This window comes from Odocoileus virginianus, chromosome 15, assembly GCF_023699985.2.
Source record: "Odocoileus virginianus isolate 20LAN1187 ecotype Illinois chromosome 15, Ovbor_1.2, whole genome shotgun sequence".
In the NCBI taxonomy this organism is placed as follows: domain Eukaryota; kingdom Metazoa; phylum Chordata; class Mammalia; order Artiodactyla; family Cervidae; genus Odocoileus; species Odocoileus virginianus.
In genome coordinates this window covers 1,475,660-1,580,346 of record NC_069688.1, presented here as the reverse complement: position 1 = coordinate 1,580,346, position 104,687 = coordinate 1,475,660, and the positions used below count along the sequence as shown (strand labels likewise).

General features: G+C 53.2%; 2 protein-coding genes across 5 annotated transcripts; one reads left to right on the top strand and one right to left on the bottom strand.

The window, feature by feature from the left end:
* The first annotated feature begins 4,839 nt into the window (after positions 1-4,839).
* On the top strand, positions 4,840-8,237 carry CHRAC1 (chromatin accessibility complex subunit 1). Its single transcript, XM_020915011.2, has 3 exons — positions 4,840-5,092; positions 6,899-7,025; positions 7,613-8,237. The coding sequence occupies exons 1-3, from the start codon at positions 4,946-4,948 to the stop codon at positions 7,723-7,725; spliced, it is 387 nt and encodes a 128-aa protein (XP_020770670.1). The 5' UTR covers positions 4,840-4,945; the 3' UTR covers positions 7,726-8,237.
* Positions 8,238-19,599: 11,362 nt separating this feature from the next.
* On the bottom strand, positions 19,600-103,688 carry AGO2 (argonaute RISC catalytic component 2). 4 transcript variants are annotated; one of them, XM_070476941.1, is made up of 19 exons: positions 103,494-103,670; positions 60,849-61,044; positions 52,744-52,864; positions 47,657-47,838; positions 45,888-46,024; positions 45,263-45,397; positions 44,529-44,616; positions 43,023-43,170; positions 42,219-42,338; positions 41,953-42,075; positions 39,247-39,380; positions 37,505-37,689; positions 36,328-36,487; positions 34,233-34,323; positions 33,526-33,720; positions 29,162-29,296; positions 25,619-25,720; positions 23,738-23,937; positions 19,600-23,478 (listed from the first exon to the last, which is right to left on the bottom strand). In XM_070476941.1, the coding sequence occupies exons 1-19, from the start codon at positions 103,513-103,515 to the stop codon at positions 23,370-23,372; spliced, it is 2,583 nt and encodes an 860-aa protein (XP_070333042.1). In that variant the 5' UTR covers positions 103,516-103,670; the 3' UTR covers positions 19,600-23,369. The 4 variants fall into 4 exon arrangements, with proteins under 4 accessions (XP_070333042.1, XP_070333043.1, XP_070333044.1 ...); XM_070476942.1 differs by lacking the exon at positions 103,494-103,670 and adding an exon at positions 61,829-62,067; XM_070476943.1 differs by lacking the exon at positions 60,849-61,044 and having other exon boundaries at positions 103,494-103,669.
* Between the last annotated feature and the right edge of the window lie 999 nt (positions 103,689-104,687).

The following is a 104,687-nucleotide window of genomic DNA, read 5'->3' as shown; positions in this document are numbered from 1 at the left end:
CTGCAATTCTTTCATTGTGCCAACATCTCTGGGCTTTGCTGTTTCATCCCGGGGCAGGCTGGGATCTGACTCCAATTATGGCCTGAGTTAATGAGAGGCGTGTCTTGAGAAGGGTCAGCGTCCCGTTGCAGGTTAGCACAAGTAAGCTCATTAAGAGGACTTCAAGGGAGTGAGGGAGGGGTGCTCTCAGGCAGGCAGAGGGCCATTTTCTCTGACAGAGGCTCAGAGGGGTCGGGGCTGGTTAAAGGGTTGCTAGCATCCTCCCAACTGTCCTTTTCTGAGTCTCAGGACCCCACTCTTCCCAATAAAGAGCCCAACTCCACAGAGAAGTCCAGGTGAGCTTGTGACTTCAGCTTCTGTGGTAATTTTGTCTCAGGTGAGACTACAGGCAGGTCTGACCTTTAGCCCCATCAGCCCTGAGCCTACAAAAGATCAGGAAAGGCTGAAGGCTTGCTCTGAGAGTTTACAGTCAGAGCTTCCAATTTCCTCTCTGAAATCTCCCCATCTCAGGAAAAGCCCATCTCACAAGGCTCCACCGCCTTGGGGCAGCCTTGCCTTCAGTGGGCTGTCCACCCAGGCAGTGGCAGGTGACAACCTAAATAACTGTTTGGCCAGTGCCTGCTGCCAGGGAGGTCATCTCTGCTCTAGCACAATCAGCTCCAGATCCCCATTTCTGTGGGTCTGTTTCCTGTACCAACTACATATGTCTCAACCTTCAATCAGGAATGCAGAAACTTCAGCTATTTCAGACAGAGAGGGAGTTAAAGCCGAGAAATGGCTTCGAGGGTGTGGAAGGGCATGTGCTGGAGCATGAGGGAGCTGCCGCTGAGATGCAGCTTGGAGATGAGGAAGCTGCTGCTGCCCCTGGCTGGGGGCCGGGCCAACACTCCCCCCTAGACTGCCCAAGGTGCTGCCGCAGAGTGGAACCCCACCCCACTGTGCGCAGTGCAGGTGACTCCCTGTAACCAACCCCCACCCCAAATCCCCGCGTGCTGCCAACTTCACACAACCATAAGCGATGCTTCCTCCTCCATCCGTGCTGCACCCTCGCACCTGGGTCTCCCAGAAGCCAGCTGGCGGGAGGTTCTGGGAAGCATGGTTACCTAGTGCCCAGGGTACAGGGGCAGGTGCAGTGGGGAGGCAGCAGAAGCAGCGGGCACACCTGGGAGGCTGTGAGGATACATGGTGAACAAGAGCACCAACGACAGAATGATCTGCTAACTCATGTGCTGCTTCTCGTGCAGGGAAGTTTTGAGGATCTCAGATTCTTTCCTTCTCCCACTCACTTAGGTTCCAAGCTTGTTTCCTTTTTTACAAATGCTGGGCACATTCCCTCTTTCTGCAGATCTCTGTCTTTGCCTCACTCCTTACTTCTCAAAATGGCCAAATACAGCAACATGTCCTGCCAATTCCACAACCTGAGCTTCTCACCCTCCTTTTCTCCTTGAATTATTCTGGCTCTTTTCATCCTCCAGATGCTTGCCACACTCCTTCTTAAACTTAACCCATCCTGCTGTCAAACAAGCTGAAAGAGGAGAAACCTGATTAACAAACAATAACCTGCTAGAGAAACAAAATTTAAAAACGATGCCAGTCTGCTTCCTGTGTGGACCAAGGACCCTCGTGGGTAGCCTGTTTGCAGAGGAAAAGGCTTTCCTTTGGCTCTGAGCTGAATCCTGCAGGCTGAAACAGCACCTCCGTCTCTGCTTGGCACAGGGCATGGTGCCAGTCAGTCACCCCTCGGCAATCAGGATGAGCTTTTTAGTTGGGTCTGCTCCCTAGCTTCAAGACTCTTCAGGCTCCCCACTGCTCTCAGAAAGCAAGCCTAGCTTCTCACCTGCCAGTGGAGTGGGTCCCACCTACCTGGCTCACCACGTCTCCTGCACTCTCTGCCTCACTTGCTAAGCTCCTGCCACACTGGCCTTTTTGTTCCTCAAATCTGCCAAGGCGTCTTCTGGCTCAGGTGTTTTCCCACACGCTATCCTGTGAGAGTGCTCCATTCCTGCCTCCAAATCTGACCTCAGGGACTTTGCTGGTGGTCCAGAGGTTAAGGCTCCGCCCACCCAAAGCAGGGGCCCCGAGTTAGATCTCTGGTTTGGGAACTAGAGCCCACAAGCCCCAGTTAGGATGGGGAGCAGCCAAACAAATAAACATTTAAAAAAAAAAACAAAAAAACAAAAAACTGACCTTAAGTTTCATTTCTCAGAGACACCATGCCATCACTCTCATAGCATTTACCACAGGGGATGTTACTTTTCTTATCTTCCTTGTATTTGAAACTGCTTTGTGAGAACAGGGACTAGAGCTGTCTTGCTCACTGCCTGTAGCTTTCCTCTGTGCCTAGAAGGGCCTGCCATGTACTGGGGGCTCTTCCCCAAGACCTGAGGTCACACTGTCCTTGGGTTCTCAGCTTTCTCCTTCCAGAGACAAAGCATGCAGCAGGTGCTAAGGTGGCTGGGTCATCATGGCTGAAGGGAGATGTGAAGACTTTATGGCACTGCAGACGTCAGTAATCTGGGGCATCTGTGCTCTCTAGCTTCAGCTCCTCTCATTAAGATTGAAGGGCAGTGGTTTTCAGAGCCTACGAAACTTGCAGAAACACGCTCTGCAAAGTACACATTTTATGTTTTGTAATCATTGCCTAAGTGATAGGCAGAATTGAATCAAAAAGGTTAAACAAGGTACACTTTTAATCTTCCGGACCCCTTTCATGTGAATTTTGGAACTGAAGTTGATTTGGGGTGAAAGGACCTTGTAGCAGGAACAGGGCAAAATTCACACAGTAGTTTAGGCTCCTGCAGAGTGCTGCACGGTTGGCAAAGCACTTCCTCCTCCTCAGCTCCTCTGACACTCACGGCTGACCTGAGAGGGAGGTAGCACTGGATGGATGGGGGGATGGCTTTGGTCTTTATGCACCAGGCATGTTCACACCTTTTAACAACCCAAGATGGTGAGATTCTCCCGTTTCATCTTTGCAAATGAGGAAACAGTGGTTTGGAGACAGTCCTTTGTTGTGAGCAGAAAGACAAGTCTTATTCCACCTCCCAGCAGTATTCAATCCTGTTGAAACAGTATTTTTCAATTGGCTTTACAGACACATATAATCTGTTGGTTTTTCTTTTGCTCAATGGCCACTTTCAAGTTTCCTTTGCTGGATTTTTTTTATCTCAAAATGTTGGGGTAACCCAGGTTGTAGCCCTCAGATTTTTGTACTCTATCTACACTCTCCTCCCAGATACATTCATTCAGGTCCTTGGTTTTTAATTGTCACCTGGACAATGGTGGTCTGTATTTCACTGCTCCAGCCTGAACTCCGGGCTGGAATAGCCAACCGGCCAGTCAACACTGCAACTAGTGTTTCAAGGAAATTGAGACTTAATTTGCTCTAAACCCACCCCTGCCAAATTTGCTCCTCCTGCAGGCTTCCCCAGATCAGTAAACAGTACCACCATCTTTTAACTCAATCCTTTTCACCACCATCCTTTCCCTTAGAAAGACCATGATGAAGTAAAATTTGTATTTTATGGCAAGACAAGGAAACAATTACATTTTAAATTCTGTTTGGGCCTCCTTCTCTCCCTGACGTGTAGTGTGCACCTGCATTACATATTCACCACAGCTCCTCAAAGGCAGGAGTGCCTGCTCGACTGTGAAGATCAACTTTTTTTTTTTTCCTTTCTTTTCACGCTAGCGATGGAGCTTCTTATAAGAACACTGTGCTTTCTCAGCTCTTTAGGGGGTCACGTGACTTGCTTTGCACGTGCTTACCTGGGTTGTGTATCCTTGGTGAATTCTATGTAAAACATCAGTATGTCATTTTGATGTACAATCCTCTGTCTTGAAAATGTACCTACTATGCCTTCAACTTCTAAAAGGTGTTAAGGGCTCTCAGAGCTTTCTGAGAATCTGCTTCTACTTTATAAACCTCTAGCTTGAATAAAATACCTTTTTCTTCTTGATAGTTAATTGAATTTTCAGAGGTTACCTGTTGGCTCTATCTTTAAATTAGGTCCCCAAAATTTACAACCTACTATTTCCACCACCTCTCTCCATCCCTGTAACAGCTTCTTACCTGAACTCTGCCTGCTTCCATTCTCACTCCTCTATGGCCTATTCACATATGGCCACCTGAATATTCCTTGCAAAACTTAAGTGGGGCCTCCTAACTCTTCTGGAAAGAATTCCATGATTTACAAGACTCTATCTGATCCGGCCCGTGGCTATTTCCTACCATTCCTTACTCAGGACACCTTCAGTCACATTAGCATCCAACTCCTCACTTGCAATCACCTTCAACTCTACAATCTCTTTGCCTCCACCTTTACAATCTATCTTTGCGACTCGTCTCTGGTCTATTCACGTTCAGCAGTCAGAGGCATCTTTCTGAAACTTAAGACATATCCCATCATCCCTCTGGTATCTTTCAACCACTTCCCAATTTTCTTAGAATAAAAACCAACAGGACCTAGCCCCCGGCTACCTCTCGGATTTCACCTAGCACACCTGCCTACAGAGCGGTCATTTTGCGCTTCTTAAAAGGGTCCTCCCTCAGGGCCTCTGCCTTGTGGCTCCTTTAGCCGGCATAGCGCTTTCCAATCAGTAGGGCTGTTTTCTCTCCTCACTGCCCAGCCTTTTCCCTTTTTGCCCCGGTTTCTCTCTTCCCACGCTGTTTTCCTTCACGGAATTTCTCAGCATCCCAAGGCCGAACCATCACCCACAGCCTCCCCCGCCCCGCCGGAGCCTGAGGTCGCATTTCCGCTCCGCGCGCACAGCCGCGGGGGGAGCGCGGCATCACGGGATTTGTAGTCCGCCCCCACCGCCGCGCCACCCAACACTACAACTCCCACGGGGCAGTGGGACGTCGCTCCCCTACACCGACCGTGTAGGCCGGCCACCTTGCGGCTGGTAGGGGCTGCCGCCGCCGCCGCGGGGGCGGTGCGCAGAGATGGCGGACGTGGTCGTGGGCAAGGATAAGTGCGGGGAGCAGCGGTTGGTGTCGCTACCCCTGTCCCGCATCCGGGTCATCATGAAGAGCTCCCCCGAAGTGTCCAGCATCAACCAGGAGGCGCTGGTGCTCACCGCCAAAGCCACGGTGAGGCGGGCCGCGCGGGGAGGAGTTGAGGAGCGGGGGACCGCGGTGGGGGCCGCCCGAAACCGTCGCGCCCCGCCCCGCCCACCGGGCCCTGCGAGCTGCCGTGTCCACTTCGGGCCCTTGCTCTGCCTTCCCTTTTCTTTTGAGGGTCGCCTCACGCCCCTCTCGCATCGCGCGCGCCCTTCGCCCCGCCCCCCGGTGCCGCTCCTGCCCTCCTTCGCGCGCCGAGCCGCCCGCTCTTTCCGCTCCCGCCCTCCTTCGCGCGCCCGGCCGCACGCTCTTTCCGCTCCCGCCCTCCTTCGCGCCCTCGTCGCCACGCCCGTCCCGTTCCCGCCGTCCCTCGCGCGAGGGAGATCTGGGCTGCGGCGCATAGGTGACTTTTGGTGTCCCCTCCTTGAGCGTCACTGTACCAGGGGCCCCACAGCCCCTCCTTTTGCCGCTGCCGGTCTTTTTCGTGGCTTTGTGCCCAAGCTCCTTAAACGGTTCAGGGAGAGGGCCCGCGGCTTCCTCAGAAGGTGCGGCCGGGCTTGGCCGCTTGCCCACGCTGACCCGAGTCTCCTGGGCCAGTTGTTGTACAGTCCAAGAGTCGTGTCCGACTCTTGGCGACCGCGTGGGCTGCGGGGCCCCAGCCTTCACTAGCCCCCGTAGTTTCGTGGAGTCGGTGATGCCATCCAGCCATCTCGTCCTCTGTCGTCCCCTTCTGCCTTCAGTCTTTCCCAGTATCAGGGTCTTTTGTAATAGAGTCGGCTCTTCGTCTCAGATGACCGAAGTATTGGAGCTTCATCTTTAGCATCAGTCCTTCCAGTGAATATTCAGGGTCGACTTCCTTTAGGATCGACTGGTTAGACCTTCTTGCTCTCCGAGGGACTCTCAAGAGTCTCCTCCAACACCACAGTTGGAAAGCATCAATTCTTTGCTGCTTAGCTTTCTTTATGGTCCAACTCATATCCATACATGACTAGTGGAAAAACCATGGCTTTGACTGTAGGGACCCTGGGCCAGAATCGAAGTTTTAGCCCCCTCTTAGGCCCAAATAATTGTCTCTTGCTTTGGTGTAGGTAGGCCAGAACCTTCCTGTTCTTAACCCTTGGCCAGGTTTCTGCTTCACAGTCTTTAACTTTACTTGGAATCCATTTTCCAGCCCTGTTAGTTGGGTAGACAGTGTCCCTAGGGTATGTTGGTCAAAGCTGTAGCTAAAGGAAGTAGGAAATTGAGTGGTTTTGGGATATTTGTACCATTTCATTCTATAGATATTAAGGAGTTAAGGGTTCTGCAGTTGCTTCTTTAATCCCTTACTAACTCAATTAGATGGATTTAAAATAAAACTGAGAGAGGCTCATTTCAGATGGTTGCCTTAGGGAAGGTATCTGGATGAAACAGGAAATTGATCATTTTTTACCTTCAGGTTGTTGACTTAGGGTTGTAGGGGGACCACCCTACACAATGTACATTGAATACACAATGTGTGTTCTTGAGCGAAGAGAATTTTTGGATGGTCTCTTGCCCCTCTTTAACTGTAGAGGTTGGGCATTAAACGATTTATTATTATATATTACGATTTATTGTTATATATTTTTTGTAAGTTAGAAATCTAAAATAAACTCTTAGGAAATCCCTGCTTTCCTGCCAACTTTAATTCAGCCTTACTCTCTTCCTGACCTCATATTTCTCCTTTCTCCTTTTATTTCTCCTGTAATTTGATGAACCAAGATAATCTGCAATCATCTAAACTTAATGTAATTAAAAAGTGGGGTCTGGTAGGTTTTCAAAGCACTCCTTTCATTTTACTTTTTCATTTTGTTTTAGGAACTCTTTGTTCAATATCTCGCCACGTATTCCTATAGACATGGCAGTGGAAAAGAAAAGAAAGCACTCACCTATAGTGACTTATCAAATACTGCAGAGAAGTCGGAAACTTTTCAGTTCCTTGCAGGTACTTCGCTTTTGAAACATTCTGGTCAAAAAATAGTAATTACAGCTTTTCCTCCGCTCTTTTTCTGCTTTCACTGAAATAAACATCTTGGTGCTTTCTCCAGGTGCCACAGTTTACCTGGCACAGGACTAGAGGTTTAGTTTTGCCTGAGTATGTTTGTAATGCGGTTTACCTAGAGCACGAATTAACTTGGCATCCTGCAAAGGGTGTCTGGGCAAGCCAGGCAGGCCCATCCCTCAGGCTCCTCCTTACTTGGATGGGGAAACAAACTCATCATTGTTGTTGCAGAACAAGCTGTGTGCACCACAGCTAAAAAGAGCTTAAGGTGATCCTTGGGGCCAGCGTTGGGTCGGGTGAGTTGGACAGGGTTGCTTCCAGTGGTTAGCAGCACAGAGAAAAGCATAGTTCGCAGTCGGTGACCCAGGAACAGGTCCCTCACGTCAGTCAGGAGGCAGTGCGAATTTCCTGCTTTCACCCCAGAGGTGTGGTCTGAGACTGGTCTCCTCTTGGAACCTGTTTTAGAGGTCATAGCAGGGACTAGCATGTTTTGAAATTTGCATTGCTGACGTTAGTTTTATGTTTTTAAGATATATTACCAAAGAAGATTTTAGCTAGTAAATATCTGAAAATGCTTAAAGAGAAGAGAGAAGAGGAGGAGAACAACAAGGATGAGAGCGAAGACGATGAAGCGGAATCCTGACCCCGAAGACCAGCAGTGAGGACCCCCCGCATCAGCACCTTGGCTGTGAAGCGGCGTTCGTCTGTCCACCCTTCAGAGACTGCACAGACATCGTGTTCTTCCCTGGCTGAGACCGGGCATAATGCACCTCTGCCATAAATAGCCAACAGGAAAGGAACCCAGGCAGCAGCCTCTCTCCCCCAAGCTCACGCTGCAGCTGGAGTAGGAGGGGACTGCGAACAGACTATGAACCGGAAGGCACAGCCCGACTGCAGCGCTGAGCTCCAGAGGCAGTGGGACTCTGCTTAACTTTCTAGTTTGAAGATAGATTTTCAAGAACTTGTAAAAATACCAGTTGTGTAGATTCACATATGTATATTTTGAAATTAGTTCTGGTAAACAGCTAGATCCTGTTTTAGCTAAATATGTAGTCTGTAGGTAGGATTTTTGTATTTCAAGACAATCTGGCTTTGTATTCGTCCAACTACTGCATTTTTTTAAACTGTAAAATAAATTTTTCTTTTTTATTAAAAGCTGTATTTTTTTATTTTTAATTGGAGAATAATTACTTTACAGTATTGTGATGGTTTCTGCCATGCCATACATCAAGATGAATCAGGTATACATATGTTCCCTCCCTCTTAAACCTCCCTCCCACTTCCCTCCCTATCCCACCCCTCTAGGTTATCCCAGAACACCAGCTTTGGGTTTCCTCTTTCATACAGCAAATTCCCACTGGCTATCTGTTTTACATATGGTAATGTGTATGTTTCAATGCTACTGTCTCAAATCATCCCACCTCCCTCCCCCACATGTCCAAAAGCCTGTTGTGTATGTCTGCGTCTGCATTGCTGCCCTGTAGATAAGTTCATCAGTACTATCTTTCTAGATTCCCTATATATGTGTTAATGTACAATGTTTCTCTTTCTCTTTCTGACTGACTTCACTCTGTATAATAGGCTCTAGAAAATGCATCCCTTTTTATAGCTGACTAATACTCCATTGTGTATATGTACCACAGCTCCTTTATCCATTCATTTGTCGATGGACATCTAGGTTGCTTCTGTGTCCTATCGTAAGTAGTGCTGCAGAGCGTTGGGGTGTATGTGTCATGGTTCCCTCAGCCTGTATGCCCAGTAGTGGGATTGCTGGGTCATATGGTAGTTTTATTCCTAGTTTTTTAAAGAATCTTCATACTATTCTGCATAGTGGCAATATCAGTTTTAATTCCCACCAACAGTGCAAGATGGTGCCCTTTTCTCCACACCCTCTCCAGCATTTATTCTTTGTAGACTTTTTCTGATCCATGTGATAACCTCATTGTAGTTCTGATTTAAAAGCTGTATATATTTTTATAGTAAAATGTGTTACGGAACTAATTTTAGAATCCTCTATTACTCGTCTTTTTTTTTTTTTTTTTTGTTAGTTTTGGCTGCCCTGATCTTTGTTGCTGTGCTTAGGCTGTGCTCTGGCTGTGGCCAGGGGCCTGCTCCTGGTTGCGGTCTGTGGGCTTCTCTTTGTGGCGACTTCCCTGCAGAGCAGGGCTCTAGGTGCATGGGCTCAGTAGCTATGGCTTACAGGGTTAGTTGCCACGAGCCTTGTGGAAACTTCCCGGATCAATGATCGAACCTGGGTCTCCTGCATTGACTGGCCAACATGTGGGATCTTAGTTCCCCAACCAGGGATCAAACCTGAGCCTTCTGCAGTGGAAGCATACAGTCTTAACCACTGAATAACGGGAAGTCCAAAAACAAGCACTTTCTAATATTTCTATTCCTGGAGAAAAATTTCATATCACATTATTAAGTGAAATACAGTAAGAAATATTACCTCTGCCTAAGCATGTCTGTCTTAAAAAATTACAAAGCATTTTGTATTATTGAAGACCTCCATCATTTTTACTATTCCTTCATAGTAATTGTTTTTACTATCCACAAGAGAAAACCATAAGCCCTATTTCTATTCACATGGGGTATATTTTAGCTCTTGCCTTTTCAGTCTTTTTTTAAAATTGAGTTTGAAGTTTCATCCAGTAAAATCACCCTTTAATGTCCATTCTGTTGGACGTGTCAGCAGTCAATACATACAGAATGATTCCGTCACCCCAGATGTTCCTCTGTATCCCCTTGAAGTTAGTTCCTTCCCTTATCCCCAGGCAGTCGCTCCTGTTTTCTGTCCTTCTTGTTTTTAAATTTTATTAAAATATTTTAAAATCCACTTTTTAATGTACAGGGTTTTTTAAAGAAATAATTTGTTTTTGGCTGTGCTGGGTCTTCGTTCCTGCACGGGCTCTTCTTGGTTGTGGCGAACGGGGGGCTGCCCTGGAGCTGCGGTGTGTGCACTCCTCATTGCACTGGCTGCTTCTGTTGCGGAGCGCGGGCTCTGGGCTGTTGGGGTTTCAGTAGCTGTGGCTCCCGGGCTCTAGCACAGGCTCAATAGTCGAGGCACATGGGCATGTGGGACCCTCCTGGGCCAGGGGCATACCTGTGTCCCCTGCATTGGCAGGTGAATTCTTTAGCACGGAGCCCCTGGGGAAGCCCCGGTGTGCAGTCCCGAGCTCTCACAGAGGCCGCCGCCGAGGCACCGTGCTCCTCTCCTCCGCCCTGGCAGCCGCCAGCCCCCAGAGCGGGAGTCACAGGCTTTCCCCAGAAAGGGCCACAGGGAAATCCTTTTCAGTTCTGTGGGCTACAGAATCTCTCACTCCTACACAACTCTATTACTAGTTCAAAAGCAGCCACAGACAACACATAAAAGAATGAGCATGTCTGTACTTGAGAAAACTTTTCTTTATGGACACCGAAATTTAAATTTTGTATTATTTTCATGGGTCATGGAATCTTTTGGCTTCTTTACAACCATTTACGAATGTAAAAGTCAAATTATTAGTTTATATGCCATACAAAAACATAGCAGGCCATACTGGACCCACAGACCATGGTTTGCCCACTCATCTTTCCAGCATGTCATATAAATGGAATCATATAGTATGCAGGCTTTTTTTTTTTTTTTTTGGTATGCAGGCTTTGAATCTTTATTTTTAGCCTAGTGCACTTGCAGGTATCAGCAGTCCATTCCTTTTTACTGCTGAGTAGGATTCCTTTGTTTGGATGTACCATTTCTTTACCCATTCCACAGGTGCATGGGTAATTCGCAATTTGGGTTGCTTCCTGTTCTTTGTCCCCTGCCCCCCCGCCCCCATTTTTTTTTTCCTTTTTAAAAATCTGAAAAACTTTGTTTCCCATTTTAATTGTTAGAAATAAAGCCCTATAAATATTTGGTACAGGTTTTGTGTGATTGTGATTTTTTTTTTTTTACTATTTTTTTTTCATTCATTTTTATTAGTTGGAGGCTAATTACTTTACAATATTGTAGTGGTTTTTGTCATACACTGACATGAATCAGCCATGGATCTGATGGCTGATGTATTCCCCATCCCGATCCCCCCTCCCACCTCCCTCTCTACCGGATCCCTCTGGGTCTTCCCAGTGCACCAGGCCCGAGCACTTGTCTCATGCATCCAACCTGGGCTGTGATTGTGATTTTGTGTTGTGATTACTGTTAATTTAAAATTTCTATGTTTATCTGAATTTTTACATTTTCTATAGTGAACGCATATTGTTTTTTTTTAAAAAAAAACATTGTTCTTAAAAATAAAAAAATAGCTTTAAAACAAAAACTTTGGCCTGCTTTAGCTCAATGTCTATCCTAGGGATTCTCAGCTATTTTCGTTTTCTTAACCCCACCTTCCTTATTTCTTAACATGACATATTCTTTCCAGTGCAGACAGAAGTCAGACACCCAGAGGGAGGCCACCAAGCAGAGGGTAAGGGACCCACTAGGCTCAGACCCCAGATACGGTCAGCTGTATCCCACACAACATGGAGCTCGGGTTCACACTTGATTGGGGTTTAGCCGAATGACTTTTTACTTCACCCTTTCTCATGGCTGCTAGAGTGGGAACACCCACCTCATCGTAGACACATTTGTTCCATCCAGTTCAATCCTAAGGTTTTTATCCCCAGACTCCCAATTCTCAAGGGGCCCGATGTATAAAATAAGGCTCTAGGCTTCTGTCACCCAAGGGGTGCTTCTACCTCAGAAGCCTGGAATCTTAACCTGTGTTCATCTTAATCTTAACAAATAAACACATGAGTGACAGAAGGTCTTTGGGAGAGGCAGCTGTAAATACAAGGAATTTTATTTTATTTTTTTTGCTGACATACTATGAGGGAAAACAAAATTGACACCATACAAAATAACTTTATAAAATATCATTCACATCATATTTTATCAGATTTACAGCATTCTGTGCATGTTAAAGGTTATGTAAGGAGGTGAAAAAAACACTATGCCAAACTTTTTAGTATTAGTTTATATACACACAATAAGAAACAAAAACAAATAACTGTTAGGTTTTCCATGGATTTATTGCAAAAATAGTGCAAACTACTTAATCTAGTAAGCTGTAAAACAAACTCGAAAGGACCCAGCTAAGCTTAAACACCACAATAGATGCTCAGTGTCTCAGCCTTTAGCTTTCTTCACCAGTTTAATCTTTGTCAATTAAGACCACTCCCCGTCTGTTCAGTTTAGGGTGAGTGCTGGGAACAGAGAAGTGTCAAGACCGGCTCTTCAGAGCCCAGATGGACGCGGCTGCCTAGCGCCAGCAATACCTTTAGGATCATGCTACTTTACTGAATGGCAGGTTTGTGAGGTCTGTGTTGAAAACATTAAGATGCCATGATGTTTAAGTCTGACCTTAGAAGTAAGTCATCCAACCTCTTGGTGATATGGAGAAAAGAATTAAGAAAGCAGCATGAACAGAAAGGATTGGAAACATTATTGTCTGCTTATAAACATGGTATCCTTTTTCTCAGGTGTATTTGGGTAAAGTATAATCTCCTGGTGGGCAACCTTTGAACCAGATATTGCAGTAAGTTTAAAAAAAAAAAAAGGATACTGTAACCCTACAAGAGTAACTTTAAGATCTCTTCAACAGCCTGTTGGGGTCCAAAAAGCATATATCTAAACAAAAAAAAATAAGAGCAGAACAAAATGCTACATATACAAGCTAAAGAAACAAAATGCAGCATATTCAGGTTTTTTCTTGAGGTACCTATATAAATTTAATCACCTGCCCCAAAGTACTCTTGTTAGGTAAAAACAAAATGCTTACTGGTGAGCCAATTGTAGGGCATGTATTATTATTGAGAAAGTGCAACAACGCTGATCTTTACATGCAGCATACTAAAGGATGATTTACTCTTTACAAAATATAGCTTACGTATTGACCTGATGGAAGTTTAAAAATTAAAAAACATTTAACTAGAATCATCCCAATTTTTTTTGAGATCCTGCAGCAAAAAGCCTCTCAAATCAACCTTCAGAGTTTTGCCACTAAGGAATGTTGGTTCTCTTGTAAAATTCAGAGATCTCTTTAAAATAGTAAAACTATATACTACAGGAAAGATCCCTAACTTTTATTTCTTATTGGTATAAAATCAAATTCTTAAGACTCCAAAATATTGTGTTACCTCCAAAGAATTAAAAAAGATTGCCATAGTAGGAAAAGTCTAGACTTGTAAACTGCCAAATATAAAAGCATGGAAAGTCATCGATCTCTTATCTTATTTTCTCACCTGCCAGAAAGCTTTTCTAACTCACAGAAATCCTGGGGTGCTGCCCAGCACCCCTGCTCCTCTCCCTCACCGCCCAGGGCTCTCCCTTCCTCTGTCGATGGCTATCAGCACCCCCACCAGGAGGTCGGGAGAGACTAAATCGACAACAATCCATCCGTTACTTATGAAATGAACTAGTAAAATATGCCTGGGGCGGGGTTTGGGGGGGCACGCGTGATGAAAGAAGCAAGGACAAGAGTGTGTGTGAGCTGTTTTGGCCGCCCCTTCATTGGCACAGAAAATGAAGTGATAGCTACAAATATATGCATAGAAGAGTTTGAAATTTGCTTGTAAAATGTCATATTTGCTCTTGCGCCTAATTTTTTCTTTTCACAAGAGGGCAGTTGGGATTCCAGTATGTGTTAGTAGTTAGCTGGGGTGATCTCTCAGATTCCATGGCCAATTGGGCTTTTTCTCCCACGTACAATATAAAATATTTAATTTCATACTGATTTTTTCAATGTATTAGGATTAAACACGAAAGGCACAAAATAAATAAAAATATTATTAAATAAACGGAAATTATGTTTTCAAGCTTTGTGTGGAGTTATATATGTCACTGTTTTGTTACTTTTTCCAATTTAGTTTGACAGGCTTAGTAAATAGCACCCAACTGTTTAACTGAGGTAGATCCACATTGTAAAGAAAGCTGGGTCCCCTCCATTTTATGTCTAAATTTAAGATGCTTTTACAAAAACAAAAACCCATTTAATAGTAAGCAGAAGCAATGACAGGTGGCACTACCTGAAGAAAGCTTAGAACATGAGCAGGTCTGCAAAGATTAATACCCAAATCATACTCTCCATCAGCCATAAAAACATCTCAAACTGGAGGGAAAAAAAAATATCAAACATTTAAAAATAACCCTGACAAAGTCTCACGACTTTCAGAACAGGTCTTTGACCGACTGCCACAGAGATGCACAATGGTCCGCTTTCATCAAGCAACGGCAGCAGCCAGACCAGAGAGCGAGCGAGGGCGCTGTGTCAGTGAGAGCTTCCCTTTGTAACTCCGGAGAAGAGACTTGTTGAATTAAGATATAGCATCTTGATCTGAACAGTTTAAACTCATTCTGCCTAATATTTTTGCATACTCTGAGACTTACAAATTTAATATCCGATTAAGGCTTAATTTAAAGTGGCATTACCACCTAGCATCATGCAAGCATGGAACATCCTCAGAACACACATAATGGCATTAAACTAAAAGACAAGGACAGGAAGCCTCAGAAGCGTATTTAGCAGGTACTATAATTTCATATTTAATTTTACAAATCATGTAGCAAATGAAAAGTCATACAGAGGCCAATGCATATAAACACTAGTTTATACAGGAACTGTCCATTTACACAACAGCAATGCACGGTCTCTATACTGCAAGCACAAGACACTGCCACGTAGACCCACCACACAGGTAGACGCGTCCGCAGACAGTACGCACAGTACCACCTGAAATGAGGCCCTTTAGCTGCTCAGCTTCTTAGAAAACAGTAAACTTTACATGGTCATATACATTTTGATTCAAAATGTCTTTCTAAAATTTTTTTTTTTTTTGCGGGAGGGGGGGGGTGGGAAATTAAGGGGAAAGATCTACCTATGGAACTTTTGAATTCATTTTTGGTTTTTTCAATTATTTTATAAAAATAAAATAAAACTAGAAAAGTTGATAAAACTCAGGGTTAAAAACCCCTCAATACATATTAGGTAAGCAATCTAAAGTGTACCAGAGGTAAGAAAAAATCTGGATTTAGACACTACATTCTTATGTTTAATGAGTAATTAGCCACTTTGCTGCACAGAAACTCACAATTACTCCCTTAAAACTCTTTAAAAAGTAAAAACTCACTTGCCTCTATAATTACAAAACATGAGTTGATACCTTGAACAACTACATTTAAAATCCACGATCAAACTCAGGAGGAGGCAACGTTCAGTTTAGTGCTAACCTGCAGTCTTCCCAGGATTCTAGTCACATGTGCATCCGGCTTTGAAGAGGAACCCAAAGTCATTGCCGTCCAGCCCCTCTGCCGGCTGGCGCCTCTGCCTTTCAGGAGGGAGGGTGAGGGGAGAGGAGAGGACCAAGGGTGGCCACCAAGAAGGCTTTTTAAGTTTAGATAACATTGGGTCATTTCCCCCACTTAAAACCATCCACTGACAGAGAAGGGTGGCTTTTAACTGGACCATCAGCCAAGAAATCTGCTCAACTCAATACCTGGCTTGGAAAAGTCAGAGCTAAAACCTACATCTTCGAGGTGGCAGAGCCTGAGTCCTGAGTGCAGGGCTCCAGCTGACACCACTCCCCGCAGGTTACAAACCACCACCAAGAACACTCCCGCGCCTGAGACACACCTGACCTCCGAGTCTCCACATGCATCTCACAAAGACACAGTGCCGGCTCCAATTCCTTCCCGCAAACAGTCTCGTTCCATTACACTCAACATTCTTGACAAGTGACTGAGAACAAAGGCCCCAGGGTGGCCGGTGGTCACGGTCAGCGCCTGACTGAGACAGAGGTCCTGTGGACAGATGTGCTCAGGGCCTGGGAGGAGGCCCCAGCCAGAACCCAGTGGTTCCCGCAGAGGGCCGTCCGTGGGAGCCAAAGAGCAGAGGCAGCTTCAAGGGCAGAGGACCAGCTTCCTTCCGACAACAATGCAGCCCTGATGCAATTCCGTAAGGACGCTGAGGACTGGACGTGAAAGGCACAGAGGCCGAGATGTGGTCTCCAGAGCGTGCTCCACTTGGCACCACCAGAGGCCAGGGAGGCCTGGGCACCACCTGCCTCCTGGGCCAGAGGGGCTGCCCTCGCCCACACCTAGGGCTGTTGCCAGCATCTCCAGAGCCCAGAAGAGCCCAGCGCTCCCCACATGAGCGCCCAGTTTTGTCAAGTCAATCCTGGGATTGACTTCCAGGTCTGAGGACCTTGAAGATTCCAGAAGTACTGAATGAGGTTGGCCTGAACACGAGATTCCCAGAGACACATGGGGTTGGGGTAGTCAGTATTTGGTGTTTTAGCTTTAACTCTGAACTACTCACATCCAAGCAAGTTGTAACTAGCCTCCTCTGACTGTCTGAGGGTGAGGACTCAGCCCTCAGTCACACCACCAGGGCCATCTAAGGTCTAACACACTGCATTTCTCACATCAACCAGTAAGACAGAAACATGTTAACAAAAGCACCAATAGTCTTCTTCAGCTCCCTCATCTTTAGTGACCTTTCATGAGCGCAAAGGTGGCGAAGAGGGAGGAGGCCCACATTGGGGCCCCAGGGGGCCACCAGAATACCCTGCCTGCAATTCCAGCTGCAAACTGAGTCACTGAAGAAGAGCCCAGCAGCTCTGGGCTGAAGCAGGTTGGTGGCTGTGGCGGGCACCCCCGCAGGCAACCCCCATGTCCACACCCCTTGGGGTGGTCTATGTCTATAGGACAGCGCGACTGCAGAACTGCACATTCTTAAGACTGCAAAGGGCACTTGGCGCTCTGGGAATTATAGCACAGCATGTGGCGCTAGAGGCAAGGGCTTCCTCCTAATGGTGCCCCTGGAATCTCTCTGGGCCAAAGTCAAGGTTGAGGTGTGTCCAGAGGAGCTCGGAGCCGCCACCTCCCACCCAGACGCCTGTCCCTCCAGACTTCAAAGCAAATGCTCACCTTCTGAAGATGAGAACACGAGGAACCTAAAGAAAAGATGCGAAGGAGCAGAGGGTGAGCCTGACAGTCCCACAGCAGTGTGTGGGCACAGCACATTTCTGGCGGCAAAGTGGTAAATCACACAGGATGCCAAGCTCTCCCAGGCCAGCTGCCCCGCAGAGGGCGTCCAGTCCAGGGCGCCAGCAGCGGGAACGGCCGCCCGTTCAGGATGCTGCCGCCCTGGCCCCTGTGCTCCTCTCAGACAAAGGGCCTTCGATTTGAACAGAATATTTTGCTTTTGAACCTTGGCTCGTTTTAAAGTATGGAGTGACAGCACTCAAGGGTTCCCAAGTCAGAGGTCAATGACACCTGCACTGCATATTGAAACCATGCAGCTACTGCAGAAGAACTATTTGCACGAGAGTTGGTGTTTAAGCACCTTTGTGATTTTACAGAGTGTACAAAAAGGGAGAAGAGAGAAGGAGCCACTTTCAACCCATTCATAAGTAAAGCAGGAAAGAAAAAGTGCTTCCTTATATCAAACAGGACAGGGAAATGCCAGGACAGCAGGTCCCTTCCGGGTCCCGCTGCCTGAGGCCCCGCTCCCGAGGGCGGCGCAGAAGGGCTCTCGCGCATCCTCCCTGCCGGCCACTGAGGGTCCCAGCACGTCGGAGCTGGGCAGCCCTGAGGAGCCCCTGGTCCACCCGGACAGCCGGGTGGGGGGAGGGGACTGCCCGTGGGTCACAGTATGGCACGCAATGTTCAAGCCAGAACTGAACAGAGAGATGTTCACGATTCTGTTTATTCAGGCAACATTTTGGCTATTTTCAGTGTGGACAGCTACGCTTAAAAGCAAACATGAATCTATTGAGAATTCAGAGGTAGCCTTTATCTGCGTTTATTTATTTTTAAACTAAAAGGTACTTATGAGAAACCACCTTCTGTAGTGATATGGCTAAGCCAATACATTCACGTTAGACAACAAAATGGCAAAACATCAAAAAAAAAAAAGCGTTAAGTGAAGGCGCCGAGATGGCGTCAACGTGACGGGAACACACACTCAGGTGACTGGCTGGCGTGGGTGTAGAAGCTCCTTTGTGTGTGTGCGACTGGGGAGCCTGCCCACAAGTGGAATCACATGCTTGGCTGGAGCCCCCACTTCTTGTCTGGCCAACGCGCGAGGCCCAGAGGAACAGACAGCACTGGGGCTCAGGTCTGCCTGGCATCTGTGGATTAAGCCACAAACGACAGTTCTGACACAACAGGAACCTCACGGCTTTCAAATGATGGCTGACCAAAGAGAAGCAAGGGGACCCTGACTCGCTAGTAACATGGGCCGTTCAGACACTTACTCTCTGAGCTGTCAAATGCTGGACGGAGGTAGAAGCACATGCTTTAGGGAGTCATGGCAAATAACAAGGAATTAAACAGACCAGAAGTATTCAAGGGATTTAGAACTAATCCTCTTAGAATTAAATCTTCAGACTGCAAGGAGGGAGCACACTCTCCTTCCGATAGACCACAAACTTCCTTCCAGAAAAAGACGGCGAAGAGGCTAATTTGTCCTTCATGAATGGTCAACACGCGCGCGCACACACAGACACAGACACACACACGCACAGACACGGCTGCAGAGGGGGACGGGCAGCGGGCAGCCCACACAGCTCTAACACATAATACTGAAAACCAGGGCAGAGTCACCAACACAAAGCAACATGTTGTTTCACACCATCTCTGCCATCCTAAACCTATTTACAGTCATTTCAAACAAGTACAGCAGATGCAAAGTCGGACATAATAAAAAGGAAGCTGTCAAAAAATCAGTGCAATTATTTTGAGTTGAAAATTTTCCTTACAAAAAGTCAGCATGTGTGTGTAACACGGACAGCCCTATTACACAGTCACACGTGCACTGTGTCTACACTGAGAAACATCACTGCAGCCGCAAATGCTGGCACGGCAGCTAGAGAGAATATTCTTGGTTGCTTTGGGGGAGGGCTTTAAATATAAATAAGGTATCTGCATTCTGAAAGTGAGGTGTATGAACACTGAGGAAGTTTCTATTTATTTGTACATTCCTTTTCTCATGAGCGTGAGAGATGAGTTAGAGAGAGGTCACAGGGAAATTCTATGGCTTGTCCAGGCCACTGGGATTGTCCACTGTCTCGATTATGTCAGCTTCTAAAGCTCCTCCTAATGGAACTGCCTTAGGTGTAGGAAAATGCCCATGAAAAAATCCTTTGAACTGTCCAACAGATCAAAGTCCCACTCAAGGATTCCGTCAGATCCCGAGGGACGGCTGCATGAAATGAGCCGAGCGCTTGCCTGGCACCGAGCAGCCGAGAGAAGCCGCCCCGGCCTCCAGAGCCTCCTCAAGGCAGTCTGGTCTCCCCGCTGCAGGACGCTTGGCTGGCCTACCCTTAACGTATTGTATCAAATATATAATCTGCCTGAAAAACTGCCTTGTAAAAATAAAATTTAAATCACCCTGCAGATCAATGCAAAATTACACCGCTGCATATATAAGAAAAACAATTCATCCAGAAAAATTACATTTGTGGCTTTCAAAAATAAATCATCCAGCAAACTCGAAGGTAAACATCAGGTAATTTATAAAAGTTGGGGGAAATAATTTCTATCATATTCACCAAGTACCACATGCACGGTAATATCCATTGTCAGGCAAATCAAACCAGAGCAGAAAGGGAAAAAAAAAATAAATAGCAACATTTGCATTTAACAACAATAACAGTAGCGTACAATATACATCAATACCCACCCCCCACAACCCTGCTGTAGTAACTGAACTTGAACTGTGTCTTTTAAGGAGCGCACGCTGGGGTAAACCTCAGTCACAGCACTTCACACAGCATACAGAGGTCACTCCACCTCCAACCAGCCCTCCCGGGGAAGCCCGCAGAGCGGCCAGGGGTCTCTTGTGGTTCTATGGCGCAAACACCCGAGCACGGAGTGTGAGAATGCTGCTAAAAAGCAACACCATCTCGAAAAGAGGCAGACCCGAAAACGTAGCATCAAGTGTGTCTGCGAAGACTTTCTGAAGCAGAAAACCAAAACCCAAACACTCCATTTCTAAAGGTACAGGTATGCCCAGTTTTATAGAATGTGTCTGAACCGGGGACATCTGAGCTTATCAAAGTAAGTACCCCAACAGCAGGATGGCATCTCAGCAGGGCCAGGGGGCTCTCCTCACGGCGACCGACACCGCTCCCTGGGTTTCTTTCATCACTCAGCAATCAGGGCGAGAGCCCGTCCAACAGACTAGGAAGTGGTGAAGACAGGGGCCTACGTTAACTTTTCTCTGGGTGAATGTTACCAAATATGTTAGGAAGAGTACCAGGATAAGAATCCAATTGAGACACCTCTTCTAAAGGGATGAGATAAATCCCAGTTTTCCTTTGAAATGAATCCAGATCTCTACATCACAATTTTCACATTCAGTTTGCTTAAAGCAAGGCACGCCTTCCTTAACAGTGGGGTGGGGCAAAGCCTGCACAGACCTCAGGAAACCCTTCAAACACAGAGTCTGGAGGTGCCCAGAGCCCCTCTCTGGCCAACCTCGAGGACACTCTTGGGGGGGTGGGTGGGCATGACCTGCTCAGACAGGCAGGGGCCCTTCTCGGCTTCCACGCGAGCAGGGCTTGGACTCACTCTACTGTACTCTGAGGTTTCATGCTGTCTCAAAACTTATCCTAATAGTGGGGGGATTGGTAGGAATTTGGGAAAACAGTTCTTTACCTGAGAAATTGTAACTACAGCCATTTGAATTCTAACCATCAGACACGCACAAAGGTATGTAGCTACCTCAGCTGGAGACGTCTGGTTTATAAATGCTCTTAAGTAGTAAAAGTTTTATAAAACAAGCCTAGGGCTGTAAAAAAGTACCCGTCTCAAAGTACTTTGGCCCTCTAGAAAGAAAACTTTTCTTCAAAATGATTTTTTTAAAGAATTTAGGTCTCATTTTCTGCCAGCCTGTAGTCTTCCCCAGCGCATTAGCTCAGAAGATGTCTTCCTGCATTGCCCAAAGGAGTGCCTGGGGGGGCATCCTCTCCAGAAGGTTCTAGATCAGAGGTTCTCAGACTCCAGGCAGCCCAAGCCCCCAGCTGATGGTGACAAACTCAGTGCCCAGCCCCCGCCCTGGAGACTCTGACTCGGCAGCGAGAGTGGGAGACTGAATTTTTTTTACCACTACCGCCCTGACCCCCCGAGATCCTGTTGCAAGTGGTAAAAACATACCTTGGAGACACAGTTCTACATGATACTGAACATGGCTGAAAACTAACCTCATTGAAGACTTTAAAAGTGTTTTAGTGAGAAGATTCCCTCCTTCGCTTGAATGCTCCCAGTAATTTAAGCCAAGAGTGGACTGTACTGGTGTCCCTCAGAATAGGAGAAAGTGCCACTTGATAATAAAATGACAGGGAATTGCAACATTTCTTTGAGCAGAGGCTTCTGTCATTTAAAAAGAAAAAAAAAAGGTACAGCAAGAAGAGACTAATGCCATTCATAAGACACCCACATTGTGCGTGCACTCATACACCACTCTGAGTGTATATTGACACAAATAAGTCATCCCTTTGTCGCTGCCCCCAAAATTCAGGCCAAGCGTCCCCCACAGTGTGTCCCCGCCCCTCTTGGCCCCTCAGAGCCCCCACACGAGACGGAAGCAGGCACTCACCCCAGCAGGAGACACCCCAGCGCCAGAGGCCAGTGTCAGGCCTGGATGGGCAGGGCCATCGGCAGGGCCCGAGGGAACCTACAGACATGAATCAGCACTAGGGAAGGCGCGCCTCCTCCCTGGACTCTGCACTGAACGTGGACTTGATTTCTGTACCAATAGCCTACGAGGACAGAAAGCCCCCTTAGCACAATGGAGCTCGTCGAGCTGTCCACAGTACTACGCTTAGTGCAACGGTTTCTTGATTGGCGAACCCACGTCTAGGGCCAGGATGCAAATCCCAGCAGAAGGGCCTGCCTCTCCCGCCACTCTGCCATCAGCCACCCGCCGAGGGCAGCGCTCCTTCGCAGACCACTGGCCTCACGTCTGGCAGAGGGCCACCACCGACAGCCTTCTCTAGTTTCAGTGCATAGATCCTATGACGCTTGGCTAACAAAACACACGCAGATAGATGTGCACGCTGCTACACGGACTCGCTCCCGGGAGTGGAAGGACACATACATTCCATTTGTGCTTAATCGGCTGCGCAACACACAAGGGTGAGGGGGCGGGGAAGGGGGCATGACTGCCAGGAGCACACCTGGGCCCCCGGAGGGCCCAGGCTGTGCACTCAACACGTGGGGGCGGGCCACGGGCACACGGAGTCAACCGCATACTCCTGCACTTCAGCACTGAGAACCACAAGGGGTGGTCCAGGCTTCAGAACACTCTTGATATGCTGAACAGATCACAAGAAGCACCCCGTAGTCAATAAAATGAAAAACAGCATCTATCTACCACATTAATACTGCAAACCAGATATATATATTTTTTCTCTTACATTAAAGACATAACAGTGAAAAAGGATTGTACTGTATTTATCACCACAGACCCGTATTCTTTAGAAACTTTGGAAAATAAATGTCACAGTCCTATAGGACAAATCTTATGATTAGACTGTCGGCATATTGTCTTTTTTCTTTTTTTAAATAATTATTTATTAAAATGGCACTTGTCTGCCAATCTCTCTGGACCTGTAAATGTTATAAACACACACGGCCCATCTTCTGCCAACACGTCCTCCTTCGAGCTGCATGGAAGGCGGCCGGTGGCAGAATGAGAGACGCCGGGCGTCTCGCCTGGCCCCTGCCCTCGGGTTCCGGACAGCTGGTGGGAGCCAGGTCAGGAGTGCGTCAGCGTTACTCTGAAACAAACTTTAGTGACAACGTCAGAATGTTCAAGGCTTTAAAACCAAAGCGTGTTTTGTGTTGCTTTCACTCTCATAGAACGTTCACAGCTAGTTTGAGCCCATCAATTTCATAGAGAATCATGTGTTAAAAACAAGTAAATTGAATGACCAAATAAATTAAAAATGTTTTAAAGCCCTGAGTTCATAAACTGGTTTTAGGAGATTTTTAGGAAACACGGGACTCTATTTCAATAAGCAGCTTATAAGATTTTGGCAAACCATATTTCCTACGACAATGGGGGTCTCATACAGGTCTGCAGTTCAAAATCCAAGTTTGAAGTCTGGGACGGAAGGCATTCTGGAAAACGGAGAATCTACTAAAATGGATGACGTGTCATGTTCGATGCTGGCTGTCACGGAAGGGCTGGGCATTGGTTGGTCTGAGTGTAGCTGGTCTCATGTGAATCCCACTCGGTACACAATCGTAAACACTGGAACATGTCAAGCAAAGTACATGGTGCGCAGCGTGTCCTGGTGGACCTGCACGGCCTTTGCCAACGCCTGATGGTCACGTCCGTTACTCTGCCCGGAGGTGTGGCTTCCTTCAGCACTGCGGGGATGGGGGACAGAAAGCGCGCAGCCTTTAGTGCATCACGAGGCAGCACACTGGCAGCTAAGTGAGGACCACACACCAGCCCTCTAGCAAGGCGGCCACACAGCTAGCGCATGGCGGCAAAGATGCTGGCTTTTGGGTGTCGGCGTCACAATCGGCTCCAGCCACTGGGGACCCCACCAAGTCCCTTTCTGGAAAAGCAGCTGCCAAAGCCTGTTGCAGAAATGACCCCGGCCAGGAGAGGCATGCCACTCACCTGTCATGTTCTTTGTCCACCAGGTGGTACCTGGCCCGGAAGGCCACCAGGTGAGCATAGTACGCTGGGGCCGGGATGGACACGGAACGCGTGCAGCGCACGTAGGTGTGACACAGCTGGTAGGTGAGGATCTGCAGCTCGTCGGAGGAGAAGCGATTGTCATCCCACAGCACGTGGTAGTGGGAGGGCCTGCTTGTTCCCTGAAAGCAGGTCAGAGGGTAAGAGAGGCAGACCCCCACGAGAGGGGGTCCAGACCCCCCTGCACCAGCTGTGCTGGGAAGCCTCACGGAAGGCGCTCAGTGACGAGACAACCTTCGTCTTACAACGTACCATCAAATGACCGCCTACCGGTCAAATGCAGGCCACACACACATTCACTTGTGCACAGGAAATCATAGGAAAGACAACAGTACAGAAGTAACTGTTTTGAGGACAATATTTGTATACGTTAGGTTCTCTATGACGTTTTATTTATAAAGACAAGAAGAAATCTCTAATAAGTTACATGTTAACGCCTTTTAAATCAGAGTTTGAACATGTATTTATTTTGTGCAGTGTGTGTAGTCTGGAAACTTCTGAAACTGAAGGAAGTGGGCTGGTCACTTGCCCCCCTCACTTCCCCCCCAAAGTGGGGGTGCCCGAGGGCCGCTGTCCTGCCTGGCAGGGCACCCATGCCCGGTCAGCTGGGGGAAGGGCTTTCTCCAGCGGCCGCGTGACCCAAGCCAGCCGGCTGGCCCTTCCTGACGCCCCCGCTTGGGCGCTGCTGCTTCCACCGTCTGTCTGTGCTCAGGCTCCCAGAACTGGTGAGCGGCAGGCCCGCTTGTCCTCTGAGGAGCCACAGCCTGCACCCACTTTGAGGATTTAACCCTGGGTGGTCACAGGGCCCACGGGCAGCAGGGCATTAGCATCAGAGGGTCTGCTGAGGACACAGCGGGGCCAGGCCCCAGAGGCTCATCCTGTCACAGCACTCGTCTCAAAAGCGAGATTCCCTCAGTAGAGAGGGCCTGTGTAGGAAAGCAAGGGGAAAGGCTGGTCCGGCAACCGAATCCGAGGCCTTGGAGGGCCAGAGCACCACCCGAAGGCAGGAAGCCAGGAGAGAGACAGTGATGGACTCTGGGTGGCGGGTATGGGAGAGGCGCCTGCCGGACACAGAAGCCGCCACAGGAAACACCATGGGAGCCTCCGCATTCTCTAAGCCACGCTCCTCTTCCTCCTTTTCAACAACGCTTTCAAGATGTACAACCCACTCAGCCCTTGGCAGTGCCCACAGGCTGCAGGCTGGATGCGCCCATGGCCAGTTGGCCACGCCCTGTTCCAGGGCCTTGGTGGTGTGTGGTTCCCGCCAAACGTCCAAAGTACAGAGTCCACAGTGATCCCCCCAGTTTAGATCAGATCCCTCGGGAGAGGGCTTCAGCCCATCCTCCAGGAGCACCCCCTCCTGCAGGGCACAGCCTCGCATCGGGGCAGCGTAGCGCATGGCTGCATGGGGCACTGCTCCCCCAGGATGCCTGGCGGCCTGCGGGTCTCTTCACCAGGAGGGACAAGGCATGCCCGTGTGACCCTGCCCGCTCACCCACGCGGTGGCCATGCGAGGCCGACCCCACATCTCAGGGATGCCCCTGGTCTCTGCCAGCCTGCCGGGCCTTTGCCCTTGCCGCTGGAGATGAGTCTCCCCTGCACCCCCGACAGCAGCGAACGGTGTTGAGCCCATACTGTCCAGGGGTCACCCGCCGACCTCCCCTCGGGACTGCCCGGAGCCCCAGGCTCACTGCTGACCACCACCACCCGAGTGCCTGGCCTGCGGTCTGCACTCTGCAAGCGCTTGCTAAATGCATGCATGACGTCTCAGAGTCACCAAGACTGCCCACCCTCTATCCTCACCTGGATGCCAGCATGACTACACAGGTAGAAGTCAAACTCGGTTGGGTGGGTGATTTTCGTGTCCACAGTTGTGCCTGCTGGAATGTTTCCGCTCTTCCCAACCTTGAGCAACACAAGAGCCCATTAGACAGGCCAGGGACGGCAAAGTGACGCAAGCAAGCAAGACTCAGCCACACCGTCGTCTATTCTTGAGAACTTAAGTTGGCCTACGCATTTGCTCAGGGCTACAGCATTAAAATTAAACATGTACTAACAACTGAAATTAAACTAGTTCCTGTCCTGTTTGGGCTGGAGTTATTTTTTGCCGTCTCATAAAGGCCCCTGAGGATCCTCACTGAAGCATCTGTGTGGACCACTTGAAGGGTCTTTTTTTTACAGTTGAGACCAAGATGGAAACTCACCAACACACAAACCTAAGACCAGACAACGACATCTGCCCGCCACCCTCCCCTGCCCCCCCAGCCCAATGCCCAAGGCAGAAGAGCTGGAAAACGGATGTCCAGGGCTTCTCCAGTCCACTGGGGCGGGCAAGCTGCTCCACCAGAGACCAGCCCAGGAGCTGGTGTGAGTGGGACTACAGATCCTACCAAACCACTTAACCTCAACTTGAGCATTGAAAATCCACCCAACACCCCAGCTCCTGGGACGGCAAAGTCCCAATTAATCACAAAGTCACTCAATTTTTTTTTGTTAAGCTGTGCAATTTCAAATACACATACAAAAGAGAAAATCTCCCATATAACCCCTATGTACCTTCTGCAAGTGCTTGCTGAATGTGTGCATGATGCTTCAGAGACACGTGAAAAAGAAACGAAATATCTGAGAAGAGTGCTTACCTTTGCACCCCCTTCCATGTTGCAGTCTCAAATCTAGACTTCATTACTCCCACACAAACTCTCATTTTTTGTTACATATTTAAGCCTCTACTAGCATTACACTGTGTTACTTTGTACATTTAAAAACTGTATACATGTATCCTATGTATTTTGCTACTTGCTGTGCTTGTTCCACATTGCAATTTTGATAAACAGTCATTTGTTAGATAATGTTTATTACTTTTTAAAAAAAATCACTTTTCACTGCTATGTAAACGCCAATATATAAACACACCACAAACTCTTCTCCTGTTAGCAGGCAGATTTTTTTACTATTATAACACTGCCAGAATATTCTTATACGTGTCCCCCTGAATACAGGCATGTGGGTTTCTCCAGGGTAGATGTCTAGAACTGTCAACCTGTGCTCCAAGTTGGCTGTCCATTTCCACTCCTGTCCAAAGGGCAGGAGAATCCTCAGCCTAACAACCCACTGACCTTGCGCTGAGTGCTGGGTGTCAGCTCAGCCACCCTCCCAGCACTCTCACAGGGCAGCCCAGGGCAGAGCGGCTGACAGCTTGTGGTCAAGCAGCCGGAAGCTGCAGGGATGGACTGCAGCCAGGGTTTCTGGCTCCAGACCCTGTGTTACTCACCACAGTACCCACATCCTGTACAACGTTTGGTGATTTTATCAGGCTAACCTCATAATGTGAGTCCCCCAGATGTTTTCTGTCCTCTGAAATTCTTTGTACAAGATTATTCTCTGAAGGTTTATTAAAATTTGCCTATAAAAACCTCTGGACCAATTTCATCAAATAAGCAAAGTAGTTTCTCTCTTTTTCCTAGTCTGCACCACATGTTAAGATGGTCTACTCGTGACGCCTTGGTACAGCTTGCCCGTAAAACTCTCTGGGCCTGATGCCTTTGGGACCATGACTGGGACTGTCCTCCCTCAGCTGATTCTGATAACTGAAGTCGTTCTACAACTAAGTATTTGCATCTGTTTCTTCTGTTTTCCAACGTGCTATCATGAAGCGGTTATCCAGTCTGATTCAAATAACACCCCCTCTGCAGCCAGCCATTATCACCTTCTGCTCCCAACATCATCATGAGTATTCTCTGTTGTTTAGTCCTGATAGGTTTATATAATCTTCAGAGAAGTATGCCTCACTTGTGTTAATCTGTGCTATGGGCAATTCATTTTCTAGTTCACGATTTTCTATTTCAAGAGAGAAAGTGGGGTGCAGGAAAAAGCTGACTTTGATCCCCCAATTCCTGGCAAGAGAGGTCTGCAGGCTGAGGTGGCAGGGGAGCTGCACACACCAGCTCCTCAGCTGTCCCTCGACCCCTGGGGCTGATATCCTTCCTGCGGCTTCAGACTTACTGATAGCTCTCTTTCTAGTTTTACAACAAAGCAGCTGTCTCTATACTCTCATCCATAAATGCTGCGGTAGCTGCACTGCACAGGGTTTGACATGAAATTCTCCTTTTTGTTCATTTCTGATCATTTCACAATTGATTATTCTCTTTACCTTTTTAGTGCAGGTGCTCCTTACAATCAAATTGAAAATTTTAAGTTTCCTTATGCTTTTTTCTACTACGGATTTAGAACTGTGTAACGGAGAATGTGGTTTGTAGAAGGGTGAAGACTGGCAATCTTGTGAGACCTCCTCTGTGACCTGGGATGGGGCCAACTCATGTTTTACCCCAGGCGTGAGCTCGGCCATCACAGGCAGGGTTCGGTCTGCCCAGCTTGCTTCCTCCACTCTTCCCATGTTCAGTCTTGACTGATTTGTACCTGTTTCACTTTCCGACAGCAGTCTGTTAAAACAGACCCCTCTGGTGGTGTGTTTGTCAATTTCTCCCTGAAATTCTGCCCGTTAAGCTTCATCTTTTTTCCTTTACATATTTTTAGGCCATGGCGTGAGGTATATCTATGCTTTGAGCAGTCGTGTCTTTTTGGTGGACCGTCCCTTTTCCTCACTATTAACTTTCAATTTGCATTACGTCTTCCATTGAGGCCAGAAGCATGTTTGGTGCTGCGGTGCCAGGTGGCCTCAGGGGACTGCTCTGCGTGGACACTAACCCCCAGTGTCCAGCCCTGCCGGTGAGCAGTCTGACCTAATGTCCTTCTCTGCTAGGTCTTTTCTCTTATGCAGCTACTTTGACACCATGCAGTTTTAGGACAATGTGTCTAGGTGTGGATTACTTTATTATCCTGTTAGGAACAGCAACAGTCTTTTAATCTAAGGAATTCTCTCTCTCCCCGGTTGTGGACAATTCTCAGCAGTCACAGCTTTAAGTCTCAAGCCTCCCGCTCACACACAATTCTTACTCTGGAGTAGCCAGGTGGCATAAGGGAGCCTGGACGCTCCTCCAGACTGGACCCCTGGAGAGCTCCCAGGCCCCCTTGCAGGAGCACCCCAGGTGCCCTGAGGGCTCCACTTCCCCACATTCTACCTCATCCTTTACACCATGCTGTCTAGGACCACAGCTGCTCACCAGCTCTGAAGCCTCACCTTTGGTCATTTCCTTGTGGGATAAAAGACACCCCCCCAGAGGCATTGCAGGCCCGTGGGGTTTACAGGATGCAGCTGCTCTGCAAGCTGAGGAGAGCCCTGCCCCAGCGCCTACACCTGGGCCGCCCATGCCGCCCCACCCCGGGTGCGGCGAGGTGGGCAGGTGGGGCGGGTTGGGCGGGGCTGGGGGGGGGCCCAGGGATGCTCACCCTCTCGTTCTTGTCTGTGCAGAAGAGCCGCGTGTGGTGTCTCTTCTGGACCACGATGAATGTGATGCCTGGCTGGTAGTCCTTCTCTAGCTTAATGCATGCCTCACGGATGGCCAGCAACTCGTGGTGGAGAACCTGTGGAAAGGAAGCAGGACATGCTTGAGGACTGTTACGTTTGGGGGCCTCTCGTTACCTTAAAATGACTCCCTTTATCATATGTACGTTTGATACATATATAAGTCTTACAGCTCCACTAGCTTGCTGTTAGCTGTTGTGATTCTGTCTCTTTGAGCCTGTTTCTTCATTTCTATCACGGAGCAAACGGCTCCCAGGTTTTGTGGTTAAATGGCTTAGGTTAGATAATGCATAAACAGGCAGAGCACGGTGTCTGGAATGTTCTAAGTGCTACCATCCACAGTGGACATGAAGGCATGGTGGGAAACACACACACACACACACAAATCAATCCAACAACTTATTTCTGGATTGGAGAGAATGTACTTAAAAACACACAAGCAAACAAACTCCACTAGTTTAGGTGCTAAGCCAAGTCCAAATCCCAGCTCCACCACCAAGCAAGCCTGTGGCTATCAAAGACACAAAACCTGTGTGATCCCCAGTTTCCTCAGGTTTAAATGGAGTTTTTCCCACAGTCAGTCTCTCCCATCAGGGAGCTTCCATAAGCCTCTTATCCTTCTTCATCAGAGAGCAGACAGAATGAAAACCACAATCATGAAAAACTAACTGAACTGATCACATGGACCATAGCCTTGTCTAACTCAATGAAACTATGAGCCATGCTGTATAGGGCCACTCAAGACGGTCGGGTCATGGTGGAGAGGTCTGACAGAATGTGGTCCACTGGAGAAGGGAATGGCAAACCACTTCAGTGTTCTTGCTTTGAGAACCCCATGAACAGTATGAAAAGGTAAAAAGATAGGACACTGAAAGACTACCTCCCCAGGTTGGTAGGTGTTCAATATGCTACTGGAGATCAGTGGAGAAAAAACTCCAGAAAGAATGAAGGGATGGAGCCAAAGCAAAACAACACTCAGTTGTGGATGTGTTGCTGATGGAAGCAAGGTCTGATGCTGTAAAGAGCAATATTGCATAGGGACCTGGAATGTTAGGTCCATGAATCAAGGCAAATCAGAAGTGATAAAACAGGAGATGGCAAGCGTGAACTTTAACATTCTAGGAATCAGCAAACTAAAACAGACTGGAATGGGTGAATTTAATTCAGATGACTGTTATATCTACTACTGTGTGCAAGAACCCCTTATAAGAAATGGAGCAGCCATCATAGTCAACAAAAGAGTCTGAAATGCAGTACTTAGATGGACTCTCAAAAATGACACAATGATTTCTGTTCGTTTCCAAGGCAAACCATTCAACATCACAATAATCCAAGTCTATGCCCCAATCATGAATGTTGAAGAAGCTGAAGTTGAACGGTTATGTGATGACCTACAAGAACTTGGGGAACTAACACCAAAAAAAAGATGTCCTTTTCATCACAGGGGACTGCAATGCAAAAGTAGGAAGTCAAGATATACCTAGAGTAATAGGCAAGTTTTGCCTTGCAGTACAAAATGAAGCAGGGCAAAGGCTAACAGTTTTGCCAAGAGAACACACTGGTCATAGCAAACACCCTCTTCCAACAACACAAGAGACAACTCTACACATGGACATCACCAGATGGTCAATATTTAAATCAGATTGATTCTATTCTTTGCAGCCAAAGATGGAGAAGCTCTATACAGTCAGCAAAAACAAGACTGGGAGCTGACTGTGGCTCAGATCATGAACTCCTTATTGCCAAATTCAGACTTAAATTGAAGAAAGTAGGGAAAACCAGCAGACCATTCAGGTATGACCTAAATCAGATCCCTTATGATTATACAGTGGAAGTGACAAATAGATTCAAGGGATTAGGTCTGATAGAGTGCCTGAAGAACTATGGATGGAAGTTCGTGACACTGTATAGAAGGCAGTGACCAAGACCATCCCCAAGAAAAAGAAATGCAAAAAGGCAAAATGGTTGTCTGAGGAGGCCTTAAAAACAGCTGAGAATGGAAGAAAAGCTAAACACAAAGGAGAAAAGGAAAGATATTCCCATCTGAAGGCAGAGTTCCAAAGAATAGCAAGAAGGATAAGAAAGCCTTCCTCAGTGATCAGTACAAAGAAACAGGAAAACAACGGAATGGGAAAGACTAGAGATCTCTTCAAGAAAATTAGAGATACCAAGGGAACATTTCATGCAATGATGGGCTCAATAAAGGACAGAAACGGTATGGACCTAACAGAAGCAGAAGATACTAAGAAGAGGTGGCAAGAATACACAGAAGAACTGTACAAAAAACATCTTCATGACCCAGATAACCACAATGGTGTGATCACTGACCTAGAGCCAGACATCCTCGAGAGTGAAGTCAAGTGGGCCTTAGAAGCATCACTACGAACAAAGCTAGCGGAGGTAGGTGATGGAATTCCAGCTGAGCTATTTCAAATCCTAAAAGATGATGCTGTGAAAGTGCTGCACTCAACATGCCAGCAAATTTGGAAAACTCAGCAGTGGCCACAGGACTGGAAAAGGTCCGTTTTCATTCCAATCCCAAAGAAAGGCAATGCCAAAGAATGCTCAAACTACTGCACAATTGCACTCATCCCATACGCTAGTAAAGTAATGCTCAAAATTCTCCAAGCCAGGCTTCAACAGTACATGAACTGAGAACTTCCAGATGTTCAAGCTGGATTTAGAAAAGGCAGAGGAACCAGAGATCAAATTGCCAACATCCATTGGATCACTGAAAAAGCAAAAAAAGAGTTCCAGAAAAACATCTATTTTTGCTTTATTGACTATGCCAAAGCCTTTGACTGTGTGGATCACAACAGACTGTGGAAAACTCTTAGAGAGATGTGAATACCAGACCACCTGACCTGCCTCTTGAGAAATCTGTATGCAGGTCAAGAAGCAACAGTTAGAACCAGACATGGAACAATGGACTGGTTCCAAATAAGGAGTGGAGTATGGCAAGGCTGTATATTGTCACCCTGCTTATTTAACTTATATGCAGAGTACATAATGTGAAATGCCGGGCTGGATGAAGCACAAGATGGAATCAAGATTGCTGGGAGAAACATCAATAACCTCAGATACACAGATGACACCACCCTTATGGCAGAAACCAAAGAGGAACTGAAGACCTCTTGATGAAAGTGAAAGGAGTGTGAAAAAGCTGGCTTAAAGCTCAACATTCAAAAAGCAAGTATTATGGCATCCAGTCCCATCACTTCATGGCAGATAGAAGGGGAAACAACGGAAACAGTGACTGACTTTATTTTCTTGGGCTCCAAAATCACTGCAGATGGTGACTGCAGCCATGAAATTAAAAGATGCTTGCTCCATAGAAGAAAAGCTATGACCAACCTAAGCAGCATATTAAAAAGCAGAGCTATTACTTTGCCGACAAAGATCTGTCTAGTCAAAGCTATGGTTTTTCCAGTAGTCATGTATGGATGTGAGAGTTGGACCATAAAGAAAGCTGAATGCCGAAGAATTGATGCTTTTGAACTATGGTGTTGGAGAAGACTCTTGAGAGTCCTTTGGACTGCAAGGAGATCCACCCAGTCAATCCTAAAGAAAATCAGTCCTGACTATCCGTTGGAAGGACTGATGCTGAAGCTGAAGCTCCAATATTTTGGCCACCTGACTCAAAGAAATGACTCATCGGAAAAGACCCTAATGCTGGGAAAGATTGAAGTCAGGAGGAGAAGGGGACGACAGAGGGTGAGATGGTTGAATGGCATCACTGACTTAATGGACATCAGTTTGAACAAGCTCAGGGAGTTGGTGACGGACAGGGAAGCCTGGTATGCTGCAGTCCATGGGGTCACAAAGAGTCAGATATGACTCATAGACTGAACTGAACTGAAAATAGAAGCGTTCCCACCTTGAAACCTACTGTGACGCCTACCATCCTCTGAGTAGCACCAGGGGTTGGGGTACAAGGATGCTGGCCCCTGTCTCTGCTCTCCCCTCCCCTGAAGAGGTGGCCCCCAGAACAGGTCCCCCAGCCCAGAGACTCCCCACAGCCTAGGAGGTAAAGCGTGGAGCTGGGACAGGCCCTGGTCGGTAAGTGCTGGACCGAACCTGCTGGACTGGCCTCTCTTGACCCCTGCCCCCGCCCCCACCACTCCTCCTGTCCTGCTGCAGGGTCCTGACCACCCCGCACCCCTCATCCCTACCACAGGGTGACCAGGTAAACCCGGGGGCAGAACAGAAACCCGAGACGCCATCCTGCAGAGGGACGGGGAAGTGCAGACACAGAGAGCAGGGCGGAGGGAGTGCGGCGGCGGCCCACCTGCTGGAACTGCCCCTCGGAGACGCCGTCGCGGTAGAAGATGATGCGGGTGGGCTTGAAGCGCGTGGACTTGTAGAACTGGATGAGCAGCTCACGCACCATGGCCGCCAGATCCTGGATGATCTCCTGGCGGTGCTGCTGTACGCGCACGGTGGCACAGTAGCGGTTCGGGTGGGCGTCCATGCTGCCCACGACCTGCGGGGCGGCACGGGGTCAGCAGACACCCAAGGGCCCGTCACGGGCAAACCCACCTTTATGCATCTTCTGTGTGTGTGGCCCTGGTGTCTATGAATGCATCCCCAAGAATGTAAGTTTGCCCAAGGGCCCTAATAAAAAACTCAACGACTGTTCAGAAGCCCTGTTCTGCTTCTCATCGGATGGGGCTGAATTACATCAGCTCAGAGGTGACCCCTGGTGAGGCTGAAAGTGTGCATAACTCCACCAAGCACGTTGCTTTCCCCAAGCCAGGTGCACGGCCACACACGGCACCCCAAGACTCCCACCCCCGGCAGTGAGAGCGTCCCCCAGGAACGCTGGCCTGAGAGCAGTTGCCTACAGGTGCCAACCAGCAGGAACCAGTGAGTGTGCTGGGCACAGGACCGCACTGGACCGACCTGCTGTACTTTCATTGCTAATCCAACAGTCACAGAGATGCCGGACAGGGTGGAACACACATGGACAGAGGGACCATGGGAAGCGATACTCACAGCGGCGATAGATGGCTTCTTCCCGTCCCCAGCAGGGGGGTGAGTGACATCCGCCCCCAGAAAGATGACAGGCTGCTGGAACACCGGAGGCCTGTGGGGGAAGCGAGTGTCAGAGGCTGTGGCTCGGGGACGCCGCCCGGACCTCTCAGGACACGGGCACCGGCGCTACTCTGGGGCTCTGCTTGTAAAGACTCCTTATCTTTCAGGCACAGACAAAGAACACCTTATGGGGACAGAGGCTCAGTGTGAGATCTGCTTCAGAGTGACCCAGTGCGGGAGACGGGGCAGGTGGCGCGTACACTGCACAAGGGTTGTCAGGTGCGGACGGCCGCTGAGGCTGGGCCCAGGCACAGGAGGGATCTCCCCGAGGAGACGACCGAATGTTTCCAAGATAATCACGCCCATAGCGTCCACGGTCTGCCAGCCGACCTTGGACCTGCGGCCACACTGCAGGGCGCCTGGCAGCTGCAGCTCTCTACCCAGCACCCAATGTCTCTGGATGCAGCCACACGTTCTCGGGGGGTTGAATGTGTCCCAGTGGGGAAGCATGGAGCTAGGCTGTTCTCCCGGGGTCTTCTAAATGCTAGCCACACTCTGGCAGTCGCCACGCCAAAGAGGCGGTGTTGGGGGCCCAGTTCTCCAACAGCTGGTGGGTCCCAGCCTCGCTGGGGGCCTTCTCGATGCCTCACCCTTCTCTCCTCCTGGACTCATGCACTGCCCGTTGCCCTGTGCCGAGCACCCCCAGGCCCCGTGGCTCCTCCTCTTGCCCACCCCCCTTCCTGTGATGGGTCCCGGGCGCATCTGCACATGCAGTTCTGACTCACACCTTGAACTGGCAGAATCACACTGGCCACTGGACACCACTCTACCCCCGGCTCCCTGGCTCGCCTTGTGGCAGAGCTCTGGGATTAGCTGAGCCCGTCTCTTGCCTCCCCGACTGGGCCTCGTGTGGCCATGGCAACAGGACTGCTCTCTGCAAAGTCACCTGCAAGCTGCACACGTCCCCCAGCCCCGGGGCCGAGCCTCGCACCTCGTCACACCTGGCGGGTCGGTGCCGTATGGCGGCCACGCACGGGCTCCCCACCACCCCCCTCCCAGGCTCCAGAGCTGTCGCCTTGCCTCCACGACCTTCCAACCCGTCACTCCCTAGGGCCCAGGCGTGGCCGGCCTTCCTATCTACACCGCACCCTGGGGTTCTCTCCAGCCTAGAGGCTCTAACTAGAACCCGCATGTAAGGAGCCCTGAACAAGCCTGTCCAGCACAGGTTCTGTCCGCTCCCCCCGCCCCCCTCATTGCTCCCGCAGCCCAGGGTAGACCAATCTAGACTCTCCTCTTCCACTCACAGACCAAACCCATCCTCTCAGCAAGCCTGACAGCTCCATCGCCAAAACACCCATAACTCTGGGTACCCCAGGCCCAGCTCCCACCAGCCACTCTCCTGGGACGATGCTGGCAGGCCTGGCCCCTCTGTCTATCCAGAGCTGGGGTTGCCTTTCAGAACAAGGTCAGTGGGGCTACACCTGCACTTGTGAACCTCCCCCCATGGCTGCATTCCCCTGGAGCAAGTGCCAGGCCCCTACAGGCTCACCCCTCAGTCTCTCAGCAGAACGACCTCCTCGCTCCCGATAGGCAGGCTGCCCCAGGGCCCTTGCACAGCCTGCACCCTCTGGAGCAGGCTGCCCCGGTGTCCACAGAGCCCTGCCCCCAGTGCCAGGTCCCCGTGAGGCCTCACCCTTCCTCTGCTCAGCCCCCAGTGCCTGGACCTGGCCTGCGGCCGACAGTGCCGCCTCCTGCTCTGGAAGGCCCATCCCAGAGCTCACCGTTGGGCACCTGGGGCGCTGGTGCAGCCCTCTTGTCTCAGGGCACTGGCTCCGCAGCTGCCACACCTCACATGCGGGACCCACCTCTGGCTGGGGTCAGAAGGCCCTTCTCCTTGGGCCGGCGCCGGTCCTTAGCGGCCCTGGGCCCCGAGACCCAGAGCAGCCAAGACCCTCGTCCTGCTCACTTCCTGCACCTGCCGAGCCCGGAACAGCGCTTGGCATAGCTGAGTAGAGCCGCCCCAGCTGCCCCATGCACGGTGGAGGGCCGGCCTCACCTCCCCTGTGGCAGCAGGATGTTGTTCACGCCGCCCAGTTTGACATTGATCTTCAGACAGAGGTTGGACAGGGTCTGCGGCGTGGTCCTCTGCACGTTCTTCATCTGCACACACTGCGTGGCCATGCCCAGCACGGTATCTCCCACACGCTTGACCTCGGCTGTCAAGAGAACGGGGTGCTCAGCACGGCTCCCCGGCGCTCCTCCGTCCACCCCACGCGCCCACCGCACATGCAGCCAAGCCCGGGACCCAGCTCCATGCCAGCTGCAGGGAATCCCCCACTGGCCCAGGGAGGCCCGCTCTCAGTCAGGGGCATTTCTGCAACTTCTCCAGGCCGACAGGGCAGTGTGTGCGGGGCCAGGTTGGAAGCCAGGCATTCAGGATGGCAAGCAAATGCTCAAGTAGTTAAAAATATAAACCCCTGAATGCTCAGTCCCTGGCCAATGCAAACCCGACATCAAAGCACTCTGCAGGCCCGCACCCCCTCCATTCTGGGCTCTCTTGTGAAGCGAGTGGGCGGGCGGCCCTGGGAGAAAAGTCACCTGCGTTTCCTCCCGCTCCTGGATGCAGAGCCCATAGGAGACAGGGAAGCCAGTCAGCAAGCCAGAGCGCCTCTCTCCCCTCTGCCCTGTGTGCCCACACGGCTCCTGCACGGGGCCTCAGGTTCCCATCGGGCTTCCAGCAGACACACTCACACCCACCTCCCCGTCTCACCATCGCTTGTCTACACCCGGGAGCTTCCCCCACCAGGGCCTGGGACTCCATCCCAGGGCTTGGTAACTTTGAGCGGGGTGGAAGGACAACCGGCTTTCTGGCAGAAAGGACTCTGATCAAATCCCAGAGGATTCTGAGATGACAAGGCTCACAAGAAGAGGGCCAAGTCCCAGACAGGAGCTGAGGACTGCTCCCGCCCCCCGAGGGATTACTGCATGCACAGTGCGAGGCAGGTCCTCATCCAGCCCAAGTCTGTGTCGGCAGCGGACAAGGCACTTGCATGGCTGCCGCGTCCCACGCCCCCTCGGGACACCCGTCTCAGGGAACAGGGCCCTCAGAGGAGGCTGCCCAGGTGGCCCTGGGCATGTGCATGGCCACAGTCAGACACCACCTGGTCTCGCTCAGACACACGCCCCTCCTGGGTGCGGCGTAGGACCAGGGTTGGAGCGGCACCAAGGCCTACCATAAACAGGGGTCTTCCCCGGCAGGATGACCACCACCAGCTGCAGGCCAGCATACGTGTTTTTCAAGTGCCGGAACATGGGCTCCACGCTGTCCGCCCCCTGGGCGTATTTACAGAAGCACGGCTGGCCCTGGATGGGCATGCCCGCATCTCTTGAGATCTTTCTGAGCTGCTCCGTGAAGGACCTGTAGGAGCAGAGTTGTTACATGAAGAACCACCCAGAGTGCCAACGATCCAGACCCCAAGCCGTTTTCACTGAGCTTTGAGTCCCTGCTGAAGCCCAAGACAAGGTTGTTTCAACAAGACAATGCACGGAGGTGGCCTGCGTGCTCAGCACACAGGCCCCTGAAAAGTCACGATGAAACAGGAGATGCCATGTCATGGCCCTGCTGCCCCCACCAGCTGTGACCCTCCTGGGCAGCAACGGGGCCGTCCTTTTAAAGTCGGGCACAAGCAGCTGCCGCTCGCTTGCCCACAGACGCCGAGCACTGTCAGGGCAAGGGGAGCCATGAGCTGACTGTCCCTTTGGGTTCCCCCGGTTTATCCCACACACACAGCTTGGACTCGGATGACATGGTCATGGGAGAAAACAAAGAGCCCACGGTTACGAGCAGCGCCAGCAGCTGCGGCGTCACAGGCGGGGCCCGGGAGACAGATCCACAGCTTCTATTTTAAGCGCAGGGTTACAGACATCCCAGCCTTTTACAATAAAGCAAGGACAGGCCGACCCACCCCACCAGTTAGCGCCCAACCTCCAGTACATCAGTGCAGTTAAAGAAACCCATGAGCGCCTACGCATCTGTGCCTACGCCCACGAGTGCACCTGCCCTGGGGCCATCTGGCTCCAGAAGAAATGACACAAGGGCCCCAGACAGAAGCGGGGGAGGCGGCCTGAGACCAGACTGTACACCCCGGTCCTCCCCACTCTGCCAGCGGTGCAGGAGAAAGGGCTCCGGCCCTCAAGCCAGCTCTTCAGAACACTGAGAGCCGCAGCTCCCTGGGACCAAGGCCCGCTCAGATGCCCACCAGCAACTCTCAGCTCCATGGGCCCCCCCTGCTCCCGCCCAAGGGAGGCGGGAGGCACACACCTTCCATTCTGTCAGGTCTTGGCTGCTTTCAGAGTCTGACACCGGGTCAGGCTGGCCTGATACAGAAATATGAATCTAAAGTGCTTTAAAAACAGTGCTAGTTCAGTGAAGACAACTTTCTCCTTTGCCTCTAGTTTGTACACTTATTGGGCCTGGCTGTTAAAGAATCCACCTGCAATACAGGAGACCCAGGTTCGATTCCTGGGTCGGGAAAATCCACCGGAGAAGAGATAGGCTACCCACTCCAGTATATTTGGCCTTCCCTGGTGACTCAGCTAGTAAAGAACCCGCCTGCAATGCGGGAGACCCCAGTTCTATTCCTGGGTAGGGAAGATCCCCTGGAGAAGGGAACGGCTACCTACTCCAGTATTCTGGCCTGGAGAATTCCATGGACTCTACAGGCCACAGGGTCACAGAGTCGGACACAACTGAGTGACTCTCACTTTCACCATACACTCGCTCCTCATGTACTGTTTTGTTTCTCACATAAGCTGCTGCGCCTCTGCACACTCACTCCTACAAGTCTGAGAAGCAAAGCTCCCCCTTCCTGAGCAGGCCCACCCCGGGCAACGCCCTCGCCAAGCCCCGCCCTCCCCCCAGAGCCCCGCAGAGCAGGCCTCCCCGCGGTCCCCACACCCCCCCAGGCAGCCTTACTTGAGGTGCACCTCCGTGCACTGGCGCTGGGGGGCAAAGCAGGCGATGGCCCACACCTTGATCTCAATGCCCGTGTGGAACTGCTTGTTCCTCATGTCCCACACGCCCTGGACAGGGGTGGCAATTGCCTTATTCTGCAAATGGCGAGACGTTCAGAGTGAGGAGAAAACAGGCCTCTGACCTGGATTTTGTCACTGTCCCCACTGCACCTGGGCCCCAAGCAGAGGGCAGCTCCTGAGGCTGAGGGCCGAGCCTGTGTGCAGCCTCCAGCGCTGAGCGGCCCCGCATTGTGGGGGCCTGTGGGGGCCACCAGGTGCTCATAGGAGGGCCGGACGGATGCACAGACCAAGGATGGAGGGACGGAGAGGTGGGGTGGGGGAGGTGAACTGGGTGGAGGGTTGCTGGAGGGGGGACAGAGGGATGGAGGGGGCGGGAGGGAGATGGGAACGGGTGGGCAGGTGAGCAGGGAGGGCCCAGAGCCCCACCCACCCTCACAGGTAGCCTGGAGGAACAGGAAGGCCCCCTGTCTCAGAAAGGAGTTTCTAAGGATTTTCCCTCCTCCAGGACCAGCCAGGGCAGGGCACGGAAGTAGGGTGCTTCTCCCAGCCCGACGCCTGGGGGTGGACCAGCCGGTGGGGACCGAGTCACAGCCCCCTGTGCCCTGTTCCCCACTGCCCGCCGTTGTCCAGGCTACTCCCATTGGAGAACAGAAACAACAGATGATGCATCCGCTTCATTCTGTCATCTCTCCACCAGAAAGGACCAGGTCTCCATGCTGACTGTCGCCTAGGGAACCTGTGAGCTGCCTCCAAGCGAGGCTGGAGTTGGAGGGGTGGTGGGGAAGGGCTGCTGGAGGGAGCGGGGCCTGTGGGCCTGAGGCCCCGAGGGACACGGCGTGTCTGAGCTGTGGTTGTTAACTCTGTCTTTCACAGTTTTATTTTTCTTACTGAAGTGATACAAGGATACGGTAAAAATCAAACATTACAGAAAAGAATGTTTCTGTTTCATATGTTTTCCTAAACTGGTACCCTGCTCCGGCCAGCCTCCTTCTGTGAGAAAAAGAGCCACCACCATGTGTGGGCCGCTGTCAGACTCCAGACATCAGGGAACGTTTCTGGGGGACATTGAATGTGTCTGACAGGACAATGCGTAGGGTCGGTGATGAGAAGTGTTTGCTTCCCAGAAAATGTTTAAGAGATTTTGAAAAGTTTGTTCATTTAGAAGCATGAGAAACTTCAAATCCTTAGGACTCTAACATTCCTGCAAGGTTAAAGAGCTGTTTTGTTCTCCAGACACCTCCTGCCTTCACTAAAAACGCAGGGTCTGCAGTCCTGGCTATACCAGGACTCACTTCCTCTGTCGTGCGAAGGGGAATCCGCCTCCCCGCTGGGCTGCAGGAAGGTAGGAAGGTGCCCCAGGGCCAGTGTCTGGGCTCCCAGGCACACAAGGGGGCTGACAAGGAGCCAGGAGGCCTCCTGCAGAGACTAGGGAGCAGCCCCAAACACCCACAGCCTGGGGGGCGTACCCCACCAACAAGGGACTACCGAGCAACCCTCTGAAACAATGAGGGAGCCCTGTGTCAAACGCACTCCAAGACCTCCTTGTGATCTAAGAGAAAAGTAAGTTAAAAAGGGGCAAGGTATAGAACTGTATTTAATACATTGCTATGCACACAGGAAGGAGTGAAAAAAAAAAAACACGCATGGATAATCCTCAGGGTGATTTTACAAAGAAAACTGCCTCCTGGGAAATCAGCTGGGATGTGGCGAAAAAAGAGGTATTTTTCCCTATAATTCTTTGCATTTTTTGAACTTTTAATATTTTTATACATACAACTTGCATTTTAAAATAAGAAAGGGGAAAACTTGCAAACAAAACAAAATGAAAGCTTGCCCCACTCCACCAGGTGGAACAGTGTCAAGTCAGGGGGAACGCAGATTCCCATGGGTGCTCCCTAGTGGAAAACACCATGACTTTTGCTTTTCTCTTCCTTTTTGGGGGCCATGCAGTGTGTAAGATCTTAGTTCCCTGACCAGGGATTGAACCCAGGTTCCGGCAGTGAAAGTATCCAGTCCTAATCACTGGACCACCAGGGAATTTCCAAAGTTGTGACCTTTGAAGTTGCGCTCCACCTCCCCCCGCCTACCCACCACCTTTTTGGAGAAAAGCCCAGGAGAAAAGAATTTCTCATGAGCCCTACAGGGCTCAAGGGTCAGGATCATACTGACCAGAGCCAGAGGTCAAATGTGCAAAAACAGAATTGTGCTCGTGACTAAGCTGAGGTACGTGTTCCCAAATACCACCCAAACAACAGTTAGAAAGCAGAGAAGCAGCAGGGAACTGGTGGGTAACAATTCATCACTGACTGCGTCCCCCTCACACAAAGAACGGTGCTTTTGAAAGTTTGTGGGATAATAAAGTTTACCTTTAGAAAAGTAAAAGGGGGACTCAGGAAACTTTAAAGGGTCAAGGAAACCAGTCCTCTACGAAGCCCAACAGCTGTTACAGGTTCACACGGGAGCAGGAAGGACTCTACCTGACCACGGTCTACACCTCTGGGGGCAGGGAAGGGGGTTAGAGCTCTACCTGACCACGGTCTACACCTCTGGGGGTGGGGAAGGGGGTTGAACGCTCTTGCTTCACTGTCAGCATTCCGTCACACACTCCCAACACCCACAGGACAGCCCCGCCCAGCCCACCACCTACCCTGCCCCCGTAGAGGATGGAGGGCGGCTGGAGGACCCGTCCGGTCACGTCTGTCATCTCATCTTTGACCATGATTCCAAATTCACGAACATATGGATCTGTATTGAAACTGGCACTTCTCATCTTGAAAGGGAAGAGAGAAGAGGCTCAGAGTCGGGGGGCGATCTTTGCTTCCTTCCAGAAGCCACATCTGCCCAGAGCATCAGGGTGCCATGCCTGGGGACCCTGTCCCCACACAAGGCCTGCACCGGCGATGGGACGCTCACCAGCTTGCTAATCTCTTCCTGCCGATCGGGGGCTGACCTGGCAGTCGCTCTGATCATGGTTGAGGTCTGATTGTCGGTCAGCTTTTTTATACATCTCTGTCCCGCCACTATGTTACAGACCTGTGAGGAAACGTGAGAGCTGGGTCAGCAGTGGGCTGGGGGAGCGGGCGGGTCTGGGGCTGAGCACAGACCCTAGTGGGGTGGGGGGGCGGGGATATGTTCCTGAGACCCACTAGCAACGGCAGCCCCGAGGAGGCCCTCCGGTCCACAGCAGAACCCCCGGAGGAAACCCGGTGTAACACAGACACAGCCTGGGAACTGCGTGGGGGAAAAAAACACAGCCGCAGGGCGGGCGGGCCTGCGTCCTCAGCATGGGTGTGTGGACCCCATCCTCAGACGGGGGCGCGGGGGGGGGGGGCGGGGGGCGTAGGCGGGGCTGCCTGGGAAGGGACACAGATGGGAAAAACCCAACCATGGCCCAGATGTTTGAGCCAGTGGGCAAGCACGGAGAATTAAAACACTAACAGAAAACAGTTAGAACTCGGGTCTCCATTTCAGCGTTTGATCTTTTCCCAGGCAAGGATTTTTCAAACCAGAGTGGATTTTAGACTTCCTGTGCCAGGGGCCTGCTGGGCACACACACACATGATCCCGACCTCCACACGAATCCTGTGAGTTACCAAACCCATCTTATTAATGTGGAAACTGAGGCTGGACCACGTCTGTGAACCTGCCCCAGGTCCCACAGTGGCGGGAGTTACAAAGTTTGGGCCCAGCCCACAGAGACAGAGGGCGGGGGCTTGCCTCCAGGGGAAGGTAGGTGTGTTTCTGCTCCTGTCCGACTTGTAAACACGGGAGGTGGGGGTAGCGCAGAACCAGCTTGTGCCTGTCCTTGAAGTACTGGGCTACCGTGCACTCCACCGTCTGCCCGCTCTCCTGCTGCAGCGGGAACCTAGGAGAGAGAGAGACTGCTCAGGCTCAGAGCCCGCCCCGGGCCCCACACAGCTGCTCACGTAGCCTTTCTGGGTCTGTTTTCTCAGGGATGAAGGAGGTGGAGGGGCATCCAAAGCATCTCTTGGGAGTCAAAACCAAACCTCGCCCTCTGGGTCATCAGGAACATTTCCAGAGTCGGAAAGGGGAAAATACCCCCACACCAACAATATGCAGTAATCACAAGAGACACCTACATCTAGGGGACATGGAAAGGATCCAGACAAACAAAGACAAAGCCGGGAAGAACGGTCTGTGCGCGTCCCAGCCCCCCTCGCACTGACTCCGAAAGTCGTTCACAGGCTGCATGCTCCAAGAGCTTGCCCCAGAGAATCTGAGACCTTCCAGACAGGGCAGCAAAAGGGATAAGCTGTGTCGGCTTGGGCCTCTGCGGTCACACAGGCTGGGCTGGGGCCAAAGGTGCCGGGCACAGGGACCAGGACACAGGCTCACCGTGGCCACCTGCTTCACGGGGCCCTGGGCGCCCTGCTATAACCAGTGCCCAGCGACACACCAGGCGCTTCTCCTGGAACGACTACGAAATAAACTAACAAGTCCTCACTAGACCCAGGAGGCCTCCAGGTGGGGTGCAAGGGGCCACACGGCTTAGGCATCAGGGCACCCGTGAGGCCAGGACACCTACTACCTCGACGGGGACCCCACACTGCTTGTGATGTGATGGGGCACCAGGCATAGCCCGAGTCCAGTGAACACTCATGCCCACTACCCCCTAGGCCCCTGCTCAGTGCAGAGGGCTGGAAGATGAGCCCAAAAGGCCCTTGTCTTGCCGATAATATTCAGGGAAAACTGACGAGGAGTCCCCTCACCCACCCCCACCATATCCCATCTCACCCCCACTCCTGCCCCAAACACGAGGAATTTCACAATTTTATCCCACGATGTGAAGTATGGAATCGACTAAGCCAAAGGCATACTTCCAGAAGTCACCGTGCAGAGTCTGGACTTTGAGAGACAGAGGAGGCCAGAGCTGGGGGGAGTCTGAAGGGACCCGCGTCCGGGGGCTGGGGGAGTCTGGAGGGACCCGCGTCCGGGGACTGGGGGAGTCTGGAGGGACCCGCGTCCGGGGGCTGGGGGAGTCTGGAGGGACCCGCGTCCGGGGGCTGGGGGAGTCTGGAGGGACTCGCGTCCGGGGGCTGGGGGAGTCTGGAGGGACTCGCGTCTGGGGGCTGGGGGAGTCTGGAGGAGTCTGGAGGGACTCTCGTCTGGGGGCTGGGGGAGTCTGCAGGGACTCACGTCTGGGGGCTGGGGGAATCTGAAGGGACTCTTGCCCACTGGCTGAAGGAGTCTGAAGGGACTTACGTCTGGTGGCTGGCCGGCCGCCGGGTCACGTTACACACACGGTACTTCCTCTTCATCTGCCCGCAGTGCGTTATCTCCACCTTTAGACCTGAGGACACAGAGTGGCTGGGCTTCAGCATCAAGACTAGGCCTGACCTCTCGTGACATCCCACCAAAGACCATTTGGCTTTCAGGGGACCCTCACCCGCAGACCCACGCTGAGGGCCTGGGGCTGGGTCATCTCACCCGCAGGGGTGCCCCCTGGCCCAGGGGTGGTGAGGCCTGAGGCCTGTGCTCAGAGACAACGGACGACGGGGCTCCGCTGAGAGCGTGGTGTCCGCGCCCACGGCCTGTGCTTCCTGAGGGGTTATTCTTAGCAGAAAGCCCTGCTGCTGGCCTCTGTACACCCCCGGGAAGGACAGGTGCCAAGGGCCGGGCTCCGAGGCGTTTCCAGCAACCAGATGGCGGGCAGGAGGACCCAGCCTGGCCACAGCGCCCTGGACTGCACTTCCTCAAGTGGAGACCAGGCTTGATGTGTACAGACACCCCAAGTGGTGAGGAGCCAACGTTCTGGAACTTCTGAGACGCTGGTTATGTCCTGCTGCAACCCTGGGCCGCTCTCCTCCACGTTTGGATGCCACGGGCCATCCTGTCCCCGTGCTGATGAGTCTGACATCAACTGCCCCCACCTCCAAGGAGAAACGTGGGCCCCCTCAGCCATGCGCCCCTCGGGCCTGAGGCAGGCAGCTGCTTACCTTTGATTTCTTTGGTAAACTTGACCCTTTGGGAATCTGTCAGAGGTTTCTGTTGTTCTTCAATACTTTTAAAATCCAAGACTTCACAAACAAACTCAATGACTGGCTGTGCCTTATAGAACGCTGTTGCCGAGACTGTGGGCGGGAAGAGAAGAGACGGGAGCACAGGTGTGACTGGATCGCCTGGCGCAGCCCCTCCCACGGCGGAGCCCCCGGCAGGCGGGAGGGCCCCTGGCCTCTGTGGCCCCTGCCCGTGGAGCGGACCCGCAGCGGGGACCCACGCTGGGGCATAGGCTGCTACTGCCCACTCCAGCCAGGGCAGTGCTAGGTGCTGGTAGAGGCTAAGGTCACCCTCTGAGAGTAAAGCTGGGCTTGACGGCCACAAGCCGTGGGTTTTCTGGCAGTTTCTGACCACCTCCTGGCCTCCCATCTCGCTGAAGTTTATCCAACACAGGGGCAGCCGGGAGCCCCCACAGCTGCCTGAGCCACCACCTGGGGAGTGGGCCCTGCAGACTCTGACGGTCGAGCCTGAGCGCTGCTGCCCTTGCGCACCAGCAGGTGAGGGTGGAGCTGGCCTCAGGGGCCTTCCCCCTGAACCCCACCCTGGCACCAGGGCTCTGCTTACCGTCGATATTCAGCATCATCTTCCAGAGAGAAGGCCGGACAGACTGATGGAATCCAAACCACACCTCTCGGCCCCCGCCCAGAGGATTGGAGCAGCCCTCGGATGCCGTGAAGAAGGAGCGGCCCACGGGGGTGTACCTGCAATGGGAGCCTCGTCTGGTGGTGCCAGCAGGCACGCACCCTGCGGATGTCCCACATGCGGGGAACACGCGGGAGAACACCCGCCGAGAGCTGAGGGCACTTGGCCCGGTCCTGCCTTCCATTTCCCATGGGACCCTCCCACCTCGATGCCTTGCCTGCAGCCAGCACTTCACACCTTTCTCCGGCGGAGGGTGGGGCGGGGCAGGGGTTCAGGTGACCACGGTCAGCCAGCTGGACAGGCCCCACCCGGGCCTCAGGGCCTCTGGTGCTGAAGGCCAAGGACCTCTCAGAGACCAAGCCCCCGGGCCACGGCTGTTCCACTCAGCTCCTCCACAGGGTGGAGAGGGAGACTCTGAACTCAGACTTTGTTTGGTGGTAGTGGGTCTATGTGTGGAAAGATCCACACTCCTCCCGTGGCCAATTCCCGCCGGGGCTCAGAGCTGGAGGCCCCCACACTCTCAGGGCAGCGGTCAGGGACTGCGGCATCGCTGAGGGTCCCCAAGGGAAGACCCCACTGCCTGCAGACGCAGCCGCCAACCAGGACACACAGCCCGCTCTCTGCCTCCCCACAGACGTGCTCATCCTGTCTCTTTCTCCACTCTTCCCAAAGACTTTCCTCCTGATGATAAAAGTAACTTGGTGATTAATTCAAAGCAATTCAGGGGCGGGAAATCACAGCAATTCCTGCTGCTCATTTAATAAATGGATTTGACATTTTGGCAATAACCCTTAAGAGTTGTGTTTTGTTTTTTCACCTACCTACCTTCCCCCCTAGCAACAGTTTCAAGCAGTGACAGACTACATTTGGGGGTGGGAGGGGACCCTTGCCCTGAGGGACAGGCTGCTCTGTCTGCAGAAGAGCAGGGCCCCCTGTAAAAACCCACCCGGCCCTTCAAGGCGCCTCCTCTTACACTCACATCTTAGAGATCTGGTGGGGGCTGGGAGAGTGCAGTTGGGAGGTTCATTTCAGTTTCAAATGTTCCCTCTTTTACTTAATCATTCAAACAGTTCCAGGGGTCCCACTGTACGGGACACATGTAGAAGGAAGAGACGACCCCGGGAGAAGCCCCAGCTCCCGCATGGGGACCCGTGCAACTCTGAGCCTCCGTCTGGTCAATTACAAGCTGTCCCAATTGTCCCGGCAGGTTCAAATGTGCTGATTAGTGGGGGAAAAAACCCCACGGGATAGAGCCAAAGTGGGAAACCTCCACGGTCCTGAAAGGCTCCTCCATGTGGCGCAGGCCAGCTGAGCACGGAGCTGGAACACAGGCGTGCGGGCACCCGAGAAGTGGGACCGCGCGCAGGTGCCGGGTGGAGCGACTGTGCCCAGAGACGGGGAGTGTGTGCCTGTCTCGGGACACAGGAAGGGGGTGAGCACAGCTCCCGGGGAGGCCGGGGCAGTCACGCTTTCTCCGGTGGGATGTGCTGTGTGTGCCTGACTGAGACCCCGCCAGCTCATGTTCCTGGCTGGCGCTGCTGCTGCCCTAGCCCTATAAGCCCGTGTGTGTCACCACCATGACCCCCAGGCCCAGCACATTCTGGGAGAGCAGATTCACATTCTCAGGAAACAGGGGCACTGGAGGCAGACCCTCCTGCTCCTCCAGCCCCCACCCCATGGGTGGTCCTCACCTCATGGACGGCAGATGCCTCATGACCACATCCAGGGCCTGGATCGTCTCGAAGGGGACGCTGGGGAGCCGCCCCGAAAGTGCATCGTGTAACGCCTGTAAGCTCACGCAGGACACCCACTTGATGGACACCTTGAAGATGCGGTCCTTCCCTTCTCCCGGCAGCGTGACCTCCAGCTCCACCTGGGAGGGGACCCAAGCACACGGCTACTCACGCTTCCTTCTGAGGAAGCCAGAGTGGGGAGCCTCCACAGCCCTGAAAGGTGCCTCCCTGTGGCCAAGCCAGCCGAGCACTGTTTCCGTGCGAGTCTCCCCACCCAGCCCCACTCAGCTCCTCCACAGGGCGGAGGGGGAGATGCTGAGCGCAGACCCCGCTTGGGGGTGGTGGGTCTACGTGTGGAAGGATCCACACCCCTCCCGGGGCCAGCTGGCTTCCAGAACGCCCAAGATTAGGGAAATTCAGCCGGTCCTTCATCCAGATGTACAGGGATGGCAATGCCCGCCCCCCAACCTGGAGGTCCCATGCCTCCCAAGCCTGACCAGATACATGGTGGCAGCCAGAGCCAGTGGCCAGCACCGCCAGGGGCTGGGGTGGCTTCTGAGAGAAGGGAACCCCAGGACAGGGAAAGCAGGATGCAGGCACAAACAAAGCTGCTCTTGGGACAGAGGAATGGAGTGTGGGCAGCTCTCTGGGGGTCCTGGGCAGTTTATTCTTTCTCCGGTGGGACTGAGAAAACTGCAGTGGATCTGGGCAGGGGGGTTCCTGTTTCCTGAGTCTCTGAGTCCATAAGCTAGTTTTGCAGTGAATAAATCACGAGAACGAGCCTTCTCAGAACAGACTCGAGATAAAACAGAGCAAGACACTGACAATGATGGAGATGGACGGACATTCCCAACCTTCCTGCTGGATTAGACTTGTCGCTAAGGGAGACCACAGTGACAGGAGGATGTGGATGGTGGTGGATGGTTTGGCCCCGGGCAAACAGGTCATGACACTGTTGGAGGGCTGTCTGTGCCCACCTGAGCACAGAAATGCCGCGGGACCAGCATCACGAGGGCCAAGAAGGCAGAGAAAGCAGCTTTATCCACCACCATTAAAGGGAAGACAGGGGCTGGTGTCAGAGGCCCTGCCACTCACATGTGATGACTGGGGGGCTCATTCGCACTCCCTTGCATCACCCCCCCAACGCCTGCACTATCCCTCCGCTCAGCCCCCAGCCTCGAGGAGCACTCCCTCTTGCACTGCCACCCCCGCTCAGGTACCCCAGAGCAGCAACCAGAACACATGAAGACCCGCACGCCTAGGATGCACGCAGGCCCCAAACTGTACACGGCCTGGGCTCCGGCCAAGGATGAGCAGAGCGTGAGAAGGAGCTCGTTCTTCCCAGCGGACGGGTCTCAAGCACCTGACACTGAACAGAAGAAGCTAGCCACAGAGGCTGCTACGGTAAGATGTGTCTCAAGACAGAGGACATGTTAAGGGCGCGCACACAGCCGACGAAAGCCGTCAAGAGAGCACCAGCTTAGCCTGAGTCATCAGGACGGGGGCTGTGGGGGCAGCCAGGGGAGGTGTGAGTGCGGCTGGCAGAGACCCGCATGCGGCTGCAAAGCCTGGCCAGCAGGTGGGCGGGGCCTCACACCTGCTCCCCTCACACAGGACGCCAGCGGGCACGTCACGCCCGCTGTGCTCTGGAACTGGTGCTAAGTTAGATGCCTGTTAAGGTCATTCTTCAGAAACGTCTCTGTAATCCCACCAAGGCGGGATTCGGAGGGGCATTTCCCTTCAGGAAGAGGCCCTCCTGTTTTCAAGTGGAGTCCAGACCAGCCTCCTCTCGGTCCCCGGCAGAAAGGGAGCAGAAGCAGCTCCATGTTCTGCAACATCCTATGTCAGACACGCCTCAAGAGGCTGCCCTCTGCAGCCTGACCTGCGCAGGGGGCTCCTCCAGGATGCCATCTGCAACGCGGGACAGCGGGCGGCCCCCGGGATCACAGATGCCGTGCACACGAGGGCACCAGCGCACGGGAGCCGTGACCAGAAAGACGCCTCCCGCCACCTTCTCACCATGGGCAGTCAGCAGAGGCACCACCACAGGCCTGGAAAAACGGGAGACGGCCCCAAGGGCCGACCTCTGTGGACAGACGGAAGTCACACGCTGGGTCCTTCCTGTCTGCGCATCACCGGGATGACAGAGCAGGGTTCCGCCTGGAGCCGCCCTGGAGGGTGGAAGGAGCACCGGGGGGGCCGGGAGCACCGCTCACCCAGACGTCTATAGACCCACTAGGGGAGCATCATGGGCAACAAGCGAACACACTCCTGGCTGCAACTCATGTCATGTCCCTGCTGAAGAAGAGCAGGAGCGACACCTACATGGCGAGCAGCCCGCACAGCTCCCCGGTCTCCTGCACAGAGAAGGGAAGGGCAGGCCTGGCTTGCGGGGGGCTTTCAGCCAGCGTGGGATTGGCACGGAGGAGGGAGGGCTGGCGGGAGAGATGAGGAGTGGAGGGCAACAGCTGCCCGCCCAGGGTCAGGGCCCCGGGCACGGTGTGGACACCCGGGCAGCTGCCAGCAGACTCAGGGCAACTGGGGACATAAAAGGATTTCCCCTCTTACTACACAAGTGCCTGTGATGCAGAAAAAAGCAGGGATGGAAAAAGAGCACACGTAGAAGGGGAAGAAAAGAAAAGACGACACTTTGCTGCAAGATGTGAATGCAGGGAACAAAAAGGGCAGCATCTCACGTGAGCTCCCAAACAGAAGAGGTGAATTTCTGCACCTTGCAAACATGTGACAGATATTACAGGTGACTGGAAGGAGGGGTCTGGCATCTGGAGACTCTACCCAAACCAGACCCTGAGGCTGGGGCCAGGTTCTCTAAGCCCACTTGAGCAAAGGATGAAGACGGGTGGGCTTCAAGCTAAGAGCCACCAAGTGGCTCAATGGCAAAGAATTGGCCCACCAATGCAGGAGACGCGGGTTCCATCCCTGGGTCAGGAAGACCCCCTGGAGGAGGAAGTGGCAACCCACTCCAGTCTTCGTTGCCTAGAGAATCCCATGGACAGAGGAGCCTGGCGGGCTACAGTCCATGGGATCACAAAGACTTGGACACGAATGAGCAGACATGCAAAGCGCCCACCAAGACCTGGTGAAACATCCAAAGTGCTGCTGTGGGCACCCCACACAACTGCGGTTAAGATGACAGAGGCGAACCCTCAGACCTGCAACTGTCACTGTTAGCATCTGCTAAGTGTGTGCTATGCTCCCAGCGCTGTGACTAAGTACTTTAAACCCTGATTCCCCCCCCCTCCCCACCGGCATGATTTGGGGCCAGGAGCGTACCCAGGAGAGCTGCTTAAAGCTGTAGATACCCCAGACCTGGAACCAGAACCAGCACTTAAAGAGGCCCCAGGGCTGTGGGGGAACACAAACAGTGCAGAAGCCTTCTCAGGGTGCATTCACTCACTGTGGGGGCACAAGGGCCCTGGCAGGTGGCTGCCACACCACCTCCCATTTCACAGGGGGGCAGGAGAGGCAGCTCACCCAGGGCGCCACCACTACTTAGGGCCAGGAAGGCACTTGGCTCACACCCACTACCACCCCGGCCCTGTGTCAACGTCGACAACGACGTGTCTCAGCTCTGACCGCCACACGTCCTCCCTGGCCCCTTCTGAAGGAAAATAGTCCTCAGGCCCCCCAGTACCTAATTATAAATATGAACAGACAACACTGTGAGTAAACTCCTTAGGCTTTTCTTTCTTATACAACTTTAAACAAAAACAAATGTGCAAATTAAACATAAAACTTTGTAACTAATACACTTTAAATGGAACGAATTGCATGGAATTCTCTAGGCAAGAAGACTGGCGTAGGTCCACCCATTCCCTTCTCCAGGGATTGAATTCGGGTCCCCCGCATTGCAGGCAGATTCCTTCCCATCTGAGCATGAGGGAAGCCCCATTTCAAAGGCAGAGAGCATGTTCATTTGCAAGAGGTGGTTCTGCTCAGCTGACCGGCTGGCATCTGGTCCCCAGAGCCAGGCAGGGCTGGTGAGAGGCAGGCTGTTATCTCAGGGGCCCTGATCACTGCCTCGCCTCGCCTCAGTCCTAACGGAGGCGTCCTATCAGAGCACCGCAATTCCCAGCCATGCCACTGGGAGCTGAAAGAACAGGCCTTGCTGGCCATCCAGCCCAGTAGAGGAGCTTAGTCATTTTAAGATTATCATTAAAATGCAAAAGCAAAACCACAATGTCCTGTCTGCAGAGAACTTGCAGGTCACAGGGCAGTAGCCTCAGATCTCAGATCCTCTAAGCTCTGAGCTATTTTCCTTTCCAGAGACTCTTTTGGTAAGAGGCTAATTGTGTACGTCATTCCTGAAGGGAATCAGCTTTTACATTCTTATTGGGATAATTGTTCAATTACTTGTTTGTTTTTTGATGTTGTTCCTCTCCCCCACTCCGTACATGTAAAAATGATTTCCACGCCATCTTCGGTCTTCCTCCCTTACAAACAACACCTATTATCAAAGCAGGGCAGCCCATTGATTGGAACATGTGCCAAGAAGTGGCAGGTGCTAGGCAGAAGGGATAATGCCTTTTAAATAAAGCCACAGCAAGCATGAAGGCAGCAAGGAGAGGTGACATGTTAATCCAACCACGACCCCAGGTGATGAATCGTGGTGTCACTGCGGACGAATGGCTAGTTACAGCTGAGTGACCGCTTGCTTTTGCTGCCAGTGTGGCACCTGTCTACACCTGCACGAACACACTTCTCTCCAGGTCGTCACAGACCCACCCCATGATGCAGGCTCCTGTCTGGGGCTGGTCTGGAGCATGCGCGCACACATGTGTGGTTCTCATTTAAAAGTTTCATGGTTTCGGGATGTTCTCGGTGTCTTTCCCTGGACTTAGATGACTTCACCCTCTGCCACTGCAGACCACAGTCCACAGAAGGTGGCATCTGTGGACCCTGCCGTGAAGCACACAACCGCTGGGGGCTCTCTGCCCCTGGGGGAAGTGACTCCGTGTGACCAGAGGGACAGCAGGCTTGACCGCTCAAATACTGCTCCACCCAACCCGCCTCCATGAGCTCACCTTATCCCTCCCGATCGGAAGGGGCATCGCTGTGTAGAGATTCTTCCTTCCGTCAAACACTGGTTTCCGATCCCCAAAGATCTGTGTTTTAAAGTGCTGAACCATATGTTCCACTATTTCCCTGAAACAAGACAGAATTTGAGCAAAATGTCAATAAAACCAAGGAAAGGGAATACAAGGATGACATTCTTTTGACACAGGTTTTTAAGCAATTTTTATAAGCACTGTGGCTCGTTTTAATAACCTGACTTTCAAAAAAAAAATAAATAAATAACCTGACTTTCAACTTCCTTCTACAAGAAACCAAACTAGACCCTTGGGTGCTTGACGCTCCCTCACCCTGAGGCTCAAACACGGGAGAGCCCCTCCACGCCCCTGCTGCGCGTGCCTGTCCAGCAGACAGCGCGCCTCCCCCTGAGGCCGAGGCCCCTGCCCCTCGACAGAGCACTCCCGCCCCACGACACCAGGGGCCGGCGCGGCGCGGCCTGGCCTCCTGCTTCTGTGACCCGCTGCAGAACACGCTCTGGGTGCTGCTGCCTTTTCAGTCTGGGCTCTGGAACAAAGACCCTGAACCTGACACGGAGGTTTGCTGTTCTAAGTGACAGAGATTCTGGGGCTGTCAGCTCCTCGGGCAGCAGGAACCCAGCGGCACGAAGCAGCTGATCTGCTACGGGGCTCGAGGACCGAGCGGCCTGTGGCCCCACCTCGCCCCCCGCTCTGCCTACCTGTCCACCCACCAGCCTCTCCGCACTCCCAGCACAGCGGCACTGCACGCCCGCCTCCTGACCCTGTCCAGGGCAGAGGACGGGGAGGCGTGCCAGGGCTCAGCTTTGCCGCAAGCCTCTGCCTCACTGGCTTCATGAGGAACGCACCGAGCCTCTGACACCCACCAAGAGACCCCAGCCCAGCAGGTATGAAGCCTCCAGGACAGCTGGTGCCACTCTGACCCGCAGCCGGGGTGCAGGCTCACCCGCCGGCCCACACACTACCCTGGGTCGCCCACGGCAGGGTGGCCCCTGCCTCCACACTGTGTCCAGACCACTGCTCCCCAAGCTGCGAGGACCCCACTTCTTGGCCAAGACTTCACTGTCAACTCAAGGTCCAGATGGCTCTATTGGGAAGTCCCACCCACATTCAAAGCACAAATCACCCAACTGAATTCAAGTTTATTGTGAACAGAATTAAGAGGGCACACGCCCCAACTTTTCTCTTAAACACGACAAGGCGATTATGGGACAACCTCACTTATAAACACAGATGCAGAACAAAATAAGAGAAAGCCACACCCTTCATGGCTCCTCTCTCCCCCAGGATTGGAGTAAATCAGCCAAACCAATGTGGTCCTCCCTAAAGGGACCAGTGAACTCTATGACAATGAAGAGCGGACTTCCCCACAGTCAAGTGTGCAGGGGATGAGGGACAGGGGACAGCTAGTTCCAAGAGGCATACACAACTCTCTATTGGGGCACTGAAAACACCATAAGATGTTTAAAAACAAAACCACCAACTGATAAACCATATTCACGGACAGGAATATTCAATTTCCCAAACAAATTCACTCTTTCAATCCCAATAAAAATCCAGAGGGGCTAATTTTTATCTGACAGGATTTAATAAACTGTAAAGTGTATTTGCAAATATCGAAGGATAAAGGCCAGTAAGCACATTCTTGAAGAAGAACACAGTGGACGCAGAAACCGTGGCAGAGACAGTGGAGGGACAGACAAGCTGAACTCAGGACAGACTCGAGGACCCAGAAAATGACCCACAGACGCAGACATTTCACTCATGAGAGAAGAGCAGCCAGACAGGACACAGTACAAAACAAGCGAGCCAGCATAACCAAACAGAGAGACTCACAGAGGCAGGAACACACACGCGGTGTCAGGGGCGACAGGCGAGACACAGAGGCAGGAACACACACGCGGTGTCAGGGGCAACGAGCGAGACACAGAGGCAGGAACACACACGCGGTGTCAGGGGCGACGAGCGAGACACGCGAGGGAGGTCGAGAGCCATGCGAACGTCCAGTTATAAAAATACACATCACTAAACATTTTTAATGCATCCTTTGGTTAATCTCTGATTACACAGATTTCTGCATTAACACACTCTCATTGTGAATTTCAAACTTGGATAATGCGCTAAGTCCGCCCAGAGCAGCTCTACTTCCATCTCTTCCCGGAAGCAACCTTATCTTCAAATCTATGCATTTTACACAAATACATAGGTACGTTAAAAACAAAACAAGCAACGTATTACGTTTTTAAACACATGGTTCTGGAGCTTGCTGTTTTCCCAGTATGTGTGTTTAAGACCTTCCCTTGTCATTATATACACAAAGTGGCGTCAAGTCTAGAGATAGAAATGTTAGTGCATCGTGTACTGTAACACACTATTGACAAACCACATGGTTGTCTATACTTCCGGTTGTGGTGTTCATACTGTGAAGCTCCATTTCACTGCTGTCCATGGTCTCAGTGTTCCACGGTGTGTTTGTTTAACCATCCCCAGTGGGTGATTTGAAACGATCTCTTTTCCCTCTCTCTTTTTGCCATGACAATATTAGATGTGCTTGTACACATCTCTTTGGGATAAACACTTAAAAGCAGGATTAGTGAGTCAAAGATCTATGGGGTACGAAGCCACCTTCTGAGAACCTGGACTGGTGCACATTTCCTCCTGTGAGCAGCAGGCTGCAAACCACACGGGCCAGGCTGCACCGCCCCCGCTTCCCCTGCACAGACTGAGCTCCTGCTCAGGGTTCTTCAGGAGCCATTTGACCGAGCTCAAGAGGAGTAAGAGAGAAAGGACAGTCGGAGATCAGGAGCACAGCTTCTTCCTTCGAGCAGCCCATCCTGTGTGTCTGAGCACGGAAGTGCTAATTCTGACCTCCTGGCAAGGTTTCCGGTGCTGGTGGAAAGGCCTGCACGGCCTGGACCAGCCCTGGGCACTGGCTGTTGCAGGTGACCAACTGCAGCCACAGGGACACTAGAAGCCTCCTGAGAAGACGGACCCCGCCTTATACTGAGCCCCCTCCCACAGCTCCACCCAGGACAGTGACTACTGTACTGCCAGGGATGAGGGCACAGTGGGCTAGCATTCATGATGACGCATCAGAACGTGTGTAGATGGCATTTTTCTCCCAGGGTTGCACGAAGCCTCAGGGCTGAATGTGTTAACTACCTACTATGTGCAGTGCACAAGTTTTGGGAACTCAGAACTGACACCTGCTTTAACACAGACTGCAGCGTGGAAGCACACGGGATTCTGAGGTCTCCCTGGACGGCGTCAGTCTGGGGGACAGCCTGCGGCACGGACCTCCTGCGTCTGACGCCCGCCCACTCCGGGCTCCCGTCTTCCAGCGCTGCCCTGGCCCTGTCAGTGCCCTGCCCACTGGGGACACGAGCCACGGCTCCCTTGGCCCCCACCGCAGCCCAGGCCACACCGGAGGCTGCACAGTGGTAGCATGGCTGGAGAGAGGGACCATGTCAAGGTGCGAGCGCGTCATGGGTTCTCCTAACACAAAAACTTTACTTCTGACGTTTTCCAAGCTATTTTGACCGATTACACTTTTGAGATTGAACCTGAGCCAAGGTCCATCAGAATCACCAGCAAAATGAACGCTGAAGGCGCACACGGGAGGAGGCAGCCCTCAGGTCCGCTCTGAACCCAGGGGAGCAGAAGGGCACACTAGTGCCTGGGCTGGCCTGGCCACAAAAGTGCAGCTCAAGATTCATCTGGGCTACTTCCTGTTTGACTCAAGGCAATTTCCAGACCCGGGGTAACTTCAGAACCTCGCAGTCATAACTACAACAGGTCTGTGGGAGTAGAGTCAGGTAAAAACATCCCATTTTAATCACCGTCAGCCTTTTTCTGCTGCCAGATGACAAAGCCTTAGTCATGCCTATTTGCATAAAAGAAAGCTTCTTGTACACTGTGGTTGATGGCATAATAAGAGCCCACTGCTGCCACACCAAGTCAAAGCTCAGAGACGTGCTTTTCCATGCCTTCATTCCAGCTCTAAGATTATATCCAAATCACAGATTCTCACAGGATTCGGTCCCAAGGAGACTCAAAATCAGACACGCCTGCCCATTCATGGAGTGTCTCAAAGCATGTAAGGCACAGTAAAAGACCCCAGAAGACCTTCAGTGAACAAAGCTGTCTGAACCAGGTGTGCCCAAAACCCTGGTTTATACACACATTTTTAGTAAGCACGTATTTAAAGGACCTCATATAACTGTCAAGTATTGTTTCTTTGGAGACATGTCTTTTGGGGATAAATACACAGAAATAGAATTGGTGGGTCAAAGGGTGTGTACTATTTTTATTTTAACATGTACACCAAGTCACTTTCTAAAAAGTCTGAAACAATGTGTACGAGCCGCATTGAGTCCATCCAACTGTTTAGTTTCACAGATAAGGGAAAACAAGCCCCAAGCATTCTTTCTCTTACAAAGACTCATCAGGAAAAAATTTACAGCAAAGAGTATTTTATAGGGTACCAGTACAAACTAGGTAACCAATCTGACTTCTCAAACTGCAACTCAGAATTCTGTTTCTGACCGTGACAAAGTAGGAAGACTTATCCTCCCATCCTACAAAACTAGTAAAAACACGAGACCCATTTACGGCACTGGAACTGAGGCAGTTTAGGACTGTGATTGCTGGGGGAAGGAAAACACACATTCACTCTGCTGGGAGTAACTTCCAAACCACAACAGGATACAGGAGTGTTAGAGAGCAGCAGTCTTGTCCGAGGAGACAGGAGCAGCAGAGCTGGGAATCTATGCGGCTGGGTACCGGAGAAGACAGCAAATAGATGATGTTCAGTGAACAAAAAACCCACTATCCACGTGAATAAGCAAAGAAAGGTGACGTGTGATCTAAGGGAAAACCTGCCAATAGAAACAACCCCTGAAATGACCCATGTGTTGCAATTAGCAGACACGTGCTACTATAATAAACACGCTGTTACTATAAAAACATTCAAAGTCATCAAGAAAAAAGATGAGAATGAACAGATGAGAAATAGCAGAGAATGTAAACTATGAAAAAGAACCAAATGGGAATCCTAGGACCAAAAAGTACAGTATATAAATGAAAAAAATTTACTGGATGGTTACCACAGAAGACTGGATATTACCAAAAAAGAGTGGGGAGGAATAAAGTGATGTTAAAGAGAGACCAACGAAGGCTACCCAAACAGAAAAGAAGGGGAACCTTTTTTTTTTTTTTAATTACAATCGCAAGACAGTATCACATGGTCTAACATACACAGAATTGCAATCCTGGTAGGAGAGGAGAAAATTGGACAGGAAAAATAGTTAAATGATGGCCGGTATTTCACCCAAATAACATGAAAGACACAAACATACAAATCTAAAAAAACTAAAGGACCCCAAGAAGGAAAAATGCAAAGAAAACTCGACCTAGGCACATCACAGTCAAATTGCTGAAAAGCAAAATTAAATAGAAAGTATTTGGAGGAAGAAGGCAGATACATACTGGGGAACTACAATTAAAAAACAGAACAGAACAAGTCCCTGAGATTCCATCAGAAACAATGAGGATTAAAAGATGATTAGTGTGCTTACTCAGTCATGTCTGACTCTTTGAGACCCCACGGACGGGAGCCCGCCAGGCTCCTCTGTCCATGGGCTTCTCCAGGCAGAACACCAGAGTGGGTGGCCATGCCCTCCTCCAGGGAGTCTTCCCAACCCAGGGATCAAACTCAGGTTTCCCACCTTGCAGGCAGATTCTGTACCATGTGAGCCACAGGGAGGCCCCAAAGTCAATGCAATAACATCTCATTTAAGGTACTGGGGGAAACTGCCAGTTTAAATTTCTACATCCAGCAAAACCTTTCAAAAAGGAGGAGAAAGTTAACCATATTTTCAGATTTTAAAAAATGCTGGGAGGATTCATCACTGGCAGGTTTGCACAAGGATAAATGGACTGGAAATCCTTCTGGGTCTCCCAGGGGAGGTTTGAATCCTGTTTATTACGCATCTCTTATGTCTACTTCTGCTTCATTGACTACTCTAAAGCCTTTGACTGTGTGGATCACAGCAAACTGTGGAAAATTTTTAAAGAGATGGGAATATCAGACCACCTTATTTGTCTCCTGACAGATCTGTATGCAAGTCAAAAATCAACAATTAGAACCTTACATGGAACTGGTTCAAAATGTGAACCAGTTGGAAAAAGAGTATAAGTCTGTATATTGTTACTATGTTTAACTTATATGCAGAGTACATTATGTGACATGCTGGGATAGACGAATCACAAGCTGGAATCAATCAAGACTGCTGAGAGAAATACCAACAATCTTAGATATGCAGATGATACCACTTAATGGCAGAAAGTGAAGAGGAACTAAAGAGCCTCTTGAGGGTGAAAGAGGAGAGTGAAAAAGCTGGCTTAAAACTCAATTTAAGATTATGGCATCTGGTCCCCTCCTTTCATGGCAGATAAGATGGGGGGAAAAGTGGAAGGAGTGATAGACTTTATTTTCTTGGGCTTCAAAAATCACTGTGGATGGTAACTGCAGCCATGAAATTAAAAGAGGCTTGCTCCTTGGAAGGAAAGCTATGACAAACCAAGACAGTGTATTAAAAAGCAGAGACATCACTTTGCCGACAATGACCAGTATAGTCAAAGCTATGATTTTTCCAGTAGTCATGTATGAATGTGAGAGTTGGACAATAAAGAAGGCTGAGTGCCAAAGAACTGATGCTCTCAAATTGTGCTATAGAATACTCTTGAGAGTCTCTTGGACTGCAAGGAGATCAAACCAGTCAATCCTAAGGGAAATCAACCCTGAATATTTATTGGAAGGACTGATGCTAAAGCTGAAGCTCTGATACCCTGGCCACCTGATGAGAAGAGCCAACTCACTGGAAAAGACCCTGATGCTGGGAAAGATTGAGGGCAGAAGGAGAAGGGAACAGCAGAGGATGAGATGGTTGGATGGCATCACTGACTCAATGGACATGAATCTAAGTAAACTCTAGGAGACAGTGAAGGACCGGGGAGTCTGGCGTGCTGCAGTTCACGGGGTTGCAAAGGGTCGGACACGACTTAGCAACTGAACAACAAAAGAAAATGAAACAAAAAGTGAAAAGGAAAATAAGCTTCAGCCTGGGTGAAAATATTTCCAGTATGGACTCAAACCTAGAATATACTAGTTAAAAGCCCTACAAATCAGTAGCAAGACAAATACAACCCATAAAATAGGGGAAAGACCTCAATAGATATTTTACTAAAAAATAACACATGAAAAGGTGCTCAGTTCATCGGTTATCAAGAAATGGAAATTAAATCACAATAAGTTGGTGACGGACAGGGAGGCCTGGCGTGCTGCAGTCCATGGGGTCGCAAAGAGTCAGACACGACTGAGCGACTGAACTGAGGAAACCATTACACCCTCACTGAAATAGCAAAAATCACAAGGACTAACTGAGCCAAGTGCTGATGGTGGCACGTGGGGCAGCAGAGCCTCATGGCCGCTGGGAGCGGTAGACGGTGCAATCGGCGTCCCACGCAGCTAAAGTTGCACTACCCTCTGACCCACCTACTCCACCCCCAGGTATTCACCCAAGAGAAGTGAAAACTCGTCCACAAGAAAGACTTGAACGAGCATGTTCCCAGGAGCTTCATTTATCACAGCAGAGCGCCGGAGCACCAAATAGAAGGACGAGGAAATGAATGATGAAATAATCGCACCATTACACATTCCTCTGCAGTAAGAGCAAGAAGGTCTCAACTCGCACAGAGCCACAGGTCAGGCTCACAGCCCGATGAGTGAGAGGAGCAGGGCGAAGGCGACTCTGTTGCGGGTCGGGCGCCTCCATTCACCCCGGCGGGTCCAGGGCAGACCCCAAAACACTGTGGGGGGCTGGGGGCTGGGTTACAGGGCAGCTTTCTGGGGTGAACCCTCACTGAACTGCACACTGACAATGTGCACTCACTGTATCTCAACACAAGAATGTTAAAAAGCAAAGAACACAATGGAAGCTTCTCTGAGGGACAGAGGTCCCAAGGGATCTGCCGAGACCTGAAGGGTGGATTCGTCTTAAAAGACAGACAAAACAGAATACCTGTTAACTCTCCTTGGGCATTTCTCTGGCTTGATATCCAACTCATAGTGATAGATGTCAATTTTTGGAATGTCCATTTCAAAGAAGTTGGCCTGTAACTTGATTGTTCTCCCGGAGGTCCCGAAGTCGGGTCTGGGTGGAGGCTTGAAGGCATATCCTTGGATGGGTGGCGGTGGCGGAGCAGGAGGCGCGAGCGCTGGAACACAAAGAGGACGCCCGTGACCCAGGGCCCAGCTTCCCGCCGCCTCCCGCCCGGGACGGGCCCCACAGGCCCGCGGGCACGCCCTCCCGCCCTCTCCATGGCACCTCCTTCTCCTGGAGCTCACCCCACTCCCGCCCAGGGCCACCTGGTCACAGAGCCCCCCAGGCACCAAGCTCGAGGTCCCCCCAAGGCGCCCACTCCTTGACCCCTGGCGGCCGCCTCCCGCACGCTGCGCTCGGCCCTCCTCACTTCTTAGGATGATTGGCTCCTCGCAGTTCAGACCTCCCCGCCCCACCTGCGCCTCCATCAGTGAGTGAGCTGCGGCCTGCTCTGGTCAAGACCCTTCCCACACACTTTCCACGGCCGACTGCTCAACAGTGCTCATCAATTTCATCTGCTTTTCCTTGAACGCCTCCTTTCCTATCCACCTCGGCTCAGACAGTAAAGCGTCTGCCTACAATGCAGGAGACCCGGGTTCAATCCCTGAGTTGGGAAGATCTCTTGGAGAAGGAAATGGCAACCCACTCCAGTATTCTTGCCTGGAGAATTCCATACACGGAGGAACCCGGTAGGCTATGACTGGGGTTGCAGAGTCTGACACGACTGAGCGACTTCACTCTCTGCCTCAGCTTGGATTCCCGTGTCATCCTGGTGGTGACATGTCATCCAGGTGCCCCCCTCACCCTGTGCAAACACTTCTCTGGCCCCCAGCATTCGTGCCTCGGCCTCATCTCCTGCCGCGAACAGACCAACGCAGCCCCCAAGAGCCAGCTCGCACCTCTGAGCCCTGCACATGCCGCTCCTGCTCACAAATCCTGAGCAGCTCATTCAGTCCCACAGTGCCTATCTGCCCAGCTCACTGAGTTCCATTTCCAGGATGAGACTGCAGCGCATGCTGCCAGCCGGACCACGAGAAGCCTCCCCAGCCGGACCACGAGAAGCCCGAGGATCTGGTCTGAGAGCATGTGATGCACACGAGCCCAGACACACCAGATCCACCACCCCCACTCACACCAGAGACACCCAGCTCAGATGAAAGAAGGTCACCAGTGTCCTCTATGACAGACCACTGAAGTCACACAGGAGGGGGTTCGCAACACCAAGAGTCAACAGAGCCAAGCCTCCCCGACACCAACAGTCACGCAGACGCAGTGATGCCTCATCCCAAGGACCACTTCCTCCACGACGCCCCTCTCCCAGGGGCTTCCCACAGCTGTGCTTGGGTCAACACGGCACTCGACTACGCCTGCCAGCTCTCAGCCTGGAAGCCAAGGCTAGTCACCCCCTTCTCTACCACAGACCAAGATCACCTCCCCACAAAGGGGCGTCTCAACAGTAAGCCAGTTCATGACTTAGAAATGCAGCATATACACCAGAATTAAAAAAAAAATTATAAGCCTCTCTGGTTACCATACTCGCTATGTATATTTTGGTTCTTTATTTGCATATGAGAGATTAAAGATGGAGCAGTGTGAATTATTAGCAAATAAGACAAGGCCAGAGGGTTGTTAAAGGGACCAAGATCCTCATGGTGGTATCTTTCCTCCATGACTCTTAAATCCATTAATTTAGTCTAGGAGCGCTCCCACTCAACAAAGACAATTAAAAAATAAATTAAAAACCACTACAATATTGTAAAGTAACTAGCCTCCAACTAATAAAAATAAACGAAAAATAAATAAATAAATAGAAACTTCATCTCAACTCAAATTTTCAGTAATTCCATTAATAAAATTCAAGCTGTGGTTTTAAGGGGGTAAAAAACCAATGAAAACAAATTCCATTAACAGAATACCTCAAATTTTAGCTCAAATATCTTTGCTTCAAAAAAGTCCTCATTAAAAAAAAAAATTCCATGTATTTCAGTACCTATTGACATTCACGGGAAACAAAAGCACTCTACAAAAAATAATAGAAGCTGTTCTTACTGTATTTCTGACATAAAAAAAAAACTCAAGAGAGTCCTTGAATTATTTGTTTTCTATTTGGGTTTCTTTCTATGAGAAAACAAACATGCTCTAAGGGTTATTAAATCTCTGAGTCAAACCACCTGGAGACCTTCCAGTCTCTGCATGGGGCTAGTGTGACTTCACAGATGACACTCACAGCCTTTCACAACAGCCCGTCCCCACAAGCTGCCTGTGTGCCCCAGGCATGCAGCAGGCCCGGGCCCAGAGACAGAGGGCACAGGGGGACCCGGGCCCGCGTGCCACCTCCTGGGAGCACGTCTGAGTGCCGGTCACCCAGCAAATCACTGTGCCTATTTCTCCACCGTCAGCAGGCGTCACGGGACCCTCGTACTGAGGGTCCCCACCGAGCCAAGGAGCGGCCCCCACTGGCTCCCCGTGGACAGATGCAGACTCTCTGCCCTCCGCAGAGTGCCCACAGGCACGAGACCCCTGTTCTTAGGTGGGTTCTATCCGGCGAGAAGAATGCCGTGAGTGTGGCATCAAGGCTGAACCTGCGTGTCCCTGGAGAGGTTCAGCCACAGGGCAACTTCAGGAACCAGAGCACAACCCACAGGGAGAGGAGTCCCAGCTTACAAATCACTTTCAGGTTTTTTTTAATTAAAAAAAAATTTTTAATTGAAGTGTAGTTGATTTACAAGATCATGTAAGTTTCAGGTATACAGGGTAGCAATTCAGTCACACACACACTTACTCGCTCAGTCCTGTCCTGCTCTGTGTGACCCCAGGGACTGTAGCCCACCAGGCTCCTCTGTCCATGGGGATCCTCCAGGCAAGAGCAGTGGAGTGGGGACCCCCTGGTGGCGTAGTGGATGAGGTTCCACCTGCCAGTGCTGGGGACTGAGGTCTGATCCCTGGTTAGGGACGACTCCTCATTCCACGGAGCAACCAAACCCGTGCTGCAACTACTGAGCCTGCCTGCCTAGAGCCTGTGGTCCGCAACAAGAGAAGCCCCCACAATGAGAAGCCTGCGCACTGCAGCGAAAAGTAGTCTCCACTGGCTGCAACCAGAGAAAGCCCATACAGCAGTAAAGATCCAGTACAGTCACAAATTAGTAAATAAAACTAAGCAGACACCTGCGATTAAAAGAAGAGAAAAGAATACTGGAATGGGTTGTAATGCCCTCCTCCGGGGATCTTCCCAGCCCAGGTCTCCCACACTGCAGGCAGATTCTTTACCATCTGAGCCGCCAGGGAAGCCCATACTCACACACATCTGCCCTTTCCCAGAGTCTTTCCCCCACAGGTCATTACGCAGCACTGAGCACAGTCCCCCGTGATCCCAGTAGCTCCCTGCTAATGGGCGGTTCCCGACTTTGCCTCTCGGCTACGCGGTAGAGGGGTCGCCTCGGAACCCTGAAGCCATCCAAGGCACGGACAGTGACACAGCCGATGTGCCCACGCTGGGGGGGGCCCCCACCTCACCCCACAGCACAGCCGCGGGCCTGGGGCCGACCTGGGCCCCTCAGGCTGAGCCTAGCATTCCTGCAGCCCCAACACCCACCACCTGGATGCGGAAGCCGTGGAAGCAAGGACTGTTGGCCAGTTTGTGTTGCTAACCTCTATTAATAAAAGCAGTGGGGCAATTCAGTGGCAACAAGTACATAAAATACACAAGGCATTTCTTCCCCGCCTTGAGCTTTCAATCATGAAAACATGGACAGTTCATGGGAAGGTGTATGGAATATAAAACCCCAGGGTAAAGCCCTGTGAGCTGAGGGGACAGGTGTGGACCTGTGTTTGTACCTTCGGGAAGGAAACCCTCGTGCCAAGGGATGTGAAAGCCGCATGGCCTCGGCCCTTGAGGACACCACGGGTCTGTTCTTCTGAGGCGCAGAGAGTCCCGCATGTAAACTGCCAAACAGGCAGCAGGACCCACTAACAACACTTGGGAGGTGGAGGGGGCGCCAGCTCTCCTCCCCGAAGGAGGGACACGTGGGCATGGACAGCGCCTGATCTGGGGGAGCTTAGCAGCCAGCCGAGCCTCACCCAGGTGAGCTCTGCAGACGTCTGCCCTCCACGGCCACAGCAGGAACGGGGGCTACGACACAGGTACCTGGTGGGGGGTGGGGGTTGGGATCAGAGAGAAGGATGAGGAGAGGACACGGCCCCCACCCCCCGGGGCACAGGCTCCCTGGTCCCCCTTTTGCCCAGGGCTCCAGGAGCGGGTGCCACCAAACATCTAAATAAACGGAAGCCCAGGGAACAGCCTGAGAGGAGCAGGCATCTGGGCAGACTTCCTAGAGGAGGTGCCACCAAGCTGGCATTAGGCCAGGTGGCTGTAGTTCTGGCTGCCCAAGCGGGCACCCCGCTGCCAATCCCCACGGCAGAGGGTCTTTCGTGCCAGCCAGGCACGTGAGTCCCCAGCTGCCAGCCTCTCTCACACCTCCTACACTTTTCACAGAGAAACGCAGGTCTGATCCCGCTGTGAAGCTGCCAGCAGACACCCCAGTCCACACCCCTCGGCAACCCCAGGCCACAGGCACAGCACATCTCCCATCCTGCAACCAGTCGGATCGGTTGGTCTGGAATGATCTCCTGCTGGGAGGCTCGCCTCCACACGGGCCACACGTTTGGGGTCTGGAGGGCGAGTCTTCCGTTCTCATCCAGAAGTACCAGCTGTCACAGCGGGCGAACTGCCAACACAGCCCCGCCACATGGGTGAGTCAGCCCCCAGCATCCACTCCGGACCACGGTGCGGGGGCAGAGGGCAGCGTCAGGGACAAGGCGGGCACCCGGAGTGTGCTGCGTGTGTCAGGCCTCCAGTTTTAGAGCCACAGCTCAATCAGTGAAAGGGAAACGTGTAGTGAATGAGTAATCGACTTCCTGTGTGACTAACCAGGTCATAGAAACCAGAGAGCTCTCCCCAGAGCCCGCAGGAGTGAGCCTGTCAGCCGCTGGTCCTCCCACAGAAACCCACCCCCCAGGGTCTGGGCTGTCGCAGAGTTTAGAGGAGGGTCCCAGAGCAGGGCGCGGGACCCCTGCCCCCTCACTGTCTCCTGACAGCCCCACCCCAGCCCCCAGGAGCGCTTCACTGGTCCCATCCCCCACCCGGAGCTGGGGGCCGGGGTCACAGACCCGAGGAGGCGCCCAGAGCCCACTGACTGCATGGACCAGCATGGGCCGGGGCAGAGTTCTTCCCAGCTCCCAGGGAGAGCCCGCAGGAGGCCCCCAGGACTCAGGGCAACCTCAGAGTCAGCTAAGATCCGCCCCCGCCCCCATCTGGGAGAAGGAAGTCAGCCTCCTTGCAAACACTCAGATGACCAGCGGCGGGGTCCTTTCCTGACACCCTTGTGCAGCATCGTTTCAATTCAAGGAGCCGCCGTGTTTCTCTGCCCACGATGGCAGACGTGGGCGGACTGGGTGAATCCTTCCCGTATTGTAGTCTTCTCTCTGATTATCAAAATACACACTTATTACAGAAGATGTAGAAAAATACAAAGAACACTTCGATCACCTATTGTGCCCGAAGCTGTGTGTGTGGGCTCTGCCCCCAGGCCTCGCCGCCTCCAGCCCTCGAGGGAGAGCAGCCGCGCGCTGCGGTCCGGCCCCGCGAGGTCCCTCGGTCAGCACTTGGAGCACGATCACAGCCACCACCTGCTGAGGTCTGACTGTGCGCCCACCTGGAGGAGCAGCACACGCGGGGCCTGCCTGGCAGGTGGCAGCACTCACAGGTGCTACTTCAAACCCGGGGAGTGCACGGCCCGCTGCTGGGCCTGGTTATTAAACGTGGTAACATGTTACGGTATCACCCTTCTGCTTTCCTGATAAACCATTTCAATACAACCAGTTTTCTTTGTCATCCTATGTGCATTGCTTTTCCCTTAAAGAACCATCACTCTGGAAAGGGACTCATCACACGTATCTCCAGACTGACAGAGGGGCTCCTGATCACAGGCCCTGGGGAATCCCCTCCTCTAAGGGGACAGGGTAGCCTCGTCTCTAAGCAGGGAAGAGGATGTTTTGGTGGCTGCTAACATCACAAAGCCTTTGCGGTTTCTGTGGCGGCATGGAGGGTGGGCAGGTCGGACGCTCCTCCACCAGGAACAGCCAGCCATACGGGCCGACGGGGCCTCTGTCTCCATGGCTGCCCCGTGATCACCCATCCCTGATGTGATGTGAGCTCACGATGTACCCGCTGCCATGACAACAGGCTTTCCAGGCTTCGCTCATCACACAGGCCGCCTACCATACGGCAGAGTCGGGAATTGGAAATCAGACATTCTGATAAGGCCTGACAGCAGCGCCCCAGAGCCTGGAGGCTCTGCCTGCAGTTCACCCAGGGCCACGACAGCAAGCCAAGTGTCCCAGTGAGAAGTGTGGAATCAGGCCATCCTGGTGAGCAGGGGGACAAGCACAACTGTTCAGAGAAGCACTTCATTTCCAACGTTTTCCACGTACTTAAGCCCATAGAACTGAATTTTACAAAAACTGCAAATTACATCAGGTCAGGCACTGGACCTGGAAATCTGATGGGGAGAAGACGGCCCGCGGCAGCCTCACTCCAGCCTTCATGGGGTGTCTGCTGCTACAAACAGGGGCCAGCCGACACCATCAGGCTGAGAACAGCATCCCTGGCCACAGACAACTGGAAATAAATCACTGAACTTGGAGCCAGGAGTCACCTTAGAGTCACAGAGAGAGAGGGTAACCCCCCTCCCCCCTCCCTGCTCTGAGTCATGGACTGCGAAGGGCTCTGGGCAAGTGCTGGGGCCATGATGTTGAGACGGGTCTGGGGGCTGGTCTAGGGAAGGGCTGGAAACAGGAAGTACCAACCAGGCAGCGGGCACCAGGGCTTCCCAGAAGGGGCTCAGCTGCCTGCACCACCCCGCCCCCACACACAGTGCTCCTGCCGCCTCGTCTTATTACGAGTTAGCTGGCCTTCAAAAGCAAAAAGATCTGCCTGACTCTTCACTCCCGGGTGACTGAAATGTTCCTTAAGAAAGGTCTAAATTACAGAGTCAATAAACAAACGAACATCCTGGCTCTTAAACTAAGCAGCTTCGGTTACTGGCAAGGGGACCGAGGTTCTGGGCTCTACTCACTGGCTGTTCTGTGCCCCTGGAACTTGGGCCCTCCTCTGGAATGTGAGCCCAGCCCACTGGCACTCGTGTCTCAGTGGGGCTGGGATTAAAGAGCTGGCACCCAAACACCAGGAAGCCATCATAAAGCTCTTTCCAGAATCTCAAAGTAAGCATTATTATTCAACGTCACGTATCCTCTACCTTCCTTTTAGAATTCTGTGCTCATTATATTGGGTCTCACAGCCAGCAACTATGAGGGCAAGAGAAAGTGATGAAAGCAGCTCAGAGCCACTGAGTCCTTCCATGCCATGCCTGGGGCCAAGCGGGGGGTTGACATCAGCTGCTCTGTGCTTCTGGATGTCATTGTAAGGAGAACATGGAGGTATGGGATGAGTCATGTATCAGGGTCCCTTGGTCAAGCAGTGGCCATGCAGGACCACCGCCAGGGTCTGTGTGTCCGCCGCACCGCACCTCATTAAAGGCATGGGCCAGAAAGCAGGCACTGTCAGACTAGCACTCTCCCCTAAAACCAGGGCACGCGGCTGCCACTGGGCAAGTCCACCTGCTGCCCACACGGGCCAGTCTCCTATGGCCTGAGCTGACTGAACCGTATCAAACCATCGCACCGGGCTTCTCAGTGGAGTGAGTGGAAGCGGCCTTGGGACAAAGTTCTGAGAACGCAGACAGAACACTGTCGGCTGGAGGGCAAGTCAAACACAAACCATCTACAGGACCACAGGCCCAGATCCGGGCGCCCGCAGCCCACCAGGAGCACAGAGACGGACCGAACCCCGCGGAGCTCCCAGAGAGGCGGCCGACATCTGGCCAGGTGCCACGGCCCAGGAAGACTCGCTGCACGTCCAGCGAGAGCCCTGCCAGGGGGGTCCAGGCTCGGCCCAGACGCCCGCAGACTCAGAGGCAGCTCGTGCGCCCCGGGCTGGGGGACACGAAGGAAGGGGGAACCCGGCCCCAGTCGCTGGAGGGAGGGATCACCCCCAGCAGCACGGAAACCAGGAGCGTCTGGTGCCACCGGGGTTCTGAGCAGGTGGTCAGCAGCAGCGCGGGGGGTGGTGGAGAGGCTGACCCGTCAGGCCTCCCCCCGAACACCCCCAGGCCCAGAGGACCTTCACTTCCTCCTCCTGCCCTCAGGCAGGTCTGGTCAGCAGTTCTACCCAGATGAGCAGGAAGGGCAGCTAGGCAGAGCCTGGCGAACCCCTGGGCGGCCTCCCCAGACCAGAGAGAGGGTGGGGACAGCCCCCGAGAAAGGCAGCCAGCGTGGGCACAGGGCAATTCTCTGGAAATGTGTCAGCCTCACATGGCCACAGTTCCTGTAAGCCCTTCACTTCCCCCTCCCTCGGGGGAAATTCCCACCTGTCTCAGCCTGGTTCCTGGTAAAGCCCAAAGAGAGGGCCCCAAAGGCGGCCTGAACAGAGCAGGTGCACCCAGATGAGGGCAGGCCCCACAGGCCGCGAGCTGGACTGGCGCTTGGGGTGCCCACGGGACGAGCACCCAGCTGCCTCGTGCCCGCGCGGACAGCCGCCTCTGCGTCTGCGGCAGATTCAGAGAACGCCGGCAGCAGCGGGTTTTAGGTGGTCTCTTGTAGTTTAGCCTGAAACTCCAACCAGCATCTAAAACAGTCTTCTTTGAGGAATGGTCCCCAAAGCCACCTCTGTGATCGGTAAGAAGAAAACATTTTTCCCCTCATAATAAGTATTTTAATAAACTTTACCCTCAAGTTAAAACTGTCCCCTCTGATTCACCATCTGTTCACTACTCAGCAATGTTAGAAATACCCTAAATACATACAAGGAAGGATTAAAGAAACACCTGTAAAATGTGAATCACCTCCCATGGAAACACTCCCCCAAACGACTGCTATGACACTAGCGTGGACGAGTGGCTCTTTCAAGCGCCTGTCAGAACATTTAGACGCACTTTACATAAAAACCCGCGGAAACGTGAACTCTGGCTTGTCTGCGCCTTCCCCCGCACACTTCTCTGCAGCATTGAGTAGTTCTGAGTTTACATCCACTCAGGGATTCTCTGATTGGTAACTGCCTCTCCCACCAATGCTGGCATCACCAGGGCAGAGACTACGTCTGGCTTGGTGCAACTGCTCAATGAATAAATGAACAAACGAATGATCAGATGAAAAAGGGAATATATGAGTGTCTCACTAACTCTTAGTAGAGACGTGTTTTGGAAGAAAGCACGAGGCTGCCACGAGGGTGAAGATTATCACTCCACCTCCGGCGAGCAACCTGCCCATCTCACCCCCAGAGGCCAGGGATGACCAAGCACCGGGACACATCACCCCCACACCCTCCCGCTCCGACAGCAGGCGCCGCCAGGCCACAGGCTGCACGCCGGCCCCAGGCAGCCCCGCTGAGGCCCCCTACGGAAGAGTCCACACGGCACCTCTCCTGCTTCAGGAAAGTCTCTCTCTAAAGAAACTAGATTGTTCTTATCCCCTGCAGTGTACAAGAATCTCATCAACTGTCCCTCTAAAGCAGCTGGGAAAGCTCAGAAAACTCCGCTTCCTGCCATTCCGCACTGACTCCTCCGTCCTCGTTCAGAACAACTCTCAGCACCGAAAGGAACACGTGCCTTCTTTGTAAGGTGCCTATCATCACGCGAAGCCCCCGCAGTGACGCAGGGGCCATGGCCACAGGGGGCGCAGGCACAGACGCTGGGTCCCCTCCGGTCCTCACGGGGGAGGCAAGCAGAACCCCGGACGGGAAACGAGGCGACGGAGGGCGAGGGAAGGCAAAGCCGGGACCCAGACACGGGTCTTGCTGCTGTCACACATGGGAGCTTCACCACCAAGCTCAGCTGCCTCGGGCCCCCTGAGAGAGCAGGTGTGTGTGAACTACACGAGACGTGTGAGCTGGCCGCGCACGCTGCTCGTGGCCCTTCCCGAGCTCAGCGCCCCCTCCCCGGGCGTCTCCCGAGCACCCTGATGGCCCTGTGCTCGGGCGGCTCGTCCTCAGAAGGCGGGCAGGCAGGGACAGCAGAGGCCGTAAGCAGGCCGCCAGGACAGGGCAGGACAGGCGAAGGGGGCACGTCCACGAGGTGGACAGGGCAAGAACAGCTTCCTGGATGTTAAAAAACGTGGGTGAGCTTCTACACATTACTAAAAATAAGTTCCAAATGGGTACCAACTGTAAACAGACATCTCTAAGTGAAACAAAAACATCCAAAGACATATATTAAAATTGAATAACCTTTTATAATTATAGGATGGGAGGCAGAGATCACAAGAGGCAAGCTTGACTACATGAAATTTTTTAGATTTCTCTAATCACTAGATAGGTAGGCAGGCAGTTTAGTTGCTAAGTTGTGACAGACTCTTGTGACCCCATGGACTGTAGCCCGCCAGGCTCCTCTGACCATGGGATTCTCCAGGCGAGAATACTGGAGCAGGTTGCCATTTCCTTCTCAAGGGGATAGTCCCAACCCAGGAATCAAACCCGGGTCTTCTGTATTGCAGGCAGATTCTTTACCAACTGAGCTATGAGGGAATCACTGGATAGACTCACAAAATTTAGACATGATAAATTCACAAACCCAAAAATATAAACCTGGATGGTTGCTTTGTGGCCGAGTCATGTCCAACTCTTGGGGATCTTCCCGACCCAGGGCTTAAACCTGAGTCTACTGCACTGGCAGGTGGGTTCTTTATCACTGAGTCACCAGAGAAGGCATAAACCTGGATACAGAGTTTAAATTTCTAAGGATTAAGGACTAATTGGAAAATGGGCAGCATCTATGAGTGGATAGTGTGTACAGAAAACTCTAGCAGCCAAAAAGCATAGAAAACATATTCAGCCTTTAGTCAAAGAAATATGAAAACAAACAAACAAAACTAACTTTTTGCCCATCTGGCATTTATTAGCACTTGGGGGAAAAACCACTGTCATCCAAACTAGGTGATTTTGAAGGAATGTCATGTCTCAGAAATCTTTTAAAATCATGTGCCTTTTGATCTAGTAATTTAACATCTAGGTATTTATTCTAAAATACTCATCAAAGTGAAAGTGAAGTCGCTCAGTCGTGTCCGACTCTTTGTGACCCTGTCAACTGTAGCCCACCAGGTTCCTCTGTCCATGGCATTTCCCAGACAAGAGTACTGGAATGGGTTTGCCATTTCCTTCTCCAGGGGATCTTCCCAACCCAGGGATCGAACTCCAGTCTCCCGCATTGCAGGTAGACGCTTTACTCTCTGAGCCACCAGGGAAGTCTATACCTAACAGCATTTATCGTAGAATCAAAATCATACAATTGACAATGATGTAAAATACTACTACAGTAATTTCCTGTTACCGCTCATCTACAATTGTTTCATGGAACAATGCCCAAGCAGGAGAAAGTTCCAAAACAGTATCTGATGTAATAAATTGCATTTGCCCTCTATTTACACACACACAGACACACACACACACCCCAGGGGTATGAATAGCAAAACTTATGGAAGGATCATAAAACAAAATACTAACAGTGATAATTCCCTAGTGGCCATACTACGATTGGTCTTTATGCCTCTGTATTTTGTACATGAGTGCATTGTATCTATTATTGGAAAAATACTGATTACAAGATGTAGGCAGTCATTACCCCCATTTGATAGATGTCCACATTAATTCTAAACTTCCCTAATTCAGGATTTGCGGCAGGCCGGTTAAGATTTCCATCTGTGTTTTACAGATGGACAGAGGGAGATGGGCAGGTGGAGCTCCTTGCCCACGGCAGGCAGCAAGCTCCCGGCTCTGTTGTCTCAAGACAGGCCACCACTGCCTCACTCTGCAGCCAGGAGGCTGGCAGGACCCCAGGTGGAAGCAGTGCCTGGGGAGCTGCCGAAGGACACCCACTGTCCGGGGCAGGGTGGGAACCGGGGCGTCCGGGCCCCAAAGCTGCCTGTGCACATGTTATCTGAAACACAAGATTAAGGCCACAGTCTGGGTTTTCCAGCCCAGATACAGAACCTGCACATGAGCAAAAAGCCTCTCGGAAGCTGGTACTGCCCATATGCGAACGTGGCTGGCAGCATCAGGGACGGGCCTGCTCCCCGCTCAGCGCGCTGCTGACTCAGGCCGGATCCCCCTTCTCTAGCCGCGCAGGCTGAATCATCTGAGGTCTGCATGTCGCACTGGGGGATCCCCACACCGCAGGCCTGCCCTGGGGAGCATGCGCTGCGCTCGGGGGAGCTAGGTCCAAGAGAAGCGCTCAGCCCGGCTGGGACAGCAACACGGCCGACAGGTGGCGGCACGGGTGGCACTGCCTTCTGCAAACACACAGGTGAGCAGCAGGGCAGAGGGGCTGGTCCCCACCCCGCCCATCCTCCCACCCCCACTGAGGGCCTGGAGCTTCCACGCCAGGGCCTCTTCCCTGGGAACTGCCTCCTGACATGAAGCCTTAACTTCAATTTCGGAGCATCCGCACACCTCCAGATAATGTAAACCCACGAAAACCCGATCTCTCAGCACTATCGGTGAGGCCTGATGAACGTTAAGAGAAAAAGCACCATGAAGGAAAAAAATAACATCAAGAATGAAAACATTCAGTTCTCTCCCACAGGGCTTCTGAATGAGGTCTCAGCCTTTTGCCTGCCTTGAAAAGAGTAAACACCTGTTTCTGCCACCCACCACTCAGCATCGCCCCTGTGCCTGCTGACACACGCCCGTATCACTCAGAACCCAAGTGCCAGGTCACCTGCCTGTCTGGGGAACTGACGGGTGGCCCCGGATGCACCACCAAGTCAACTGTTCTGCAAGGTCCAGCACAGGAGGAGGAGGAGGAACAAGAAGGGACAGCCCCAAGCGGCCAACGAGGCTCAGCCACCATCGTGGCCACACCAGCGCGGGCGGGACAGACTCCAGGGTGTCCACATATGACCCGCAGGGGAGCCAAGCCCATCCCTACCTGGAGGGCAACTTCAGGGGTGACGGCCAGATGTTCTGAAGTCACTGCACCAAAAACAACTATCTTGGAACCGAGGCAGCAGGACTCGGCAGGTCAGAATTTTGGCTTGGTCCCCAGAGGTGTGATGTTACACAGCAGTTCCCTCTAAACAACCGTCACACCAAAACCTCTACCTGGGGTGATTTCACACTTCCTCCTCTTCAACCTACTGCCTTTTAGATCACTTTACCCACCACGCGGCCCAGCCCTTCCTCACCCTCTCGTGAGCCGCTCCTTGCTCCCTCCCCTGGAACCGGGAAGCCCTGCAGACAGACCTCCAGGGCTCATGAGCCCCCTCGATGCACACCTCCCAGGACTCCACATCTGCTCTGCCTGCTCACCTGGAGAGAAGCGACAGTGGCCCCACACCCCCACCCAGGTCACCTCTCCCCTCGGGACGTTTCTCCACGCGATGTATGTCAGGGCCATCCTACCAGGCACTTGAGCTTTTCGCAGGCCGAGCTGCCTGCTGTCCCAGAGGCTGACGCACGCTGTCAGACCTGGCGGGCCGATGCCAGGTGAGTGCTCCTGGACCTGCCACGACATGCGTACGCCCCTGACGAGTGAGCCCGAGTCTGAATGAGCTGCCTACTGAACACCTGCCATGTGATGTGTGACCGTGGACTGCGTTCCCTTTCTCAACAGGAATTAAGAGTTCATTCAAGCGCTCCATTGTCAGCTCCCTTTTATAGATGGGATGGGTTGAAATGAATGATCAGGGCCCCGCAGCTAGAAGGGAGACATGCTGGGGTTTGAAGGGAAAGACTGCGTGATTCTGAGGCTTCACACCCCTGGTGACAATGAAGACCCCAGCCAGCCAGGAGCATGGGGACTCACAGCTGTGTGGCCACGGGGGGGCTGCCTCTGCCTGGGGAATCGGCGGCTTCGGGGTGCTGAGGTCACATGGCCTGGAAAGTCTGGGCAGCAGCCCCCAACTGAGACGTTTGACACACACATAGAAGCAGCCCTAGCACTTTAAACCATTTTAAAGCTACTTTGTTAAACTGGGTGGCACGTATACAGACGTTCTTTCTATGGCTTATTTTAAATTTTTATACTTATTTGAAAACAAGATCCTCTCACAATTTAGAAAATAAAAACAAACAAAATAGACAAAAGCCCCTTCCAACTTAGAATGTGGGACTTCTTCGACCCAGTAACAATCATCTAGTAAAAAGCCTGTTGAACAGTCCCACAGCAAAGCATTTCTTCTGAGGACAGCCAAACCATGAGGCCTGCAATCACCATGTGAGCAGAGCTGGGCAGGTGCAGTAACGAAAGAAAACGAAACACGCAGTATCACCGGAAACAGACACAGAACTGCCCCACGTGGGCCACAAGACCACCAACACCATGTCAAGACGGAATCCTCAGACACCATCAGAACTAAAAACTCGGCAGGACTGCTGGAAGCAAGCCCGCAGGAACCACTACATCCCCACAAGCGAGCGCCTGCTGATTAGGAAAGTTAACTCACAAACAAGCACTACCTGTAAGGTACAAAAGAGAGGCAGGTACAATCAGACTTGAAAGGAATTTCAATTAATTAGTTTTGCCCTCAGTGACAGCCGCCACCGGCCTCGTGGTGACAGAAGAGCTGTGTCAGACCCCCGCAGTACACACCACAGGGTCTGAGAGATCCAGGCAGCACCCCTCTTTCAGCTTCCGGGGGGCGTCTCATGTGAGGACGCCGCAGAGGCTCACGGCCTGACCCTCTTCCAGGAGCCCTGCTGAGCCCGGCAGGGCTGCCCCCAGGGACATCTTCCAGGACCTGGCCGGCAGGCACCTCACTTTTCCCGGTCACACAGCCCGCAGTGAGGCGGGACTGCGGGGGCCGTCCGGGAGGGCGAGGGGTTCCTGCTGCCATTCAGCACAGGGACCAGGCGCCCCCCGCACCTCCCCATCGCTGAGGAGTTCCCGGCACTTGACCGCCGTTGCCAACAACACAGCCAACCACGAGGCCGCTGCTTAAGCCTTCAGTTTTCGGAAGGACGACACACTAGTTGTTTTAAAACAGCCAAGTCCGCACGTACAAGTGGGTCCATGTCCCCAGCCCGTGAGTCCGGGCCGGCTGAGAGGAGGGACGGCGAGCTAGGCCACCGCAGCCAGGCAGCTCCCGCCCCCTCTGGGAACCAGCCTGAGCCAGGCAGAGGCCCCTCGCGGGCAGCCCAGCTGAGGTCAGCCCTCCGGCCCAGGAGTCAGACATGAGAGGGGAGGTCCCCAGACATTCCCGGCCCTGGGGACGGGGCCCCCAGGAGCCCAATGAGGAGCCGCCACACTCCCCCACAGCTGAGGCTTTGCAGAGCAGAGACCCCCCACACTGTGCCCAGTCCAGACCCCAACCCAGCAGGTCCACGGCACCAGACACTGGGGCAAATGCTGACTTCCAAGCAGTGCCTCCTGCGCCTCAGACCCGTGGGGACAAGCAGGGACGTGCAGATCTTCAAACAGACACACGTGGAGGCAAGAGGGTCCTCTGACGGCCACCTTCCCGACCAGGACCCAGGGGACAGTGGTGGACAGCACGAGTCTGGACCCCGGGTGCTCTGAGCACAGACAGCTGGCGCTAGGAGGGGCCCCCAGTGCCAGGCAACCGAGGCCGGGAGGCCGTGCCGAGGAAGGATGTCTCTGAGGGCACAGCTAGCTCCCAGAGAGCGGGTCCCCTGCCACCCAGGACTGAGATGCTGATGCAACGCTGGTCTGACCGGGCCTGGGGGTTGGGGGGCAGAAACCATGCATCAGTTGGTCCCAGGGTCCCCTTGCAGCCGCCAGCTTCCTGGAACCCTCTGTGTATGCCTGCGACCCATGCCTGCCCACATCCGGGCACCTCCGCCCTGCCGCCCAACCCTGCCCCCAGCTCCTGGTTCTTCAGAGGGAATGACGGCCATCAGAAGGGGGCTCCTACAGCACCGCCAGCCCGGGCTCTGTGCCCCTCGCCTGCCATCAGGATAAAACAGGGCGGGGGGCGGCTCACTGGGACCACCCTACCCCCACCCCACAGACAGTGGCCATCCTCGGGGTGCTCCCCCAGCCCTCCTCCTCCCGGAGCCACAACCCCCCCACCAGCCCCCGCCAGCTCACACTGCGTGCACTCCCATCTTAAACAAGATAGAGAAAAGGCAAGACACTGGCGACAGACACAGACCGTGATATAGCAGCAAGCAGACGGCCACAGAAGAGGAAAACCGACGTGCTAAAGAGGACAGCCGTCAGCCTACAAATGTGCCTCAGAGAAACAGCCTCTAGAGAACGATGCTCAGGATGCTCTCAGTGAGCCCCAACAGACGTCAGGGGCAGAAACAGTCTCTGGCGCCCATTCCCCCCCCCCCCCCCGCGGCCCAGCAGGTGGCCCCACACGCTCATCTCCCCCAGCTCCTCCCTCCCTCTCCAGTCAGGCTGCACCCCTGCCCACGGCAGCCCCACGCTCTCCGCCAGCTCCCCTCCCTGCCTCCCCGCTGCTGCTCTGGCCCCTGCGGCCCTTCAGCCCCGCTCTGTCCGGCCACAGCGCACCCCACGACCATGGCTGGCGGCACGGCTGCCAGCACTCTGACCTCCACCGGACCCCTCCCTGGTCCATGCAGCCCGGGCCCCCTGGTGTGCTCGCAACACCTCTGCTCGGACCCCTGGACTCCACAGCACCTGCCCACCCCGCCCTCCCCCAACCGCTCTGAACCCGCTTGGCAGGGTCACCAGAACCCTGCATGACTAACACCCACCCCCAGCCCGCGTCCTCACTTCACTCACGAGGCCAGGCCAGAGTGCTGGCGCCCCCGCCTCTGCCCCTCACCTGGCCCACGACTAAAGCCAGCCGCCCCCACTCACAGCTGCACCGTGTAGACCCCTTCAGCTTCACCATCTCTGCTGCTGGCACGCTGGTCCCAGCCATCACTCGTCATCTCCCGGTGGACAGCCCTACAAGTCCCAACAGGCCCCCTCCGCGTGCTCGCAGCAGCTGCAGACTGGAGGACCAAAAACGCGGCTGCTCGAACCCCAGCGGCCCCCACCTCAACCAGAGGGACAGTCCTGCGGTGCCCTGGCCTCTCTCCCCGTTGCACCACAGGCTGCTGCCCCAGGGCCTTTGCACCTGTCACTTCTGTTTGCAGCCCTCTTTCCTCAGCCATCCCTGTGGCTTGCTCACTCTTTCAGGTCTTTGTTTAGGAGTCACCTTCTTAAGACAGGACACTGCTGACCGCCTGGCTACAAACAGCGGGGCGTCTGCTCCGCCACCCCTTCCCGCTCCAGCAGCCTCTACAGCATCCGCGGTCTGGCGTGCTCCACGTGGGTCCTCCCTGCACCAGGCACAGCCAGCACTCGGGGCAACACGTGGCCGAGAGCAGGCAGGAGGACCGGAGTGGCCTGATGTGCCAGCTCAGGGAGAGTCTCGCTTCCTTCTCGCTCCCTCGCCATGGCAGAGTCTGCTGGCCGTCTGCCACGGCCTGGCTGCCTGCTCCTCCCGGCATGTGGGCATGTGCTGCCCAGCCACACGGCCTGTGCAGGCGGCGGAGGGCTAGGTGCGTGGAGGCAGGAGGTCAGCTGTGGGTGGATCCCTCGGAACCCCATGGACCTCCCCTCCAGGCCCCTCGCCTGCCCCGCGTAGAGACACGCTGAGCCTGGCCCCCAGGACAGAGCAGGAAGCCCACACGCCCCTGGAAATTCACACACAGGCTTGGATTTCTTCAGGAGCCATGATGCTGGGGTCTATTTAGGGCTTCATGTGCCCCAACTAATAATACACCCTTTTGCTGTCACTATGTTTTCTACTATGAATACGATTCTTTTTAACAGAGTAAAACAGAGGTTAAAAATAAACATTACAAAGGAGAAACTTCAGCCTCTCTTTATATCTTCTTTTTAGTAAAACATGGTTTCTTGTTACACATCAAACTATTCTCAGGTTGGGTAATCTACAGGGTCATGTCTACAACACTGCCATGGTAATATAGCAAAAGAATACTTCCTTTCTTAGTGATATATTCATAAACCAAGCATTTCAACTCAGATTTTATTATAGGAATACTCTTATGTCTGTTTTAACTTATAATTGCAACACTTCGAAAAGAAATGTTACTTTAATGTTAATAAAACAAGGCACATGTTGAAGAGCAAACATCACAATGCTCTTACCAAACAAATCCCAGAATGTTCTTATACCAAGAAGAGCATCTGAAAAGACTAAATAAGCTTTAGCTTTAAGAAATAAAATTTCCTTGCACACTTTAGCAAGGCTCCTGTGGCTGATACTCACGGCTGAATCCAATTCAACTGGGCACTAATTCATCTGTAATCCCCACACTTGGAACCAACAACTCCCTGAGGGGACATGTAAAAGCAAATTCACCAAATAACAGAAACTGGAAAAACCCTTCAATCTGCATAACCAGATATCTGAGACCTCACTTCTGAACGGTGGCATCCCGGAGAGGCACAGTTTTCCTGAGTCAGAATAATTAATTAGGAGTAAATTTGTTGAAAATCAAACAGGACTGTTGGGTCTCTTTAATCAATTCTTTTATAAGAGAAACAGGCTCATGATTTAAAACATACTAGAAATATATTTCTGTGTTTTTCAGAAGACTGAAAAAAGCTGAATGACACTGGCCCATGGCTTGGACCGTGGATAGTGCCCAATGCGGACAGCTGGCTCTCGCCCTGAAATGACACAATCATGGCAATCTCCCATCCACGCCAGACCTCCGGGCACGCCTAGTGCCCTCTGCAGCTTGGCCAAGGCAAGGTCGGGATCTCCTGCATCCTGGCGAACACCTCTGAGCTTAAGGTGGAACCCCAAATGTCATTTTTGGTTGATCAGAAGTCAAAAAGGCATCCTTCAAGGCCAAGTGTGCTGGTGCCTTCGAGTTCAAGGCCACATACGGAAATCTGGGGTCATGAATATGCAAGGAATGATCAAGGTGGGGTTGTTCTTTTAACCACATCAAAATTCACGCAACATAAAATTTACATCCTAACCATTTAAAATGTACAATTTACTGCCTTTTAGCGCATTCACAATGTTCTGCAACCATCACCACGCATTTCCAGAACGCTTCCATCACCCCAAGAAGAAACCACATGCCCAGTGAGCACCCTCCTCCCGCCCCGCCTACCCTCGTCCTCTGGGGGCCACTGATGGGCTCTGCCTCAGCCTTCCACCTACACGGGCATTTCACACAAATGGACCCGCGTGTCCTAGTGCGGGGCAGAACTTCACTCAGGGCAGTCTTACTGAACTGGCTCTACGCGGAGCCATACGGGGGGGTCTGAGGGCCTGCACACGGAGTCCCGCCCACCCTAGGGGCACAGCCTGCCTTGACCTTCGCAGGACGACGTGGTGGGGCTGGAGCCTCCAGGCCAGCGGGAACCCTGGGACCAGCCAATGGCACCCTTGCACACGGTCCAGGCTCATGGGCCTCCACAGCTTCCTCCTGCCCGCAAGCATGAGCAGGGAGATGAGTGACCACAAACACAGCCGGTGAAGCTAAGCGAGGGGAACCTTTCTGGAGGGAGTGGAAGCCACAAGCCTGCTCAGAGGCCTCCCGCTGGCCCAGAAGCAGAGCGGGAGCAGGCACGCTAGGAACACTCGGGCAGAGGAGACCTCCAGGCCTGCAGAGATCCTCAGCCAAGTGTCAAAAGTCACTCTTCTCCCCACTGTTTAACACCCTGGGCCTTCAGGTCTTGAAATATACTATGACCAATATGATAAACAAATTAGGCAGAATATGTTGCTTTTTCGTGCTTATAGCTCACAGAATCTGACTTAAACCTTACAGCTGGGACCTGCCCGGCGGTCCAGCGTTTAAGGCCCCGCGCTTCCGCTGCAGGGGCCGTGGGTCTGACCCCTGGTCAGGTAACTAAGATCCCACATGGTGCAAGCAACAAAACAAAAACAAACACACACCTTACAGCCCAGAAACGTTTACTGAAAATAAGGTTACGATTCCCCCTGGCAACACACAGAGGAACGACACTGAAGAACATGAGCCGTGTTTTAATTAGCCTGAAGGAATCAGGTAGCTCCTAGCCCCCGAGCAGGGGCTCGGGGGCCCACCAGCAGGCACCTGCAGCCGCCCGCCCTGCCCACAGAGCAAACGGCCCAGCGGCAGCGGTCTCCCGGCTCCACACAAGGCGAGTCCCTGATGGTAGCCTGGCAGGGTTCAGAGGCACGGCAAACTAAGAATCGCGTGATTCAAAAATTTAACGTTTGGAGATAACCCCAAACTTCCATCAACAAATGAGCGGAGAGAACAAAAGGTGGTCTATTCCTGGTGAAATACTGTTTGGCCATAAAGAGGAAAGAAGACTGACACCTGCTACAACCTGGATGAGCCCTGGAAGGAAGCCAGATGCCACAGTCCAGCTCTCGTCTGGCCCACTCTACAGAACGTCCACACAGACACACACCGGGACAGAAGGCAGAGGGGCAACAGCAGCGGCTGGAGGAACACGGAATGGAAGACTGAGGGCTGCGGGCACAGGGCTTCGTTCCGAGCGATGCGAAAGCTCTGGACCCAGGCAAGAGGCAACGGTTTGCAGACACTCTGAATGCACTTAATGCCCCAAACGGTACACTTTAAAATGGTAAATGTTACGGCGTATATATTTTATAACACACACACGCACACACCCCCGCCCGTGTGGATGCATTTCCTCAGCACCCCGCTCCGGGAGCTTTGGTGGAGATGCACTCACTGCAGGGTCCTCAGCTCTGGCAGGTTCTTCAGATCTTCAACACAGTGCTAACCTGGGGCTCTGCGAGCTGCATCTTAAGAAAATGAGCCTGCTGTCTTTTTGAATATCCGCGTCATATAGAACAGAGATAGCCACTCGGAACACAGGTTTCTAGCCATTTCTTTCATGATACTGACTCCACCTCTTGCCTCTCTGCAGCCCCCTCCGGGGCCCACCCCGCTCAGCCCCTGGGCACATGGCCACGGCCCCTCTCATCTCAGTGGAGACCCCAACACATGGTCTCGGACTGGCGGGCGGAGGGCAGGTCACAGCCCGCGGCACAGAGGGTCACTCAGAAACCTCACCCAAGCAGAGCGGCTCGCAGCTACCCAGGAAGGCATGTATGCCAGGGAAACTAGCAGGTCCTGCACTCTCAGCCCGCAATCTACAAGCCCTAAAATGCCAGGTGTCCTAAACGCTAAAGGGCCAGGACGGGAGCAGGAGCGAGGTTTCCTGCTCCAGAGTGGCCCCAGGGTCACCGACAGGGTCAGAGAACAGAGCGCTCTGAAGGCCTAGACACCTCAATGGGCACCTTTACAGCCTCAAGGAGGGTCCCCCACACAGAACCAGCGCGGCCAAGATGCAGACACAAAGCCGCATTCAGCACCAGGTCTGTCCATCCGTCCACGTCCAGCGCTCTGCCCCTCCCGTCCACCTGGCACCTCGCGCTGCACTGGGCCTCCCTCCATGCCCCACCTGCACCACCTCCAGACCCCATCGGCCAGCTTGGCAGGACCACGGGCTCCCTGACGGGCTGGCCAGTCACGTCGTGGGGGAGACGGGTCTACAAGGTCACAGCCGACACGAAGGGAAGGAGACAAACACTCAGAAACAAGCCGGCTGCTGGTGGACTGGGGGGGAGACTGGGGCATTCCAACCGGGTTTCATAGGAAACCCGCTGTGAACAGATCCTGAGAAGGACTTTCCATCCGCAGGAAAGGGGCCAGGGCTGGGGCTGGGACCGTCTCTGAGACCAGAGACCGGGGGCCAGGAGTGCTGGGTCCCGGGGAGGGGAAGTGCCGGGCCGGGAGGTGGGGTGTGGAGGTTGTGCTGGCGGCGGGCAGCCGGCAGCCAGGTGAGCCGGGCGACGTCCTGGCCCTGACACCGTTCCAGGGGTTAGACTGAGTTCCATAAATAGCCGGCAACCTTTGGTTCTGTCCAAGCGGGCAGTGTGAGCACAGCAGGGCCCTGGCCGCAGGCCCACAGGACTGCGCCCGCGGGGCACCTGCCACTCCCGACTCCCGCGGGGACTTGCTGTCTGGAGCTCCTTACTAACCATGAGCCCGGACCTTTACCCGCTGACTGCTCGCCCATCAGCCCCCAGACCGCAAGCTCCCTGAGAGCAGGAACCCTCTGCTCTGGTCCACTCTCTCTCGGGCATCCGGGACAAGCCAGAGCAGGTGCCCCCACCCAGAGCCCAGAGGGCGGCCAGGGTAGGGGCAGCGCTGACCTCGGTCACAGACTGTGAGGTTCCTGCCATGTCCCTGGGCCAGGCTTGCGACAAGGCAGCAGTATGTCAGCATTAACTCTTCACCAACAATTTTCACGCACTCGGGAGTGGCTGCCTGCTGGTCAGCAATCAATTAGAAGGCGTCCTCTATGTAGGTCGCACTGTTCACTCCCATTTTCTCCTGGGGCAGGTCAGAAGCCACAAGCAGAAGCCCACAACCACCACTGTGAGACATAGCGAGCCGATGGGCCGCACGCCAGCACCCCAGCCGGGCACCTCCGGGCAGCTTCTTGGGGAGGGAGGGGAAACACGCCATGCTTTTTTTTTAATGGCAAAACATATTTTTTCTTTTTGTGCGAAGCATATTTTTAGTTGTGGTAAAAGTCGCGTAAATTGAAATGTACTATTTTAACCATATCTAACTGCGCAGCGGCTGGCTGTGGCACCCAGGACATTCACATTGTTGTACAACTCTCACCCTCATGCATCTCCAGAGTTTTCCATCTTCCAAAACTGAAACTCTGTCCCCGTCAAACACTCACATCCCATCTCCCTTGACCCGGCATCTACCAGTGTACTTTCTGCCTCTACGAACTTGACTGTTCTTGTGTAAGTGGAGCTGAACAGCATTTGTCTGCACCTATGAGTATCCTTTACCTTTAAACAGAGGTGATGAAGAGCAAGCAGGACCAGTGGCAGGGAAGGGGGAGGGTCTTTGCCTAGGCCCACAGAAACGCTTTAAACTCAGTCTGGATGCCAGCCGGGAACGGAAGCGCTTCCAGACTGACAATCTCTCTCAGATGGACACCCAAACACAATGCGTACTCAGGGCCTTGGAAAAACCATTAGCAACTGCTGGCAAACACAGGGGCTTTCACAACAGACAACTTTCACAAACACCTTCACGGAAAGCACAAGCAGAATTCAGAGAACTAAGGACACCGCTCACGGGAGCTGCCTATTTTCACAAAGAGTTCTAAGACCTGAGGGAGAGCCATGCTCCTTCACCAAGAACCAACGGACGACCCATGTCCTTCCACGCCAGAGACGGTCACTCCTGTGGCCTCCCACCCACACCGGCATCACGGAACAGGCCGTCCAGGTCTCTCCCAGCCCCAGACCCTGCTGCAGTCCCAGACGGCCACACAGCCAAGAACTCAGACTCCAAATCAGACTGACTTCTTGGGCAGTTTTATGAAACCATCCTTGTGAGCCATGAACCCACTTCATCACAGCGGGACATCTCTCTCTACACACGCTGGGATTAAGGGTCCACATGCAGACGGCTCGGGAGACTCACACCAACAGAGCAGGGCTCCCCTAACTCAGCAGTCCCCCCCCCCGAGTGCTCCTGGACACCCCAGGGGGGTCCCTAAGGCCCTTGGAGGGGCTTCCTGGGGTTAAAGCTATGTTCCTCCGATGCTGAGCCGGCACACGCCCTCTCTGCGGGCAGAGACAGCTGCGGGTGCCTCGGCTCACGTGGAGGCAGCGGCCCAGCTGGGCTGTCACTGGTCCACCGGCAGAGACACACTCATGGTGAGAGGAGCGGGGAGGCGGGTATCCTGGTGATGTGCTTAAAGGGGCCGTAGGTGCCTCACGAAGCATTGGCTCCGGCCTTCCCACTGTGAGAGAAACAGGAAACGCTTGTTCCCGAAGAACAACAGGATCTTGAGGAAGAGTGACCACAGCAGGGTGAGCTGTGGGCTGACCCCTTTCTCCTCAGAGACCGGGGCTGGGAGCTGGGCAGACGCTTTTTCAAAACCGGACCTGTCCCTCCAGGAAAACGGCTGCTGGTATTTGCTGTAATGATAAAATTCAAACTTTAAAGTGAAAACTAGAACTGTGGAAAACATGTACTGGCCACCATGAGCGTACAGACTCCAAACACTTACAGATTTGTGGCGAGAGCAGCAGTGATGTGATGTTCCTGAACGTGACACCTCCCTGTGTCTGGAGGCCCCCGTGTCTGAGATCCAATGTCCTCCAGTGACGACGCGTGACGTCACATGGCCACCAGCTACAGACGGCTTCACGCCGCACCTGGCCTGGTTTTGGACCCTGCGGGACAACTAGCTTTTAAGAAACTACGACTTGTTGCATTCTGGCGTGGTGGCAAAGAGAAGCATGCACAACCACATGTGAAGACCACGAACACTCCTGCCTTTCAGCCACACATCAGCATGAGGCCGGATTTTCTTCATATACTGCAACCAAAACAGCACATCCCAGCAGACGCAAAGCACAAACTGACTGCTGCTTTTATCAAGCAAACCTAAAGGAGGTTTACAAACGCCTGAAACAACACTCATTCTTTTTTAGTTTAAACAATGCTTTCATAAAAATGTGTCAGTGCGCACCGGGCTTCGTGCCAGCACAGCACACTACGTGCTGGCCACTACAGCCCGCCCGCCACCTCAGCGCCCGCGGCTTTGACCTCTCATTCAGCGCTGGCGGCTCCAGCCCACGCAGGCAAAGCGTCTCTCGGGCCTTCCATGATCTGAGAATGTAAAGAGGTCCTGGAGCGGAAAGCGTCCAGAACCACCACCGGGACTGACCATTCGGTGGGTGTGTCTTGTCAGCTGGTGGCTCCACCGTGCACTTCTCCAGGAACAAAGCCAAGGACAGCACATGCCAGGGACATAGCAGAGACCGAGCAGACGGAGGCCCTGCAGACAGGCCATGTGTGAGCTGGCTCCCAGCAGAGGAGGAGGAGGGCAACGCCGGAAGCTGGGTGGTCTGACCACCGGGGCGGCTGCACTCTCCCCCCGGCACCGGCGACCAGAGGCAGCGTCCCCACCGGGGCTGCGTCTCGCTGATGTGAGCGCTGAGCAGTCCACCAAGACAGGAAACGGACACAGGGAGTGTCACCCGAGGAAACACAGGACCAACCACCAGTAAACAGGGAAGTGCGTCGTCCACGCTTGTTCCAGAGGAACTGAAATGATCCACGACCGGCCTCAATGGTTAACCGACTTAACAGACACCATTGGATGAGCCCTGCTAGCTTTCTCCTGGTGTAAACTGCCCGGGTCGGGGGGAAGGTGGGGACTGGTCTGTGCGGGCGGTGAACTCTCAGGACCCGGTAACAGAGAGATGCATGCAGTGCACACACTTCCTGTCCACTTTGTTTTTTGGGTTTTTTTTGAGGTTTGGCAAATCATCATGTTGCCTCCAAGTGTATCCAGTTACTTCAGTTTAAACAACTATTTATCAAACGCTCAAGTCAAAGACAAACATCATCCACTTCAAAATACATAACGTTTCACCAGGACAAGATCAGAGCAAACAGGTTCTCGTCACCACCTTCAGGGAGCAAACAGCGTCCCCAGCAGGAATCTCGATGGAGGGTCACTGGCTGGGGCCCGCTCCTCACCTGGCTCAGGATCCCCCTGGGCCACGAGACCACAGAGGGAAGGGGACAGTCCCTGCGGGCTCTCAGAACGGCCACAGCCTGCCCTCCTGTCCCTCAGACCAACCCGCACCCTCTCCCCCAACCTCCTGCACGAGGATGCCGCCCGGTGAAGCCGGGTCTCAGCACAGCGACCTGTTACTACGACACAGGCCGAGGCTGACGGCCGCACGGTGGAGCCGGGTCTCAGCTCAGCGACCCGTTACGACGACGTAGACCGAGGCTGACGGCCGCACGGTGGAACCGGGTCTCAGCACAGCGACCCGTTACGACGACACAGACCGAGGCTGACGGCCGCACGGTGGAGCCGGGTCTCAGCTCAGCGACCCGTTACGACGACACAGGCCGAGGCTGACGGCCGCACGGTGGAGCCGGGTCTCAGCTCAGCGACCCGTTACAACGACGTAGACCGAGGCTGACGGCCGTCCTGCAGGCCAAGGGGAGCAGCAGCATCTGGGCGCCTGGGGCTCACCAGGCGCAGCCCTCTTCACTCTGATGTAAAAAGTGGGGGAAACAGGTGCTGAGATCCAGGAGCTGGGCTTTCACAAGGCCTTTCCCCCATCACCCCAGCCTGGTCATCACCTGTCACCAAAGCACGTGAAATGATTGGTGAGCAGCAGGGGCAGTGAGGGAAGAAAAGAAAGCACCTGAGAAGTTAGCACAGGATGGTGACCGGGAATTCCCTCCGCGGCAAACCAGCGCACCAAGGCCCAGAACAGACTCAGAAATCCACGGTTTCACAGAAAGCAAAACGCAAGTCAGTATCCACTAATTCAAAAGAGCATCCCTCCACTCCCCACCCCCCAAATCAACTGACTGCTCTTTAATTAAAATACTGGAAAATCCAAACCCACCTAAGCTGAGTCCATTTTCCCCTTTTACTGTGTCATGAAGTCTGCCCTACTACATGGAACGCCCTTACAACGTTCTGCACATCTGCATAATTGCAGCAAAGCCAGAAGGCTGCTTTGCCTGGGTGCTCATCAAGCCCAGTGCCCTCACCCACCTGCCAGGGCCCTCGGGGTCAAGGTCCGAGGACCGCAGGGCACTGCCCAGATCTGAATCCGGGTCCGGCACTTCCTGCTGTGTGCCCAGCCTGCACTCTGAGCCTCAGTTTCCTCTCTCCTAAAACGGTGGGGGGCAGGGGGCGGGTAACCGGGCCCACTAGGGTCGAGTCCACACTCAAAAAGCGCCCGAGCCAAACTCACCTGCTGGCCTCCCACACCTCGCAGTGCACGCCGGGCAGCAGAAGCCACGCCACGGGTGTGATGCTCACCAGTGCTCTCCTCACAAGCAGACCTGTGGCCGCTCCCTGCAGGCCAGCGCCATTCGCTCATTCATAGCTTTCAGCATGGTCCACTACTAGCTGCTTCCTAAGTCCCGTGATCATGCTATGAACAGCACTCTCAGTTGGAAGGATACAGGTATCAACTGGTCAAATGCAAACACTGAAAACAAACCACTTTTAAAATCAACAAAAATGCAATAAAGTGGATGGCGACAGGCCACCATGCAGCACTCAGGTCCCGGCGGCCCAGGAGCCGCCAAGCAGGGGTCAGCCTCCACCAGCTACCTACCCCGGTCCTTAGGCCCCAGGCCCCACAGGTAGCCATCAGTGCCGCCCCAGGCCCAGGCGGGAGGCCGCCAAGCACAGGGCCCACCTTGCATGACCCTGAAACAACCGTCTGAGCAGCTGCAGAAACAACACCCAAGAACTGAGACCAAGCAGCAGGGACCTCTCCACTAGTGGACTGGCAGCCGGCATTTCGGCTCTGGATACAAGGGCACCACGCATCAGGTTAGAATAGTCATTTCTGCGGAGCGCAGCATATTTGGGGAAGATAAACACAGGTTGGGTGAAAACTTTAACACGCTCAGAGTAGTCTTGCTTATTTAAAAGAAGGGGTGTGCTTCCTGCAAGGGTCAGTTTCCAGCTCCACGGCCGCTGTCCATAAGGTCTGCTTTAAATTAAAACACACTATTGAGTTACAGCACTAATGCGCCTGCTTTGTTTCTGCTGGGGCTTTGTTTAGAAACGACTTTGACGATGTCCAAGCAAACAACTGGGACCAAAGACGGGAAAGCCAGTTAGAGGCACAGGAGCATCTGTTCCCATCCAAAGAAGGGCATTTTATGAGACACACGCTACACCACTCATCTGTATCAATTTGTAATCTCTAATCTCCAAATCGAAGCTTGCCCCCAGTGGATTCGTCTTTCTGGAACATAATGGACAATCCCATGGACTGATGGACGTGCGGCAACATGGGGCTCACCAGTGCAGTGTTGGGGGAGCTCTGGGGGTCTGCACTGGGTGGTCTGTGTCCCTGCATAGGCATCCCCATGACCAAGCCCTGTCCAACTTCTCCACCTCCGGGGTCCAGGTCAGACAGAAGCCTCCCCACCTGCCCCCCATCACCACCTCAGCCATATCCACCTCATGCAGCCCTCATCAGCCTCAGGCAGCATTGGCACAAATGGGCCTCTAAGTGTCACTTTCAAAATCCCCTAAGAAGGGCACGTTCCTCAAAGAAGCTGAGACATTTCTTCTACCCGCTAACATCACCAACCCACTCCAGTATTCTTGCCTGGGAAATCCCATGGACAGAGGAGCCTGGCGGTTGACAGTCCATGGGGTCGCAAAGAATCAGACATGCCTTAGCAACTAAACAAAACAGTCATTGCGGTAATAAGGAGTAACAGGCATTGAGCACATCCCAGGCACCAGCAGGCACTTTAGCATGTTAACTCATTTTACTGTCACAATAAAACGGCTGTTAAATATGATCTCTGTGACAATCAGGCACATTGAACACACGTAATGAAACAATCATATGCCATTGATAATTACGAGTAAGTATGCATAATCAACATTTGCTGTAACTAAAATCTCTCTACATTATATATAAAATACAATACAGTATGTCGACACATGTCCTGCTGGCTCTCTGACACATCATTTTACATGAACACATAGTTATCACCCCAGGTTACAGGCCCCAGAAGTAAGGAGACGCCGCGGACCGGGACGCAGCTGCAGAGGCCTTGCTTGGTCCCCAGGGACTCCCCCGAGAGGGGAGGGCCTCGGGGCCCATTGCCCACTCAAGGGGGACTCACAGGGGTCCCGGAGCCCGCCTCACACGTGGGGTGTCTGTAATTGACTACAGAGGATAGGCACAGCTAAGAGCCCGTGCTTCGTTTCTGCTAAGCCGCCTGTCTCCAACACACACACCCCTCCACCAGACAGACCACGATGACCTGCTTTCCAGCAACAGCAGTGAGGATACAGCCAGGAGACGTGGTCCTGCCCTCTAGCAGTTTCCAGTCGGCGAGAGACTCCCGGCTGCCCCTCGAAACTTCACTGGGGACAGTGAAGGAGAGGCGCGTGCTCCTAGCGCGTGTCAGGACAGTGAGAGGCCTGCAGCCATGGAGCGCCCGAGCTCCCCGACCCACCAGACCGTCACCAAGGCCCTGAGAAGTGCTGCATGGCACCCTTGGGGAGATGGGGGTGAGGATGGTCCCACGGCCGGGGGGCACGCAGCCACAGGGACCAAGCCGCGGCTGCCCCCGGAGGCTGCCGCCCCACACGAGCGCCTGCATCATCTTTTACTTTAAACATCACTGTAAACATCCCCCCAACAAATGTAGACGGCCCTCGGAAGTGCTCATGGTATTAGGTGAAAAGGAACAACGCAAAATTTTAAGTGTAGGCTGCCCCCAGCTATCTATGTATGCACAGGAAAAAACGTCCGGAAGCAAACACATTCACTACTTCTTCCAAGGGTCATCACCTGTGGATTTTTTTCTCCTTTTGTTTCAGTATCTTCTAAATTATCTGAAATAAGCATGTATTCCTTTTATTATGAAAGATAAAATAATTTAAAAAAAAAAGAAAAAACAGAACCAAAAGCCAACAGCGCCTGTGGTCACATCCAGGTAAGAAAGCTCCGAGGCAGACTCGGGGCGGGGTGGGGCGCGGGCCCTGCCAGAAGCACACTGCTGCTCCTGGCCCAGGAAGGCCGCCCCGGCTCAGGGTCCACGCGAGCCAGTGAGCCGGCGGCGCTGGGCTCCTCGCTGTTCCTTCAGCGCCTGCGCCTCTGCAGGGGGACGGCCCAGTCACCACGCTAACGGTTCCAAGTGCTGTACCTACAACAGTGGGGTCCTGCGTCTGCCCAATTCACTCCCGATTTCAACTGCAACACGGACAACGGTCTCATTTTCACACCGGGCTGCTTATTACTGTTCACAAGTATTAAACCGAATCCCTCTTTTTTCCTTTTTGGCCACACTGTGTGGCTTGTGGATCTTGTCCCCCGACCAGGGATTGAACCCATGCCTTCGGCAGTGAAAGCCTGGAGTCCTAACCACTGGCCCAGCTTAGGAAGTCCCTAAGCTGAATCTCTCGTTTACTAGAAGCGCGCAGAGGGAGAACTCAGGAGGCAGACGCCCTGACCGTGTGCTCCCAGCCGGACGTGGAGCGGCCACACGTGGACCGGCTCTCCGGGTAGCAGGCTGTCTCTCCAGGGGCAGGCAGCAATTCTGAAATTACTTTCTGCGTCTGCTCGGCCCAAACAAATGAGCAAATACACTGGGGGAACGAGACCTAGACTTCTCAATCTCTGATGAAGACCCAACTATCTGATGAAGAAGCTCTAAGTAAGGACAGAGGAAAGCGAGAGTAAACCCAGAGACACTAGGCTGCAATCAGCAACGCCAGCGAGAATGCAGTTTTTAATACACACGGAGAAACGCCTACGTACATCCCGTGTCCACGGAGAAGCAGGCGCAAGGACAGCCTACAGCCAGGAGCATACCCAGCACCCAGGTCTCCAGCTCCTCACGCCGTTTCTCCAGCAAAAGAACCAGGGCTCCTTGATGAAGCGAAGCAGGGCCGGAGAATCACAACAGAAGCTGGAGTGTCCTGCAGGTCCAGAAGGGAAGCCACCAGAAAACAACGGGGTGAGCCGAGAAGACAAAGCGCAGCCTGAGAGCGCCCACAGCGAAGTCACAAAAGACGGGGGGAAGAGGGGCTCTGGCCTTCTCAAGCGTAGAGACGGCGCGGGGCCATGACAGCAAACGAAGGCGGGCCCCCAGGCTGGCCGGGGGTGTCCAGGAAGTGGACGCAGTCAGAACAGCCAGGCCTGAGGAAGACCTTCGGACGAGCTCGCAGCACTGGACCCATGCTCGTTTCCCGATCTTGGTAACTTCTCTCGAACGAACGATACAAGAGGGTAACACCGGGGGGCGCTGGTGTGGGAATTCTGTACCTCTGGCTCCTTTCCTGTACGTCTGACATTCCCACAGTAAATAAGCCCCGACAAACGCACTGACAGGCTTCCGCTAACGGAGGGGAACAGGGCGGGACTGACGCCAGGCTGACCCCAAGGGCGGGCGGGCTGAGTGCTGAGACACGGGCCTCCTATTGTCTCCTCGACTCTTCTGAACGTTTGAATGCTTCCTTATTAAAAAGTCTTTTAAAACTATGTCTCAAAATTATACTCCAATAAAAAAATACACAAAATTTTTTCTCAGAGCCTGCAGATACCACTTAAATCTGCCCGCCCCTACCAGTGCACTGCCTCACCTCCCAGCCAAGCCCCAGAGCAATCAGACATCTCCGGACCGCCTGCCCCTGACCCCCACGTGCTCCGTCGGCCACCCCCTGCCTCTCCAGCGTGCCAGTCTTGGGCATCTTCAAGCCCCTCCCCCTGCCCTCCACCCGCAGCCAGGGGCTCCTGGGAAACACACATGGCCAAGGTGCATCTCTCCCACTTGCCCCCAGGGTTCTGGATGAAAGCCTCTGTGCTCAGGGCGGCCTCTGCCCCGCCCAGTCTCAGGCCACCACCCACCCCGCCGCCCCCGGCCCAGGCCAGGCTCCCCGTCACGTTCCCTCTGGAATGCGCCCTCCTCTGTGGTGACTGGGTGGTGCTGACTCAGTGAGCTGGTGGGGGGACACAGGAAGCGCCGGGGTTTGCACCCAGCGCTGCTCCCTGGGCATCAGGCATGATGCCTGGCACACGACTGGCACTCAGCGTGTACCCAGAGAGTGCACACTTTTGACTTCAGACACACAGGCCGGAGCTGGATATTGGACTCTTACCTTCTCTCCCATCCTATTAAATTATGAAGCTTTACTGTATTTATCTAGTTTTCCAGGTTCCAAACATCCTCTAAACTCTAGCACAAAGAAATGGATGCACCTTACAGCTATTAGGTAGATCTGGGTAAAATACACCTAAATCTAATTTTTTCTACTTTGGTAAGTAATAAAATATGCCAGACGTGATATATTACACTACTAACTTCACTTTCTAAAAGGCTGTGATGACAATAATCGGTGTTGGTGAGGATGTGGAGAAACCGAAACCACTCCGTGGAAACAGTGCATCAGTTCCTCTCAAAGTCACAGAGTAAAACCCAGCAATTCCACTCCTGGTACGCACCCAAAAGAAATGAAGACATACGCCACACACCAAGCTGTGATGTTCACAGCAGAACTAGCCCCGGCAGCCAAAGGAAGAAACCACCCAAACACCCATCAATCACAGATGAATGGACAGACAGACTGTGATGAAGCACCTAACGGACCAGTCGGCCACCAAGTGCTGACACAGACCGAGACACGAGCCCTGAAACGCTCGGGGAGAGAGTCACATAAGCTCACATGCTCTATGATTCCACTGATGTGAACTATCCAGCGGAGGCAAATCCACAGGCAATGAGGCCTGGTGGTTCCCGGGGCTGGAGGGAGTGGTGAATGGAGGGACTACTTAATGGGCACAGTTTCCTTTTGGGGTGATGGAAATGCTTGGGAACTAGACAGAGGTGATGCTTACCTAACACTGAATGTACTAGATGCCACTGAACTGTCCACTTTAAAACGGTTTATGTTGTGTGAGTCTCTGCTCAATCAAAAAAAGAGCCTATGACATTCTGAAAAACACAGCCTCTCTGAAACACGATCTTTTTTCTCTGCATTTGTTAACATTCAGATACACTTGGGACAGACCACACAAGTAACAGAGAGTTGAGGACGAGGGCTGCAGGCCCGTCCCGAAGCTAAGGCAAGGGAAGACCTTCCTAACTGTGCTGAGGGTGCAGAGCAGGGGGCCAGGGGGCCTGGAGCGGGGGAGCCAAGCCAGAACCCTGCAGCGACAGTCTGAGAATCACCCCCCAGCCCCTGCCAACAAAAAGCAACTCTGCAAAGTTCGTCAACAGCCATCACTCTACAACATGGACTTAAAAATATCTTATTTCAGAAAAACATGCAAAAATAAAATAGAAACTACTCTTCAAATAAGTGCCTGCTGGAACACCAGGAACCATCAGATAGCTCAGCGGGGTGTGTCTCGTCTCACAGGGATGTCAACTGCAGGCCAGCCGGGCGGGCACCACCCTCACCCACCGCCCCCCTGGCGGGCGCTGATAACCCGTCTGGGCGCCCCTCCTCCTGTGATAAGCCCAGACGGGGCTCAGCCGCTTCTCGCACGATGCTCCAGCATCCAGGGCTGCCACCATCAGGTGAGATGCCTGCTGCTGAAATGAGACTCAGATTCCTTAAAAAGCCAACCAAGTTCTTTCTTCTAAAGACAAAAGACAAAAAAAAAAAAAAAAAGTCACCCAGAGCTCCTGTAGCTTTACAACCAAGTTTCTCACCATCTTTTCTATTTACTTCACAGCACTATTTCTCAGAGAATTTTCCCCAGACGCGCTCCTCCTTAAGGCACCCCTAGAATCCCGTCAGTGAGACAGGTGGCTCACCAGCCCTGCACCACAGGACCCCATTCCTGGTGAAACCACAGCTCCGTGCGCCCCACACCTGCGCAGCCCCGCCCTGGGTGTTACCGCACTCCACCCTCACAGGGAGGGAGGCACTCGCCCTGGCTGACTGGGCTGCCTTCTCAGGCTCCCACCCCACGTGCCCACAGAGCTGCTAACGGGCGCCTTCCAGGCCTGTCTCCTGAGGGCACAGCTTTGGACAGGGTCTCAGGAAGCCCAGAGGGAGGCGCTCAGCCTTGCCTGCCTCAGCCACTCCTGGCCAGGTCAGCGTGGCTCCCGTCGGAGAATCTCACAACACCGGGAGCCAACACCTCACCAGAGGGGAAGACCACCACCTGCCTCTGAGAGGCTATCGTCTACCTTTGCATGGACGTCCGCGTCCACTGTCTATTTAAGCAAATCAACCGGCCAGTGGCCCCCGTGACCCACTTTCCTCCACACTGCTCGACAGCACCCTTGCGGGGTCACCTCCACTCCAGACGCAGAGCACAGGGTAGGCTGCGGGCAGGGTGTTCAGAGCGCACACAAGTTTCAAGTCAACAGGTTTAACTTTTGAACAATCAAGAGTTGACTGCAATAAGGATTTATTGAGTAAAAAGAAAACAGACTACAGTAGACACCAGAAAGAGACCAAGATGGTCCTAGGGGCAAGCAAAGGGAGTTTACACCCAGACACAGACAGACCCCCACCAGGCAAAGCACACTGGGCGCCATATAAATAGATGCAAAGTGAAGACCACAGATTTTTATCTCCTGGATTTCTTAGAATCGCCTTAAATTTAGCATATCTATAAAAGATAACTGACCCCTGCTGCTCCTTCCTCCCCGGGGTCAGCACTGAGAGGCCAGCAGGTCAGCTGGGGGCGTGGTCTTCACCCCTCACCCCGCCCCGGACACATGCTGCTCTGCTTGGCACTGACCTGCCACCAACAGGAAACCTGACCAAGATCCCACCAGACACAGACGAAGATCCTGCCACCAGGCCAGACCACCCCTTCCTGCAACACAACTGCCGAATTCTCTCAGAGGGTCCCCATAACCTACAGAACAAAAGAGCCCTACCCTCAGCTCACCTTCATGTACCCACAGCATCACCCCCCAAACCTCCTACATCATGCCCAGCGCCCACTTACCTGGACCACCTCTCTTCTCCGCAGGCTCCCGCCGTCATTAATGCTGCTCACTGACACTTCTCTGCCTTAAGACAGATACAAACCTGATCGGCCAACCAGGGTAAGTTTTTGTTGTGGAAACAGAGCATCAGTATTGTACCAACTCTAATGAATTAATGGAACCTAATTTGGCCACCTCATGCGAAGAGTTGACTCACTGTAAAAGACCCTGATGCTGGGAGGGATTGGGGGCAGGAGGAGAAGGGGATGACAGAGGATGAGATGGCTGGATGGCATCACTGACTCGATGGACATGAGTCTGAGTAAGCTCTGAGAGTTGGTGATGGACAGGGAGGCCTGGCATGCCGCAAATTCATGGGGTCGCAAAGAGTCGGACACGACTGAGTGACTGAATTGAATTGAACTGAATGATTAACAATCAACAGCAGGTAGTATTCACACTAAAAAAAAAAAAAAGCACCAGAACCCAAGAACAGTAGAACCTGCCTTTGGATCTGATCACTAATTTGCAGGAAATTCACACAGGACAAACATGCTGAATTACACCAAGGAGATGCCATCAGCCAAGTCCAAACAGTGGAGACGAGATACCACACACGAGCCACTGTCTTCAGCCCAGCAACAGTAAGCACTGGGGAAGAGCAAGGCGACAACTAGAGACTGAGTGTGTGAAGCCTGCTCAGGGCCAGGGCTGGGGTAGAAACAACAGCTAACACATACAGCCTTTCTTTGGGGATGGGAGACAAAAATGTCCTCAGTCAGGTTGTGGTGATGGCTGCAAAAGTCTGAATGTCCTAAATAAAACACACTGCGTTTTACACTGAGCTTCCCAGTTGGTGCAGTGGTGAAGAATCTGCCTACCAATGCAGGAGACAGGGGTTCGATCCCTGGGTCAGGAAGATACCCTGAAGTGGCAACCCAGTCCAGTATTCTTGCCTGGGAAATTCATGGACAGAGGAGCCTGGCGGGCTACAGTCCTTGGGGTCGCAAAGAGTCAGACACAACTGAGAGACTAAAGAACAAAGGTACATGAGTTCCATGTCAATAAAGCTCTCACTTGAAGGAGATCCCAAAGAGATGCATCAGCCAGTCACATGTGCGCCTCACCTGGATCCCAGTTCACCAACCGGTAGCAGACATGGACAGAGCACGTGGTGAGGGACACTGGCAACCAGGGGTTATGGGAGGGGGCGGGGAGGTGAAGACAGACCCCCTTCTCTCACAGGACTCTTCCGGCCTGCTGGAGATGACCCGAGATGCCTGGGGTCTGCATCAAGCCCAGGGGCAGGGCGGGGACCAGGGTTCCCAGGGAGACAGGGCCGTCCGTGGGTGCAGGCGGGGCGGCACACGGGCTCCTTCCTCTGCCCACACTTTCCAGCTGACCCCGGCTCAGGCCCTCCAGGCCAGCTCCCTGACTCCACCAGCCCACGAACGACACTGGAAAAACTCTGTCTAGCCGCTCCTGGGCTCCACATCCCCCCAAAGGCTCCAAGCTCAGTCTGACTTTCTTCTCGCCCCTTCTGGCCCAGGTTGCTCCAAGACACCTTCTCAATGCAGCTGCACTGGCCACCATTCCACAGGGTCCCGGACAGCGCGCTGGGCAGGGGCCCCAGACACACCTCACGACCGCCGTTTTTGCACACGACTTGCTTCGCGTCTCCATCCCCCCTCACATGGGCTCCTGCCATTCTCTCCCAAAAGCTTTCGATGCCTCCAGCCCAAGGTTAAGTTGTAATTACCAGTCTTGGCCCTGAGATGCCCTCCAAGTCTAACGTGAGGTTCATGGACTGAGCCATACGCGTTCACATTCAACAAGCGGCACACTTGTTGGGGCAGCAGCATGCAGAAGGGACCGAAGGTCCCAGCAATGTCCCCTGGTGGGACTGCGAGCAGAGCAGCGTCTCCCGGCTCACCCAGCTCTGCCGGCTCACCACCCGCAGACAGAGCCCGGCGCTCCCTCGGGGTCACCCCCGCGGGCTGTGCCCGTCCACTCCCCAGGCCTGTCTGCAGAGGCTCTGCTGCACGGCTGGGTCTGCTCGGAATGCCTGCCAGGAGCACGCACTCCGAGCACCAGGGCTAAGCTTCCACTTCCCCGCTATTGAGCTTCCAAAGCAGCTGTGACCACCCGGCACCTGTGGCATTTCTTAGGGCATGCGAAGTAAAGACCCAGAGGTCAGCCAGGAGGGTCACGGAGAGGAGCGGTCACTGGGCGGAACCAGAGTGGAGAAGCCACTGTGTGCAGAGGAGACACAGGATAAACTGACTGCGGCGGGGCTGGGGGGCGGGGACCGCAATAACTAGGAGCACCTCCCGCGTCCTCTCCCCGAGCAGAACACCTCCACCACCAGGCGCTCTTTCTCTGCACAAGGAAGAGACTGGGGTCCAGGGAGGCTAAGCACGCGCCCAGTCCTGGAGCCAGGACTCGAGTGAGGTCAGCCTGCCCTGCAGCCCGAGCTCTGGGCTGGCATCACGACAACACCTGGCTCCCAGAAGCTCCCGGCAGACACGCCGGCGGCCCAGGTTTGTCCAAAGTTGTACTTCTCGTCACTCGGTCTCTCTTTGCTTTCTCTCCACTTCTTACTTGTACTTCTCTGTTGTTCCTTTTTCCTACAAAAAGCAGGTGATGCCACTGCCTGCAAGGCCAGGAGAAGGCCTCCATTTTCCCTGGCCCTGCTCGGCTGGCCTCGTGGACGGTCCCACGGCCCACGAGAGCAGCGGCGAGGACGCTGAGAACACAAGCATTGCCAAGTCAGGAGCACAGCCAGTCTCTGAGACTCAGAGGCAGTCGCCCCCAGAGCCCCAGCTACAACACGCCCTGGTCACACAAACACCCTGCCACCTTCACGTCCTACATGAGCTCACTTAAAGCAAGGCTGACCCAGGAGGTCTGAGAAGGGGCTAAGCAAGTTTCCAGCGCTCGGGCCTCCCCGCTCCCAGTTCACACACACACAAAGGCCCCCACCCCGCCCTCAACCACATGAACGGCCGGCCAGGCTCAAGCTCCTCCACCAACATGAACGTGCCGTTGTGAGAACCGACTCTCAGAGGCTGTACTATTTCACTTTGAGTCAAAGCCGACAGAACATCTCAAATGACTCTGACCTATGAACCTCAGTATTTTGACCTTTTATGTGCAACTCTCTAAGAACTAGAGCTCAGAGCTGAAACACCCAGAAGTAACTTGAAAAACCCCAAAAACAATGCCCCTTGGGAGACTGCCTGGGAGGCAGGACGCTCCGAGGGACAAGCAGGATTCAAAAACAATGAGACAGAGTCAGGTAGAAAGTACCTGGATTCCTAAGGCAGCTGGTTTTAAACCCGGCCACAGTTCTGCTTGTTTGTTGCTATGGCTTCTTAAAGATGGATACACAGTTTTCACTGAGAATTCACGGGAGTCCCCAGTAACAACCTATAGAAGCCTCCTTCTGCCCCAATTCTAAGTTGCATCCTCAGTAATATGAACCACAACTACAGTCAATGAAAGGCGCGGTCGTCATTCAATCAGACCTCTAAGTTTTACCAGGCAGGGAACCACAGGTAAACTTAATCTTTTATGGTCCATCATAAAGGCCCTTTAGCACACCCACACTCTCACCTAGACACACACCCAAACCCCCACCCACCCCGGCCGGCGACCCCAGTCTCTGGGGGCTGACCTCCAAGGTGTGTTTCAGGCATGAGCTGCTCCCGGGGGCGATCCCCAATGAAGATGCTCCGTGGAGGCTGAGCCAGGCTCATCTCAACATCCTCTCCGGCCCCGCCTCCCAACACCAATGGGTCTCAAGCGCCTTCTAAACAGCAAGCACCTGGGACACCTGCAAAATGTAATTTCCTGGGTCTGCAGTGGCAGAGGTGGAGAAAAGCCTTCAGGTGATTCTGAGACCAGCTGGTGGGGTGGGCGCCAGGTCCCACTCACAGAGCCCAGGCTGTGGGCCGGTCCACGAACTCATGTCCGCCTGAGCCCGAGACCCCCTCCAGCACCGCCTCAGCCGCCCAGAACCTCACACTTGATGCATGCAAACACAACGCGTGGTTCTCCCCACACAGCCTGCTGGTCCTTCCCTCCTCCTGGGGATGAGGAGGAGCGAAGCTGCAGGAGAGGCAGGGCTTCCCCTCTTCACCCCGCCACCCTTCTGCAGAAGCAGCCCTGCGTAAAAAGCGGGCTCTACCGCACTGAATGCTGAAGATGCCAAGTGGCCAGCCCCAAAATGTCGCTGAAGATAAGTGTGTCTGAATTAAGTCACGAACGGCTGGGTCTCATCAGCCTTCCCCAAGGAAGCCCAGGGACCTTGAACAGCCGGCTTCTTTCTAGAAACAATTAAAGGAAACTAGGGGGAAAGATACACACCCTCTGAAGAAGAGATCTTACAAGTCAGTGGGGTGGGGGGTAGCGGGAGACTCTGAAGATCCTCAAAGGTGTAAAACCAAATTAATGTGTGAACTTTTAATAAAATTCAGGATCCAAAACAACCAGGAAGTAAACACACTTCAGAGATAATGAGAGAAATTGATTATGGACTGTTAAGTGTGACAACAGCATTGAGTTTTAAATGCCCCCATCCTTCAGACATGTTACTTAAGCATTCAGGGTGAAACCACAGGGCTGGAATCCACTTTAGACTATCTCCACAGAGAAAAGGGGGGAAGGGGAAGATGTGAAGCAAATGTGGAAAATCTTGATAATTGCTGAGGCTGGTGATGGATAAATGGGAGTGTATGATACCAGTCACTCTACTTCTGTATATTTTAGATTATTTCACATATAGATACTGTTTTAAAAGTCAAGCGATACATTTTGAGCGTTCACAATAGCAATTCCCAAAACAAAAATATATTTTATCAGACTGGGACTCTGCCGTAGTGTTGCATAATAGATTATAAAGAATAAACCCTACTGGCCTTTTAAAAACTCTGACACAAACTTGAAGCTAACAGGAAACAATATTCTTCTGAACTGCATAAGTTTTAGGAGTTGAACCTTTCACATTTAAACTTAAATCCTTCAAGGTTTAACAGATCCATCAAGGAGAGCTGGACCACAAGCCAGCCATGCCCTGTGGCTGCAGCAGCTCCCGGGGCAAAGCGCCGGCTGCCACTCGGCAAAGGTGCCCCATTACTGGAGACTGGCCCAGTAACTGGCCCAGATCTTCTTTGAAATGACTGGGGTGGGGGGGAGAAGCAGCGGGGTGCAGGAGGAGTGAAATGACTCTAGAAACCACAGTGAAAGTCCCTCATTCTTAAAGTCACAATCCTGTTCAGACAACTTTCCAACAAGACTTCCAAGTGGCAGAAGTTACTTTGTAGCAGGTCTGTGAGGAATGTAACCCACAAGAGTCTGAGCACAGTGAAATTGACCAACAAGCCCCCTTCAGGAGGCAATACTGAGATTCCCTTTAAGGTCTCTAAGTGGTTTGGGAAAAAAAAAAAAAAATTGTTCATCTATGAAGGTTCAGGGTCACTGGAGAATCCACCCATCCTAAACCACTAACTCTTTCGAATAATTAAAAAAATAAACAAAAACAAAAAACTAAGAAATAGTAACTACCTAACTTTAGAGTCCAGATACCAATTCACATACATAATAGCATTTCTAACAGGCACAACACAGTCCATCACAAGACTCTATTTTTTAAGTTAATTGACTTAGGAAGTCACTTAATAAGGGTATTAAAATGGGAAGTAGCAAAACCATTTGTAATTTTTTCTACAATCCAGTTCAAATGTCTTATTATTCTAAATTAGGAAATACATTAAAAAGTTTCACCGAAGAGACTCTTTTCCAAATACCCCTCTTAAATAAAATTAAAAGCCTGAGTGTGTAGAATAAAACTGAACTGCATCACAACCTTATAATTACAGCACGCTTGTAGAGCCTGAAATTTGGGTTCATTCCCATCCTGCCGTTCACTGGCTAAGAACTATCCTGCAGACTCATTTATTTTTTCAACCAAAGCTGTCCGATTTCAGAGCAGGTTTATCTGCAAACAGTGAATGAGAGGCCCCCTCCCCACCAGGCCACGATGCACAGGCCCACATCAGAGCAAGATTCTTCCAAGAGCCATGGAGAACCCAGAACGAGCCTGGAGATTCAGAGAACTAAAGCTTTTTGGAAAATAGACAAAAAAATATCCCAGTGCAGAGCACACAGCACTGGCGAGCATGCTTCCTGAAGCTCGTGTTTCAATTATACTCTAACATCCGAGCCCTGGGTCCAGTCTACATGTAACAGGTGTTTCTTCTTGGGGGTCAAGGTCAAAAGGACCGAGAGCCACTTCTCTAAAGGGAGTGTATGGAGAGTCTGCTTGGAATCACACACACCGTCCTGCTGCTCGCTGGCTGGATGACCTTCGAAAGGCTCATAACCTCTCTGTGCCTCTGCTGTCCATCTTCAAAATGACCACCACCAACTTAGCAAGCTGTCCAGTGGGTCAGTTAACATCAGACGCAACACAAAAGCTTGACCTTCCCCAAGGTTCTTCACTTTTTCTGGGCCTCCAGCTTTCATACTGAAAATCTGAAAAAATGTTCAGTGTAGTGGCTAAGACTTGCTGGGTTCCTTCAGAGGGATGGGTGGGGAGATTCTCACTCACCCAGGTGTGGGGGCTACCCTGCCACGTCATGGGTGGGAGCTGCCCACCCAGGGTTCTAAGAAGCCAAGTTTGTCTGCCCCCAGGACTGTGACTGGAGCCCTGGGCCTTTCCCCACCAGGGCTGAGTCACCTTCCAGATTACAGTTAAAACCATTACAGTTAAAACCATTCTTCTATCAAATTGCTGAGAGCAATTTAAAAGTTGCTCTGGCTCAGCCTTGGAGAAGCTTTCTAACTAAATGACATCAGAAAACAAGACAGTGAGTATTGACAAGGCACAGGACTGTGGGCAGAAAGTGTTACGGGATCCAAATGGATCAGAAGAGCCTCAACAGGTCCCGCCAAAGCCCCAGCAGCAGGAGGCTTGGGAGGGCCAGGGCCCACAGAAGGCAGGACCCAGCCGGCAGGGCCTGCAGCCCGCTGTTGCCTGGTGGACAAAGGGGACAGGATATGCCCTGTCCAAGTGGCAGGGCCAGCGGGAAATTTAGAAGCCACGTGCCTGGCGGGAGAAGGGGAAAAGCGTAACAACATTTGACCATTTTCTTGGCCCAGCAAGTTAATCGCCCGTCTACTCTGCATCCCCCCAAAAAAGTTCTTTAAAAAAGTGTTACTGCTCTAAGTTTTTCAGAACTTTTCTAAAGAGAGGGAGGCTGGCTAGTGAGAAAAGATGCTAAGGAAAGCAGCACATCCCCTCACCTTCCTCTAGTAAACTGTAAAAGGCAATTAACACTTGAATAAGGAGCCTGTGTGTCTGGAATGAAAATGAGGCGCGCGCAGGTTTAGGGTTTTAGGGCGCCTTCCTATCCCTCTCTGTCCGCGGTCCTAACTACCAGCAAGAATTGGCCAAAATTCAGCATTTCCAGACTTTCCTTAGGAGAAGGGGCCGCAGAAGTGCTGGCAAAAAGAAAAACGAAACTGAGAGCGCTCCAGGCTCGCCGCGGCTCGGTCTGCGCCCAGCGGCCGCGCTCCTCCCCGCGCCGCCCGCACCCCGAGTTCGGCGCCCCCGGCCGGGGCCTCTCCGCCCCCGGGCGCTTCGAGCGCGGCCCCGGCCTCGGCCCCGCCGGCCCCGCGCGGCGCAGGGGCCCAGGCGACGGGCGCAGGAGGCCGGGCAGGCGGGCGCCCGGGCCTCAGGCCTACACGCGGGCCGCCTGGCCCAGTCCGCGCTCCGGCCCGGTCCCAGCCCGCCGGGCCGCGGCGGAGACGGGGCGCGGGGAGGGCCCAGGCCGCGCGGGGCGCCCCGACGACTCGGGCCCGAGGAGGCCGGGGCCGCGTGTCCGCCCTGGGACCGAGGGAACGGCCGGCAGCCCCCCGACCCCCGGGCCCCCCGATCCCCCGGCCCGCGGTCGCCCGCCCGCGCCGCGCTCGCGCCTGGCCCGCCAACCGCCGCGGGGAGGAGGGCGCGGACTCACCGGGGCCGGCTCCCGAGTACATGGTGGCGCCGCCGAGGGGCTCCGGGGCCGAGGGGCGGCCGCGCGCGCGCCACGGGCCCCGACGCCGCGAGCCGCGAGGGAGCCGCCGGCCGCACGATCCGCCCCGGCGCGGCCGCCAAACAGGTTTACCCGACGCGGCCGGGGCGGCGGGCGGAGGCGGCGGCGGGCGGGCGGGCGGGCGGGCGGGAGGGCGGGGGAGGGGGAGGGGAGGGGAGGGGGAGGGGCGAGGGAGCGGGCGGGGGCGGGGCAGGAGGGGAAGGGAGGTGCGGGGGCGGGGCGAAAGGCGGGGCCCGCGCGACAGGGGGCGGGGCGAGGGAGCTGGAGGGGAGGGCGGGGCCCGCGCGGCGGGGGCGGGGCGAGGGAGCGGGAGGGGAGGGCGGGGCGAGGGAGCGGGAGGGGAGGGGCGGGGCGAGGGAGCGGGAGGGGAGGGGAGGGGCGGGGCGAGGGAGCGGGAGGGGAGGGGCGGGGCAGGGGGGAGGAGAGGGGAGGGGTGGACTCGCTCGGCGGCAGAGGCGGGTGGGGGGCGCGGCGGCAGCGGCGGGGGCCGGCGAGGGTGGCGCGAGGCCCGGCAGCGGGGGCGCACGCGGGGCGGGGGGGTGGGGGTACCCTGCAGCCACTCAGAAGCGCGATGTCTCCTCCGACTGGGCGGAGCGGGCGGCGCGTCGCTGCTCCCCCACCCCCGCCGCCGAGACCGGGAAGAAAGAAAAGAAAACACAAGCCTTCCCCTCCCTGGCGCGCGCGGGCAGACCCTTCCCCATCCCGAGACCCCGCCGCGCCGGGCGAGCTGGGGCCCCGTGTGGACGCGGTGCGGCCCGCGCCCGGGTGCCCGGGCATTGCAGCCGGGCTCTTTTAAGCGATAAAGGAAACAATGTCGCGAAGGTTTCTCCGGACCGGGAGCTTGAACTTGAACGCGCCCGGGTCCTCGCACACTACCACACCGCCACCTCCCGGCGGAGAACCTACCTAGAGAATCCCTGTAAAGAGCTGCAGGTCCATTTTGGCCGCTATCAGGGATCAGATCAAACTGTTAACTCCTCATTGCAGCCCTCGGGGCCTCCTCTGGTCCTTTACCTGGGACCCTTTATCGGACCCCCAGTGCTCTTCCGTCCATCTCTGTGTTCGCCCTCCTCCTGCAGAAACGTTCTCCCTCCAGCCAAACCCCTGCATCCAGTT

Excerpts from the sequence above, each read along its gene's own strand:
- CHRAC1 (XM_020915011.2), top strand. The coding sequence starts at position 4,946 with ATGGCGGACGTGGTCGTGGGCAAGGATAAGTGCGGGGAGCAGCGGTTG. Across the intron at positions 5,093-6,898 it reads TGCTCACCGCCAAAGCCACG|GAACTCTTTGTTCAATATCT; the intron begins GTGAGGCGGGCC and ends ATTTTGTTTTAG. Across the intron at positions 7,026-7,612 it reads AACTTTTCAGTTCCTTGCAG|ATATATTACCAAAGAAGATT; the intron begins GTACTTCGCTTT and ends TATGTTTTTAAG.
- AGO2 (XM_070476941.1), bottom strand. The coding sequence starts at position 103,515 with ATGTACTCGGGAGCCGGCCCCG. Across the intron at positions 47,839-52,743 it reads TTCCGATCGGGAGGGATAAG|GTGGAGCTGGAGGTCACGCT; the intron begins GTGAGCTCATGG and ends GTCCCCTCCCAG. Across the intron at positions 45,398-45,887 it reads GATGATGCTGAATATCGACG|TCTCGGCAACAGCGTTCTAT; the intron begins GTAAGCAGAGCC and ends TCCCGCCCACAG.